This window comes from Manis javanica, chromosome 2 (genome assembly GCF_040802235.1).
Source record: "Manis javanica isolate MJ-LG chromosome 2, MJ_LKY, whole genome shotgun sequence".
Classification (NCBI taxonomy): domain Eukaryota; kingdom Metazoa; phylum Chordata; class Mammalia; order Pholidota; family Manidae; genus Manis; species Manis javanica.
In genome coordinates this window covers 104840535-104984713 of record NC_133157.1, presented here as the reverse complement: position 1 = coordinate 104984713, position 144179 = coordinate 104840535, and the positions used below count along the sequence as shown (strand labels likewise).

Genomic DNA, 144179 nt, shown 5'->3' with positions numbered 1-144179 from the left:
TACCTAGCCTACTTCTTACCTACATTCAGTCTGGATAAAATTAAGCAGGCAAAGCATTATTTTGTGCCCAGTCACCTACTTTTTCTTTATCTCCTATGACTAAGTAGATGCCATTTTCCTTCTCCCCCTCATCTTTCTCAAGCACTCCCTGCCCCGTGTTTTTCTCTTCCTCCTCTTTTCCCTTTCTAAGTCCCATTTTCTCAGGTTAGCTAAATGGAGTTTGGTATAAATAAAGTTAAATTGCCCAGTGTTATCTAAATGCTCCCTTGAAGTACAGGAGAGCTCCTCAATGTGATGAAGAAAATCTGAATAGACTTTCAAGTTGGGAACTTGGTCAATTAATTTAGGCAAGTATTAGGTAAATTTCAAGGTGGTGAAGTTACTTAGATAAAGATTCATGTATTTCCTGCATCTTTGGGGACCCTAAAGTTCTCAAGTTAAATCTCTTCAAAGGAGAAGCACAGGGAAGAGGAAAGACACTAAAAGAGGACCAAAGGGATGGACCTGAGCCTGGATGCATAAGGGCTGACTGGGAAAAGGTGTCTGGGGTCTGTATCCAAGTCAGGGAGGTGATTGTGGACAAGAGGTAGTTAAATAATGGATGGTTTGATAATTCCAACTTCATATTTCTGCCCATGGAGCCCTCTCAAAATAAAAATAGAGGACTGTTAGAAAAATGAATGTCTGAGTCCAAAACTGTTAGGCAGGAAAATAGATATGAGCAGGGTGGAAAGAGAACAGGGTCAGCAAAGCCCCCTAGAAAGTTTTCAGTTACCCAGTTAAAATTAGAAATCCAGAAAAGACTCAGAGTTAATGAGTTAATCAGTTAAAGCTCAAAAGGTCAACAGCAACTTGGCCTTGAATGTTTGAATATTCCCCAGGTAAGGAAAAGTGAGCCCAGCCCATGTCTTCACTGTGTCAACTAGGTGATTGTAAGATTTGCTCTAGCCTGCTGAAAGGTCCACCTATAAACAGCATAATAAAGACAGGGAAATCCCACCTAAAAGCCAAAATTGCATTTTGAAAAAAACCCAAGAAGTTTAAGAAGAAAGATTCTTAACATACTCTTTAGCAAACAAATAACTCTGCCCACCTTGGAGGAAGGGCAGACAGTCCTGATTAATATGCTCCCAAACCGGGAAGCTGCTATCCTGGGAGGGGACCAAAGCAGTAAATTTCTTGGGTTAAGCTAATTCTGCAGAATTACCTAGAGGACTGATAAGAAACTCAATGTCTCATCAAAGATACTTGAGACCACTTAACAAGTCCACACCCCTACCCCTTTATTACATCCCTGAAAAAATTCCTTAAAACGGGGAACCCCCAACCTTTCAGGGCGCTCCTCTCTCTACGGTTGCCTGCACTTTTTCTAAGTGCGTAGCTTTAACTTTTCCCAACCTTTCAGGGCACTCCTCTCTCTCTAAGGTCATCTGCACTTTCTCTCTAAGTAACTTTAAATAAAACTTACTTGCTTCACTACTGTGTCTCTGCCCTTCAATTCTTTGTTGTGGTGGGGACAAAAACCAAGGAAAATACGCAACACCTCTCCCCCACCAAATCCAGGGAAAGAAAGAAATGGAGAGCTCTTAGTCCCAGGAAACTGGACTGGCTAACAGGTTTTTCAGGAGGAAAGAGATCAAGTGAGGGTCAGGGTAAGATTTGCAAAACCAAGAAAACTTTTCAGAAAGAGTAGGCAGTCTTTGTCACGGATCTCTACCACTGAAAGCAGATTGACAAAGGAAGATCTTCTGTATTCCACTGGAGTAAGTTATTGAGGGGCTGGAACATCAAAAGGTCGGTTTCAGGGAAAGGAACATGGCAGAGGTATTGGTCCTCACCAGGCCTCAAAGGGTACAGGAGTCAGAAGTGTGGGTCATGATTCTATTCAGGAGTCTGCTGAGGGTGTTCTTACAGCTGAAATGGGTGTGGAGCCAGATGGGAAATGCCCTTAAGACACAATTCTAGAGTAAATTCTGTTGTAAAAGGGGGTTAGGGTATTGGGGAATTCAAGAATTACAAGTTCTATGTAAATTCTGCTCAAATAAGACTAGACAGAACCTACACTCAATCCAGGAATATGTGGTCTACCTGGGCAATGGAAGTTAAGTGCTTTGGGATACTTTTCAAGCCATTATGACATCTTAGTTTAAAGTATGACCTTTAAGGCTAATGTGCCTGGGTTTGAATCCCAGCTCTACTTCCCACCACCTGTGTGATTTTTTGGGCAAGTTACTTAAACTTCCTCTGCCACATTCTTACCATTTTTCAAATGCAGAAGGTAATACCTAGTTCAAGGGGTTCTTATGAAGATTAAATTATTTAATATATGTTAAATTACTTAAAACGTGAAATTCAATAAAGGATATTATTTTTTGAGATATTTTAACTCTTTAGTGGTAGGTTGGTTGGTAGCTTATTTGCTTTTTGGATTTTTTTTAGTTTTATATCTTCAGCAAAGTAAGGAAAGTTTGCTCCAAAGAGTTTTTTTTCTTCTTAAAAATGAGTTAAATTTTTACTAAATCATGTGTATTAATCCACTGGGAAAATCATATTGAATCTATATTTGTGGCAAATAGTGTTATTATTTTTTAAAATCCTGAAAAAAATGCTAGAAACCCTAAATGTCAGAATATAATGTGTATTTATTGATAGTTTATGTATTTATATTTATTAATAGTTTATATAGCATTTCTATATTCATGTGTATAGTTAGGACTGGCCTGTAATTTTCTCTTACTGTCCAATTTGGCTAATAATATCATACTAGCCTCATAAAGGTGGGTAGCTTTCTCCCTCTCTTTTTTTAAAAATTCATTTTATTATCATTAATCCACAATTACATGAAGAACATTATAGTTACTAGACTCCCCCTTCACCAGTCCCTCCCCACAAACCCCATTACAGTCACTGTCCATCAGTGTACTAAGATGCTGTAGACTCACTACTTGTCTTCTCTGTGTTGTACATCCCTCCCTATGCCCCCCACATTATACATGCTAATCATAAGGCCCCCTTTCTTTTTCCCTGCCCTTATCCCTCCCTTCCCACCCATCCTCCCCAGTCTCTTTCCCTTTGGTAACCTTTAGTCCATTCTTGGCTTCTGTGGTTTTCTGCTGCTGTTTTGTTCCTTCAGTTTTTCTTTGTTTTTATACTCCACATATGAGTGAAATCATTTGGTACTTGCCTTTCTCCACCTGGCTTATTTCACTGAGCATAACACCCTATAGCTCCATCCATGTTGTTGCAAATGGTAGGATTTGTTTTCTTCTTATGGCTGAATAATATTCCATTGTGTATATGTACCACATCTTCTTTATCCATTCATCTATTGATGGACACTTAGGTTGCTTCCATTTCTTGGCCATTGTAAATAATGCTGTGATAAACATAGGGGTGCATCTGTCTTTTTCAAACTGGACTGCTGCATTCTTAGGGTAAATTCCTAGAAGTGGAATTCCTGGGTCAAATGGTATTTCTATTTTGAGCTTTTTGAGGAACCTCCATACTGCTTTCCACAATGGTTGAACTAATTTGCATTCCCACCAGCAGTGAAGGAGGGTTCCCCTTTCTCTGCAACCTCGCCAAAATTTGTTGTTGTTTGTCTTTTGGATGGTGGCGATCCTTACTGGTGTGAGGTGGTATCTTATTGTGGTTTTAATTTGCATTTCTCTGATGACAAGAGATGTGTAACATCTTTTCATATATCTCTTGTCCGTCTAAATTTCTTCTTTGGAGAACTGTCTGTACAGCTCCTCTGCCCATTTTTTAATTGGATTGTTCAGGTTTCTCTCTTTTTTTCTCTTTTCTGCAAGAGTTTATATAAGATAGGAATAACCTGTTTCTTACAAGACTATTAAATCTCTTCTGTGATATTTCTGGTGCCTTTATGAGATGGAAATTTTTAACAACCAGTTCAGTTTAATTGATAGCATAGAGTTGTAACTCCAGAGGGAAAATATGTTCCCACCCCGAGGCAAATAACCTTTGAAGCTGAAATCAGTCAAAGGGAGAAATAAAGTGGGAGAAACCTGTTTATTGCCTACAAGCAGTCATGTACTTCTGCTCTCCCGTGTCTCTCCCTACCCAACTGCAAAAGGACCCCACCAATCCTCTTAGGCCCTGGTGTGCCCTCACTCCCCCATCCCCCTTGTAATCACCTATTGATATGGAGATTAGCTACTTCTCTTTACCCCTTGGAAACACCTATTGATATGGACATACACTAAGTCCAGGCGAGTGATTCTGGAAATACTGCAATTTTACCCATATGAGTGAATCAGGTTTTAAATCTCTTCTTTAGCCAACTTGGTAATTTGTATTTTTCTAAAAATGTGTTATGTCACTTGTTTTTAAATTAATTGTCAAGTTAATTTTCTTGCCTTTTTTAGATTAAAAAAATGTCTGGTTTTTATCTGTACTTATGAGCCTTTTTCCATTCCTAATACTAATTTGTGTCTACTCTCTTTTCCCCTTAAGCAGGCATTTAATGCTCTTTCTACTTACTACTCTTTTAAGACAACCAAGTTTTGAACTTGCAGTTTAACTCTATTTTAAAATTCTTTGATCATCTTGTTTCTTTAATTTTTATTTTTACCTTTGCTTTTTTTCCTTACTCCAACTTTGTTCTTTTTCTGACCTCTTAGGTTGACAGTTCTTGCTTTATCAAAAATGTATTTAGAACTATAAATTTTCACTTAAATACTGGATTAGCTATTCTACAGGTTTTGATGGATAGTGTTCTAAAGATAAGTTTTTAAAAATTTAATAATTCCCTTGGAAATTATCCTATTTTGTCTTCTGTTTAGCATGCTTTTATCCCCACTTTCTTTTTCTAGTATTTTTGGCTCCTTTTGTTGGATTTGTATGTTTTTCTGAATTCCCATGGTTTGCTTCAAGAGTTTCTCTTAAACTTTCAACATATATGTTAGCTTCACATTTCTCTTACAAGTTCTAATGTTAATTAACTCTAAATTGCCTTCTAGAAGCAACAAAAATATTTGTAATTTTTCTATTTCATGCTGAAACACCCTGCCATCAACTTCCATAGTATTGATATCTAGAAATTTAATTCCACTTTTTAAACACATCCATGAAAATTACTGTGGTTATTTTTTTCACACTCAACCCTTGAAATTGTTTAGCAGCATGTTTTCTGAACGCATTTTGCTTACCATTGCATTTCCCTTCTTCCTCCTAGAATCAGTTTTAGAGCTGATGTATATTTTCCTGTAGTTTCTGCAAAAAGGTCAGTGTTGTTCTTTCATGTTTGAATACATATTGAATCATTTTCCCCCTTTCACGATAATTTATTCTGTATAGAATTCTAGATTCAGAGTTCTTTACTTAAGGTGCATAAGAGATATTTTCCCATTATCTTTTGGCATTTATTTTTGCTGATAAGAGCTGTGCCACAAACTTGATAGTTTGTAGGTAGCCTGTCATTAAAAAAACAACAACACTTTTTTTCAGACTACTTTTAGGTTCAGTTTAGAAAAATTGAACTGAATGTATAGTGGTTTCCCACATAATCCTTGCCCTCAGATACATGATCTTCCTCACTATCAACATTCCCACCACAACTATTAAGAGTAGAAAGTTAATCTTTTTGTCCTACACCACTCCCATTTTCAACTTGCGAATTTTCACTCTATCCCATTTTTATCAGTAGGGTGTGCATCCTTCCTGAACTCTGTCTACACACACATGCAGTGTGACAATGCATCTGGATCATAATACAGATGCATCGTACATTCATATACATGTAATTGCGATGGTCGGTTCTATTTATGTGTCAGCTTATTTAGGTTATGGTCTCCAGTTATTCAATCAAACACTTCTGTAGGTGTTGCTGTGAAGGTGTTTTGCAGATGTGACTAAGTCTAACCGTTGATGGTAAGGAAGGGAGATTATCCTAGATAATCTGGGTGGACCTGACTCAATTATTTGAAAGGTCCTGAGAGAAGAGATGAGTTTTCCTTGACTGTGATTTTCACACTTGCCCAGACAGCCCCAAGTTTTGGCAATAAAATTCTTAATACATATTTCCTACTGATTATGTTTCTCTGGTTGAGCCATGACTGAAATACATACATATATATATATCTGTGACTTGCTTTTTCACTAACAATATGTCTTAGAGATGGCATCATGTTTACTGAATAATGTCACATAATATGGATATACTATATTTCACTTGTTCATCATATTATTGGTGGATACTTAATTTGTTAAGATTCAAATATAAATTAGAGTCAAGTGTATTTTCATTTGCTACTTTGAAAATTTGCTCTATTGATTTCTTGCATCCAGCATTGCTATAATAAAATGTACTACCAGATTCTTGCTCCTTTTGTTGCAGATAATTATTTTTCTTCTCCAAAGGCTTTTAAAACATTGTTCTCTCCTTTGATATTTCATGAGAACATATCTATGGTTGCTTTTCATCCTACTCAATTTTCATAATCCATTTAAATCTGAAGATTCATGTCTTTTTCTATTTCTTGAAATGTTTTCTTATTACTTTTATTATTATTTTTTAATCCTCCTTTCTCTTCTCTCCTTGGAACTCCATTTGACAGATGCAACACTTTCTGGGACTTTCTCTTGGGCCTTAACTTTGATTTCATACTTACCACCCGCTCATCCTATTGTACTCCATTTAGTGTAAGGTAATCAGTTTGACCTTCCACTTAGAGCTTATCAACATGCTCTTCAATTGTGTCTATTCTATCATTCAGCCAATGTGTTGACTTTTGTAGTAATGGTAATATTTTTTAACTGAAAAAAATTGCGTTTTTACAATACCTAGTTTTTCCCCATAGTTGTGATGTCCTTCTAAAGGTTTTAATTTCACTTTTAAAGTTTCATTTTGTTTGCCTATTGAGCATTTCTTTTCCTTGGGCATTATTAGTTCTATTAGTGAAGTTCGGCATATCTCTTTTATGATACTGGTTTTCCTCACATGTTGGCAGTTCTTGGCTTGGGGCTTGTGTTTGTCTGAGGTCTGTCTCCAGTAATGGGAAGGAGGAATGAGAGGTGTTGCTGGATGAGAAAATGCTGAGTGTTCATACTCATAGAGGGGAGCTCTTGGTTCTGTGCAAGCAACACCATTCACGGAAGCACTGCTCTGCCTTTACAGGTTAACTGCCCACCCTCACTTCTCCAACCTGGAGCAAATGCCTCAGCTGCTTGCTACTTGACCAAAATAGGGGAGAAGGTCTTTGGAGCAGGAGGAAGGGAATCAGTCCATCTAGTGTCCACCCTGAATTCATCTCCTCTGAGCTCAGAAGCCTACAGAGTGTCCAGTTTCAGAGCAGTCCTTTCCTATGAGCTCTTGCTGTGGCTTTTTCCTCAGCCAATTCTATCGGCTTTCTGTCTCATAAGGTTCCTCTAAAAGGTTTTATTCACCAATAGTAACCTCTCTGACTTTCCAGCACTGTTGAAAGGTTTAGTTTTTGTTTTCTCTGTAATTTCCAGGGATTTGGGGTAAGAGGGAAGGTGGACAAGTGTTTGTAACCTTGATTATAACTCCGTGTCTTGCCAATGGGTTTCAGCCCCCAGCACGGTCGCTATGGATTCAGTGTGACCAAAGAAATGACAGTAGAACGTTTCTTTGGGGTGAAAGGGTTTATTACTTGGCTTGTTCTCCCAGTGGTAGGTTGAACACTAGCATCCCTGCCTCCACCCAGAGTACTGGGCCAGCTCTCTATATAGTGCAATAATAGCTTATTGCCTAAAGGTGTGGAAGCAGTAGCCTAGCAGCAGGCCAGTTACATTATCAAGTGTTTCTTTTTTGTTGTTAAGGTACTATTGATATACATTCTTATAAAGGTTTCACATGAAAAAACAATCTGGTTACTACATTCACCCATATTATCAAGTACCCTCCTGTACCCCATTGCAGTCACTGTCCATCAGTGTAATAAGATGCTACAGAGTCACTTTTTGCCTTCTCTGTTCTACACTGTCTTCCCCCTGACCCCCCACACCATGTGTACTAAACATAACACCCCTCAATCCCCCTTCTCCCTCTCTTCCCTCCCACCTTTTCACACCCCTCTACTTTGGTAACCACTAGTCTCTTCTTGGAGTCTGTAAGTCTACTTCAGTTTTGCTTCGTTGTTATTCTCCACAAATGAGGGAAATTATTTGGCCCTTGTCTTTCTCCACCTGGCTTATTTCACTGAGCATAATGTCCTCCAGCTCCATCCATGTTGTTGCAAATGGTAGGATTTGTTTCTTCATTATGGCTGAGTAGTATTCCATGGGTATACGTACCACCTCTTCTTTACCTATTAATGGACACCTAGGTTGCTTCCACATCTTGACTATTGTAAACAGTGCTGCAAATAAACATAGGGGTGCATATGTCATTTTTAATCTGAGAATTTGTATTCTTTGGGTAAATTCCTAGGAGTGGAAATCCTGGGTCAAAGGGTATTTCTATTTTTAGTTTTTTGAGGAACCTCCACATTGCTTTCCACAATAATTGAACTAGTTTACATTCCCACCAGCAGTGTAGGAGGGTTCCCCTTTCTCTGCATCCTTGGCAGCATTTGTTGTTCTTAGTCTTTTTTGATGTTGGCCATCCTAACTAGTGTGAGGTGATATCTCATTGTGGTTTATATTTGCATTTCCCTGATAATTAGTGATGTCAAGCATCTTTTCATATGCCTGTAGGCCATTTGAATTTCTTCTTTGGAGAATTGTCTGTTCATATCCTCCACCCATTTCTTAATTGGGTTGTTTTCTTTTTGGGTGTTGAGGTGTGTGAGATCTTTATATATTTTTTATGTTAACACCTTGTCAGATGTCGTTTACAAATATTTCTCCCATACTGTAGGGTGGCTTTTTGTTCTGTTGATTCCCAGGTCAAATGATATTTCTATTTTTAGTTTTTTGTACATTGTATGTCCATAGCTCCTTTATTGTATATTAATTGACCATATAGGGTTGGGTTCATATCTGGGCTTTCTAGTTTGTTCCTTGGTCTATGGGTCTGTTCCTGTGCCAGTACCAAATTGTCTTGATTACTGTGGCTTTGTAGTAAAGCTTGAAGTTGGGGAGCATAATCCCCCCAGCTTTATTCTTCCTCCTCACAATTGCTTTGGCTAATTGGGGTCTTTAGTGGTTCCATGTCAATTTTAGAATGATTTGCTGTAGTTCATTGAAGAATGCTGTTGATATTTTGATAGGAATTGCATTGAATCTGTAGATTGTGTTAGGCAGGATGGCCATTTTGACAATATTAATTCTTTCTATCCATGAGCATGAGATGTTTCCATTTATTGGTATCTTCCTTAATTTCTCTCATGAATGTCTTGTAGTTTTCAGAGTATAGGTCTTTCACTTACTTGGTTAAGTTTTTTCCTAGGTATTTTATTCTATTTGATGCAATTGTGAATAGAATTGTTTTTCTGATTTCTATTTCTGCTACTTCATCTTTAGTGTGTAGGAATGCAACAGATTTCTGTATATTAATTTTGTAACCTGTAACTTTGCTGAATTCAGATATTAGATCTAATAGTTTTGGAGTGCATTCTTTAGGGCTTTGTATGTACAATATGATGTCATCTGCAAACAGTGACAGTTTAGCTGCTTCCTTACCTATCTGGATGCCTTTTATTTCTTTGTGTTGTCTGATTGCCATGGTGAGAACCTCCAGAACTATGTTGAATTAAAGCGGAGAGAGTGGGCATCCATGTCTTGTTCCCAATCTTAAAGGAAAGGCTTTCAGCTTCTTGCTGTTAAGTATAATGTTGGCTGTGGGTTTGTCATATATGGCTTTTATTATATTGAAGTACTTGCCCTCTATACACATTTTGTTGACTGTTTTTATCATGAATGGATGTTGAATTTATCGAATGCTTTTTCAGCATCTATGGAGATGATCATGTGGTTTTTGTCCTTTTTGTTGATGTGGTGGATGACATTGATGGATTTTCTAATATTGTACCATCCTTGCATCCCTGGAATAAATCCTACTTGATCATGGTGGATGATCATTATGATATATATTTGAATTTGGTTTGCTAATATTTTGTTGAGTATTTTTACGTTTATGTTCATCAGGGATATTGGTCTGTAGTTTTCTTTTTTTGTGGTGTCTTTGCCTGGTTTTGATATTAGAGTGATTCTGGCCTCATAGAATGAGTTTGGAAGTGTTCCCTCTTCTTCTACTCTTTGGAAAACTTTAAGGAGGATGGGTATTATGTATAAATGTTTAGATAAAATTCAGCAGTGAAGCCATCTGGTTCAGTTTTTTTATTACCAATGCAATTCTGTTGCTGGTGATTGATTGGTCTGTTTAGATTTTCTGTTTCTTTCTGGGTCAGTCTTGGAAGGTTGGATTTTTCTAGAAAGTTGTCCATTTCTTCTACATTATCCAGTTTGTGAGCATATAATTTTTCATAGTATTCTCTAATAATTCTTCATATTTCTGTGGTGTCTGTAGTGATTTTTCCTTTCTCATTTCTGATTCTGTTTATGTGTGTAGACTTTCTTTTTTCTTTATGAGTCTGGCTAGGGGTTTATCTATTTTGTTTATTTTCTCAAAGAAACAGCTCTTGCTTTCATTGATTCTTTCTACTGTTTTATTCTTCTCAATTTTATGTATTTCTGCTGTAATCTTTATTATGTCACTCCTTCTATGGACTTTGGGACTCATTTGTTCTTCTGTTTCTAGTTTTGTTAATTGTGAGTTTAGAGTGTTCAATGCAATTGTTCTTCTTTCCTGTGGTAGGCCTGTATTGCAGTATACTTCCCTCTTAGCACAGTCTTCACTGCATCCCACAGATTTTGTGGTGTTGATTATTGCTGTCATTTGTCTCCATATATTGCTTGATCTCTGTTTTTATTTGGTCATTGATCCATTGGTTATTTAGGAGCATGTTGTGAAGCCTCCATGTGTTCATAGGCTTTTCCATTTTCTTTGCGTAATTTCTAGTTTCATACCTGTATGGTCTGGTAAACTAGTTGGTACAATTTCAATCTTTTTGAACTTACTGAGGCTCTTTTTGTGAACTAGTATATGATCTATTCTTGAAAATGTTCCATATGCACTTGAGAAGAATGTGTATCCTGCTTCTTTTGGGTGTAGAGTTCTGTAGATGTCTGTTAGGTCTATCTTCTTTAATGTGTTGTTCAGTGCCTCTGTCTTCTTATTTTCTGACTTGTTGATGTGTCTTTTGGAGTGAGTGGAGTGTTGAAGTCTCCTAGAATGAATGCATTGCATTCTATTTCCCCTTTTAATTCTGTTAGTATTTGTTTCACATCTGTAGGTGCTCCTGCGTTGGGTGCATAGATTTTATAATGGTTATATCCTCTAGTTTGATTGTCCCCTTTATCATTATATAATGTCCTTTTTGTCTCTTGTCAATTTCTTTGTTTTGAAGTCGATTTTGTCTGATGCAAGTACTGCAACACCTGCTTTTTCTCCCTATTAATTCCATTGAATATCTTTTCCATCCCTTCACTTTTAGTCTGTGTATGTCTTCAAGTTTGAAATGAGTCTCTTGTTGGCAGCATATAGATGTGTATTGTTTTTTCATCCATTCAGTGACTCTATGTCTTTTGATTGGTGCATTCAGCCTGTTTACATTTAGGGTGATTATCAATAGGTGTGTACTTATTGCCATTGCAGGCTTTAGATTTGTAGTTGCCAAGGTTCAAGGTTAACTTCCTTACTATGTAAGAGTCTAACTTAACTCACTTAATGTGCTATTACAAACACAATCTAAAGGTTATTTTCCTTTTTATCTTCTCCTCTTCCATTCTTTATATATTTGGTATCAGATTCTGTACTCTTTGTCTATCCCTTGGCTGACTTTGGGGGTAGTTGACTTAATTTACATTTGCTTAGTAATTAATTGTTTTACTTTCTTCACTGTGGCTTTATTACCCCTGGTGACAGCTATTTAGCCTTAGGAACACTCCCTTCTATAGCAGTACCTCCAACATACACTGTAGGGATGGTTTGTTGGAGGTAAATGCTCTCAGCTTTTGCTTATCTGGAAGTTATTTAATTCTTCCTTCAAATTTAAATGATAATTTTGCCAGATAAAGTGTTCTTGGTTCATGCCCTTCTGCTTCATTGCATTAAATACATCATGTCACTCCCTTCTGGCCTGTAAGGTTTCTGCTGAGAAGTCTGATGATAGCCTGATGGGTTTTCCTTCTTATGTGATCTTATTTCTCTCTTTGGCTGCTTTTAAGAGTCTGTCCTTATCCTTGATCTTTGCCACTTTAATTACTATATGTCTTGGTGTTGTCTTTCTTGGGTCCCTTGTGTTGGGAGATGTGTTTACCTCCATGGCCTGAGAGACTGCCTCCTTCTCCAAATTGGGGAAGTTTTCAGCACTTACTTCCTCATGGACACTTTATATTCCTTTTTCTCTCTCTTCTTCTTCTTGTACCCCTATAATGCAAATATCATTCCATTTGGATTGTTCACACAGTTTTCTCAATATTCTTTCATTCCTAGAGATTCTTTTTTTCTCTCTATGCTTCAGCTTCTTTGTATTTCTGTTCTCTAATTTCTATTTCATTTATCATCTTCTCCACTGTATCTAATCTGCTTTTAAAACCCTCCATTGTATTCCTTAATGATTGGATCTCTGACTGGAATTCATTCATGAGTTCTTAAATAATTTTCTATTCCTCCAGGAGCATGTTTATGATTTTTATTTTGAAATCTCTTTCAGGAAGATTGATGATATTGGTTTCATCTGACTCTTTTTCTAGTGTATGTAGGATTTTGTTTTGAACCAGGTTCCTTTGACATTTCTTATGTGTATGAAGCGCCCTCTCATGTCTAGAAGCTCTACTTTCTGGTGCTGCTCAGCCCCTGGAGCAATGCTGGGGGTCGCAGGGGAGCAGTGTTTGTGCCTCGGGGGAGGAAAGAGCTGTTTCCTGTTTCCCAGCTGCTATGTCTGTCTCCACTGCCAGAATCAGTGGGCTGGACACACAGGTGTAAGCATCTATGCTTTGCTTTTGTAGCTGTTGTAGGTGGCACTTCCCTCTGGCTGGCCTGACATGAGGGCAGGGTTTGCCAGTTTGAGCACCAGGTGTGGGATGGCCTGGAGGAATGTGCAGCAGACTGTGTATTGTGGTGGGGGGTCCTGGAGCTGCATTTCCAGACAGAGGGATGGAGTGCCGGAAGGTCAAGAACGCTCCCAACCTTCTGGACAGTGTGCCTGGACAATTTTGTCTACCTGTCCTTTCTCCTGAGCAGCAAGCTCTGTGCAATCCTTGCCACTTTATCAGCCTTCTCACTTTTAGGAAGTCTTTCAGACTGCCTGCCTTTCTTTTGTCCCAAAGAAGCTGGATATGTATCCCTGTTTTCCACAAGTAGTTGGAATCTTAGTCTCTCCAGGTATTCTGCCTGTCTTAGCTTTCCAACCCCACTATTCACCAGAGCACCATGCAATGCAGGTTTGTGCTCCCAGAGCAGATCTCCAAGGGCTAGGTATTCAGCAGTCCCAGGCCTCCACACCCTCCCCACTCCATTTATCCTCCTCCTGCCAGTGAGCTGGGGTGGCTAAAGGGCCTGGGCCCCACTGGGTCATTGCTTTGTAACTTTAACCCTGTTCCATGAGGTCTGTTCTTTTCTCCAAGTGTATGCACTCTGGTGAAGTCTTCTTTCTGGTTGCTTTTTCAGGATTAGTTGTATTAATTATATTTTCATATTATTTTAAGTTTTAGGAGGAGGCCTTTGTCTCACCTCTCATGCTGCCATCTTTGAAGTCTGTTGTTCTAGCAAGTGGTTTAAGTTCAGTGAGGATCCTGACCAAAGGAACCCCAAATTCCCCACACTCTGCACTGTAGTACCATTAAATATTTGGGAGGGTTTAAGTTAATTTGCCAATAACTTTGGAAAAAGCATACCTTTGGTTCAAATAGCAATAATAGTATAATAATAATAATTTGAGAATTAAAATAAATGCCTTGATTAATAATCTAGAAATTTTATAGTACCCTATTCCTTTTTTGTCAACCATGTTCACACATATTACTATTACATTTGGTGGATGTTATAAAGGAAAGAATATTTGATGTCTTTTTATTATAATCAATGTAATAAAAGGAATCTTTAAATAACTGATTTAAAATTTGGAGGATCACAGGCTGACAGAAAAGCTAAGGAAGAATGAAGTGTGTATTTATACATGTGTGTGTTTACATACTTTTATTAGGATACCTAATTAGAAGAAATGCAGTTTCTGGAGAGGTAATTAATAATGCAAAATCACCATCTGAGAAAATGGAGTGTAAAATTCTAAAGTATTTATCAATAATGAAATTTAGTTTGGGGATTATGAGGATGTTGAGTATATTTCTGCTGTGATTACCCTTGATAATAGAACCCTGATTTCAAAGACTGTGTACATCTACTGGGCTTAAAAGGAGGTGAGCGATTGTGTTTCCTTATTTGAGGAGAGCCCTAATTCAAATGTCTGTTTCTACAATAAGGGTAAAAGTAATGCTCTGACTGCTTTACAATGCTTTTCCTTAGTCAATTCTTGGCCCAAGACTCAATCGGCTCTGGATTCCTGTTGATGGTTTGGATGCTTTTCCCATTAATCACTTTAGTTTATGGATTCCACTTCTCTCTCTCTCCGCCCCCACCCCCTCTCTCTTTCTCTCTCTCATTGTCTTTGCTTTTGGTTTTGGGTTAAGATTGATAGTGCTACTGTACATAATCACTATGATAGTGACTTACTTGATTTGCTAGGAACTTGGTTTTGCTCTATGTGACACATAAAATCTGTGAGCTTAGCATTGTATGGATAACGGTGTAGTAAAGAGAATTAAAAGTCTTAGATTGTTCATCAGTGTCATTTTAGTCTCCTAAGAGTGTTTGTGAATGTCTGGAATAAGTATCCAAAACAATGTCATCAATGATGCCTTAAGGGATACAGCCGAAGTGATGTAATTTGTTGTGTTTCTATGCTGATGCTCTACAAACATCAAATGTGTATTTGAGACCAAATATTATAGTCCCGTTTGGAAAGAACTTTCCTTGTATAGACTGCATAGAGTTATTTTCTTTTTGTTTTCCATCCACTATTAAGATTAAAGCACACTTGAAAAAGTAGCAATTATGGATACCACATAAATGTTCTTCAATTTATTGGAGTGTATAGATTCAAACACTTCAATTGTACATTGATAATATAACAAGAATATAAATTCTCAGTTTGGTCTCCTGCATCCTGAAAGGTGAAATCCTTACATATGTTAACTTTTAATGTCCCAACTTTCTATAACACAAAAATCAATAAAAGGACAACTTGCGTGGTTCAAAAGTAATTTCCTTACACTAATGGTGATATGTTCTCATTTGCTACATAAAAGAGAAGAGAACCTAAACTGGGTAAAATTTTTGTATTTCTTTGTTGTAATGTGTTTTTATACTATGGGGAAAGGTAGTTATGTGGATAACCTTCAGTTTTCGTGAACTGATCACATTCTACATCAACTTACCCTTCTTACACTCCCTGCTCCATTCAGCAGCCGCATAGTATTGAGAAATCAATTCATTTGTAGCTGAAGTCTCTAAAATTTGCAACTTTTCAGCAATAATACACACATTAAGTGCTTTCAAAGATTTCCAGAGACTGCATATTATCAATATACAATCAAAGTTTCAAAATCCTCTGGCAGCAGTGCATTCAAACTCAAATATGGACTCTATAGAAGGGTAATCTCCAAGATGTTAACTGAGTGCTGTGACTTGTAAGGAGGGATTTCAAACAGAAAGCAGCCATTTATTTGTCTTTTCCCTTCATGGATGACTTTCTCTTGGTGGATGAGGAAAAATTTTTCAGAGACTCTAGCAGGTATTTTATTGATAGAACAATTAACTTTGTATTAATTTAATGCTGCTGCGTTTTTCTTATGTAGTTGTTTTATATGTGCATTGTAAATCTTAGTGCAAACCTTTTCAATTTTTTGCTAACTTAGCTTTTGAATAAAAGACAATACCTATGTACTACTTAACCATGAGAAATACAACAAGCAGGCCAAGTTTTCTCTTATGGATTAACATTCTTCCTATACAATAAAGTTAGGTGGGAAGTCACAACTTTTACATTTTAAAAGATTTTAATTCAGTAGTTCTTCATGTTTTAGGATGCAAATGTCTGATAAAAGCCATGTGAGCTCTTTTCAGGAAAAATGTCTATATGTGCCTATGGTCCAGGCTTTTCCTGTTTTCAGGAGTTCATGGGCCTCCTGGAGTTCATCCTTGACTTACTGGTTTGGTGGTGGGAGAGCAGAGGAGATTCTTTCATTCCAATTTGGTCAGTATTACAAATGGGACAGCTATGCAACTTAAATCCTGTTTTTTCTTTAAATTTTCACTGTGTGGAATCTGCACACACAGTACTAATTGTGATAAGTCAGGGTCTGTAAACATTAACATAATCCCAGGGCAGAAAGGCTGCTTAGTTACATCCCTGATAATGTAGCCTAGGACAAGATAGGAAGTTATGTTTGTGTCATTTGTGCTGATCAGTCTAGCCCTTTACAATCAGGTATTTGGAGGTAGCATGTGCACCAGGTAGGTGCATGGGCTCTGTAGTCTGGTGCCTGTCACAGCCTAGCTGTGAGGTGTCATCTTGGGCAAGTTAAATGGGGGTAATTAGAGGACCTGCCTTTAAGGATTTTAGGATAGTTCTGGCACTTTTTAAGAACTCAATACATGCTCCATACACAATGAAATAACTCTGCCAATATTTGTAATATTTAGAAAATGATGGTATTTATGGTAAGCCTTCTGATCTCTGTTTTTGTGCCAGGTCAGTGAAATAGATTCACCTAGAAAGAGTTTCTTAGACTTTTTTGTATCATTCTAAGTTCTCTTCTTCCAGCACAATCCCCAAGGAAGATGGCATGGAGTGGGCACAGAGGGGTCCCCATATAGAGCCATGCCATGGCAAGTTCCTAGAACATGGACAGCTGGCAATGTTTTCCAAGCCTGCAGATGGAAACTGCAGAATCATACACTCCCTTTCTGCAATTTGTGGTCTGAATTTGAGGTCATTAGCTGTAGTTCTTGGTTTTGACTCTGCAGAACTTAGTTGCCATGCAAAACAAACAAAAGACTTTTCAACAGCACCACTTAAGTTGTTGGAAAGACTAAAGTCTCTAAGCAAGAGACCTCAGAACCTTAGTTTTAGAAATTAGATATTTAGAAATAAATGATACAATGTTTTACCCAAACAAAATAATTACAAACTAAAAAAAAAAACCTTTCCTGTGTGAAGCTCTGCAAGTGACAACATTCAGGCACTAATTTTGATAATGGATAATTTAAAAAACATATGGTAGCATTTACAAAAATGTATAAATAAATGGTCAAAATGAATTCATTAGACATTTATATTTCTGTCATGTTCTTACATAGGTGTTTCCTTGTTCTACAGGATTAGTGGCTCTTTGGGTGGCATTCTATGCAGCAGATGGAAAATATTAACTGCTATTTTCCATACCTGTCAAAAATGTTTTATAATCATTACTCTAATTATGTGCATGTATGGCGCTAAGTCTCACTAAAGAAAATATGCACAATAAAGTGAACCACTGGTGTGAAATGAAAAATAAGCTAGACTTTAGAATGAAAATAAGTCTGAATTGGATCTTGAACTCAGCAGCAATTTTAAATTAAAAGCCATACAGGAGTACAATGATAAGGATTTTGGATTTGCTTTCTTGGATAGGGTGAAAGGTGGGATCTGGTTTTCTGAGCTCTTCTTGGTATCCTGGAGGATTGTCTCAAGTTTAGTAAAATAACAGTTAGTGTTGCTTCCATTTTTGGTACAGCAGTAAAAATGAAGTAACTAAAGCTGGAACCTGAAATGGGTTACATTTATCTTGCAATGTTAGATATAGACTCCAAAGTTAGAATCATATATAAGGGAAAATAATCCATGACACACAATGTAATATCATACTATATGTATATATATATATATATATAGCATTCAAAGTTTAAAAATAAATCAGTATAAGGTGGTCAAGACCATGGACTTTTTTTTTTGAAATTTTCTTCTTCCTCTTTTGATGAAAGGGAATACCTTTCTCTTAGGCAATTAATTAAGAATCCCTATAATTTGGAGGAACTATTCTAGGCCCTCTGGAGTTAGCGGTGAACAAAATACAGGAAGTCTCAAACACATATAGGAAACAAACAAATATATAATGTTGTATCCATAGTAGTAAGTGTAAGATAAATGCTAACTGAAATAAGCAGGCGAAGAGAGGCAACAAAGGGCCAGGCAGTTTATTTAAGCACAATCCTGGGTGAGGTTCCCTGGTCTGGCTAGTCACAGGCCAGGGAACTCATGCTCAGCAGGGCAGGCAGCAAGTTTTTAAAGAAGGTAGGGGGAGGCAGAGCTTAGATTTACAGCGGTGTGAGGATCGGCTAGCCTAAGGCACATTTTTCAGGTTGGGAGGGGGCAGCAGCCGGGGACTTTGGCACATCATCAGTGTCCGATGTGCTCACCCCTCCCTCCAGTGCCTCCAACCTTACATTTCAGCCTTTTGGTTATAATGGGTGCTGACTCAATGTGGCTACTTCCAGCTGAGGAGGGGTGGTGTGGATAGGGTTGAGGCTGGTGGGAGGCCAGAGGAGGCTTGGAGGGAAGGGGTAAGTACTGATGTACACACATGGTCTTGTGCACTTCTACTGTCTGACCTCTCTATCGTTGGCCGGAAGTTCTAGCACATATGTTGTCTTCATCTCTCAGGACAGATATATCTAGCATGATCACTCAGGCTTTGCCCCATCTAGTACTGTTGTCTGGACAATGAGAGACAGGCTGAGGCTCGTTCGTAGTAGGCATCCTGGAAGAAAGAATGGAAAGATGAGCATTGGGCAGGACAAGGGGGTATCTTTCTTAGGAGTGAGAAGTAAGGTAGGTAGGAGAGGTGTCTGGGGGAACTTGAGATGAGAGAGTATAAGGGTTAGGGATGACTGTGTGAACAGGGACTACAGCCTTGTTGATTATCTGCAGGTCTTGAACCAGCTGGCAGGTCCCTGATGGCTTCTTGACTGGAAGGATTGGAGTGTTACAGGGAGAATTAGTTGGTACCAGAAGCCTTTGGGAAAGAAGATGGTTAATGATAGGTTAGATGCCCTTGTGATGGGCTTGGAAAATAGGAAATTGGGGTCTAGAAGGAGAGGAGGATGGGTCTTTGAGGTTTATGAGGACTGGAGTATCATGGCTCAACACTACAGGAGTAGAGGTGTCTCAGACTATCGGGTTAATGCCGGTCGACGGTACAGGAGGGTCTGTGGAGGGCTCAGGGCTACAACTTATATTGGCTAAGATGATGAGTGAGCTCAGTTTGGGATGACTAAGAGGCAGGGAGATAGAGGCACTAAGCTTAGAGAGGAGATCTCTCCCTAACAAAGGGATGGGACAGGATGAGATGACTAGAAATGAGTGGGAAGAAGATGGCTCTCAAACGTGTAGGCTACTGGACCTGTCTCTAGAGGCTTAGAGGGGGTTCTCATGACACTCACGACCGAGACTTGGGAAGGATGTAAATGCCCATGAAAGGAAGGTAAAATAGAGTAGGCAGCTTCCTTGTCTACCAAAAAGGAGATGGACTTACCCACTACCCAAAGTATGGCCCTGGGCTAGGCAAGGGTGATAGGGGTGTTCGAGTGTAAGCATCTTCAGTCTTCGAGTAGGCCCAGCAGGTGTGGAGGGGAGTCCCTCAGGGGGGCCTGCCTCTCACGAGACTCTGTCATTGGGGAGTGACCTTCCCCAACTGGCCACTCTACTTTCTAATGACATCTCTTAGCGCAAACTGGGCAGGGTTTAGTCAGCTTGTTGGTTGGGTTGGGGCATCTCTTTGCCCAGTGGCCTTCTTGGCCACACTGGAAGCAGGGTCCCTGAGGCTCACGAGCTCTGGACCAGTCTTTGGTGTGATGACACCCCTGTCCTGCCTGCCGCAGGGCCGCCATGAAAGCTCAGGTTTGGGACACTGTCCTCCTCTCATGTTCTTCATCATTTGTATTAAAGACTTTAAAGGCCATGGTTACCAGGTCATAGAGTGGAGTTTGGGGTCCCTCTTCTGCCCTTTTAACTTACTTCTTATGTAACTAATACTTGTTCTGGTGAAATCTAGTTCTTTACTAGTTTAGGAGTAATAAAACAGTGACTATAAATGACAAAAGACTTACAAATGACAATGGTTAAAGATCTGATGAGAGCTTACTGTAAGACAGTTGACATAAGGAAATTCAGATATTTCTCTAACACAAAACATTCAGTAACAAAGTTTAGCATTATTCTCTTTGACAGTGCTTTCTAGGTAATTTAGCAGGTAATTTTATATCAGATAAATAAGGTAAATTGGCCAAATACTTTCTCCAATGAAAAAAAAAGCCAAATTGCCCAAATATTTTCTTTAATGAGAAAAAATTCCTCTGACATGTTCCAGGGGCCCTCCGGAAAATATCAGAGTTAACTAGAGATAAAAGCATCTTTTTGAATTTGATTTTGGGAAGCTGTTAAAGTTTTTTTAAGGCATTTATCTAAATAGAATCACAAGTTGCTATGAAACAATACTTATCTATTCAACTAGAATGACAATAAAATATTTTAAAGGCAAATACAGGAGGTTACACAGTTATTAGCAAAGCTTAGCTTTTAGTTTTTTCATATTAATATCTTATTATCTTATTCAGACAACTCATTGAGACTTTAAACATGAGAAACTGTTTTGATAAAACAATTAGAGAACTCTGCAATCTTTCAACATTGAGAGCATACTAACAGTTAAGAAAACTTTGTCTTTTTAACTGAAAACAAAATTTTAATTTTGCTGTGTACTTGATACTGAGACTCATTTGCTTTAATTTTATGTAGCATGACCATATTAAATTCTTCTACAAGCTTTCTACAACTTTCTTTTTACATTTAGTGTTCTCCCTCTTTAAGTAAATAGCTGTACTTTAGAACAATTACCTTCTTTTACCCTCAACAAAACGAATTTCTATTCTTTATACTTTCTCTTATTAAAACACACATCTTTTTAGTAAGTAGAGATGTTTTCTTCTTTAAATAGCTTTATTAGGCCTCAAAACCATTAGGAACTTTAATTTTCAGTGAACACTGGGAAGTGGGCTATTGTAAACCATTGCACTAGCATTCTTTAGATTAACAAATTCATGAACACACTTTATAATTCCTGACGCCATGTGCTTTACAGCATAATCTCTAAGCACAAAATATGTCTACTTAACTTAGCAAAACTTTAAGATTCTAGGTCACCACAAAAAACTTTCAAGCTGCAGGCAGGTACACACACTGCAATACACAATCACTAAGATGTTCACTTGCTATGCCCAGCTCACCCACTCCCAACAACCACGCCAGACCACTTACAAAACGGCGGGTGTGATGAGGGGTGTAAGGTCAGGAGAGAAAGGAGGCAGGTCTGTGCTGGGAGGAGTCTTGTCCATGGCTTCTGGAACCGGAGGGCAGGAGGAGCATGTTCCGGTGGGGGAAGAGGGTGGTGAAGGTGGAAGGAGAGGGGGAGGGGGTAGTGCAGCCACCGGAAGAGAGGAGGAGCAGGACAATGGCATGGTTGAGAATGTAGGACTTTAAGATGGCAGCAACATGGGGGAGGAGAAAGAACTTAAAGATGGTGGTGGAGAGGGGTGGGGGTAGTGAGCTGAGAGAGGTGGGAGACCAAAGTCCTCCAGCGGATCTGAAAAGGAAGAAGGACTGGGCAGAGTACGAGGCTGACAATCCTTAACTGGAGATCGGGCCAGGAGAACCTGGGTCTTTGAACACTTAACATAAAGGTCTGGGCGGGAATGCAAAGTCCAAAAAGCCTGCACATATGGGATTTCACCCCACTCTCCACTCCAGTGGCAATAATTAGTCAAGTTGGTGAGGAGGCTAAAATTGAAAGTTTCCCCAGGGGGCCAGCGAGATTGGTTGTCTAAGGGATACTGAGGCCCGGCCTCAGAGCAAAGGAAGGCCAGCTTCCATTTGTGAACTTCCTGGGACAAATATAGAGTAGCCAAATTAGAAATGAGACACCACTGTGGGGTCTGAGCCTCTGCTTTTGAGTGCTGGTTCCCCATATCTGTGCCACTCCCCAGCTAATCCCACTGAGAGGAGCATCCAGCATCCCAAGCACACCAAGTCAGGGGAGACAGCCTGGGAGCCTGGGTGAGGGATGTCTCCCACACCACAGGGCCAGGGGCAGGTATCCCAGATGCCCGCAGTGGATGGGCTGGATGCCCAGGGGCTAGATGCCCAAACCTGGACATAGTTACAATTCCTAACAGACCAGGTGAAATGGAGTTAGGAAGGGAAACAGACCAGGGGAAACTGAGGTACTTACTGGAAAATAGTCCACACAGCGGAGAGCAGGATGAGGTCCCGGGTCAGGGAAGGAGGGGGCAGGGCTGCCGATGGCTGGTCGGGGCCCCCATGCTCATGCTCCTTCCCAGATTTTTTGGCACCAAATGTAAGATAAATTCTAACCAAAACAAGCAGGCGACAAGAGGCAACAAAGGGCCAGGCAGTTTATTTGAGCGCAGTCCTGGGTGAGGTTCCCTGGTCTGGCTAGCCACAGGCTGGGGAAGTTGCGCCCAGTAGGGCAGGCAGCAAGTTTTTAAAGAAGGTAGGGGGAGGCAGAGCTTAGATTTACAGCGGTGCAAGGATTGGCTAGCCTAAGGCACATTTTTCAGGTTGGGAGAGGGCAGCAGCCGGGGACTTTGGTACATCATCAGTGTCCGTGCTCACCCCTCTCTCTGGTGCCTCCAACCTTGCAGTAAGGGCTATGGAGAAACAGGGAGCAGGATCAGTTTAAGCAGTGGGGAAACACTGGAAATACCCGGAAACCTTAAAAAAAATGCTGAAGGCTTGTTCCAACCCGAAGAGACTATTTTAGTTTCTCTAAAGTGCAGCTTGGGCTCCTACATCTTTTAGCTCCTTATTGAGGCGTAATGAACAGCCTGAGCTGGGAACCACTGTTAGAGTGACATGAGATTCTGTAATATGTGGGTGGACAGAAAATGGTCTCTTGCCTAGGCTGCCTGAGGAGAGACCTGACTGAAGAGAGACAGTGAGCCAGCAGCTTCTGTGAGATGTGATCCGGGCAGAGGGACCCTGCAGGCCAAGGCCGGGAGGAGTGGGTGTGTGCGCTCTAAGGCAAGGAAGGAGGTTAAGTGTGGGTGGAGCAGAGTGAGTCAGGGGAAGAGTGAAAGACCATTAAGAGGGAGAGGTAGGCAAGAGCCAGATCCTTTAAAGCCCTGCAAGCCACGGAAGGAACGCGTGTTCATTCTAATGTGATAGGAAGCCATAGCAGGGGAGTGAACTAGTCTAGTCTCTACTTCAAAAGGAGTACCTTGGCAGCTGTGTGGAGAATAGGTTAAATACCAGGTGCAAGAATAGAGGTAGGGAGCCAGTTATAAACCTGCTGCTGTAGATCAGGTTAGAAATAATAGTGGTTTAGACCAGGATGTTAGCAGATAAGGAGGTAAGAAGTGGTTGGATTTGGGATAATTAGCGAAGGTAGAACCACATGAGTTGGCTGCTCAATTGGATGTTGGATGTGAGAGAAATAAAAGAGGAATAAGCCCCAAGACTTTGGCTTGAGCAAACATTTTTGGGTGAATGGTGGTGCCATTTACTAAGCTGGATGACACCAGAGAAACAGATTTGTGTTGGCAGGAAGGGATCAAGAGTTTTGTTTTTGGACATGTGACATTTGAGATGAAATGATATCCTGATAATAAATGGTGGGGTGTTGCTGTTGATGTTAATATCCTCAATTGACAAATGGTAATGTTGGGAAGGAAAGGACTTGGTTCAGTGTTGCAGGGAAGTCAGATACAGTGAGATGGGAGACCAAAGTCAAGAAAGCAAAGTCAGATTTAATACACTCTGCATAGAGCAGCAGAGAGGGCCTGCCTAAGATAAGACAGGCAGGCGTGGATGCTTATTCTGAGGCTTCTTTTATGTGGTTTGGCAGGGCAGAGAGAGAGGTCCTTGATTGACAGCACTCAGCTCTCTAGGCTTGTTCTGATTGGTGAAATGGGGACAGGGGCTGTGCTGTGCCTGTGCCTCTCATGTTTCTTATACCGGGGGACCCTGGACATTTCCTGAGTCACTTTTGGACCCTGTGGCTTCGTCTGATTAACTCTCTGAGTCATTTCTGGCTTTCTGGTTCTATTTGATCAACTCCCTGAGTCATCTTTGGGGGCCCTTTCTCCTTTCCATCCCGCTCATTTCTGTCTTTCTGCCTAACAGTAACACCAGTCCTTTAAAAAGTTTTACTCTTCCATAAATATTTTAAGACAGTGATTTCCTGTTGCAGAGAATGAGGAGGAAATATGTTAGTGCTTGTATCTCCTGGTAAAATATGTCTGAAAGAAATGTGAGAAGTTCCAGTTTTAAAAAATGATTTTCACCAGTTAGGTTGTTGAAGTAATATGTTCTTGGTTTTATCATTTCCCTGAAGTATCTACATTATGGAAGAATTAAAATATTAGTCTAATATTTGGTTTGGGGAGTATATAGAAATAAATTCACAACAGTGGCTAGACTAAATCCTTCAATTTCATGGTACTGTGTCTGTGTAAAATTAAGATATCTGTGGTATTATGAGACATCTGTATCCATTGTAACTTCTCAAATGAAAATCAAGAATTGATTAAAAATATTTTAATTAATTTTTATTGAAGTATCATTGATTACAATCACATTAGTTTCAAGTATACAATGCAGTGACTCAGCAGTTACCCATATTATTAAATCCTTACTGTCACTAGTGTGGTTACTATCTGTCAACATAGAAAAATGTTACAGAATCATTGACTATATTCTCCATGCTGTGCTACAATCCCAGTGACCAACATATCTTATGACTGAGAATTTTTGTCCCTTTATCCCCTTCGCCCCTCAGCCCCTCCCCCATGATAACCATCAGTCTTTCTCAGTGTCTGTGAATCTAGTGCTAATTTGTTCATTTTGTTTTGCTTTGATTTTATATCCCACAAGTAAGTGAAACCATATATAATTTGTCTTTCTCCACCTGGCTTATTTAACTGAGCATAATACCCTCTAGGTCTATCCATGTTGTTGCAAATGGCAAGATTTCTTTCTTTTTTATGGATGAATAATATTCCATTGTGTATATGTACCACATATTTATCCATTCATCTACTATGGACACTTAAGTTACTTCCATATCTTCACCATTGTAAATAATGCAGTGATAAACATAGGGGAGCATATATATTTTTGAATCAGATATTTTGTTTTCTTTGGGTGAATTCCTAGAAGTGGGATTCCTGGGTTGTATGGTATTTCTAGAACCTCCATACTGCTTTCAATAGTGGCTGCACCAATTTACATTCCCATTGACAACAGTGTAGGAGTATTCCCTTAAAATTTTTTCTTTTAGCAACATGGTTGATACCAGAATATAAGGTGTCATGAATTTGGAGAGATGTCATTAATATTTAGTGGAGTCATATCGGATGTCTCACTTCTCCCCTTAATATTTGGCTAAAGAAGTAATTAAATAATTCTCTGTGATGTCAGCAGCTTCCTTTTACATTTGTGTGTTAATGAGCAGAATTCCCCTTTTGCTCCGAGTATCTGAACAAGAGTCAGAATCCAGAGTGTAATATTACAGCATCTTTCAAATGAGAAGGAAATGAAGAATCCTTCCATGTTTCTTTGGCAATAGAAGAAAAAAACTAATTACATTTTCTTCTAGGAAAAAGAAAATATGAAGAAAAAAACTGAAATTCCAGTTACCTGAAATCTTTCAATGAAGCTCATTTCCTAATATCTGAAGATTTAAAAAAATTTTTGTTATTAAGGTATTATTGATATTCACTCTTATGAAGATTTCATATGAAAAAAACAATGTGGTTACTACATTTACCCATATTAACAAGTCCCCACCCATACCCCAATGCAGTCACTGTCCATCAGTGAGGTAAGATGCCACAAATTCACTGTTTGCCTTCTCTGTGCTACACTGTTTTCCCTGTGTCCCCCTACACCATGTGTACTAAACATAATACCCCTCAATTCCCATCTCCCTCCTGCCAGACCCACCCTCCCACACCCCTCCCCTTTGGTAACCACTAGTTCCTTCTTGGAGTCTGCGAGTCTGCTGCTACTTTGCTCCTTCAGTTTTGCTTCATTGTTATACTCCACAAATGAGGGAAATCGTTTGGCATTTGTCTTTCTCTGCCTGGCTTATTTCACTGGGCATAATATCCTCCAGCTCTATCCATGTTGTTGCAATTGGTAGGACTTGTTTCTTTCTTATGGCTGAATAGTATTCCATTGTGTATATGTACCACCTCTTCTTTATCCATTCATCTACTATGGACATTTAGGTTACTTCCATGTCTTTGCTATTGTAAACAGTGCTGTGATAAACAGGGGTGCATGTGACTTTTTGAAATTGAGAAGTTGTATTCTTTGGGTAAGTTCCAAGGAGTGGGATTCCCGGGTCAAATGGTATTTCTATTTTTAGTTTTTTGAAGAACCTCCATATTGCTTTCCAGAATGGTTGAACTAGCGTACATACACAGCAGTGTAGGAGGGTTCTCCTTTCTCCACATCCTTGCCAGCATTTGTTGTCCTTAGTCTTCGATGTTGGCCATCCTTACTGGTGTGAGGTGATATCTCATTGTGGTTTTAATTTGCATTTTCTTGATGATTAAGTAAAGGTTGCCCACTCTCCCCATCTTTTCATATGTCTGTTGGCCTTCTGAATTTCTTCTTTGGAGAATTGTCTCTTCATATCCTCTGCCCATTTTTTAATTGGGTTATTTGCTTTTTGGGTATTGAGGCATGTGAGTTCTTTATATATTTTGGATGTTAACCTCTTGTCGGATATGTCACTTGCAAATACATTCTCCCATATTGTAGGATACCTTTTTGTTCTGTTGATGGTGTCCTTTGCCATATAGAAGTTTTTAGTTTGATGTAGTCCCATGTGTTTTGTTTCCCTTGTTCAAGGAGATGCATTCAGGAAGAAGTTGCTTATGTTTATATTCAGGAGATTTTTGCCTATGTTTTCTTCAGTTTTATGATTTCATGACTTACATTAAGGTCTTTGACTCATTTTGAGTTTATTTTTGTGTATGGGGTTAAACAATAATCCAGTTTCATTCTCTTGCATGTAGCTGTCCAGTTTTGCCAAGACCAGCTGTTGAAGAGGCAGTCATTTCCCCATTGTAAGTCCATGGCACCTTTATCGTATATTAATTGACCATATATGGCTGGGTTTATTTCACAGCTCTCTAGTCTGTTCCATTGGTCTATGGTTCTGTTCTTGTGCCAGTACCAAATTGTCTTGATTACTGTGGTTTTGTAGGAGAGGTTGAAGTTGGGAAGCATAATTTCCCCTGCTTTATTCTTCTTTCTCAGGAATTCTTTAGGTATTTGGGGTCTTTTGTGGTTCCATATGAATTTTGGAATGATTTGCTCTAGTTCATTGAATAATGCTGTTGGTATTTTGATAGGAATTGCATTAAATCTGTAGATTGCTTTAGGCAGGATGGCCATTTTGACAATATTAATTCTTCCTATCCATGAGCATGGGATGTGTTTCCATTTATTGGTATCTTCTTTAATTTCTTTCATGAATGTCTTGTAGTTTTCAGAGTACAGGTCTTTCACTTACTTGGTTAGGTTTATTCCTAGGTATTTTATTCTTTTTGATGCAATTGTGAATGGAATTGTTTTCCTGATTTCTCTTTCTGCTAGTTCATCACTAGTGTATAGGAAAGCAACTTATTTCTGTGTATTAATTTTGCATCCCACAACTTTGCTGAATTCAGGTATTAGATCTAGTAGTTCTGGAGTGGATTCTTTAGGGCTTTTCATTTATAATATGTGTTCTGCAAACAGGGACAGTTTAACTTCTTCCTTGCCAATCTGAATGCCTTTTATTTCTTTGTGTTGCCTGATTACTAGGACCTCCAGTACTATGTTGAATAGAAGTGGGGAGAGTGGGCAACCTTGTCATGTTCCCAATCTAAAAGGAAAAGCTTTCAGCTTCTTGCTGTTAAGTATGATGTTGGCTGTGGGTTCATTATATATAGGCTTTATTATGTTGAGGTACTTGCCCTCTATACCCATTTTGTTGAGAGCTTTTACCATGAATGGATGTGGAATTTTGTCAAATGCTTTTTCAGCATCTATGGATATGATCTTGTCATTTTTGTCCTTCTTTTTGTTGATGTGGTGGATGATGTTGATGGATTTTTGAATGTTCTACCATCCTTGCATTCCTGAAATAAATCCTACTTGATCATGATGGATACTCTTTTTGATGTATTTTTTAATTCGTTTTGCTAATATTTGTTGAGTATTTTTGTGTTTATGTTCATCTGGGATATTGGTCTGTAATTTTCTTTTTTTGTGGTGTCTTTGCCTGGTTTTGGTATTATAGTGATGCTGGCCTCATAGAATGAGCTTGGAAGTATTCCCTCTTCTTCTACTCTTTGGAAAACTTTAAGGAGGATGGGTATTAGTTATAAATATTCAGATAAAATTCAGCTGTGAAGCCTTCTGGTTCAGGGGTTTTGTTCTTATATAGTTTTTTGATTACCAATTCAATTTTGTTGCTGGTGATTGGTCTGCTCAGATTTTCTGTTTCTTTCTGGGTTAGCCATGGTAGGTTGTATTTTTCTAGAAAGTTGTCCATTTCTTCTATGTTATCCAGTCTGTTAGCATATAGTTTTTCATAATACTCTCTAATAATTCTCTGTATTTCTGTGGTGTCCGTAGTGATTTTTCCTTTCTCGTTTCTGATTCTGTTTATGTATGTAGACTCTCTTTTTCTATCTATTTTGTATATTTTCTCAAAGAACCAGCTCTTGCTTTCATTGATTCTTTCTATTGTTTTATTCTTCTAGATTTTATTTATTTCTGCTCTAATCTTTTTTATGTCCCTTGTTCTACTTTGGGCCTCATTTGTTCTTCTTTCTCTAGTTTCATTAATTGTGAGTTTAGAGTGTTTATATGTGATTGTTCTTCTTTCTTGAGGTAGGCCTGTATTGCAATATACTTTCCTCTCAGCATGGCCTTTGCTGTGTCCCACAGATTTTGCAGTGTTGAATTATTGTTGTCATTTGTCTCCATATATTGCATAATCTCTGTTTTCATTTGGTCATTGATCCATTGGTTATTTAAGAGCATGTTGTGGAGCCTCCATGTGTTTGTGGGATTTTTCATTTTCTGTGTGTTATTTATTTCTAGTTTCATACATTTGTGGTCTGAGAAACTGGTTGGTACAATTTCAATCTTTTTGAATTTACAGAGGCTTTTTTCGTAGCCTAGTATATGATCTATTCTTGAAAATGTTCCATGTACACTTGCGAAGAATGTGTATCCTGCTTCTTTTGGGTGTAGAGTTCTGTAGATGTCTGTTAGGTCAATCTGTTATAGTGTGTTGCTCCATGCTTCTGTCTCCTTGCTTATTTTCTGCCTGGTTGATCTGTCCTTTGGAGTGAGTAAAGTGTTGAAGTCTCCTAGAATGAATGCATTGCATTTTATTTCCCCTTTTAATTCAGTTAGTATTTGTTTCACATATGTGGGTGCTCCTGTGTTGGGTGAATAGATATTTATAATGGTTATATCTTCTTTTTTGGATTGACCCTTTGTCATCATGTAATGTCCTTCTTTGTCTCTTGTGACTTTCCTTGTTTTGAAGTCTATTTTGTCTGACACAAGTACTGCAACTCCTGCTTTTGTCTATTGCATGAAATATTTTTTTCCATCCCTTCACTTTTAGTCTGTGTAGGTCTTTGGGTTTGAAGTGAGTCTCTTGTAGGCAGCATATAGATGGGCCTTTCTGGTGGGGGAGCTTGTTGTTTTATCCATTCAGTGACTCTGTGTCTTTTGATTGGTGCATTCAGTCCATTTACATTTAGGGTGATTATCGATAGGTATGTACTTATTGCTATTGCAGGCTTTAGATTCATGGTTACCGAAGGTTCAGGATAACTTCCTTACTATGTATGAGTCTAACTTAACTCACTTAATATGCTATTACAAGCACAATCTAAAGGTCTTTTTTTCTCCTCCTTTTTCTTTCTCTTCCATTCTTTATATATTAGGTATCATATTCTATACTCTGTGTCTATCCCTTGATTGACTTTGAGGATAGTTGATTTAATTTTGCATTTGCTTAGTAATTAACTATTCTACTTTCTTTACTGTGGTTTTATTACCCCTGGTGACAGCTATTTAGCTTTAGGAACACTTCCATCTGTAGGAGTCCTTCCAAAATACACTGTAAAGATGGTTTTCGGGAGGTGAATTCTCTCAGCTTTTGCTTATCTAGAAATTGTTTAATCTCTCCTTCAAATTTAAATGATAATCTTGCCAGATAAAGTATTCTTTCTTCAGGCCCTTCTGCTTCGTTGCATTAAATACATCATGCACTCCCTTCTGGCCTGTAAGTTTTCTGGTGAGAAGTCTGATGATAGCTTGATGGGCTTTCCGTTGTATGTGATCTTATTTCTCTCTCTAGCTGCTTTTAATAGTCTGTCCTCATCCTTGATCTTTGCCATTTTAATTACTATATGTCTTGGTGTTGTCTTCCTTGGGTCCCTTGTGTTGGGAGATCTGTGCACCTCCATGGCCTGAGAGCTATGTCCTTCCCCAGATTGGGGAAGTTTTCAGCAATTACCTCTTCAAAACACTTTCTATCCCTTTTTCTATCTTCATCTTCTTTTGGTACCCCTATAATGTGAATATTGTTCTGTTTGGATTGGTCACACAGATCTCTCAATATTCCTCCATTAATAGAGATCCTTTTTTCTCTCTGTTCCTCAGCTTCTTTGTATTCATCTTCTCTAATTTCTATTTCATTTGTTGTCTCCTCCACCATATGTAATCTACTTCTAAAACTTTCCAATTTGTGTTTCATTTCTGATACTGTGTTCTGTAATGATTGGGTCTCCAACCAGAATTCATTTCTGAGTTCTTGAATATTTTTCTGTACCTCCGTGAGCATGTTAATGATTTTAATTTTGAAATCCCTTTCAGAAGATTTATGAGGTCAGTATCATTTGAATGTTTCTCTGGTATTGTATTCACATTTTACTCTGAACCAGGTTCCTTTGGCATTTCATATTTGTGTATGGTGCCCACTAGTGCCCAGAAGCTCTACTCTCTTGAGCTGCTCAGCCTGTGAAGCAATTCTGGGAGTCACAGGGGAGTGGTATTGGTGCCTGTGGGGAGGACAGAGCTGTTTCCTGCTTCCCAGCTACTATGCCTGTCTCCACTGCCTGAACTAGTGGGCCGAGCACACAGGTATAAGCCTCTATGCTTTGCGTTTGTAGCTGCTGTAGATGGGGCTTCCATCTGGCTGGCCTAAAGCCAGGGTATGGTTTGCCAGTTTGCAAACTAGGTGCGGCTGGCGGGGAGAAAGTTGCAGCATGCTGTGTATCATGGAGGTGGTTCTTGGAGCTGTGTATCCAGCCAGGGAGCTGGAGCACCTGAAGATCATGAAAGTTCCCAACCTGATTGGCAGAGTGGACCCAGACAATTTTTTCTACCTGTCCTTTCTCCTGAGCAATAAGCTCTGTGCAATCCTTGCCACTTTAGCAGCCCTCTCACTATTTGGAAGTGTCTCAGACTGCCCACCTTTCTTTTGTTCCAGAGAGCCTGGATATGGATCCCTGCATCTACAAGCAGCTGTATCTCTCCAGGTATTCTACCTATCTTAGCTTTCCAACACCCTAATCATAAGAGTATCATGAAAGCACCATGAAATGTAGGTTTGTGCTCCCAGAGAACATCTCCAGAGTTAGGTATTCAGCAGTCCCAGGCCTCCACTCTCTTCTTGCTCCATTTCTCTTCCTCTCGCTAGTGAGCTGGGGTGGGGGAAGGGCTTGGGTCCCACCAGGCCATGGTATGTTACCCTGTTCTGTGAGGTTTATTCTTTTCTCCGGGTGTATGCACTTTGGCACAGTCCTCTTTCTTGTTACTCTTTCAGAATTAGTTGTATTAATTATATTTTCACATTATATGTGGTTTTAGGAGGAAGCCTCTGTGTCACCTCTCATGCTGCCATCTTTAATACTCTTCAGCTCTGTATGTTCTGTCTGATGATTTTATCACTAGATATCCAAGCCTCTGTTTGGGAAATGTACTTAGCAAAATTAGTGCAAAAGCAATCCCTTGGGGGACAGAAACTGCATTTTGTGTTTTCATTTATTCCCAATTTATTTGAAATGAAACTGCAGCCATATGGACACTAGTGAAATTAAAAGCATGTTCACATCACACCTGTTTGGGTCACCTCTTGTGGTAATTTTGAGGGTTGCTTCATAAATGTAAGCAGCATGAATAGCCTATTAGTGGAGTCCCTATCATGTTTTTTAGGTCCATAATGTTCTTTCCTACTGATTTCTCTTTTGATGACAAGCAGAGCTTGAGCAATTTTAAAACACGCACACACACAGCCTGTTACATAGAGGCTCCCAAGAGTGCTTTCTCTTGGTTCCAAAATATAGCTTTCAATGATAATGAGAAATGGAAAGGCCACTGGGAGCAACCATTCCAGGGGATTCTTGTTCTCCCTCTGCCACATCTATCAGTTCACTGCTGCTTTCTTATTGTCTTTTCACCATCATGGAAAAATGTTTAAAAACATGATATATCTAACAAAAGCTGACAACAAAGTCCTCCTGCCACAAATAAATATTGGCATGAGTGGAGTTACTTGAGTCACACACAGGTATCTGATAATAATAGCTAACTTGTGTTCAACATTTGCACTGGGGTCTCTATCATTTAATCCTAAAAACACTATGAAGCAGACACCACTATTAGCCCCATTTTACAGATGAGGAAATCCACTTTAGAGATTAAGTAACTTGTCCCAATCTATCCAGTGATGAAATAGAATGGCTGGAAGCACTGTCACGGTTCTCCAGTCACATCGATAAAATCTCCACAAGCAGCCAACATGGTCTACCAGCCTTCTGGGCTCTTGACTTAGCCCAGATAAGGCATATGACATCTGATCTTCACCAACTTTTCAGGAGACCCACCACACTGCTAGGATCTTGGGCAGAGAGTAATTAATGCCTGTCTTTCATAAGTAGTATCCTGGTGACATAAGAGAGCTAAAGAAATTTAAAGCTAGAAAGACTCGGCCAACTGACACTGTTTACTCACCTGGCAAAATATGCTCAATGAGAAAAAGGAAAGAACAATGATTATCTAATAAAATTATCCTTCCCTTTCCTGAAAGTTAATTTCTAAAAGGATTCTACTTTTTGTAGATAAAAACCTAGACTTGTAAGGGATCCAAAAACAAAGACCAGATTAATTCTGGTTTCTTTTTAAGTGAATACTCGAACAGAAGTCTTTGTTTAAAAATTTTTCATACTGTGAAGTTTCATAATAACAAAACATGATTGGTTTTCAGTTCGTAGGCTTCTCCAGAAGTCTTATCTTCAAAGCATTTCTAGCTAAAAGCTTCAGCAAGCTCTGGCAACAGTTTGGAATCATGAACAACTCTGTTTCTTTCTCAAACTGTCCCAGTGGAAATCATTTCTACTTACTCTGTGCCACATGGCTGGGATACCCTAAACCCTGCTGTTCCCCAGAATTCACCTTCAGTCAGATCTTCTTTGTTACCTCTCTTGATGAATCCAGTTCTGCACACCTAAGCAGGGGATCCTGAGGTTGCAGTGCACTTGGGAAGTATTTCCCCTTTGGAATGCCAGCTTGAGTCAGGCCCAGGTGGGTGGTGATTCAAGTTGAAAGGAACACTGGCTTAGTCCAAGCTTTTGGTTTTGATCTGTAGGAAGTTGTCTCTGCAATGTGTGCCAGGGAAATGCAATCTAAAAATGAATAATAATAATAATGTGCAAGAAACTGTATTTAAGAGAAAGGTTGCTTTATGGTCTTTGGCTGGAATATTAAAAATGGTGTATTACATGAGGAAAGGCATACAAAGTGGAGGAATATTATGGTCAAGGTTTGGTATAAGACATAAGTCTTGCCAATGGGTTTCAGCCCCAGGCAAGTTCGCTATGGATTCAGCAAAATGTTCTTTGGGGTGAAAGGGTTTATTACCTGGCTTGTTCTCCCGGTGGTAGGTCAAGCACTAGAGTCTCTGCCTCCACCCAGAGCACTGGGCCAAGCTTTCTATATAGTGCAATAATAGCTTATTGCCTACAGGTGTGGAAGCAGCAGCCCAGCAACAGGCCAGTTACATCATAAGGTGGTTTAAGTTCAGTGAGGATCCTGGCCATAGGAACTCCAACTTCCCCACACCCCACCCCTCCAGGATTCTCGCCTTACAATCTACACCCTTTCATCTCCCACAATGGTCCCTATGCGAGAAAGCTGGAGCACTGTAACCAGATTCCACAATAGTAACAGAGGATAACAACTTAGAGATAATAAAAAGTAAGATACAGCAAGATTTGATACAAAAATTATTCTAATCCTCAAGCCAGAGGAGGTTCCTAATAACAAAGGTTATAATAATTCTCAAGCCAGAGGAAGTTTACAATCCACAAAGATTTTAGGGGCAATAAAACACATGTTTTAATGCGACCAACATAGGCAAATCTTGTCCATCAGGTAGGATGTATGCAAGAGAGTGGTCCTGTGATAGGACTGTAGCAGGAAGGGGGTCCCTTCCAGGTCTAGTATACCATACTTTTACTCCTTTCCCCGTGGGGGTTACTGAAGGGTCTATATATAGTGCTACTGGAGGTGCATGCACTGGCCATAATGATAAAACAAAACTCCCCAGTAAGATGCTCTTACCTTCTGGCCATTCAGGATATACTACTGTGACCTTTGGGCTACTCTGCTGTTATTCCAGGAATACACAGGAGGCCAGCTTCCAGGCTTTGTCCCCAAGGTGCCAGGAGAGCCAGCCATCGTTGGTCCATGTGCTGAAAGGTCCAAGGCCATGTCCACTCAATGGAGTCTCCGGGTTCAATGTAGTTGGTGCTGGCAGCAAGATGTTATTCTGGTGGCCAAACCTCAGCTTCAGTGATTCTTCCTTGGTTTGTACTTGCAGTTGAATGGGGGAGGCAGCCATATGTGTTAACATGTCTATGGGGCTCAAAGCTCCCTTTCGGGGTCTTTCATTCAAACACCATAGTACGGTCCATAAGCAGACTGACCATCCCTGCAGACGATTGGTATCTGACTTTAGTCCAGATTTTAATAAGCCATTGTGCCTGTCTATCATGCCTGCTATGGTAGGAGTGTATGGCACATGAAACTTCCACTTGATTCCCAGCTGTCATACCCATTCTTGCAGTGTATGTCCAGTAAAATGGGTGCCCTGATCACTCTCAATCACCTGTGGTTGTACATAGGCAGCAAAGAGATGCTCCAGGCCTCTTTTGGTCACCTGCTGGCCTGCACAACGGGGAGGAAAAGCAACCAGAAGTCCAGGAGCTGTGTCCACACAAGTCATCACATACTGATATCCTTCTGACACAGGTAGAGGCCCAATATAGTCTACCTGCCACCTGACAAGGTATATAGGCCCCTTAGCTATTGTTTCATGTTGCTGTGGAACTCGCTGTAAGTCTCTTTTGGAGCACACAACACACTCCTGTTGGGCTCTACTAACTTCTTCAAAAGTCAAAGGCAAGCCCCACTGACGGGCTATGGCCCATATTGTCTTTTGCCCTGCATGCAACAAATGCTGATGTAGCCATTGGGCTACATCAGAGTCAGGCTTTCCTTCTAACCAATGTGTCTGGGTCAATTTATCTGCCTCATCATTTCCTGGGGATGCCAGTGGCAAATGACCTGTCACATGGTATACTGTAATTATTTTGGTCTGACCACAGGCACAGAAGTCTTGCCATAATTCTTGCCCCCAAAGAGGTCAGTGACCAACCAGCCAGTTGGCATGGTACCAGGTTGGTAGCCACAGGGTCAAGCCCCGATAGACAGCCCAGCTGTCAGTGCAGACAATTATAGGGGAGGGCTCCTGGCTGATCACAAGCCACAGAACCCACAACTCTGCCCACTGGCTGCTCTTCCCCTCAGTATCTTCCATCCATATTGTCTCAGTCTTAGGATGGAAAGCTATGGCCCTCCATTTTGGGGGCTTCCCATGGCTGGAACCATCTGTATACCATGCATCTTCAGGTATAGGGACTCTTCCCTCCTGATAGGGACTCTCTGCTACTAATGGTTCAAAAGCAAGTTCTTCCTGCTTTTCACTAGTATATGTCACCAGCCCCAATAAGCATTGGAGTTCTTCACTCAAGGGGCTACTAGAGAGGGCACTAAGCTGCTGTAGGTTAGCACACCACTTTGCTAGTGTGGGTGTTTGTGCCACACCATTCCTTGGCTTTGGGTGCAGTCTCGTACCCACCCCAAGATGGGATAGGTAGTTCTTACCTTTATTGGGGCCATTCCAGTAATGGGTTCTGTAGCCAGCAAGGCATGATACATGGCAGCCAGTTGTTTTTCTATCAAAGTGTGTCATACCTCTGCCCCCTTCCAGAGTTGTGACCAGAATCCAATGGGTTGGCGAGTTCATTCAAGCCACTGCCAGAGACCCCAGCCATAACCATCTTCAGTGACATGAACATCCAGCTCACAGGGCCTTGATGGGTCTATCACACACAAGGCCTGCATGGCCTTGACTGCCCATTTTGCTGTAGTAAAGGCAGATGCACATGTCTCATCCCAGTCCCACCTGAGGCCCTTTCATACCAACCAGTATAAGGGCTTCAGAATTTGCTCCAAGTGCAGTATAAACACTCCCCAGTAGCCTAGAAGACCCAGAAATTCCTGTAGCAATGTTACAGTTGTGGGGGTAGGAAAGGCCTGAACTTTGTCTATAACTGCTTCTGGTGTAACTTTGGTCTTACCAGACCAGACGATCCCCAAGAGTTTAACAGACAAACCAGGTTCCTGAACCTTGGTGCTGTTCACAGCCCATCCTTTCTCCTGTAAATGTTGCAGCAGTCTAGGTGCTGCACCTTTTAGATCTGAAAGAGAATCAGATGTGAGCATGACATCATCAATACAATGGTACAGCCGCACTGTTGGCGGTTTCTCCCATGTAGCCAATTCCTGGGCTACAAGTCCATGACAGATGGTGGGGCTGTGGAGGTATCCCTGTGGAAGGATGGTGACAGTCCATTGCCATCCTTCCTACATGAAGGCAAACTGTTCCTGACTTTCCTGCTCAATATCAATGGAAAAGAAGGCATTAGCAAGATCTACCACATAATGGTATGTTCCTAGTTCATGGTTGAGGGTATCCATCAAGCCTGCAATAAAGGGGCCAGCAACATGCATAGGGGGTATGACTTTATTCAGTTCTTTATAATCTGCAGTCATAGGCCAGGAGCCATCTGGCTTTTTTATAGGCCACACTGGGGAATTGAAAGGACTATGGGTGGGCTTTATAATACCCACCTTTTCCAGCTCCTGGAGAGTTTCTCCAATCTCTTTATGCCCTCTGGGCAGTTGTATTGTTTGGTATTAGTCACCCACCGAGGCACAGGCAAAGCTATGGGCAGGTGCCTAGCATGTCCCCTCAGAACTGCCTTCACCACATGTACTCTCAGTCTGAACTCACCTGCAGTGGTCTGCAACAATAGACCCTGCAAGATATCAATCCCCAAAATATACTCAGGTATAGGAGATATATATACACAGTATACTCCTTTGGGGGTAGATGCCCTATTCCCAAAGGGATTTGGGCTTTTTTCACCCTGATAGCCTTCCCCCCATATCCATCTATGATAGTGGGGGTCCCGGGGAACCACTCAGGGTTACCATGAATCAGTGAACATTCAGCCCCTGTGTCCACCAGAGCCAGGACACATTGTATGTTCACTGGGGACCAATGAATAGCTATTTCAACATGTGGCCTCTGGTCCCACCCTGGTCCCTCAGGGCAGATACCTTGACCTTCCCCTCAGTCAAACCGTGTTCCCCAATCACCTTCCTGTGTGGGCTCAAGTGAAGTTGGCTTGTTCTCCAGCAGGAAGTCTTGCAAACACACAGGCCGGACTCATGGCTGTGTCTCTGACCTGTGCCTCTTTGGTCTTAATGGCTGGAACTGCTGCTCTGGTTTCAGCTGTTGTCATAACTCTAGTAAGATCCTATTTGACTCCCCATCTATTTTCCTTCCATCTGCTCCTGCCCATATTAAATCAACCCACATCTGGGTCCTTATAACCTTCATAGGGCCCTGTAAGTTCTTCTTGTGAGTAACAGGTCTTATCTCTTTCCAGATTCTCGTTGCTTCAGCCTCTCCTAAGTCTGCTACTGTATGTGTCACCTCGCTTATGGGATTCCCTAAGTGAGGGGAAAGAATGGCCACTAGAGACCCAAAGGGGGAATTAGGAGCTGTTTGAAGTACAGTATTTCTCATCCCAGTAGTGAAAATCTCTTCATCTGGGCCATAATTCTCTGGACTATAGATGGCATTTCTTATGCTTAGCTCTTGTAGCACCTGTTGGCAGTTAGATACATCTGCCATCTAACAGGAGATGATGGCTGATCACCCAGATTGGGTCACACAGCACAAAGTGCAGCCATAAGCCAATCGATGCTGGAGTCCAGCTCCAGTCGGGGTGAGGGGGTGTGAAGCCCAAATGGATGAGACGGAGTTGGTGCATGGAAACAGGACACAGAGTCAGATGGAGGTGGTCTCTCGACAAAGAGCTGATGACAGCTTTATTTATACCATTTTCCACAAGGATATGATTATTTTTTATTTGTTCTTTTGATTAACAAGCATAGGCAAGCTTTTTTCTTTGTTTCCTTCTAATCTATACATGGTTAGCCAAGTGTTAGACAGGTGATCATTTTCTGTTCTTTGACCAAAACTTTTCCTAGCAACATGTACTCTATTGTGTTTCTTGTTTCTATGCAAAGTGGTTTCTAAGTAATGCATGTGACCACAGAAACGTGCAGCATGTAATAGTGACTATGGAGTCTATCAGCTCAGGGTCACTCACTGCTATAGTTACCTAGGCAGGTATCATCATCTACATTTCTAATGCAATGGGTACATTTTATCCCCTTATAATATTTATTCTATCGTAGGTAGATGCAAGATAAAGATAGAAAGCACGATTTAGAACTGTAAGAAGGCAAGTGTAGATGATCAGGTTTGTGCCTATAGACTAGGTACTAATCCAAGCCAGACAAGGGCAACAAAACATCCACGGGTGTAAAGAATTTCTCTCAAAACTGGGGCGGGGGGGGCGTGAGGTTCTAAGCCTCACCTCTGTTGGACCCCATTATCTCACATGATGGCTCCCCTGCGACTGTGCCTGTCTTAGGTTGTTCCTCCCTTGAGGAATCTTACCCATTTCTGGATAACCAGCCATCTTCTGGGACCATACAGGGAAATGTAAAGCTGGTGAGAGAGAAGTAATGTTCTTTGAAAATGTTAGCTTTTCACTTCTTTGCAGATGTATGCCCCATGGCTTCCATGCCCAACACTTGTCTTGAGGTATCTTTACCACTCAGAAGAATTATGGTACTTGGTAATTCCGAATATGAGGCACAAATTCTAGTAAAGGGCTGTAATTAGGAAGGAAGAAGAAAAGTTGTAGAAGTAGCAAATAGAAGATAACATGAGAAGATTGATTAAGTGTCAGACAGGGTTATTCTATTTAGTAATCTCTCATAATTCTATTTCTCTAATTTTCCTATAAAACTCTTCATCACTAATTTCACTAGCATTATAAGGAAAAGGGGGGCATTCCCACTTAGGCGGAGATGGGGGTAGTCAATGTTTGACTAACTGCCTGCAGGTTTTGGTATTCTATGCCAAGATCACCATCTGGCCCCTGTGTGTTCTATTCTTCAGGAGCACTGTCCTGAAAAGCTTCTGGGAAGTTTATGTTCTCCTCCTTTCAGTGCTGCTTATCAAAGTATAGCTTAGCCCTTGGCAACAATGCAAGCAAGAACAAAGCCAATAGTATAATGGAGAGTAACAAAATTAAGGTGGGTAATAGGGGAAGCCAGCTGCAAAGGCCCTTGATTTGTGGGGGTCTTCCTCCAGCCTGAGCTTTGCTACACAGCTTGAATAGCATGGCTCCTGGCAAATCGAGGAGGGAGTGACTCCCTGGGGCCTGATGTGCATTTTGTAATCTCTGCCTCAAGGCAGGCTGCACTGTCAGGGAAGACAGCTTTCCCATCTCTGACCTCGACAGGACAATTCCATCCACCCCTAAGTCCCACAGATGCAGGAGCCAAGCTGATATTGACATGGAGGGCTTCTGCCTAAACCAGGAGCCCAAATCCACCAGCTCAGCCTGAGTATAGGGGTGGACCATCGAGTGCTCCACGACCTGGGGAGGGGGCTGCTCCTCTCCTTGGGGAACTTTCAGCTGCTGGGTTTTTATTTCCTTTATAACTGCTCGGTATGCTTTCAGTACAGGAGGTGCCAGTGCCTCCGGCACCACCCCTTCATCCTTCCCCAGCTCCTCCATTTCTGGGGCTGATGGCACCTTTCTCTCCCCTCCCCCGAGTGCCTCCTCTGCTACAATCTTTACCTTTTCTACTGTGCCTCGCAGTAATGCTACTTCTGTCTTCAGAAGGTCTCTTACCTTCACCTCAATGCTTTATAGCTGATGTTCTCGTGCCACCTTCACCTGTGCTTCCCTCAGGAGTTTGTCCTTTTCCCTGATGGCCTCTTCCTCCTTTAGAACACCTGGCAGCGCTGCCATCTCATCTTCAATGGCACCTTGCTGCCAGCACTCTCCTGCTTCCTCCTCCCGCATCAAGGCCATCTCCTTCCTCAGGGAATCCACAGAGGTTTGCAGCTCATGTTCTTGTGCCACCTCCTCCTGCATCAATACCGTTTTTCTCCTCAGGGCATCCACAATAGTAGATATATGAGCATTCCCTATAGAATTCTTTCAGCTTTCCTGTATATATGAAAATTTAAATAATAAAAAGTTGTAAAAAAGAAAACCAACTTGCGTTCTCGTACCACCTCTTGCAACAGTGCCACTTCCCTCTTCAGAGAATCTACTGAAGTTTGCAGCTCGCGTTCTTATGCTGCCATTTCTTGGGTCTCCTCTGTAAACCTTTTTAAGACTGTGAGAAGAAGCCAACCCCAGTCCCCGCTGCCTCATGGGCACTCTGTTTCTCAAAGGATCTGCTTACTATATCGAGAGCCACCCCTACTGCCTCAGGTGTCACCTCCACTTGCCTCCAGTCCTAGGGTGGGGCCCAGTCCTCTAGGAGGCAAGCCATCTCAGACCACACACTCATTGGGGGATGATCCACTGTCTCCCCATTCACAGGGGCAGCCCACTGAAGTACCCCTCTCATAAGGGCAGCCTGTCTTTTCCCTTAGTCAACAATGAACCCTGCCGACTTTTGCCAATTGTCTTGCCAATGGGTTTCAGCCCCGGGCAAATTCTCTATGGATTCAGTGTGACCAAAGAAACTGACAACAAAACATTCTTTGGGGTAAAAGGGTTTATTACCCATCTTTTTCTCCTGTGGTAGGTCGAGCACTAACGTCTCTGCCTCCACCCAGAGCACTGGGCTGAGATCTCTATATAGTGCAATAATAGCTTATTGCCTACAGGTATAGAAGCAGCAGCCCAGCAACAGGCCAGTTACATCATCAGGTGGTTTAAGTTCAGTGAGGATCCTGGCCATAGGATCCCCAACTTCCCCACAAGACATACCATTTTAAAGGAGATGAAGTACTCCTCTTAAGGGACATTGAGGCCATCCTTTGGCTTCTTAAGACATCAGCCCACTTGTCGCTGCTGGTGTCTACCAAATCATGAAAGTATTGGAAGGTAATGAGTCTCAAAGCCAAGAAGAGCCTTCCTATTCTTGTTCTTGTTGTCTGGCATGAGACTATATGGCTTATATTATACCCTCTAAAAATCATCTACACTAAGGAAATCTCTTGAATTCTACAATCAATTTATATTTTAGGTAAACTTCAACTTGGGACAGCATAGGCACAAATTGGCATCCAGATCATTTATTTCTCCTTTCCTCTCATTCGACCAATCTTTATCTACATAAAAAATTATCAGGTAACTCTCACAAAAATATTTTAAAACACGAGTTATTAAAATGATTGCTTTAATTCTCCATTAATTAATGTAATACAGTCATATCATTAATAGCTCAATTAAATACTCCAGTTTCATTTCTCTGATTATTTTTATTAATATTTTAAAGCATATCTAATCTGCTTGAATTAAGCTAAAAATCTGCTGTAATGTATGTCTAAAAATTAAAATTTATCATTAATAAGCAAAAGCAATACTCTAGGTATATGTAAAGGAGTGCAGAGAGCATCAAGAGTCAGGAAAAAGAACTAATAAAACTTAGCTAAACCTTAACAGCAGACCATTCCGGAATAGTAAGAGATTCAATGTCTAAACTTAGAGAGAGGCTACATCAAAGGAAGAGAGAGCGAGAGGCCAGTCAAGGGCTATTTGAATCCTGGTTTACTAAATCCCCATGGTTTACAACCCTGATATCCACCCTGGCAGGGCCCTTGCTTATTTTTATACTGCTTCTCACTTTAGGTCCCTGTATCTTAAACCGGCTAGTAGCCTTTGTTAGGGAAAGAGTGAGTGCTGTTCAGGTGCTAATGCTGAGACCCAGTATCATTCACTCACACAGCAGGAAGAAACAAACATTCCATGATTGGAATGGTCAAAAGAAAGTGGGGAAATGTAGAATCTAAGCATTAGTAAGATTAGTAAATTAGCATAAGCATAGCCATCTTAGAAACCTAGAAACCATTTTCTGAGGGTGTGACTCAGGAAGAAGAAAAAAACAAAAAAACAAAAAAAACCTGGGCCTGGGTAAGGCCTTGAAAAACAAGTTAATCATGAGCACCAGGTGGTGGGCAGCTGTGACCCTTGGTCAGCTAACCTTGGTCAGTTAATCTTACATACCAAGCTTATCGTGCAGAACCTCCCTAACCATTGAGGAGTAGTCTTATCCTGCCCTTGCTTAACCCCAGGATGTATGTCTTGCAAGAATAATGTATAGTTGTGGAAAATTACTATGAGTTAAGTGCTTTGAAAATGCTATATAAACCCTTGGCTCTGAGTGCTCAGGGTCCTTGTTGAGACCCGCTGCGTCGGGCTGACACTTGGACCCCAGCTAGCTGGCTGAATAAAGACTTTGCTTGAATTTACATCTCTATGCCTGTGTAGTTTGTTCTCTGGAGAAGCCTCGGAAGCCCGGACCCTAACAGTATAGTCTAGGTGGTAGATATATGAGCATTCCCTATAGAATTCTTTCAGCTTTCCTGTATATATGAAAATTTAAATAATAAAAAGTTGTAAAAAAGAAAACCAGACTACACTTACCTGCTGTGAACTAACTTTCCCATTTAAATAACCAAGAAGACACACAAAAGGACAAAAACCAGAAGCGACACTGGAAAGTTAGGGGCAAGAAAGACCGCAAAACTGAAAGGCAATTCCACTGTTATATCATCACTGGGGGTGGGCTGAGGGACACATTCTGGGTCCATATGTGCTGTGAATTCTAAACTACAGCAGCAGGGATTACAGCAATAAAGCAAGAAAAAGGCTTTGATTAATCTCAGCTGCCGCCCAGAACTGGCAGCAATCCTGGGCTAACATAACAGAGAGGCTTCTATGAGCTGCTATGAACAGCTCAGCTCTCCAGCCCCTCTCCACTTACCCACCTCTCCATTCTTTTCTTTCTGCATATATCCAGACTCTAACACTCCTGCCACACTGCTGGCAGGTAGTAATATGTCTCAATATAAAATTATTTCTACAAAAGAACTATAGTCAAAAGGAAAGAAAGAAACTGTAGCCGAGACCCAAGAACAGTGTCTGTAAGGGTCAGGCTTTCCCAAACATCCCAGGAGAGCCAGAGATGGAGGCCAACTCCTCATCGCAACTGGGAGAAAAGTTCTGGCTACCCACACCACTTCCCTTAGGGCAAAGTATTACTGACTGTGACTTGGTTATCAAAGCCAGGCTTTTATCTGGGTTGTAATATGTAAAAAGGATAATCCAAGTAGGGTTTATATGAAAGATGCAAATTTAAGATTAGAAAATCTGTAGTTTTGTACTATGGTTGGTGATGGATGTTAGGTAGTGTTATTGTGAACAGTTTGCAATGTATACAAATATCGAGTCATGTTGTACACCTGACACTAATATAGCATGTCAGTTTAACCTCAATTTTTTTAAAAGGAATGTCAAATGTAATTAATTGAGGAAATAAATCCTGTAATAATCCCCACAGATTCAGAAAAACTACTTGATAAAATTCATTAGCATGTGTGACTAAAAACTCTCAGCAGTAGTGGAATAGAAGGAAAATGATTTGTAGACAACCAAAACCTTCCATAAACTTCGTATGTAGTGGTGAGTCATTGAAAGTTTCCCTTGAAGTTCAAGAAAAGACAGTGACTCATTATCACATTTTCAATTCATCATTTTAGTAAAGCTCCTAGGCAGAGCAATATAGCAAGTGAAAGACAGGATTTTGAGGACTGGAATGGAAGCAGTAAACTGGCATAATTCACATATGACATGGTTGTGTTGGTAGATCAAACAAAATACAGATAAAATATTAGAGTTCATATGAGGGTTTAATAAGGTAGCTCTGTTTAAAACCTGTGCACAAACTTCAATTGTATTTCCATAAACCAGCAAATTCTTAAAAACATACAAGTAACAGGAGCATCAAACAGTCAATTATCTAGGAATAAATCTAACTAAGGATATACAAATTGCAAAACTTAATTAAGAGACATTTATTGATTTAAAGCAATGAAGAGAAATAGCACATTCATAGATTAAAAGACTGCAAAAATTACATTTTTCACTAATTGATTTATAGGTTTAAAAAACTCAGTAATTTGTTTTTTCAGTGAAATCTCAAAAGAAGTTCCAACAGGCCTGTGTGTGTGTGTGTGTGTGTGTGTGTGTGTGTGTGTGTGTGTGTAACTTAACAAACGGATTCCAAAATTTTACAAAAAATTTTAAGATCCTAAATTTAAAGTTTATATGAAACTTTAAAAGACCAAAAGTAGCCAAGGTATTCTTGAAGACATACCAGATGGCAGGATTTCCTCTACTGGATATCAAGATGATTTCTAGAGCTCTAGGAGTTAAGATAGGTTGATGTTAGCACAGCAATAAGACAAGCAATAGAGAGTTCATAAATGGACATAGAGAAATATGTGAAAGAAGCGGTATGCAGAGTAGCAGGAAAGGAAAGTTCTTTTAGTAAAAGTACTGAAGTAATTGGATGTCCATATGGAATGAAATGATAATGAATCTCTAACCTCAAATCATATATGGAAACTGAACCCAATTGGATTAAGGCCAAAATGGGAATAGCAAAAGGATGATGTTTTAGAAGACAGTAAAGGAGACTATCTTCACTGTCTTGGGTGAAGGAAGGATTTCTTAAACGTGACCGAAAAAAGGACATAAAGGAAAATATTTGTAAGTTCAATTACACTGAAATTAAGAATTTCATTTAGGAGCACAGTAAAAGGAGTGAAAACACAAGCCACAGTGTGGGAGAAAACCTATTCCAACTCTGTCAGTAACAGAGGACTAGTATTCAGAGCATTTAGAGAGCTTCTATAATGAGAAAAAAGATAGAGAAGCCTAAAAATGGATCAAAGACACCAATAGGCACTTCACAAGAGGAGAAATCCACGTGGCCAATAGACATGAAAAGTTACTCTCATCAGTGACTAGGAAATGTGAATTAAAATCACAAAGTGCGCCTACAGTGTCAGGTGGGTGGCTTTCAGGTCTTACTGTTTATTAGCTTGACATAGCTTTTAAATACCTAGGCATGTGGTATGTGGAACTCTTCTTGTTAAAATATTAGCTGGTATTCAGCAAAAGGATTTTTTGATAAATAATTTTGAATTTATAGAAAAGATGCAAGAATGGCACACAAAAAAACTGTCTTCCTTGAACCATTTGGTCATAGCATGTAAGCTGCTACATGACTGAAAAACATTTTATGGTCTCACAATAGCAAGAGTTGGCAAGGATGTGGAGCCACAAGAATGCACATGTGGAATGAGTGTTTAAATTAGTACAACCACATTGGGAGATGGTTTAACGCTATAAGGGAATGTTCAAGATATTCCTATTCTATGACTCAGAAATTTCACTCCTAGCTATATCCTCGATACCTATACAAAAATGTTCACAGCAGCGTCGTTGATAAATTTCAAAAACTGGAAACAACCCAAATGGTTGTCATCAGCAGAAAGGATAAATAGATTGTGGTATTTTTACAATGTACTGTCTTACACAGCAATGAAATTGAATGAATTACAGCTACATACAATATATATGTGTGTTATAGACACATTAAGAAAATAAGCAGGACAAAACATATACCACTTAAGAAATTTAAAAACAGCAAAACTTAATGTATTATTTATGGATGTATGCATACATAGCAATAATATAACGGAAAGCAGGAAGTGATTAGCATAAAAGTTGGGATAAGTGATGATCTCTAAATGGGGAAGCAGAGTCTTAGGAGTAGGAACAACTTCACAGACAGACTACTGCTGGGCTAGAAAATTTCTGTTTTGTGGCCTACATGATGGTTGCAATAGCATATGGTTTTTAAACTATTTTTAATCTATACATGTACATGTTATATGTGGGTAACATTTCACAGTAAAAATAGTGGCAGTGGGGAGCAGAGAGAGAGAGAGAGTTAGAAATTCTTGGTTTGATTTATGTGTTCCCAATAAACTTATTGTTCACTGCAGTAGACATTTGCCAGCAACAATAAAATGTTTGCTGTCTTAAAAGAATGGATTGAAGATGAGAAAATAAGTATTCAGTTACAAGAAGAGAAGTCACTGAATGGTTCAACGATAGATACAGATTGAAATGCTAAAGGGCTGGTGAGCTAAAGCCGATGGGTTTCATCCAGTGACATTCTTGCTCTCCTTGCTCTGTGCTGAATTTGTGTAAGTTCACAGTGATTTCGAAAATAACTGTCTCTCTGTTTTCTCCTAGATGTAAATGATGCCAGAAAGAATAGTTTTTTTATTGAAGTGTCATTGATATACAGTCTTATATTTGTTTCAAATATACAACACAGTGGTTTAACAATTACCCATATTATTAAATCCTCACCTCCACTAGTGCAGTTACTATCTGTCAACATAGAAAAACACTACAGAATCATTGACTATATTCTCCATGTTGTACTACCATCCCTGTGACCAACTTATGATTGAGAATTTTTGTGCTTCTTTATCCCCCTTGCCCTCCCCATCTACCACCCCAACCCCTCCCTCTTGGTAACCACCAGTCACTTCTCAGTGTCTATGAGTCTACTGCTATTTTGTTCATTCTGTTTTGCTTTGTGTTCATATTCCAAAAATAAGTGAAATCATATAGTATTTGTCTTTCTCTGCCTATCTTATTTCACCGAGCATAATACCCTCTAGGTCCATCCATGTTGTCACAAATGGCAGGATTTTTTTCATGGCTGAATAATAATCCATTGTGTATCTGTACCACATATTCTTTATCCATTTCATCTATTGATGGACACTTAGGTTGCTTCCATATCTTGGCTGTTGTAAATAATACGGCGATAAACATAGAGGTGCATATATCTTTTTGAATCAGGGATTTTGTTTTCTTTGGGCAAATTCCTAAAAGTGGGATTACTGGGTCAAATGGTGTTTCTATTTTTAGTTTTTTGAGGAAACTCCATACTGCTTCCCACAGTGGTTGCACCAATTTGCAGTCCCATAAAAAGTGTAGAAGGGTTCATATTTCTCCACATCCTCGCCAACACTTGTTATTTCTTGTCTTTTGGGTAGTGGCCATTCTAACTGGTGTGAGGTGATATCTCATTGTGGTTTTGATTTGCATTTCTCCAATATCAGCGATATGGAGCATCTTTTCATGTGCCTGTTGGCCATCTATATTTCTTCTTTGGAAAAATATTCAGGTCCTCTGACCATTTTTTAGTCAGGTTATTTATTTTTGGAGGGTTGAAGCATATGAGCAGAATAGAATAGTTGTGGTTTTTTCCAGCTGTTTTTTCTTGTAATGAAGGAAGTGAATCAATCACATCTGCTCACTCCCAGTTTTGTCATATCTTTGAAGTTGTGAGTTTTCAGAGTACACTAGCAAAAAAGGAACAACTGTAGATGTAACTTTGAGTTCTGTTTATAGTGGTTAGAAGGTATGTGTTCTTAATTCAGGACCTAGAAACTGCTGCAGGAATAATACATTCTTGATTTTGTCCTTCAGAGTTAAAAAGACAAGCTATAATCATGTAGCTATATAAAAAAAATTCCTAACTTTAAATAGTACTAAGAGTTAGTTTTGAAACTTGTAGCTCCTCTGAAAACAAACAAAAATAAGACTAAAGTCACCTCCACACACACACACACACACACAAAACTCTTCTCAAAATGATTTCCTATAACTGGAAGAAGTGTGGCCCCACATTCTCAGAAAGAAAAAAAGATCTGTATGTTCTGTATGAAAACAATTACATTGAGTATTCAAGGAACAGGAAGTTCAGGGAGCTGAAAGATCATTTCAAGAGAGAATGAATAGCTCAGTTTAATGAAGGGAATAAGTATATGTATTCAGGTCATGACATTATTAATTTGGGACAAGGTGTCTTCAAGTATTTAAAATAGTCATCCTGAAGAAAAGCACATTAAATCCCAGAAATATGGTTGAAATTCGAGTACTGGAATAAAATTCAGCAACACCAAAATTATTTATTATTTTATTTAGAAGCTAGTTTGGAAAAATCCTTCCAGGATGATTGATTATTGTATGAAAATGACTTTTATGAAACAAATAATTTTCCCAAACATTTTTTTCTAGGGCTAGTCCTTTTTGGTTTGGAGAATACCAGTGAGTTAAGATCCCTTTGTTCTGCTGAAGGATTTCTGCCCCTTTTTTTTTACAGTCGGCAGGCTACACCAGCATGGGATCTCTAGTGCTCCTGTGTATTCCTGCAACTGAGACAAGTGAATCAAGTCAAGAGAACTGGAAGGAAAAGGCCGTAAGTTAAGCTTTATGTTTTTTGTGTACTGTAGTGTGCAGAGCTCTAGATTAAGAGCTGGACAATCTGGATCCTAGACACTTAATAGCTGCATGATTTGGAGCAAGACACTCAAACTTCATAGGTCTGGGCTTTTTTCTTAATCTGTAAGCTAGGGAGAAAATTACTCATCTTGCTTACATCACTGGGTGTTAAAAGGATCAAAGAAGTAACTTGTTGTGAACATGCAAAGCAAACTATAGAATCATTACTGTACTCTAGAACAACTCTGTGCTGCTTGTTCCACCCCACTTTCCCAGCATCCTTTGCCCTTGTGACAGCAGCAGGAGCATGGACAGTGGGAGAACTGTCCACAGCAGGACCAGCAGCTCCATTACTCCAGGATACCAGTTGCACCCTTCGTTAGACTCACAGTCAGGAAGAACAGTTCTGAGAATTATTATGCAGTAACAGAAAGGTGCTAAACATTTTTTCTTCTAGCTCTGAGTTCTCTCATTCTGATCTCTAAAATTAAGATTTAGGTTTGGTATGGAGGAGGGATCTTTCTGAGGGAATCACTGTACCAGAAAACACTCCATCCATATTGTGGAATCATGAAATGAGTTGAGTATGGTGGAATTTGGTTTACTAGGTATTGCTGGAGACAGGCAGGACTCTATAGGTTTCAAAATAGTAACATGGTAACACTTTACAACTGTAATACGTCCTTTAATGAGGTGTGGAGAAGAATGTGTAGTGACAATGTTTTCTAGACTTTTCTTGGCCAGAACACAAGCTTTGCATTGATATCATAGGTGTGTGATGTATGTGCCTGAACATATAGTCACAGGGGTTACTTTGGAAGGGAATTTTCTCATGATTTATGAAGGTTCACAGGCTAAGAAATACTTCCAGGTTAAGCAATGTTAATAGGTGCACAGGCACCAACAAAGTTGAAAACCAGACCAACCAGATTCACTTGCCTTACCACCAAAACAGGGTTTCTCAACAATAGTGCTACTGACTGAGCTTGATGAGTCTTTGCTGTGGGAGGTCGTCCTGTGCATTGGAGGGCATCTTGCAGCATCCCTGGCGTTCCTCACTAGGTGTCAATAGCACTTCCCCACTTGTGACAACCAAAAATATCCCCAGACATTGCCAAATGACCCCCAGGGGCAAAGTTTCTCTGACCAAAAATCACTGCCCTAAACCCCTAATTTAATATACTGCACAAAGATACTGTTTCTGATTCTGGAAATTTGCTTTTATGAGATAATATGCTTTTCAACTAATCAACAAATTTTACTTCTCACTAATTTTACCAACAATTTCTATGGCTTTACAATTTACAAAAGAATTCTATATATAGAATAATTCTATATACTGTGGAAGTGAAAGAAGAAAAGGATTTAGTATTTACTTTATGCCATCTGCTAAAGGACTTCAAATACATTTCTTTATTAGATCTTGGAGTATCTCTACATGAGAGTTAATTTCCTGCATTTTATAAATCAGGAAACAAGCGTGAGTATGTTAAGTAGCTTTCCCAAGAGTGTAGCTGATCTTTGCCCCATATCCAAGTGCCAATGAGACGCTGATCTCTTGAACATGAAGGAGAAAATAGCAATAATAATCTATGTGTCAGAAATAGCTATCTCATAAGGCGCCAGAGATCATTCTTTATGGGAGTGTCACCCTTTTCAATTTTACAGGATAAAAGACTGGCTCCAGATCTTCCAGTTGCAGATATGTATCATCATTTAAAGAAAATTCAGTTGAAAATTCTACAGGAGGCCAGTTAAAATAACCACATCAACCTACACACTGGGTCAGGAGGCCACATTACCTTTCCACCTGGCTGGTTTGTAATCTTAGAGGACAGGTGGGTAGCTAGGCTAGCAGATGTTACTGGGGACTTGGAGCAATGGAGGGGGTTTCATTGCAGCCATTAAACAATTTGAAATTATATATTAGATACCCCATTTCTTAAAGGCCCTCTGGTCACTGCATCTCCAGAGTGCATCCCATTCATTGTGGCTTTCTTTATTGCAGGCTGCCATCCATCATTGCACAACTTCATTAGTTTTTGGCCCAAGAAATGCTCTCTCTTTTTTTTTTTTCAGAACAACAAGCATTTATTATTATTTTTTTTTACTTTCTTTTTTTATTATTTTTACTTTGGTATCATTAATCTACAATTACATGAAGGATATTATGTTTACTAGGCTCCCTCCTTCACTAGTCCCCCCAACATCCCCGTTCACAGTCATTGTCCATCAGCATAGTAAGATGCTGTAAAATCACTACTTGTCTTCTCTGTGTTGCACAGCCCTCCTCATGCCCCCCCCACACTATACATGCTAATCGTACTGCCCCCTTCCTTTTTCCCCGCCCTTGTCCCTCCCTTCCCACTCATCCTTCCCAGTCCCTTTCCCTTTGGTAATGTTAGTCCATTCTTGGGTTCTGTGATTCTGCTGGGTTTTGTTCCTTCAGTTTTCCTTTGTTCTTATATTCCACATATGAGTGAAATCATTTGGTACTTGTCTTTCTCCGCCTGGCTTATTTCACTGAGCATAATACCCTCTAGCTCCATCCATGTTGTTGTAAATGGTAGGATCTGTTTTTTTTCTAATAGCTGACTAATATTCCATTGTGTATATGTACCACATCTTCTTTATCCATTCATCTACTGATGGTCATTTAGGTTGCTTCCAAATCTTGGCTATTGTAAATAGTGCAACGATAAACATAGGGGTACATCAGTCTTTTTCAAAGTGGAGACTGGAGTGCTGCATTCTTAGGGTAAATTCCTAGAAGTGGAATTCCTGGGTCAAATGGTATTTCTATTTTGAGCTTTTTGAGGAACCTCCATACTGCTTTCCACAATGGTTGAACTAATTTGCATTCCCACCAGCAGTGACGGAGGGTTCCCCTTTCTCCGCAACCTCACCAAAATTTGTTGTTGTTTGTCGTTTGGATGGTGGCGATCCTTACTGGTATGAGGTGATATCTCATTGTGGTTTTAATTTGCATTTTTCTGATGACAAGTGATGTAGAGCATCTTTTCACGTATCTGTTGACCATCTGAATTTCTCCTTTAGAGAACTGTCTATTCAGCTCCTCTGCCCATTTTTTAATAGGATTATTTGCTTTTTGTTTGTTGAGGTGTGTGAGCTCTTTATATATTTTGGATGTCAACCCTTTATCGGATCTGTCATTTATGAATATATTCTCCCATACTGTAGGATACCTTTTTGTTCTATTGATGGTGTCCTTTGCTGTATGGTAGCTTTTCAGCTTGATATAATCCCACTTGTTCATTTTTGCTTTTGTTTCCCTTGTCCGGGGAGATATGTTCAAGAAGACGTCACTCATGTTTATGTCTAAGAGATTTTTGCCTGTGTTTTTTTCTAAGAGTTTTATGGTTTCATGACTTAGGTTCAAGTCTTTGATCCATTTCGAATTTACTTTTGTGTATGGGGTTAGACAGTGATCCAGTTTCATTCTCTTACATGTAGCTGTCAAGTTTTGCCAGCACCATCTGTTGAAGAGGCTGTCATTTCCCCATTGTATGTCTATGGTTCCTTTATCAAATATTAATTAACCATATATGTTTGGGTTAATGTTTGGAGTCTCTATTCTGTTCCACTGGTCTGTGGCTCTGTTCTTGGGCCAGTACCAAATTGTCTTGATTATTGTGGCTTTGTAGTAGAGCTTGAAGTTGGGGAGTGAGATCCCCCCCACTTTATTCTTCCTTCTCAGGATTGCTTTAGCTATTTGGGGTCTTTGGTGTTTCCATATGAATTTTGAACTATTTGTTCCAGTTCATTGAAGAATGCTGTTGGTAATTTGATAGGGATTGCATCCAATCTGTATATTGTTTTGAGCAGGATGGCCATTTTGACAATATGAATTCTTCCTAGCCAGGAGCATGGGATAAGTTTCCATTTGTTAGTGTCCTCTTTAATTTCTCTTAAGAGTGTGTTATAGTTTTCAGGGTATAGGTTTTTCACTCATTTGGTTAGGTTTATTCCTAGGTATTTTATTCTTTTTGATGCTATTGTGAATGGAATTGTCTTCCTGATTTCTCTTTCTATTAGTTTATTGTTAGTGTATAGGAAAGCCACAGATTTCTGTGTGCTAATTTTGTATCCTGCAACTTTGCTGAATTCCGATATTAGCTCTAGTAGTTTCGGAGTGGAGTCTTTAGGGTTTTTTATGTACAATATCATGTCATCTGCAAATAGTGACAGTTTAACTTCTTCTTTACCAATCTGGATTCCTTGTATTTCTTTGTTTTGTCTAATTGCCATGGCTAGGACCTCCAGTACTATGTTGAATAACAGTGGGGAGAGTGGGCATCCCTGTCTTGTTCCTGATCTCAGAGGAAAAGCTTTCAGCTTTTCACTGTTCAGTATGATGTTGGCTGTGGGTTTAGCATATATGGCCTTTATTATGCTGAGGTACTTGCCCTCTATACCCATTTTGTTGATAGATTTTTATCATGAATGGATGTTAAATTTTGTTGAATGCTTTTTCAGCACCTATGGAGATGATCATATGGTTTTTGTCTTTCTTTTTGTTGATGTGGTGGATGATGTTGATGGATTTTCGAATGTTGTACCATCCTTGCATCCCTGGGATGAATCCTACTTGGTCATGGTGCATGATCCTTTTGATGTATTTTTGAATTCGGTTTGCTAATATTTTGTTGAGTATTTTTGCATCTGTGTTCACCAGGGATATTGGTCTGTAGTTTTCTTTTTTGGTGGGGTCTTTGCCTGGTTTTGGTATTAGGGTGATATTGGCTTCATAGAATGAGTTTGGGAGTATTCTCTCCTCTTCTAATTTTGGGAAAACTTTAAGGAGAATGGGTATTATGTCTTCTCTGTATGTCTGATAAAATTCTGAGGTAAATCCGTCTGGCCTGGGGGTTTTGTTCTTGGGTAGTTTTTTGATTACCACTTCAATTTCATTGCTAGTAATTGGTCTGTTTAGATTTTCTGTTTCTTTCTGGGTCAGTCTTGGAAGGTTGTATTTTTCTAGGAAGTTGTTCATTTCTCCTAGGTTTTCCAGCTTGTTAGCATATAGGTTTTCATAGTACTCTCTCATAATTCTTTGTATTTCTGTGCGGTCAGTCATGATTTTTCCTTTCTCGTTTCTGATTCTGTTGATGTGTGTTGATTCTCTTTTTTGTTTAGTAAGTCTGGCTAGAGGCTTATCTATTTTGTTTATTCTCTCAAAGAACCAGTTCTTGGTTTCATTGATTTCTTCTATTGTTTTATTCTTCTCAATTTTATTTATTTCCTCTCTGATCTTTATTATGTCCGTCCTTCTGCTGACCTTAGGCCTCATTTGTTCTTCTTTATCCAATTTAGATAATTGTGACATTAGACTATTCATTTGGGATTGTTCTTCCTTCTTTAAATATGCCTGGATTGCTATGTACTTTCCTCTTAAGACTGCTTTCACTGCGTCCCACAATAGTTGGGACTTTGTGTTGTTGTTATTTGTTTCCATATATTGCTGGACCTCCATTTCAATTTGGTCATTGATCCATTGATTATTTAGGAGCATGTTGTTAAGCTTCTATGTGTTTGTGAGCCTTTTTGCTTTCTTTGTACAATTTATTTCTAGTTTTATACTTCTGTGGTCTGAAAGGTTGGTTGGTAGGATTTCAATCTTTTTGAGTTTACTGAGGCTCTTTTTGTGGCTTAACATTATAGAGAATGTTCTATGTGCACCTGAGAAGAATGTGTATCCTGTTGCTTTTGGATGTAGAGTTCTATAGATGTCTATTAGGTCCATCTGTTCTAGTGTTTTGTTCAGTGCCTCTGTGTCCTTACTTATTTTCTGTCTGGTGGATCTGTCCTTTGGAGTGAGTGGTGTGTTGAAGTCTCCCAAAATGAATGCATTGTATTCTATTTCCTCCTTTAATTCTGTTAGTATTTGTTTTGCATATGTTGGTGCTCCTGTATTGGGTGCATGTATGTTTATAATGGTTATATCCTCTTGTTGGACTGAGCCCTTTATCATTATGTAATGTCCTTCTTTATCTCTTGTTACTTTCTTTGTTTTGAAGTCTATTTTGTCTGATACAAGTACTGAAACACCTGCTTTTTTCTCTGTGTTGTTTCCATGAAATATCTTTTTCCATCCCTTGACTTTTAATCTGTGCATGTCTTTGGGTTTGAGGTGAGTCTCTTGTAAGGAGCATATAGATGGGTCTTGCTTTTTTTATCCATTTCTATTACTCTGTGTCTTTTGATTGGTGAATTCAGTCCATTTACATTTAGGGTGATTATTGAAAGATATGTAGTTATTGCTGTTGCAGGCTTTAAGTTTGTGGTTACCAAAGGTTCAAGGTTAGATTTTTTACTATCTTACTGTCTAACTTAACTCGCTTATTGAGCTATTATAAACACTGTCTGATGATTCTTTATTTCTCTCCCTTCTTATTCCTCCTCCTCCATTCTTCATATGTTGGGTATTTTGTTCTGTGCTCTTTTTAGGAGTGCTCCCATCTAGAGCAGTCCCTCTAATATACCCTGTAGAGGTGGTTTGTGAGAGGCAAATTCCCTCAACTTTTGCTTGTCTGGGAATTGTTTAATCCCTCCTTCATATTTAAATGATAATCGTGCTGGATACAGTATTCTTGGTTCAAGGTCCTTCTGTTTCATTGCATTAAGTATATCATGCCATTCTCTTCTGGCCTGTAGGGTTTCTGTTGAGAAGTCTGATGATATCCTGATGGGTTTCCTTTGTAAGTGACCTTTTTTTTTCTCTCTGGCTGCCTTTATTACTCTGTCCTTGTCTTTGATCTTTGCCATTTTAATTATTATATGTCTTGGTGTTGCCCACCTTGGGTCCCTTGTCATGGGAGTTCTGTGTGCTTCTGTGGTCTGAGAGGCCATATCCTCCCCTAGTTTGGGAAAGTTTTCAGAAATTATTTCTTCAGAGACACTTTCTATCCCTTTTTCTCTCTCTTCTTCTTCTGGTACTCCTATGATGCAAATATTGTTCTTTTTCGATTGGTCACACAGTTCTCTTAATATTCTTTCATTCCTGGAGATCCTTTTATCTCTCTCTGTATCAGCTTTTCTGCATTCCTGTTCTCTAATTTCTAGTCCATTAATGGTCTCTTGCATCTCGTCCATTCTGCTTTGAAGTCCTTCCAGAGCTTGTTTTATTTCTGTATTCTCCCTCCTTAGTTCTTGCATATTTCTCTGCAAGTCCATCAGCATGGTTATGAATTTTGTTTTGAATTCTTTTTCAGGAAGATTGGTTAAATCTATCTCCCCAGATTCCTTCTCAGGTGAGGATGTGGAAGATGTCTGAGTTAGTCTGGTCTGGATCAAATGTTTTTGCCTTTTCATGTTGATAGATGCAGTGGTATGCTATTGACTCGTCTGTCATCTGGGAGAGCCAAGACCCTTTCCACTTGCTCCTGGCCTTTCTTTACTGGGACAACGGTGACCCCTAGCAGCTTGTGTTGGGCAGTTGCACATAGACTGGGTCTCTGTTTCTTGCCTGTCCACTATGGAGTAAGCTTCCTTGCTGTGGGCATGGCCAGCCTCAGGCTGCTGCTCTGCTATGGCGGGGTGCTGGAGGGGGAATGGACGGGGGGCTGTTTATCACCGTGAGGGATCTCAGAGCTGCTGCCCAGGGGGTTAGAGTGCCCAGAGTTCCCCGGGATTCCCAGATGCTAGGCTAAGTGTCCCAGGATGCTTCCATCCAGCTGTGGGGTCCCTGTCCCTTTAAGACTTTCAAAAAGCACTCACTTTCCTTTGTCCCAGGGGCGCCAGCTGCAGGGACCTGCTCACCGGTCTTACTGTCCTGTTTCCCTAGTTTCCAGCACCCCATGCATGCACTGTGTCTGTACTCTGGTGCAGATGGCTAGGGCTGGCTATTTAGCAGTCCTGGGCTCCCTTTCCCTCCCTGCTCCAACTCCTCTCCTCCCGCCGGGAGCTGGGGTGAGGGGCTCTCGGGTCCTGCCGGGCCACGGCTTGTATATTACCTCCTTCGCCAGGTGCTGGTTTCTCGTGGGTGTGGATGTAGTCTGGCTGTTGTCCTGTATCATCTGGTCTCTCTTTTAGGGATAGTTGTATTTGTTGTATTTTAAAAAATATAAATGTTTTTGGGAGGAGATTCCCACTGTCCTACTCACGCTGCCATCTTGGCTCCACCCCGTCAGGAATGCTCTCTTACTCACTGATTCTCTAGATCCCTTTTACTTGCTCCAAAATTAGATTCCCTCCATTTACAGGGCACAGCAATTAACCTTGTGGTCCATCTCTACATGTTTGAAGATGCATTCTTCACTTTGCTAAACAAAAAGCCCTCTCCTCAGGAGCTCCCCACTGAAGAACTGGCCAATAAAATTTCTGGTTTTCCTTACTCCCCACCTACCCACAATATCCTGCTCCAAGCTGTGTAAGTAGAAGAGATCAATATAGATGTTTATTTTCCCACTCCCATAAGAATTATCTAGTCACCTCTGTACACATCTTGAGAGGAAGTAGTAGTTAATCAGTTTCTGATTTTTTTAAATACTTTGTATTGAAGTATAAAATACATACTGAAAAGTGCATAATTCATAAGTGTACAGCTCTATTAACTTTTATAAACTGAACACACCTGTATAACTAGCATTCAGAACAAGATACAAAACATTACAAGCATGCCAGAAGCCTCTTTGTTCCCTCTACCAATCAGAAGTATTTTCTAATGACAGAGTGCCTGTATGTGTCAGCGTGTGCTCTCTAACCAAGAGCACTGCCATGAGAAACTTGGCTTTATTACTCTGTTACATTTGGTCAGGTTCACTGCATAAAGCACAATTGCTTATATTGTTTGTATACAAGTCATTGAACATGTAGTGATGGTGTTAATATTGCAGGAGAGAAACCTCCCAGGTCCTGTCCTTGGGATTGACCAGAGCCATCAGTCTTTACTAGGTGGTCACCCATGAAGCCCCAATTTTCTTTGAGTTCTATGAGTATTATCTATTCTGATGGGTGATTATAGTTCTCCAACGGGCCTCACACAAGCTGTATGTGAAACTGTGGTTCCCAGAATCACCAGCATCACCATTCCACAGTATAACTATCTCAACACATGAGAGCCTTAAAGTCACAGGATTCTCTTCCCCAACAGATCTCATCCCTGGCAGAACATTAGGATAATTTGAAGAATTACAAAAACAAAACAAAACAAAAACCCCAAAACCTCAAGCCCGCTCTAAACCATTACAGCAGAATCTCAAGGGGTAGGGCCCAGCATGGGTAATTTTAAAGTCCCAGGTATTTCCGAAGGGCTAAAGAGCACTGCAACTCTTCAATCCTCTGTGGAGCCTCCCTTCCATTTCAGTTTTAGGCGTATCAGTAACTCTGATCACATTCTCAAGGAGACTGAAAATTTAGCCCAAACTTGATTCCCTAACTACTTTTCAAACATAGGGTAGAGTAGCTTTTTGTTTTTTTCTTTCCAAGGAAGGGATAATCCTTAAGTTGTGAGAAACAGGAAAAATGCCTCCATTATCTGCATTGTCTCCACATTTGTTTCCATTGAGCTCTGGACAGGAACTGTCAGACCACCTAGGATCCCTGCCAGATCAGATCACTAGGACCAACGGCCAAGGGGAAACTAAAGCGTACCTGGTTCAGTCGCAGTCAGTCCAGGACCTGAGTTCAACCTAAACAGAGCCACCTGAGCAAGCAACTCTCTCGTCTCTGAAGGCAGTTTTCCTGTCAACAGTCATCGGTCACTCAACGGCTCCATCGGGCAGCTTGTCAGCTGTGGCGGTGCTGTCGGGGGCAGAGGGAGTTGAGAAGGCTGCTCGTGGCAGCTGGGGGTGCAGGGAGCAGCCCAGAAGTGCCATTCAGCAAGGGGCCAGAGAAACGCATAGAAAAAGTCATGACACCATGTGCCTGCTTTTTCTGGCTCTTTCTCTATCATGAGGAAGTGTATATCCAGATCTCTCTGGAAACTGCATCTAGCCGCCTTCCCCTGAGTGGTGCAGGAATTCAAAGTTGGGCAGTGACTTGAGGTGTCCCCCAAGTGACATGTCACCTGGCCAGGGGGGTCACACACAGATATCCAATTAGCCCCAAATATCTATGACCCCTATTCCACCCTTCACAAGTTTTAAAGAAAGTAATTGGGAAATCTACCTTTTCTTTCTGCCCCCTTCTCTATGTACTGCTTCCCACCCACTACCTCCTTTTAGTTGCTCTCCATGTTCCTTCTAACCTAGTACTTTCCCATGTTGAAGGCTAAGAAAATGGATGGTGCACTGGACAATTTGTTCCCAATGCCAGACTTCCAAGGGATGTCTGTGCTGGGAGAAAAAGAGTATCAACTGATAAACTTTGAGCCCCAGCTTTGAAACTGGGTCCAAGGCAAACAGTTCTCAGGTCATCATTCTGCAGTGAAATCCCTGGGGTGCCACAAACATTGATGGCAGTCCTGACCCCATCAGGGACTGACTGAATTAATAATGCTAATAATATCCATCATTATTGAGGATCTACTCTTCAGCATACACTGCACATTCATCATATCATATAATCAACCCATAAAGGTAGGCATAACTCATCTTCTTTTGCAGATGAAGAAATCAGGCTACAGAAACCTGAACGGCTTGCCTCTGGTCAATGGACTGAGTGAGGGATTGAAACTAAGTCTGTCTAATCAGACCCTGCTGCCTTTCATAAATAATATTGATCTTCAATGCCTCCCCCTGCAAGGCAAAGCTGCTAACCCTTCTCAGGTGCTTGGCTCACTTACTTCAACCCTGAATTCCCAGCATCTCCCTCAGTTACACCCCAGCTCAGGCCTGTTCTCTTTCAAAGTCTCACACGAAGGGAGTTGCTTATTTTTCTCCACCTGAGTAAGGCCCTGTCTTCTTTTAGGTGATGGCTGCCAAAGCAGTAACAGTCTCATGCTCTGTTCATAATGTGATGAGTTCATCTTTGGTTATTCCTGGATAATAACCTTTATGATGATGATGATGAGAACCTCCCAAAGGCCTTAACCAAAGTTGACACTGATGGAAGGGATTCTAGGCACCTTGAAGAGAGAGCTGTCTGGGGCACTTTGAGAGGTTTCCTGAATGGGTCAACTAGGAACCAGGACTCTTTGGTGGGCAAGTAAAGAAAACCAAAATCTAGCCTGGCTTAAGGGAAAAGAAGGCATGTTAGCAAAACATTGGAAACATTAGAGGGGGAATTATGAGTAATCTCCAAAACAACATAGAATGAAAATGTCAAGTGGCAGAACTATTTGTGTGACCTCATAGAGTTATAAAGTTTAAAATTCTGTAAAACAGGTTTCACAATACATAACTAGGTAATAAATATAAAGTGTCATGTATGGACATGGTAAACACTGAATTTATGACAGTAGTTACCTCTGAGGTGAGAGCAGGCATCAGGCAGGAGCACACAGGTTGTCTCAAATTTGTCTTTAATGTTCAATGATTTATATTAAGAACATCTAAATCATGATGCTTAACATATTAGATATTACCAGGTGTTCATATTATTCTCTAATCTGCATGTTTAAAGTATTTAATAATTGTCTTTAAAAAGGGAATCTACTGGCTCATGTAAAAGAAGATCTGTATCTGACTTTGAATCTGGTTCAATCCCAAGGATCAAGTGGTGCTGTGAGGAGCTCTGTCTCCATATCTTGGCTCTACTTTCTCCTCCCTGGATTCTACTCTGGTTTAGGTTCCTTATGCATGATGGCTAGAGGACTCTCAATAGCTTCAGGTCTATGTCCTAACTTTTCAGCATCTCTTATAAAATAGACTTCTCTCTCCTGACCATTTCTAAGACTTAGAATTTCATCCCAAGGAATCATGAGCCCATCCATCAGTTCACAAGGAGAGTGAACTAATTAGGTAGGCCTTGGCATGCGCCTCTTCTAGCACTGGTGAGACAGAAGATCAACTTTTCCAAAATGCCATTAAGGGAGGAATTTCCCAGAGAAATTAGGAGAGTGCTAACAAGAAGAAAAGGAAAGGGATTTGTGGTAATAAGAAACAATAGATATACCACAATGAGCCCCTCTACAAAGAACTGCATGTGTGTTGTATCTATCTTAGACCAATTTCTGCTGTACTGCCCCATCTCTAAGTGAACGTGACTCATAGGAAAATAGATCTCAGTCTCACTTAGGACTATTTTTATATATGCAAGCTCATAAATAAAATTCCAGAAAATATAATTGATCAGTATAAAATGAATAATTTACTAGTCAATCATAAATATAATAAGGAATAAAGAAGATATAAAAAGTATCATAGATAGGAGGTGGGAGAATTGCTGTACCAAAGGCCAAGCTAACAAAATTGGAGAGATACAGTCCTGTTTATCAGCAAGGAGACTGTGATCTGAAAGATGGGACACAAGCTTGCTTAGGAACAGGAACAGTAGCAGTGTTAGATACAGAGCCAGGTTGTTCTAAGAATTATCTCAGAACTAGAGAAAAAAGAACAAGACCCAGCCCCCAGGAAATGGGGCTGGCAGGAATGAGACTAGAAGCAGGTTCTGGCCAGCTGGCTTGATACCCATAGAGTACTGACACCCCAGCACCCAGAATAGGGAAGCTCTGAGTCTTCAAGTCCTTTAGGTAGCAGGGAGTCAGGTAGTGGCCCAGACTTGCCATGTTGTGTATTTGTGTATACTGGAACTATAGACATATTTAATAAAAGCACAGTTAGATGAGGGCAACAGGCAAGAGATTTTGATGTGGTGCTGGGCTGGCTCATCATTGAGTTACCACTGCTGCAAGAGGACAGGCAGCCTATTCCTAAATGGATATTCCTTTGACAGTATAATTAGACTGAGAATAATATGGGACAAGCCCTGACAGTACCCTCCATGTGTATCAAGGATTGTAAATGGCATATCATAAAATAAATTACTTTTTAAAAATAAAGTAATGGAAAACATTCTGTTGAATTTGGAGCATTGGACATGGTAGATTATCCTTTGTTACTCAGTAGACTGAGTCCTATGCATAGACTAGAGGGCCTAGAAATTCCAAAAGGCAAAGCCACTGGTCAAAGGGTCCATATTCAGGTAAGAGGAAATAAGTATACTCCACCCTTTCTCTCCCACTGAATGAGGCTATTAAACCTGGAAAGGATGTGTTGGGCAGTTATATATTTATTGAATAGTTAGTAGCAGCATATGGCTTCAGAAAGAAGACCCATATTGGATATACCGGTGTTTACCACTGTTGCCCCCTCTGATATCTCCTGGCCTTAACTCAATGCCCTGGACGTGAGCAATGGAGCACAGAAAGAGAGAGTTCCAGAGGCCCTCTGATGGTGACTTATAGTAGAAAGGAGTAGAAAATGTAACTTCTGTGCTCAGAGAGAGTGTGGAATCTAGCCAACCCCTTTTATCCCCTTTTTGACCTTTTGGACCCTAGCCTCTGAGCACTTCTGTGGCAGCAAAAGCAGCAAGCAAAACTCTTAGGGAGAAAACCTTCCCTTGCTTATTGGAGCTGTGGTCTCAAGATATCAGGGCCAACCCCCACTGCTTTTTTTTCTCTCTCTGTCCTTCCATCCTTTGACCATGGCATGGGCTTTCTGGGGTAACTAAAGCCCTAACTTTCTGGCTGGAGGAATAAGAGGATCTACAGGGAATCAGAAAGCTTCAGGCAGATTACTAAGAGGGAGGGGCTTGTAAAGATGACCAGAAACAGTTGTTTATGAACTCATGGGGTAACTAACTCCCAAGCTCATGTGATTGGGTTTGATCCTATTAGGTGTGCCAAAGACTGAGAAATGAACAGATATATCACGGGGCATATACCAGATTAGCTACTGGCTGGTGCACATGCTGGATAAGCCTCAGTGGCCCTGCAAAGGTTCTGATAACAACTGATACTGGAACCACAGTCAACAGAAGGTGAGTTAGGAATTTTTTCCTGAGTCTAACCAGGTAGGCACCTTGATAAAACAAAATGTCAACATGCTTTGTAGATTTTAAACAAGACTGAAAATTTCATAACATAATATTAAAGATGTCCTGAATATAATCCCCAGATTTGCAATCCACAATTGCTCAGTTTACAAAGAATCAGAAGAATTGCAACTCAGAAAATGAGCAGATTCCAATGCTGAAAGGACACAGATTTTGAAATGATTTGACAAAGACTTTAAAGTAGCTATTTCAAAATGCTTCAGCAAGCAATCACAAATACTATTGAAACAAGTGGAGAAATAGACCATCACAGGAAAAAATACATAAAAAGAAGCAAATATAAATTTTAGAACTGAAAAACCACAATAACTGAAATAAAAAAAACTCATTGGATGGGCTTAATAGCAGAATCGAGATGTCAGAGGAATGACACAGTATTTGTGAAGATCAACAGAAATTATCTAATCTGAACTATAGAGAGAAAAAAGAGAAAAAAAGAGCACAGACTCAGGAACCTATTGAATAGCAAAAGGGCTAACATTAACTAAAGTCCCAAGAGAAGAGGGGAGAAGAGGTACTGAAAAACTATTTAAGGAAAAATTGGCTAAAAATTCTGAAACTCAGCAAAAGACATAAACCCACAGATTTAAGAAAGTCAGTAAGCCCCGAAAAGGAAACAAAGGAAATCCATTTCCAGACACATTATGACTAATACGTATTTAAAACATATAAGCTAAAGATAAAAAAATCTCGAAAGCAGCCAGAGAAAAATGACTCATTGCATACAAAGGAACAATGAATGATTCAAATGACTTCAGATTTCTCATCAGAAACCATGGAGGCCAGATAGAAACAAGACAAATTTTAAGTGCTGAAAGAAAAGAACTGTCTCCAAAACTGTATATGTGGTAAAAGTATCCTTCAGCAAGGAATGTAAAAGGCTTCTTTCTACGCCTCTTAGATGGAAAACAAATAGTATTTATTGCTAGAAGACTTCATATTCAGGAATTGTTAAAGCAGCTTTTTAGACAGAAGGGAAATAATGCCATAAGGATTTTGGAATACCATGAGTTAAGGAAAAGCAACAGAAATGATAAGTAGATAAACACCATAGATTATTATTTAACTCTTTAGTTCCTTAAAATGTGTTTGATATTTGAAAGCATAAATTTTAATAATGTCTGATGGGTATTTCAATGTATGCAGATATAATATATAAAGCTATAACCTAAGAGGGGGAGGTGACAGGGATCTACATATTTGTAAGATTTCTACATTCTCACTGAAGAGGTACTGATTTTAAGTAGGCTGTGAAAAGTTAAGTGTGTATATTATAATCCCTAGAATATTCAAAAAACTGCAAAAGATTTTACTTAAAAAAATAGGTGAATTAAAATGGAATACTAAAAAATGTTCAGTAAGCCAAAACAAGTGAGGAGAGAGGGAATGGAGGAATGACAAACAGGGAATCAGAAGGAACCAAATAATAAAACTGTAGACCTAAATTCAAATATATCAGTAATTATGTCAAATTTAATGGAACTAACTAAGTGGAAAAGAGATAGATTTCTTTAGTTATACCACAGTATTTTGAGCTCTGTTTATTACAAAAGCTTAGCTCCTACTCTTAATACATTCCTAACATGATCAGTGAATTCTTCCAGGGGTAGGTGCTTGTTATGTTTTGCTCTGCAACTCAATTACCGAGATTAAGAAAATGCTGAGGTGGAAAGGACCATGAGACAATTTGCTGTAAGCTACTTGTTCTTTTAAGGCCAGGCTTTAGGACTGAAAAACATGAACATGTGGTAATATACCATTTTAAGACTCTGGAAATAAAGAATTGTAACAACCATCCCTTAGTGTTGGTGAGACTCATCCTGAATTGGTTCCTTTTCAGTACTTGTCCTTTTCTCATCTCTGCCAGCTCTCTGACCTGCGCATTACTTCATCATTTCAGCGTCCTGCTCCCTTCGTCGCATGTGTTATTTGTGTACACCTTTGGTCCTTCACCTTCTTTCTCTCTTTTTTGGCTTTGCTTTGATTCTTCCCTTCTGGTATGGCATTTATGTGGACTGTCCTTACATTGATTAACTCCTTGGCTTGATCTTGAGATTCTCTTAATCAGAAACTATGAATACTAATTCTGTTGAGCAGTCCCACCCTGAATCTATCTAGTAGCCCAGCAAGAGTTGCCTCCCTGGAACAAGATAAGGTAACATCTGCCAGGGAATTCCAGAGGATTTAGGAGCTCTGTGTGAGATGTTCCTATCACTCTTATTATTCAGGAAATTAAAAAGGTTTTAGTTCTGTGTTGTGAACTGGACACAGAGACCAAACATATATTTCTTTTGTTACATTCCCAAATCTTTTATTGTACATGAGGAATCATATCAGAAAGACTAAGATTTATTAACGGTTACATAGTCAATATGTAATAAAGTCAGGATTAGACCTCAAGTATCTTTATAGGACAATAGCTTCACCACTCTATGCTTTTGAATTCCAGGTATATCCATACCAAGTTTACCTATTTTAGATTCTCATACCACATTGATTAATAATTGACAACTAACTTTATAATATGAAAAAACATACTTAACGTCTAACACTGTATTTCCTATTTAGGTCCTTTGTTAGTTTATCTCTTGCTGGCTTTGGTAATCCAAGTTGGCTATTGACACCGTGGGCTTCTTATCACTTAAAATTACAGCTATTCACTCTTTGAAAAAGCATAAAACCTACGTGTAATTTATTCCCACCAGGAGGTTTAAACATTTTAACAGTAAGGTATTAACAAAGGGCCATGTGGTAGAAAATATGCCAGGAAGCTGCTCAGGCTGAGAGTAGGGGTGGTGGTGGGGGATTGATAAAGACCTGGCTATACCTGTTTAAGAAGAGAAAGAAGTTTTAAGCCAAACAATAAAATTAAGACAAATGTAAGGGAAGGCCCAATGTGGATAGAACTGGCTTAGGCAACGTGCGGGAAAGAATGTGAACCCTGTAGTACTCAGCCAATGAGGAACCAGGGGAGGGACACGTGCACTAGGGAATAAATTACTTGTGCCAACTGCCCCAGGTGTGCCTGCTTACCAGACACCTGACCTTGCAAGACCATCATTAAAGGCTTGCTCTGCAGTTCTCTTTGTCTCAGTGTTCACTTACTGAGTTTGGACCAGTGAGTGTGTTTCTCACATTCACTTAACACATCTTCAAGAAACTACTGTTTACCTTGAGTTGTGGTCCATCCATTCCACCCTATGTTCAAATATCAGATGGCACATGGTATTTTGAACTGGAAGTATCATCATCAACATGAAATATCTAAGAAGTTCCAGTTAGTAGTGAAAATGAGCATAATGCAAATATTTGAATATCACTGTATTCATATCCATTTAATCAGCTTCGCCAAAGGAAATTGTCCTCCTTCGTGGTGTCTTAGAGACAAAACTAGAAAATAACCAGATGAGTTAGGACTTCTCTTCCCTCCACTGGGTACTAGTGGCTGAGGAAATAAGCTTTTTCAGGTCTAGCTGTTGCCAGGGAACACTGAGACAGGGAAGATGGGTGTAGTCAGAGTAGGGTGAGAGCCTCCGGGAAAAGCAGGGTGGAATATTTACAGTGAGAGCAATGCACAATGGGCAAAGAAGTCCCCATTGAAACTCTGTTAAGCATTATGCAAAGTCAAGGTCACACTAATTCTCTAGGGTAAAGATACAGACATCTTCAGTTAAAGGTCAAAAGGCCAGGAGCAACTTGGCCTGGAATGTTTGAGTGTTCTGCAAGGGTATCAGCATAACCCATGACTCTGCCGTCAGCCCTAGAAATCAGACTATGACCCAGACCACCTTGAGGACAGGGCAGGTGATGCAAGTCCACGCCCCTAAGTTTTTTCATGCGCTCAAAAAATCCTCAACTGTCTATAAAACCCCCTAGACAATGCACCACTACGGGCTCCCTTGTCTCCTCCTGGCATGAGCCAGGAGCTCTATTCTCTCACTTTATTTCTAAATAAAAGCCTGTACTTTGCTCTCCTACCTTGGGTGTTTGTGAAGCTCATTCTTCGGCTTCGTGAACAAGAACCCTGGCATCAACACAACCTGGGGAGTCCCCCTGAGCACCTGGTGAAACCTCAGCCCAGGAGGGACTCTTGACTCTGATCCAGAAAGAATTCATGAACAGGTTGGATGAGTATAGGTAAGGAAGGAATTCATTAGAGCAAAAGTAGAGATGAATGGCAGCTGCCCTGCAGGTGGCTGAGAACAGGTGAGTACAGATGGAAAGTTCACTGAACTCCTTCTTGGCCTAGAGCAGATTCCCTTGCCAACTCCTAAAACCAGGGTCACCTAGCATCCCACATTCGCTTGGATCTGCACAGAGGGGGGACTATACCCTACCACCCCAGGATATGTGGGAGCTGCAGAGCACAGGATAGAGAGAGATTATATTCTGAGAATTTTCCAAAGAAAGAAGATTTTTGGGCAGGCTAGCTACTAAAAAGCAGATAATGCAGCTGTAGTTCTGTCAGGTCACCCATGCAACAGGAAATTGGAGGCCCAAATCTGAGGTATCAGCAGCCACTCCCTACTTATCAGGAGTAAAGCAGCGACTAAGTGAAGACTTGGAAATAGAATGAAATAGCAAAGAAACAAAGACACTCCTGGAAAAGTGCAGAGACAAAACCCAATTCAGATGAGCAGTGAGAAAGCTTTATTTAAAGATGCGCACTTAAAGAAAGAAAAGGTGCGGAGTCCTCAGAGAAGAGGCACACCCAAAGGCTGGGGTTTCTATCTTTAAAGGATTTTTCAGGAATGTGACAAAGGGCCAGCGGGTATAGACTTGTAAAGCGGTCATTATACCTCTTCCCCTCTATTATCCGACCTCCATGTAATTCTGCAAATTTAGCTTAGCATAAGAAATTGGTCTGTTCCTTTTTAGGATAGCAGCTTCCTTTTGGCAACATGTAAAGACTGCCTGCCCTGCCCCCAAGGTGGGTTGAGTTATTGCCTGTTTGCCAAAGAATGTATTAGGAATCTTACTGATGCAGGGTTTCTTGTTTGCAGAGTGGAAGAATCAACTTAGTAAACACCCAAGGTAGGAGAGTCAGGAAGAGGCTTTTATTGAAAGATATAGTGAGAGGACAGAGCTCCTGACTTGTGCCAGGAGGGGACAAGAGAGTCTGTGGTGGTGCGTTGTCTAGGGGGTTTATAGACAGTTGAGGATTTTTGGGAACTGGATAAAGGCTTAGGGGTGTGGACTTGTTAAGTGTTCCCTGAATATTTAGAATTAACTTAACACAAGAAATTTACTGCTCAAATTTCTCCCTGGGATACCAGCGTCTTGATCTGGGAGCATATGAAACAAGGCCGCCTGCCTAGCCCCCAAGATGGGCTGAGTTATTGTCTGTTTGCTAAAAAGTAAGTAAAGAATCTTACTTCTTAACTTCCTGGGTGTTGAAATGAAATCTTATCTTTAAGATGCAATCCTTCCTGCCTTTTACTATGTTGTTTGTGACTGGGCTTACTTGCCATATTAATTGCCCAAAGTTATATATTACTTGATTAGGGACTAGAGGAGGAAAAGCAGCATCTGGGCAAAGTTAAAGAAGATAAGCTGGGCCTTTTAGCAGGCTAAAGTAAATTTTACAATAGCCTCATTTAATTGACACAATGAAGACATGGGCAATGCTGACCTCATTTTCTTGACCTGGATATTCAAATATTCCAGGCCAAGTTACTCTGGCTTTTTAGTTTTAACTAATCTCACTGAAGAATGCTTATATTCCTAGTTTGTTATTTTACTTTAGAGAATTAACATGACTCTGATTTTGCTTAATTGTTTAATATGGAGTTTTGGTAGGGGTCTTTTTCCGAAGGCCTTCACCCTACTCTGACTACATCCACGGTCCCTGTCTCATTACCTTCCAACTTCCTGGCTTTTATAATGGAATCTTAGCCTTAAGATGAAATCTTTCCTGTTATTACTATACTGTTTATATCTCAGTATTTTTCAACATAGGCAGGAAAAGTTGACCACAATGCTTGTCCCATGTCCTTGCCCTACATGATAGCTACAGTGTGCATGTTTATGGTGATGACATAAAATAATTCAATTACTGGATTCAATTCCCATCCTCTGGCTTTATGACCAAGGGCAATTCACTTCAACTCTGTGTGACTGCATTTCTTTAACTGTGAAGTGGAAATAATATCAGTTCAATGAAGAGGTGAGAAGAATGGTTGTATCAGTCCAGGTCCCAGCAAGGAACAGAATCTAACTCAGGTATTTCAAGACACTGTAATCAAGGGACTATTTCCAGTAGCATGGTCAGGTTGGGACAACCAACAAGAAAGATTTAACATTGGGGGAGAAATCTGGGGCAGAATACCTTTGAAACAGAAATCAGTCAAAGCGAGAAATGAAGTGGGAGAAACCCATTTGTAAGATAAATTCTAACTGAAATGAGCAGGTGACAAGAGGCAACTAAAGGCCAGGCAGTTTATTTGAGAATAATCCCAGGCAAGTTCACCAGTCTGCACAGACACAGACCAGAGAAGTCGTGCCCAACCAGACAGGCGGGGAGTTTTTATAAGCACAGGGAAGGGAGGGGGAAGAGGGCCGCGCCAGGGTTATGTGGGGAATTTTTATCGGCTCAGGTTCGGGTGATGGACAGCCAGAGGTCTCCTCCTTCCAGATGGAGGGGGTCTGAATCCGGGGTTTTAGCTCATCACGGGACTGGAATCCAGGAAGAGCTGTCCATTCCTTCCTTATATGGCACAGAGCTATTGGGTGCTGTCTTTGTTCCACTTGCACTGTCCTTGCTTTCCTCCCTTTGGTACCTCCAACCGTACACTGTTTATTTCTTAAAAGCAGTCCTCCACATCTCTCTGGATCTGGCTGCAGAAGAAGAGACCCCTACCCAACCTCTCTGGTTCAGATATGCCCTTGCTCACCCTTGTAATAATTTATTTGTTAGGCAGGAAAATAGATATGAGCAGAGTGGAGAGAGAAAAAGGCCAGGGAAGTCCACTAAAAAGACCCAGAGTTAATCAATTAAAACTTAAAACCCAAGAGTAACTTAGTCTGGAGTTTGAATATTCTCCAGATAAAGGGGGGTACCTCAGCATAGCCCATGTCTTTATTGTGTTAATCATGCAGGTCCAGCTTATTTTTTACCTTTACCTATATGCTGTTGTTTTTTTTCTCCTTCCTGCCCTAATCAAGTAGTTTGTAACCTAGGCAACTAATTTAGCAAGCAGGCCCAGCTGTAAACAACATAGTAAAAGGCAGGAAGGATTCCATCTTAAAGATTGTATTTTAATAACCAGAAAGTTAAGAAATAAGATTCTTAACTTACTCTTTAGCAAACAGACAATAACTCAGCCCACCTTGGGGGCTGGGCAGGCAGCCTTGTTTGATATGCTCCCAAACCAAGAACGCAGGGTATCCCAGGGAGAAATCTGAGCAGGAAGTCCCTTGTGTTAAGTTAATTCTAAGTATTCAAAGACCACTTAACAAGTCTGTACCCGCAGGCCTTAGTCACATTCCTAAAGAATCCTTAAAAGGGGAAACCACCAACCTTTCAGAGCACTCCTCTCTCCGAGGTTGTCCACACTTTCTAAGTGTATAAACTTTTAATCTTAAACTCTCTCTCTCCAACCTTTCAGGGCACCTTTCCTTGCTGAGGTTGCCTGCTGTACTTTTTCCTCTCTTTAAGTAACTTTAAATAAAACTTTACTCTGCTTCACAACTGTGTTTCTGCCCTTCAATTTTTTGTCCTGGCAATGACAAGGACTGAGGAAAACACACAATGCTCCCCCAACATATTGATATGGAGATGGACTAAAGCCAGGTGAGAGATTCTGGAAATACTGTAATTTACCCACAGAAGAACTCAGAGATTAATTTAGTGGGAAGCCTTTTCTACTCTAGACCTGAAGAGGAAGAGGCAGGAAACATTGGGGCTCTTGTAGGAATCACATAGGAGGAACATATAATATAGACCTGGGAGGTCAGATGCTCCCTCTTAACTATGAATTCTATTAGGAAAGCAGCATCATTGCAGGTTTGAAGTTTTTATTGTATCCTGTAGGACAGCTCCCCAACTTCCCAGGATGTTGTCATCCTGCTGGCACCTTCACCAAGCCTGGGGTAGTCTGTTCCCCAGTCTTTCAGAGCAGTTGCTCTGGGTGGTGGGTATGCTGACAACATCAGTGAAGTCCACGGGTATGCATGAGCCCACTGCCAGACTTCTTGTGCTATACAATGAATGACGTTGAAGGAGGTGGTATCATGTGGGTTATAATGGGACTGGGGTCAGATGGAGAATAACAGCCCAGTGGCCCTCTTCCCAGTCTGGGCTACACTGTCCCCCTGGCCCTGGGACAGCACTGCTTCAAGAAACTGCAAAGCTTATCTGGCTACTCCAGCTTTTGACCTTGAACCCTCTCATTCTTAGCCTGAAATCCCACCCTAGTGCCAAAGGGCATACTAGCTACTTTATCTCTCATTCATCTCTCCCAAGTCTTCAGGGATTGGTCAAAACAACTAAACAATGAGAAGAAGAACTCAACTGCTAACAGAAGCTCCTGCGCATATCAATGAAGGCAAGGAGATACCATATCTGGACCTCTACTCAGCCAGGGGCAAATGGAGCTTGCTGGAGGTGGAGAGGAGTGCTGTGTGACTCTTCTGAACAACAGCACCTGAATCCAGCCTCAAATGCCTGTTATGTTTGGACATAGCAGCCCTATACAGGTCATGAGTCACAGTGCTCATGTTGGTACCTGTTTGAGCATTTGAGGTTTGCAAGCAGCATTTCGCTATTCTTCACCACTGGATGCTGACAGAAATAGCAAAAAGATGCAGAAACATGTGGAACAGCCCACCCAGGTAAATTATTGGTTATGACTGTCACCTTCCTGATTCTTCTGTTTTGGTTTCTTGTTATCTGCCCTGAATTTCAGAACAGCTCTAAAGGAGTATTGGAAAATGTTGTCTCCAAGGCCAACCTTTGTTACTATTAGGGTGGAGGAAGGAAAAACAAGGGCATGCAAACAGAACAGAGAGATACCATAAAAGGAGAACAGATCAGACCCCAAGGTCCATGCCTTATATGGAAAGGGGACAGCTCTTCCTGAATTCCATCCTTCTGATGCGCCAACTAAGACCCGGATGTCAGCCTCCTCTCTCTTGGAAGGAAAGAAGTTTCTAGTTGTCTGTTATATCAATTTTAGCCAATCATACCTCTCCATGCCCACTAGGATAGCTTGTCCACTCCTCCCCCTCCTAACCCCTTATAAGCCCCCACCTCCCTGACCGGGTGTGACTTCCCCAGCCTGTGATAGCCAGACCACGGAACATCACCCAGGAGTTGCACTCAAATAAACTACCTGGCCCTTTGTCGCCTCTCTTCACCTGCTTATTTTGGTTGGAATTTATTGGAATTTATCTTACTATGGGTAGGAGTGTGAGCGTGGGGCCCCGACTGGCCACCGGTGGCCCCGCCCCCTCCTTCCCTGACCCGGGACCTCAGCCTTCTCTCCACTGCATGGACTATTTTCTGGTGAGTCCTTCAGTTTCCCCCAGTCTGTTTCCCTTCCTAACTCTATTTCAACTGGTCCGTTAGAAATCATAACTACGTCCAGGTGGGGCATCCAGCCCCTGGGCATTCGGCCCACCCTCTGCGGGCATCCGGCCCACCCCTGTCCCTGCTGTGGGGGAGATGTCCTTCACCCAGGCTCCCAGGATGTCTCCCCTGACTTCGTGCGCTTTGGACGCTGGGCGCTCCTCTCAGCGGGATAAGTTGGGGAGTGGCGCAGACATGGGGAACCAGCCCTCAAAAGCAGAGGCCCAGACCCCACTGTGGTGTCTCATTTCTAATTTGGCTACTCTATATTTTTCCCAGGAAGTTCGCAAACAGAAGCTGGTCTACCTTTGCTCTCAGGCCAGGCCTCAGTATCCCTAGGACAATCAACCTTGCTGGCCCCCTGAGGGAACTTTCAATTTTGGCCTCCTCACCAACTTGATTAATTATTGCCACTGGAGAGGAGAGGAGAGTGAAATCCCATATGTGCAGGCTTTTTGGACTTTGCACTCTCGCCCAGACCTTTACGTTAAGTGTTCAATGACTCAGGTTCTCCTGGCCCTATCTCCAGTTAAAGATTGTCAACCTCTTACTCTGCCCAGTCCTTCCTCGTTTTCAGATCTGCCAGAAGACCTCAGTCGCCCGCTCCCTCAGCTCGCAATCCCCTCCCCATCTCTCCACCACCATCTTTAAGTCCTTTGTCTTCACACGTGTCATCACCATCTTAAAGTCCTACATTCTCAGCCATGCAGTCGTCCTGCTCTGCTCTTCCGGTGGCTGCACCACCCCTCCCCCTCTCCGTCTGCCTTCACCGCCCTCTTCCCCCACCAGAACATGCTCCTCCCGCCCTCTGGTTCCAGAAGCCATGGACAGGAAGCTGAGGAGAGGGAAGGCAATTGGATATCAGTGACTCAAGTCTTTATATCGGTTTGTCTGTCTGCGTATATGTTTTTGTGTGGGGAGTGTTGCTGACTGTAGTTGTTGTGTCTCAGTTTTCATGTTTGTGTGTCTCGGTGTATGGATGAAAAATATTTTCCTACCTCTGGATAGTTGATTTATAAACAAGTGCTTGTGAAAACTGGGCATTCTAAAACTTCCAGAAAATCTGATAAAAAATGTTTAGCATTAATGCTAATTTGGGTTTGGCTGAGGTGGGCATGTCCTTGTGGTTATCAGCTGCCTAAGTTTACCTAAGGTCATTTAAGTCGATGTTATCTGCCAAATCTTTTAAGAATAAAATGCTTAAAGGCTTGGCTTTGTCTAATATTCAGTAAAGGTCTTGTAAGTAATCTAGCATAGTTGTTACAAATGAGTGAACTAAATAAGTGTGGCAAGTGAACACCTCTTTAATTGTGTGTTACAGTGTGTATACCTATCTACAGCCTAGAAATCTTTGTGGTAACCTAAAACCTTAAAGTTTTTCTAAGTTGAAAAGATATACTTTGTGTTTAGTGAGAGATTGTGTTGTAAAGCTCATGGTTAACAGAAATTATAAAATGTTCATAAATTTGTCAATCCAAAGAATGCTAGTGTAGCAGTTTATAATAGCCTACTTCTCAGTGTTTACTAAAAATTAAGGTGCCTAATGGTTTTGAGTTCTAATTAAAACTACTTAGAGTAATAAGGAAAGAATTTCTGCATGCTAAAGAATGTGTCTTTTGATAAAAGAAAGTAATTGTTCTAAAGTACAGCTGTTTATTTAGAGAGAGAAATCTAAATGAAAAAGGTTGTAGAAAGTTTGTAGAAGAATTTAATATAGTCATGCTATATAAAATTAAAGCAAATAAGTATCAATATCAAGTACACAGCAAAATTAAAATTTTGTTTTCAGTTAAAGACAACGTTTTCTTAACTGTTAGTCTGCTCTTAATGTTGAAATATTGCAAAAAGTTCTCTAATTGTTTAATCAAAGCAGTTTCTCATGTTTAAAGTCTCAGTAAGGTGTCAGAGTATTTAAGAAAATGAGATCTTAATATTAAAAAGACTAAAAGCTAAACTTTGCTAACAACTGTGTAACCTTCTTTATTTGCCTTTGAAGTACTTTGTTGTCATTCTAGTTAAATAGATAAGTATTGCTTCATAGCAACCTATAATCCTACTTAAGCAAGTGCCAAAGAAACTTTCTTCTGACAACTTCCCAAAATCAAATTCAAAGAGGTGCTCTTACCTCTAGTTAACTCTGATATTTTCCAGAGGGCCCCTGGAACATGTCAGAGGAACATTTTCTCATTGATGAAAATATTTAGCTAATTTGGCTTATTAATCTGATATATATTTATCTAAAAAGCACTGTAAAAAAGAATGATGCTAAATTTTGTTACTGAATGTTTTACAAATTTCCTTATGACAACTGTCTTACAGTAAACTCTCATCAGATCTTTAACCATTGTCATTTGTAAATCTTTTGTCATCTATACTCACTGTTTATTACTCCTAAACTAGTAAGAAACTAGATTTCAGCAGAACAGAAATTAGTTACATAAGATTAAGTAAACTAAAGAAGATGATTTTGTAACTTTTTGTTTCAAATGTTGATAAAGTGTTTTAAGCTTTTTCTCTTAAGCTGACAACAGTTTAGTAAATGACTGCCTTTATAAGCAGAATTGAAACTTTATCTTTCTCTCTACCTGATCCCTCCAGAATTTAAAAACTCCCAGTGACTATTTTTATATTTCATGGCAATATGTTTATTTGTACAAGTTCAATAAGAATCTGCTTTCCTTGTAAGAAGACTATTTAAAAGCATTGGTTATATTATCAAAGCTTTGACTAGAATGTCATACCTGAGAGACACGTGTGTAAACTCAGATATGAACAGACAGCTTTAAGGAAATAAGATTGACTTTATAAAGCCAACAAAGCCCCTTAGAAGAACTGGCCTAGTACCTTGCTTACAGAGTTCCCAGAAGCCTTACCCGGTGAGTAAGGAAGGTCACTTCCTCACAAGTGCAAGAAACTCAGGAATGTCTTGGGAACCTCAAGAAGAGAGGAATTCACCCAAATGTACAGGTACTGCAGGTACAACCTGATGGCAAGTCTGGCTTGGCTTTCTGGCCTCAAGAAGCCTTTAAAAGTCCAATCTGAAATTCATTATAAAAAGTTCCAGCAAAGCATATTTAAAAGAGCCTATGTAATCAATTGCTCTTCTTGCTGCACTTATGCAAATAATCAAGCAAACTGTTAATTATTTTCTTAATCTGGCTACTTCTAATAAAAATAAGGGTGATTTTAGAGAAAAGTATTGTTTCAATAATGTAGTCTTATATATTCTAAATCCTAATACTAGTCATTGAGATGTAAACTCGATCCAGAATTTCAGTACCCCATAATGGCCCGGTTAATGCCCCTACTGGGCCCCTTAATAACAGTTTGTGGTTTACTCTTAGCTGCCCCTTGTGTCCTCAGGTTCCTCCAACAGCGGATCACCCAGATGACCCGAGTCGCCACCAACCAGATGTTACTTCACCGTTACACACCTCTTCCCACTGAATCCCCTCCTTCAGCTTAATACCAGCCTCAAACCCCCATGATGCCCCTTGTCAAACTGGAAGTAGCCAGATCGAGTCGTTGCCCATTATGAACAAAAGGCTGGAATGTTAGGCTGGAGGAAGGAAAAACAAGGACATACAAACAGAACAGAGAGATACCATAAAAGGAGAACAGACCAGACCCCAAGGTCCATGCCTTATATGGAAAGGGGACAGCTCTTCCTGAATTCCATCCTTCTGATGTGCCATCTAAGACCCGGATGTCAGCCTCCTCTCTCTTGGAAGGAAAAAAGTTTCTAGTTGTCTGTTATGTCAATTTTAGCCAATCATACCTCTCCACGCCCACTAGGATAGCTTGTCCACTCCTCCCCCTCCTAACCCCTTATAAGCCCCCACCTCCCTGACCGGGTGTGAATTCCCCAGCCTGTGATAGCCAGACCACGGAACATCACCCAGGAGTTGCACTCAAATAAACTACCTGGCCCTTTGTTGCCTCTCTTCACCTGCTTATTTTGGTTGGAATTTATCTTACAGTTACCAGTTTTTCTAGATGTCAGTTCAAAGGAAATAATTCAATCAAGAGACTTAGATCAATTTTCAGGAGCAGCAGTTTATTAAGCAGAGCAAAAATATGCTACTGAGAAGAGAGCAGACTCTTCGGAAACCAGAAGTAGCCCCACTATGAGGGTTAGGGCTGGTTTTTATTTCTTTTAAAATGGTGGAAAGTCCCTCCCTGAGCCTTATTTCATTTGATTGACAGTTTCAGATTATATAACCTTTTCTTAGTGTATAGGCACTTACCTATAGTACCCAAGCTAAGCAGGGGAAGTTGTCAAAATTGCAATGCAAATTTATTACAATTATGGTATAATAAACCCTGAGGTAACCTCCAGTCACTTCCGGAGTTTGGGTGCACCTGTGCCAACCTGTGTTGGTGTTCTGCAAGCCCTGATTGGCTTTTTAGGTCAGATTTGGCCCTGATAAGGAGGAAGAATGAACCATAAACAGGAGGGGTCTGGGGTGTGTTCCACCATCTGATGTCCAGGGAGTATGTGGAGAGCAGGACAGACCTGCTCATGTTTGCCTGGCTATCTGATACCTTCACCTAAAATTCAGAATGGCTTAAACTTGACTAACTTTCCTCTCCCTTTCTGTCATGAGCTTGCTTGTTGTTGGTACCATTGAGACTTAAAACGTTAAGATAAATGCTTGACATTATTCTCTTCTTTTTCTTCTTCTTGCCCTTCACCAGGCATGGGCATTATTCCATGTATCTGTTGTGTACATCTCTTCATTCCCAGCCCCCCTGCCACCACCACATTCAGATCTTCCCATAATTTCCTATGAGGTCTCCAGGACTTTATTCCTGACCTTTCCCTTATACTTCCTATACACAGCCAGACTTTTCCATCTAAAAGATAGCATTTTAACCATCATCCTAATGCCTTCGTTTATACTGAATTCACTCTGCCTGAAGAGTTGTCCCCCTTTGTTATAATTGCCTAAACTGTACCTTTCAAGTCCTGCTTCCTTCATGAAGCCATTTCTGGTTGTCCTAAGCTTCAGTGACCATGTCAGACTCTTGTCTGCATTTCTGGAGCATTTGCCTGTATCACTCATTTTGTACAAAAAGTCCTACCTTGACTTATCTGTGTATGAATGCTTGTTTATTTTCTAGAAGTACCTGGTAATGGTTGTGCACTGAGTTACTGAGGTTTTTTTCCCCCTGAATATTCAAGACAGAGATGCAAGACACATCCCAACCTACATAAAAAACAGACTATATTGTTCCAAATTCCTGAGATTTACTGAGTTTTTATATTAACATTTTTTTTTCTTTTTGAGCAGCTCCTTCATGCTAGGCATTGTACTGGTGCTGGAAACAGAAGAATGAACAGGACATTGATCACTTCTGCATTCAAGAAGCACACATCCTGGTAGGGAGGTAAACAATTTAAATCACAATTTTACTACTGTAAAGTGTATAACACAATAGATACATAGGACACTATCAGAACACAAAATAGGAGATACACACACAAATATGTAATGCTGACCTGGGAGTCCAGGGAAGTCATCCCATAAAAGAGGATACAAAAGGTGGACCATGGAAGCTGAGTAGGAGTTCTCTGAGCAAACGTGGGTGAATATGTGCAGGTTTGGGGTGTGGAGGGGGCAGAAGAGTAGTCCAGGCAGAAATAACAACATGTGTGAGGTCCTGGATACAAGCATAACATGCTTCTTTGGAAATAAGAACCTAGTGCAGTTTGGCTGGAACACAGTGGGCAAGGCATGGGGCAACAAGAGATAAGGTTGAGAGGATAACCAGAGCTTATTGTAAGATACTAACCACTTGTGAGGGTGGGGAGAAGCTATGGAAGGCAGGAGGACTTAGATTTGCATATCGGGAATACCACTTTGGCTGTGGTGTAAAGAATAGTCTGAGGGGAGGAGAATGGAGGGAGGAAGGCCAATTAGGCAGCTGATAGGGTAGCGAATCCAGCAAAGATAATGATGATGGCCTAATCACAGCAGTGTTGTCAGAGATGAAACAAGTGGATAAATTTCAGAGCTGTTTAATGGGTAGAACGGTGAGGACTAAATGTTTGGGTCTGCAGAGTAAGGGAGAGAAAGTTATATGGGTGTTAATGCCATTCTCTAAGAAGGAAATCAAGAGAAAACGCTATTGCAGATGAGCAGATAATGAGTCCACTGTCAGTCGTGTTTAGATTGGCAGTCTCCACCTGGGCATACCCATGTGGGGATGTCTTGGCAGTTTTGTATGTTTGCCTGAACCTCAGAAGAGAAATCTCAGCCAGATGCAAGTGGGATGAAGAAGCCATGTAAGTCTAAGAAGACAATGTGTGTGTGCAGAGTAAGAGGGTAAAACCAGGTAAAACCAAAAAACCAAACATGTTTAAAAGATGCAAGAACAAATATGAGGATCTCACAAAGAACTGAGAAGTAGCCAAGAGGTAAAGGAAAACTGAGAAAATATTATGTTGCTGAAGTAGGTCAACAATGTTACATACAACATCAGTGAATCCAGGCCTATTATTAACAAAAAAGTTTTCTATTTTTGTTCTGTTTTGTTTAAATCTTGGTGTGAATATCATAGTGCAACAGTTCTCAGACTTTCTGGTTGTACAAAATTATTGTATCCTCTTAAAAATGATTTAGGACTCAAAGGAGCTTATTATGTGGCTATATCTATTAATATTTACTCTATTAGAAATTTAAAAAGTAAACATACATATTAATTCATTACCAAATAAACGTAGTTAATATGTTATGAAGCTACTAGGTAATATATTTATGAAAATAACTTTTAAAACAAAATATTAGTGATAAGAGTGGCATTATTTTACATGTTTGCAAATCTCTTTAATGTTTGGCTTAATAGAAAACAGCTCAGTTCTCTTATCTGGCTCTGCCTTCAATCTATTTTGCTATCACACTTTATGAAGCTTCTGGAAAACTCAACTGTACTATCTTGAAAGGACAAGAGTGGAAAAGATAAATAACATCTTAAATAATTTATGAAAATAGTCTGATCTTGCAGAACCCCTGAAAGGGAATTCTAGGCATCTGGGGATTACAATTTGAGGATCACTGCGTCATAGCAGGAGAGCTTCATACTATGAGCCTCACAAATAAGCTCTTGATGTCAGCCCAAACTAGGCTGGATAGACTCAATTGTTGTTTCTGTTGGGTCTGTGCAATCGACCTCCAAAAAACCGGGATACGCATGGATGCAAAAGCAAGAGCATTTATTGGGTAGCCAGCATGCTGGGGTCTCACACTGGCAGGTGAAGACCCCAAAGTACAAGTTCATTCTCCTTTCATACACAGGAATGGGGTTGTGTGCAGAGCAGGCCGTGTGCAGAAAGGGCCGTGCGCGGAACAGGCTGTGCGCAGACCGGGCTGTGCGCAGAACGGACCATGTGCAGAGCAGCAGGGTCATGCGCAGAGCGGGCCCAGATATGACCTGACCTTCACTACAACCAACTTGTTCACCAACTATTTGGACCAGTTCCTTCTTGGTGGAGCTATACTCCTGACCACCGGGTGGGCGAGCCATCCACTCTCCACCAGCTGGGAGCATCCCGCCAGCCCCGGCAACTGTGTTGGCCAAACTTTTGCAACTCTTGCAACCTCCTCCTGATGAGACAGGGACCGTGGGTGTAGTCAGAGTAGGGTGAAGGCCTTCGGAAAAAGACCCCTACCAAAACTCCATATTAAACAATTAAACAAAGACAGAGTCACATTAATTCTCTAAAGTAAAATATCAAACTAGGAATATAAGCATTCTTCAGTAAAGATTAGTTAAAACTAAAAAGCCAGGAATAAGCTGGCCTGGAACATCCCCCAGATAAGAAAATACCTCAGCATAGCCCATGTCTTGTTTGTGTCAATTAAATGAGACTATTGTAAAATTTACTTTAGCCTGCTAAAAGGCCAAATTTATCTTTAACTTTACCCAGATGCTGCTCTTCCTCCTCCAGCCCTAATCAAGTCAGTAACTCAGCTCACCTTGAAAGCAAAACAAGCAGCCTTGACTGATATGCTCCCAAACCAAGAAACTGCTATTCTGAGAAAGGATCAAAGCAGTAAATTTCTTATGTTAACTCCGCAAAATAGTCTGAAAAACCGGTAAGAAACTTAGTGTCTCTTTGAAAATAAACACTTAGAGACCATCTGGTGGATCCACATCCCTAGCTCTTAGTCTCTCAACTGCCTATAAATCCCCTAGACTACGCACCACCAGGACTCTCTTGTCCCCTCCTGGCATAAGCTGGGATCTCTGTTCTTTCACTTTATCTCTAAATAAAAGCCTGTACCTTGCTCTCCTACCTCGACTGTTTGTGAAGCTCATTCGTCAGCTTCGTGAACAAGAACCCCGGCATCACTGATGAGACCCGTCCCCCACAAAACGAAGTCACCCACAAAGTGGAGTAGCTTGTCAAGCAAGACTCTTTAGTCAGGACTCTTCAGTTTCGAGGGTTATTTTATGGGAAATTGAGGTTGTCTGGTTGACATCACTTTTAAAATTCAGGAATGGAATTCATTCAACAAATATTTATTTGACACTACTCTAGACACAGGATATAAACAATATGCCAGAAACTACTCTAGACACAAGGTATAACAGTAAATAAAACAGACAAAAATCTTTGCCTTCATGAAGCTTCCCTTCTCTTTGGGGAGATTAGACAGTGAACAAATTAGTAAAATACATAGTATTATCAGAGGGTGGTAAGTGCTATGCAGAAAAATAATGCAAAGAGATACAGGGAATGTTGGAAGGATTTGCAAATTTCAGTAGTAGGGATAAGAAGGCCACATTTAAACAAAGACCTGAAGGAGGGGAAGGGGCCATTTGGATATCTGTAGAGTTTTTCTAGATATTTAAAAAATCATTTATTTTAATTATTTTAATATAATTATTAAATTTTATTTGTATGTGTTTAATCAAATATCTATTGTATCTAACATTGGCTGCAGGTGTAAGAAAATAAAACGCAAGAACTAACATTTGTTTAGTATCTGCCACGTACCAGGTATTTTGCTAAGTATTATATATATATATCAGGGTTGGTACTGTGGGTAAAATTGTAACATTTCCAGAGTATCTCGCCTGGCGTTAGTGTATTTGCATGTCTTCAGGGGTGGAGAGAAGTTCATCTCCATGTCAATGGGTAATTACCTGGGCAACCGAGGGTGTGTCTGAATCTGAGAGTTTAAGGGGAGGGGCTTGCTTGCTTGCTTGCATGCTTCTTCTGGAGCAGAGGGAGAGTGACCCGGCTGGACTGCAGTTTGTAAGCAATAAACAGGTTTTAAACTTTATTACTTCCTTTGACTGATGTAGGTTTTTAGAGATATTTTGCCCCAGGATTTCCTCTCCCCGGATTTACAGTACCTTCACCAAGATTTACAACTTAGTGAATTGAAGAAGGCAAAGCATATGCACACAGTTCCTGCAGCTGTGGTGTAGCACTTAAAAGGATTAATATCGGTGTGAAGTTGGAACACTATTTTGTATGCCCCTGATTTACGCTAAATTTTTCTCTACCTTCCAAAGTGAACTGACTGGTGAAGGGTACTCTTCGATCTAAAAGAGTAAGCCTGATCACGCCTTTCATAGAGCACTTGAGTTCACAAAGTGACTTCACAAATAAAGTCATTTAATTTCATAACAATTCTACCAAGGTAGTATTCTAAGAAATATTGCCTCCCACTCTGAAAAAGGGAAACAGGCTCAGAAGGCGAGGAAATATGTAAAGCGTTACACGGTAGAGTTGGGACCTCAATTTAAAATAATTTGTATACAAGCACAAAGCGTTTCCCACTGCAATGCAGCTGCTATGAGCAGCTGCTGGAATAAAAGAGCGTTATATTTCCCCGACTCAGTCCTTTCCCAGGTACACCACGGAGGGACAGTTCGATTTGACCAGAGTAGGAGGGAGGGCCTGGCAAGTGGGTGAAGTCGCACGCGGCGCTCCCCTTCTGCGCATGCGCAGGGGAGTACCAGCTTCCGGAAAGACGTCTGGGACTCTGGGTTTGCGCAGTCGCAGAGCTTCCTCAAGGCGGAACTGGGGCGTTAGGACCTTCAGCAACTTAAACACCCGGTGTAAAAGGAGGGCGGCAGCCGCGGAGCGGGGCGCATGCGCGGGCAGATTGCTCTCGTGAAGGGTTGAGAGCCGAACCGGGGCTGCCAGCTGGGCTCGGAGCGGCGCGGGGTCAGGATGGAGGAGGACGTGCTGACCACCCTGAAGATCCTCATTATTGGCGAGAGCGGCGTGGGCAAGTCCAGGTAAGGCGGGTCTGCGGGCCGGGACGAGGGCGGCGGGACTCTCTCTGCCCCCAGGGCCGCGACGGGAACGGTAAAAGGCGGCGGCCAGGCTCCGCTTGCGCCCTCACGGCCTCCCCGTCGCGCGCTCCCGCGGCCCCCCGCCCCTCCTCCGCTCCTGCTGGGTTTCCGGCCCCGCCAGGCCCCAGTTCCCGGGATCGCTTTCCCTCTTGGCGCACCAAGGGGAAAAACAGTTTCGAGGTCCGCCTTTTGGCCGGCCGGTTTGCTGCCGAGGAGCACAGGGCGCGGCGGCCGGACCTGGGCGGGAGTCCGGCGAGGGCGAGCCCTTCTCTGCCTGTCGGGTTCAGGCTGCCTGGCACCCCGCGCTTTGAGAGTTGTAACTGTCACTTTGGGATTTCTGTCGCGCTTTCCCCCAAATACGTAATGTTCTATACAGGAGGTTTTGTGACGCCTTCGGTCACATTCCTGGCCTATTTTGGTGCACTCCACTGCCACTTCTTTTATGTTTTTTTAATGAGTCATCTGTGAGAGAACTCATTGATCTTCTGACTACTTGAATAATTCGCCTTAGAATGTTAGAGCTTAAGCTGTGAGCCACCATTGCAAATAAAGTGTAATTGTTACTTCTTACTCTGCCACATCGTATAGAGGTAAAAGAAAAATTGGTGTTGCGTCTTTTCTGCCTTGACTTTTTCTTGGGCGAAAATAATATTGACAATCGGTAGAGTTGAGTGTAAGGTAAGGGTGGGTGGGTGTCGCAAGAGGGTTGTGATGTCATCCAGGTCTTTGAACAGGTGAAGTCATTTTAGTCATCTGATTATGAGTAGGTTATATTCTGGGCTGCCTTGATCTTTAAACAATATTCAAATTCCAGAGCCGTAAACAATTTTATATCTTAGCTATACCTCCTGATAAGCCTATCTTTCAAGTCACTTTCTAATGAAGTCTTTTTTTAGATACTTAAGGACTTGAAATCTAATTCTGTAATAAGTTCTCAAATGTTATATATTTTTAAAGTATGGTGGTATATTTTCAGTTTTCCTTGTTGAATGTTCTCTGTGTGTATTGGAATGAGGGATTTTGTACATTACAAGGAATTAATGAGACACTATGGGTAGCAATATTGTTTGATTTGTGTGTGTGTGTGATTTAAAGGGCTGAATAAAATTCATTTTCATGATCACCATATATTTGAGGGTTAAAAAGTTAGTTAATATATTGAATATTGTCTTATTAGGAACTCCATATACGTGTGACCTTTTATTCTTGAGATGGAACCCTCATTTAGGTTAAGGCATATGAAACTGCTGCTTTTGAAGCCAAGAATAGTTGAATGTCATTTCATGTGGCTCATGGTTGGTTGGCACTTTTTCCAAATATATTAGATGGGTGACTAGTTGAGGCATGTTAACATTTTCTGGAAGGTTAACTGGAGATACAGTGTTTAACGTGATAGAATTTCTTCCTCTAGAGTAAAATCTGTTAAGTGGATTTATTTATCCTTAGTTCCCTCCCCTCAGACAAACTTGTTTCGATCTAAACTGTGTCACGCTTTTTCTCAGTACTTGGTTGTAAATTATCAACTGCTCACTGCACAATTTTAACACCTTTAACCACCTCTCTCAAGAAAGAATTGCATCTAGGGAGGAAGTTGGCTTATTTTTCTAGCTACATGTACATTATTGGTATATGTGAGTGCTATGGAAAACAATCTTGAACACATCTTTCTGGATAGGATGAGAGTAAATGACTTTTGAAATAGAAGCATATGCTTTTTAAGGTGAGTTAGTACTAAAACTTTTGTCATGGGTCTAATCTTAAAGGGGTATTCTAACCAATGGTTGTTTCTGCTGCTTTACAGATCTCTGAATTAGTGGAAGGGAGCTATTAACTTGTGTTGTTGAGAAGTCATTGCACAGTAAATGATAACTTAACTCATTCCCATTAGTAGATTATTTTTCCAGTCTGTTTCAGACTGTTGAAGTGTAATGAGCATGTGCAATAGCGGCCAGGAAACCAGAATTATGAGACTGGTGCTGCCACTTGTGTGACTCTTGTGTGGTACTTGAACACTCTAGGTTTCATTTCTTTATTTGAAAAATGAGTTTGGAATATAAACTCAAACACTAACGTTAAACACGTGAGATTGTTTTGGCTGGCGGTGAAGTAAGGAAGTAGCAACATGTTTCAGAAACTGGAAGGTATTTTATAGAGACCTTTTATTACCTAAACTGCCATCTCTCCAGTGCTCCTTGTATTCTCTGTCCTTTTGGCAAATTTTATATGTAAATTAAGAAAGGCAGATTATTTATAATCATGCTGTTTATTATAAATTTGGTCTCCTGTAAATGGAAAGATGGTAGTTACTCCTTCTGCCTATAGCTATGGATGGAGAATATTTTGCTCCTTAATCTTTGAAAATACGAAGGCTTAAATTTATACATCTTTAGGAGAGTAAATCATTTCCTGGTTGTGGGTTCTTTTCAAAATCTAATAGAGAAATTGATTCTCTGCCAGAAACAATTGCATACATTTAGAATACATTTCAAGCTAACAATGTACCCATGGCTAAAATCTGCTGACTTGTACTTAGAGCCTGTATTAACATTTGTTGTTTTGTACCTTACCAATTCCCTGTCTTTCCTGATAAATTACCATTAATGACAAAGGTTGCTGTGAATATTAGCAACTATGTAATAAAAACCTCTGACTCAGGGTCTGGTACGTTATCAGTGTTCAATAAATATAGCCAATACCATTGTTACTATTACTACTACTCTACCAGGATCTGTGTTTTTATAATAATATTTTCTGTGGTGTTCAAGAATAAACACGTATCTTTTCTCTTCTTAAGTCATGGGTAACTGAAATCTTTAGTGAAATCTTCATTTTAAAGTTTAACATTGGGAAGAGAAGAACATTTTTAAAAGTAGTCTTTTAAGATTCTTCTAAGCGCCATCACCTAAGTGGTACTGGAAGTAAGTAAAAATAGGTACAGTCAGGAGAGTTTAATATTAAGCAGAAAGATGTACAGTTTGACTCTTCTGTTTTACCTTGCTTTTGTAGAGCTGGTTATATAGGAAATACCAGAAGGCAAAAGCAAGATAGGGAGAGTTAATCCCTCAAATACAATTACTGACCCTGGGTTTGGAAACTACCAACAGGCCATTATGTTCTGCAGTACACTCTAGCAGAAGTAATCACAGGCTATAGAAATATTCTCACATTTTTGTCTCTAATTCAGACATCTGATAGCTAGTTATTGTCTTAATTTTATAATACAAACAGGTCAATATAACAGTCTATCCTGCTTTAGGAGATAAAGTTAGGAAAGATTGATTACATTTATAAACCTAGGGCTTTAACAAAACTTAGATTTTCTTTTTGAAAAGCTTCTATTAACTGATACTTCTGCCTTTATTAAATAAAATAATTCTGGAAGATGTAAAATGTTAGAGTGCTCTCATGGTGTCTTCTGCTTTCATTTTATCCCTTCCATTCTAGTTTTGTTACCATTTCTTAGGTTTAGCCCTTTGTTACCTCTCCCCATAACCATGGCAATTGTCTTCAGTTGAGTTTCTTGTATTTTTGCTGGCACTAACTTTTGAAAATGTAGAGCAGTTCTTGCCACTCCTTTAAGAGCTTTAAATAGTCTACTTCATTTCATACATCCTGCCCAGCATTTGCCAGGATACCCCTACTCTGGCCATCAAGTGACCTTTCTACCCTCATTTTTTACTGTCTTTTATTCCCATTTAGGTAGTGGTCATTCTTCTTGTTAGAAAATGTTAAACTTTATCACACCTTTCTGTCTTTACTTGAATTCAGGGTGGATTACACATCAGCTTTTAAAAAATAATTTGCTGCATTCCAAGAGTCTTTATTTTTTCCCCTTTTGTCCATGTTAGTTAAAGCATAATGTGTTGTAGTAATCATTTTCTCAAAAGGACATTGCCAGTACAGTTAACAAAAACCCCACAAACATTTTCACATTTGGGAAATTGTGCAGGGGAACATGGGTAATATGTTTTTAGTAAACTAATTTGCTCTTGGGCTTCTTTAATTGCCTTTCCAATAATTTTTAATTCCTCTGTATATATACTTGCATTGAGGCAATATTTCTGGGAGCAGACCTACACAGGGCTCTTCATATCTGCATCTAATTTGTAGCAAAATGTAACAAGCATGAACATTTACTAAACAATTAAGACAGTCAAATTCCTAATCTTTTTCTTATCTCTTTCAGCCTGCTCTTGAGGTTCACAGATGATACTTTTGATCCAGAACTTGCAGCAACAATAGGTAAACTTGTGTTTATTCAGTAGAAATGCTCAGTATTTTCTTGCCTTAAGGCTGTTTTATTGAACTCCCCCACCCCTCCTTTTACCACCCCACTGCCTCCATGTCTGTTGAAATCTTATTTGTCTTCAGGGCCTAACTATAGTGTCATTTAATTTCTGAAGCTTTTGTAGATCACACAGAGCAAAAATAGCTTCCATATGTGTTATCTCATGGCCCTTTGTGAACACTGCAGACTATCTGTACACATACTTCTTTCCTGTACTATGGATTATCTTTTTATTTAGCAGCACACAATTTTTTGAGTATTTATTGTATGCTGAGCACTGTCCTAAGAGGTGGGGCTATCATGATGAATAGTACAGACTTGGTCTCTGTCATAATGGACCTAATGGTACTGTGTTAATTTTGTATTTTTAGCATTTGTTGCAGTGCTAAGGTAACAAATGTATCTCAGTATCTGGCATGTATTATGAACTCAACATATTTATTAATATTAGTTCTTAAAGATTGTTAGAAGCAGAAATACCTAAATGCCTTTTAAAAATGAAATTTAGATTGCCTTGATTGAAAGTGGTTTGTTCCACTAGTTTATTTAGGATATATAAGAAGATAGAGCTAAACATTTTGACATCACATGTTTAGGGAATAGATGACAATACAAAGCTATCAAGAGATAGCTTGCAGTAGTTAAAAAGAGCTGAGTCAGCCGAATAATAAGTCTTGGCTCTGCCTTGGACTAGCTATCATCGTGAGCAGGCCATTTAACTTCTTTGTCTTCATCTGTAAATTGAGAAGTTTTGGTGAGAGGTAAATACATTTTGGTGTGAGATAATACAGCTCCAAAATTTAATGGTCTGTTGAGTAGATTGTGGTAGAGGTGATCCTAGCATTATTGTAGGGAAAATAAAAACTTTCTCTTAACTGGCTTTGTTTTCATTTATTGTGTGTCTGAGTTTGTTTTTCTTTTTATTGTTAAGTAGTTTCATACTTAGAGAAAAGTTGTAAAATAGTACAAAGAATTCCTGTATATCATACTTACAAGTCCCCAAATGTTAATATCTGTTATGCTTGCTTTATCATTCTCTCTGCAGACACAGAGTTTGTCTTCTTTTTTTTTAAATTGTTTCAGAGTAAATTGAAGACTTGATGTTTGTCACCTCTAAATACTGTGTATATCCTAAATGAATGTATATATAGTCCTTCTGTATCCAAACAGATTTCCTCAACTGTCCCAACAGTATCTTATTTAGTACAAGAAGAATTGTTTCTGGCCCTGGATCCAGTTGAGGATCACTCGTTGAATTTGGTTGTCACTTTTTAAAAAATATTTATTTATTTTTATTAAGGTTTTATTGATACACACTCTTATGAAGGTTTCACATGAAAAAACAATGTGGTTACTACATTCACCCCTGTTAGCGTGTCTGCCCCGTACTCCATTGCAAGTTACTGCCTATCAGTGTAGTAAGATGCCACAGAGTCACTATTTGCCTTCTCTGTGCTACACTGTCTTCCCCCTAAACCCTCCCCACACCATGTGTGCCAATCATAATACCCCTGAATCCCTTTCTCCCTCCCCCACTCCCCTTTGGTAATCACTAGTCCCTTCTTGGAGTCTGTGAGCCTACTGCTGTTTTGTTCCTACAGTTTTGCTTTGTTGTTATGTTTCACAAATGAGGGAAATCATTTGGTACTTGTCTTTCTCCGCCTGACTTATTTCACGGAGCATAATATCCTCTAGCATGCATGCATGTTGTTGCAAACTGTAGAATTTGTTTCTTTCTTATGGATGAGTATTCCACTGTGTATATGTACCACATCTTGTTTATCCATTCATTTACTGATGGACCCTTAGGTTACTTCCACATCTTAGCTTTGTAAATAGCGCTGCAATAAACATAGGGGTGCATATGTCTTTTTGAATATGAGAAATTATATTCTTTGGGTAAATTCTTAGGAGTGGAATTCCGGGGTCAAATGCTATTACTATTCTTAGTTTTTTGAGGAACCTCCATATTGCTTTCCACAATGGTTGAATTAGCTTACATTCCCACCAGCAGTGTAGGAGGGTTCCCCTTTCTCCACATCCTCTCCAGTATTTGTTGTTCTTAGTCTTTTCCATGCTGGCCATCCTAACTGGTATGGGTGATATCTCATTGTGGTTTTTATTTGTTTTTCCCTGATAATTAGCAATGTGGAGCATCTTTTCATGTGCCTGCTGGCTATCTGAATTTCTTCTTTGGAGAATTCTCTGTTCATATACTCTGCCTATTTTTTAATCCGGTTATTTGCTTTTTGGGTGTTGAGTTGTGTGAGTACTTTATATATTTTGGATGTTAACCCCTTGTCGGATATGTCGTTTACAAATATATTCTCCCATACTGTAGGATGCCTTTTTGTTCTGTTGATGGTGTCCTTTGCTGTACAAAAGCTTTTCAGTTTGAGGTAGTCCCATGTGATCATTTTTGCTTTTGTTTCCCTTGCTCGAGGAGATGCATTCAGAAAAAAGTTGCTTGTGTTTATATTCAAGAGATTTTTGCCTATGTTATCTTCTAAGAGTTGTATGGTTTCATGACTATTCAGGTCTTTGATCCATTTCAAGTCTACTTTTGTGTATGGGGATAGACAATAATCCAGTTTCATTCACTTGCATGTAGCTGTCCTGTTTTGCCAACACCAGTTGTTGATGAGGCTGTCATTTCCCCATTGTACATCCAAGGCTCCTTTATTGTATATTAATTGACCATATGTGCTTGGGTTTATATCTGGGCTCTCTAGTCTGTTCCATTGGTCTATGGGTCGGTTCTTGTGTCGGTACCAAATTGTCTTGATTACTGTGACTTTGTAGTAGAGCTTGAAGTTGGGAAGTGTAATCCAGCCAGCTTTATTCTTCCTTCTCAGGATTGCTTTGGCTGTTTGGGGTCTTTTGTGGTTCCATATGCATTTTATAATTATTTTCTCTCGTTCGTTGAAGAATACTATTGGTATTTTGATAGGAATTGCACTGAATCTGTAGATTGCTTTAGGCAGGATGGCCGTTTTGACAATAGTAATTCTTCCTATCCATGATCACAGGATGTGTTTCATTTTATTGGTATCTTCTTTAATTTCTCCCATGAGTGTCTTGTACTTTCCAGTGTATAGGTCTTTCATTTCCTTGGTTAGGGTTATTCCTAGGTATTTTATTCTTTTTGATGCAATTGTGAGTGGAATTGTTTTCCTAATTTCTCTTTCTGTTAGGGCATCATTAGTGAATAGGAGTGCAACAGATTTCTGTATATTAATTTTGTATTTTGCAACATTGCTGAATTCAGATATTAGATCTAGTACTTTGGGGGAGTAGATTGTTTAGGGTTTTTTATGTACAACATCAAGTCATCTGCAAACACTGACAGTTTAACTTCTTTACCAATCTGGATGCATTTTATTTGTTTGTGTTGTCTGATTGCCATGTCTGATTACCAGGACCTCCAGTACTATGTTGAATAAAAGTGGAGAGAGTGGGCATCCTTGTCCTGTTCCCGATCTTAAAGGAAAGGCTTTCAGCTTCTTGCCTTTAAGTATGATGTTGGCTGTGGGTTTGTCATGTATGCCCTCTATTATGTTGAGGTAATTTCCTGGTATACCCATTTTGTTGAGAGTTTTTATCATGAATGGATATTGAATTTTGTTGAATGCTTTTTTGGCATCTATGGAGATGATCATGTGACTTGTCGTTTTTGTTGATACGGTGTATGACATTGATGGATTTTCAAATATTGTACCATCCTTGCATCCCTGGAATAAATCCTACTTGTTCATGATGGATGATCTTTTTGATGTGTTTTTGAATTTGGTTTCAATATTTTGTTGAGTATTTTTGCATGTCTGTTCATCAGGGATATTGGTCTGTAATTTTCTCTTTTTGTGTTGTCTTTGCCTGGTTTTGGTGTTAGAATGATGCTGGCCTCACAGAATGAGTTTGGAAGTATTCCCTCTTCTACTTTTTGGAAAACTTTAAGGATGATGGGTATTAGGTTTTCTCTAAATTTTTAATTTAGATGGCCGTGAAGCCATCTGGTCTGGCCGTTTTGTTCTTAGGTAGTTTTTTGATTACTAATTTAACTTCATTGCTGGTAATTGGTCTGTTCAGATTTTCTGTTTCTTCCTTGGTCAGCCTTGAAATATTGTCTTTTTCTAGAAACTTGTCCATTTCTTCTAGGTTATCCAGTTTTTTTAGCATATAATTTTTCATAGTATTCTCTAATAATTCTTTGTATTTCTGTGGTGTCCATAGTGATTTTTTCCTTTCTTATTTCTGAGTCTGTTTATGTGTGTAGACTCTTTTTTTCTTGATAAGTCTGGCTAGGGGTTTATCTATTTTGTTTATTTTCTCGAAGAATCAGCTCCGGCTTTCATTGATTCTTTCTATTGTTTGATTCTCAAGTTTATTTATTTCTGTTCTAATCTTTATTATGTCCCTCCTTCTACTGACTTTGGGCCTCATTTGTTCTTCTTCTGTTTCTAGTTTTGTTAACTGTGAGTTTAGACTGTTCATATGGGATTGTTCTTCTTTCCTGAGGTAGGCCTGTATTGCAATATACTTCCCTCTTAGCACTGCCTTCGCTGCATCCCACAGATTTTGCTGTGTTGAATTATTGTTGTTATTTGTCTACATATATTGCTTGATCTCTGTTTTTATTTGGTCATTGATCCATTGGTTATTTAAGAGCATGTTGTTAAGTCTCCATGTGTTTGTGAGCTTTTCTGTTTTCTTTATGTAATTTATTTCTAGTTTCATACCCTTGTGGTCTGAGGAGCTGGATGATACTATTTCAATCATTTAGAATTTACTGAGGCTCTTTTTGTGGCCTAGTATATGATCTATTCTTGAAATGTCCATGTGTACCTGAGAAGAATGCGTATCCTGTTGCTTTTGGGTGAAGAGTTCTGTAGATGTCTGTTAGGTTCATCTGTTCTAATTTGTTTTTCTGTGCCTCTTGTCAGTGTCTCCTTACTTATCTTCTGTCTGGTTGATCTGCTCTGTGGAGTGAGTGGAGTGTTGAAGTCTCCTAGAATGAATGCATTGTATTCTATTCCCCCTTTTAATTCTGTTAGTATTTGTTTCACACATGTAGGTGCTCCTGTGTTGGGTATATAGATATTTATAATTGTTATATCCTCTTGTTGGATTGACCCCTTTATTGTTATGTAATGTCCTTCTTTATCTCTTGTGACTTTCTTTGTTTTAATGTCTATTTTGTCTGAATCAAGTACTGCAACTCCTCCTTTTTTCTCCCTATTAGTTGCATGAAATATCTTTTATATCCCCTCACTTTTAATCTGTGTATGTCTTTGGGTTTGAGGTGAGTCGCTTGTAGGCAGCATATAGTTGGGTCTTGTTTTTTTATCCATTCTGTTACTCTGTATCTTTTGATTTGTGCATTCAGACCATTTCCATTTAGGGTGATTATCGATAGGTATGTACTTATTGCTATTGCAGGCTTTAGATTTGTGGTTACCAAAGTTTCAAGGATAACTTCCTTACTATGTAAGAGTCTAACTTAACTCACTTAGTATGCTATTACAATCTAAAGGTTCTTTTTTTCCCCTTCTTTTTTTCTTCCTCCATTCTTTATATATTAGGTATCATACTCTGTACTCTTTGTCTATCCCATTTTATTATCTCTGATGACAGCTGTTTAACCTTAGGAACACTTCCATCTATAGCAGTCCCTCCAAAATACACTGTAGAGATGGTTTGTGGAAGGTAAATTCTGTCAGCTTTTGTTTATTTGGAAATTGTTTAATCCCTCCAAATTTAAATGATAATCTTGCCAGATGAAGTATTCTTGGTTCAAGGCCCTTCTGCTTCATTGCATTAAATACATCATGCCACTCCCTCCTGGCCTGTAAGGTTTCTGCTGAGAAGTCTGATGATAGCCTGATGGGCTTTCCTTTGTATGTGATATTATTTCTCTCTCTGGCTGCTTTTAATAGTCTCTCCTTATCCTTGATCTTTGCCATTTTAATTATTATATATCTTGGTGTTGTCCTTCTTGGTTCTCTTGTGTTGGGAGATCTCTGGATCTCCATGGCCTGAGAGACCTTCTCCTTCCCCAGATTGGGGAAGTTTTCAGCAATTACTTCCTTAAAGACACTTTCTATCCCTTTTTCTCTCTCTTCTTCTTCTGGTACCCCTATAATATGAATATTGTTCCATTTGGATTGGTCACATAATTCTCTTAATATTCTTTCATTCCTAAAGATCTTTTTTTCTCTCTGTGCCTCAGCTTCTTTGTATTCCTCTTCCCTAGTTTCTATTTCATTTATCGTCTCCTCCACCATATCTTATCTACTTTTAATAACCTCAGTTGTGTTCTTCAGTTATTGGATCTCCATCCTAAATTCATTCCTGAGTTCTTGAATATTTTTCTGTACCTCCAGGAAAATGTTTATGATTTTTATTTTGAAATCTCTTTCAGGAGTATTATTAATTCAGTCTCACTCAGTCCTTTCTCTGGTGTTTAGATTCTGCTTTGAACCAGGTTCCTTTGACATTTCATATTTGTATGTGGCCCCCTCTAGTGCCCAGAAACTCTACTCTCTGGAGCTGCCCAGCCTCTAGATCGATGTCAGGGCTCACAGGGGAGTGGTCCTGGTGCCTGGGAGGAGGAAAGAGCTGTTTCCTGTTTCCCCACTGTTATGCCTGTCTTCTATGCCAGAACCAGTGGGCCAAACACACAGGTGTAAGTCTCTATTCTTGTGTTTATATCTGCTGTGGGTGGGACTTCCCTCTGGCTGGCCTAATGCCAGGGCAGGGACTGCCAGTTTGTGAGCCAGCTGCAGGCTAACCAGGAGGAAGACACAGCAGGCTGCGTATCATGGTGGGCGGCCTTGCAGTTGCATAGCCAGCCAGGGGGATGGCGTTCCTAAAGATTGTTTAAGTTCATAAGCTGCTGTGCAGAGTGGACCCAGACAATTTTGTCTACCTGTCCTTTCTCCTGAGCAGTAAGCTCTGTACAATCATTTCCCCTTTAGCAGCCCTCTCGCTGTTAGGAAGTCTCTCAGACTGCCCGCCCAGCTCAGCCGGATATGAATTCCTGTTTTCCACAAGCAGTTGGAATCTCCGTCTCTCCAGGTATTCCACCTGTGTTAGCTTCCCAACCCCACCAATCACCAGAGCACCATGCAATGTAGGTTTGTGCTCCCAGAGCAGATCTCCAGGGCTAGGTGTTCAGCAGTCCTAGGCCTCCACTCCCTCCCTACTCTGTTTCTCTTCCTCCTGCCAGTGAGCTGGGGTTGGGGGAGGGCTTGGGTCCTGCTGTGCCATGGCTTTGGTACATTACGCTGTTCTATGAGGTCTGCTCTTTTCTCCATATGTATGCGGTCTGGTGCAGCCTTCTTTCCTGTTGCTCTTTCAGGATTAGTTGTATTAATTATATTTTCATATTATATATGGTTTTAGGAGGAGGTCTCTGTCTCATCTCTCACACTGCCATTTTTAATCCAATCCCCTGGTTGTCACTTCTTTTCAGTGTCTTAATCTGGAGTTCTGCAGTCTTTATCTTTCAGAGTGTTGACATTTTTGAGGAATACACAGAAGTCACTTATTTTGTAGACTACCCTGCAGTTGCATTTGTCCATTGTGTCCACGTGGTTAGATTCAGGTTATGTGTTTTTCACAGAAATTTCAAAAAAGTACTTCTCAGTACATGGCACATTTTTGTATCATTACTGGTAATGGGACCTTGTCTACTTAAGGTTATGTATACCAAGTTTCTCCATTGTGAAGTGTCATCTTGTCATTCTAACTATGGTGGTTATCAAGTGGGGATTTTTCAAATCCATCCTCCCATGTACATTTCTTGTTTAGAATTCTGTAAGGTAGAGCTCTTCTTTGTTCTTTCTATCAGTGTGAATTCATAGTGTGTCTAAATGTTTAATAAATTATATTGGACATTACTTAGCTTTTGTATGACATTAACATTTATAGGTTTATGTGTGTCACAGAAAGTTGTTTAAAACACTAGTAATTAAAAATCCCTTTTAATTTGCTTTGGTATATTATTTGCTCCTTTAAAAAATTAGTTGGTAGTAAAACTTTGTTTTGCTCAGAACATTCCTATAACAGATAGCGAGGAGTAGAAGACTAGTAACTGGCAGGAAATAAAGTTGGATAGAGTTAAAATTTAACTAAAGGAATGATCTTACATGTAATATAATAAAGCTGTCTATGTTCATTTTAAACCCAAATAGAATCTGGGGACTTGCAGAATGACAGATCATGTATTGTCCTTATGCTAAAAAGGCTTTGTCTGCTTTAAAAACAAATACCAAAATTGTGGCATAGTGTTGATAATATACATAACTTTCCCCAACATATGGGCACTGAGTCTTGAAAAGCATCTTACACTTAGGCTTCAGATTATTTTCTGCCTAAGGCTATAACCAATATACAAATACGTTTTTAAAAGAAAAACACTTAGGGCAAATGTTATGGCCTTGTGAAAACTTTTTGTGGAAAATTAATATTTTACCTCACAGTAAAATAGGAAAGCACACCTTTATTTTTCAGTAATATTGTGACACACTCAAGTTGCTGTTGTGTATTAAGTATTTTTTAAAGATAACTATGAGATTTTGGTTTGAAGATGCTACTATAGAGTTGGCTTTTCTTTTGTTTTCTGGCAGTTAGCTTATAACAACAAAGAGGGGAGGAAACTAAAACATAAACCCCATATTCCACAAAACCAGAAAACAGCTCAAATCCAAAGCCACAAAATAGGTGGAAAGGCTGCCAGTAGCAGTGGAGGTGAAACAGGGTCTTGTGCGAGGACACAGAGTGAGAATGGCACAGTGCAGAGCTCAAAGCCAAACAAGAGGTGCTTCTGAAGTTGAGAGGCCCACTCTGAGGGGCAAAACCTAAATCCTTTGTTTGCAAAAGCAAAACGGATTTCTTAAGCTAATGATGGGAATTTTCTTGTACTTTATTCTAAGAAATTGGGAAGGTGAAATGAAAACAAGGAGTCACACAAACAAGTCATCTCTGTATTTGTCTGTCTTTGTTGCAGGAGGGGAAGAGATGCCTTTGTGCTGTAAAAAATCTCTGGGCTGCCTATCTCCATTGGCTATTTAGAAATAAAAGACTAATTTTTTGTTGTTTTATTTTTTAATTATTGGCTGATGATTCCCATTTGGAACGAGACCATCCACCCCTTCCAGCCTCAGGTCCATCAGAAGGAGTCAAGTTGGAACCTTGGAATTCAGCCTGCTTCTGACAAGACCTTCCTTCACACCCATCTTTCCTCTCCACACATTTTTCATCTTGTCATTAAGGACCATCAAGCACCATACTGGTTTCCCCCTTTAACTAGTCGCCACAGAAAGCCCTGGCTTCCCTGACTTTGTCTTCATCCCCAGATTCTAGTCTTATAAGGCTTTGTACATCATCTTTTCTCATCCCCAGCATCCACAGCTTCTGAGCTCTTGAAATATATCTACTCTGTCCTGTGGAGTAGCAGAGCACTCATCACATTTCATTGCTTGTGACGTTGTAAACTCAGAGTTGGTAATCTAGGTCCTCTTAATTTTGTTCTCCGCTGGATCCTTAAAACTTGAATTTCTCTTGATGCCCCCCTCTGCTGATATCTTCCTTTCCAATTCCCCTCAACCCCCTGAGAAATAAAAAGGAGATAAAGCAGGAATTTTTATATTCCTTGATGAGAAGGGGAAAATTGATTTAAAGAGGTTAAGCTCTTGCCTATCTAGACTTTAATAAGAGAGCTGAGACTAATTCCAGGATCCCAACACCTAACCTGATATTTTTTAAATCACATCACAGTAATCTAACTTAGTAATACAGAGAATCAAACAGAGTTGAGCAGAATGTCAAAAATGCTAAACTTAAGAGGGAAGCAGAAAAATTAAGTATATCAGTTAATTTGACATGAATTGATCCAGTTCTAACCATTCAGATTGTCAAATGGAATTGAAAAGTACTTAAAACAAATAAGGAAAGGTTGAAGATAAATGAACAAGCCAAATGCAAACAGTACAAAAGCAGAGGTGGTAATTTAATTTAAGGTGGATTTAAGAGTAATGCAATGGACATTACAATAAAGGGCTCAAATTATTAACAGACCAGCTATAATAGTTGTAAACAGGTAGGCATGAAACATAAAAGTTATATCTAAAAGGCAAATCTGTTCAGAACACAAGAGAAGAATTTGATGAAAATACAGTTCGATTAGATTTGTTACATTGCTTTCCTAATTAGATCCAAAAGACACAAATAGGAAATAACAGAATCAACAAATCTTTTCAATGAAGAACTCTCAATAAGAGCCCTTGGAGAGGGCAAGTACCTCAACATAATAAAGGCCACATATGACAAACTCCCAGCCAACATAATACTCAACAGTGAAAAGCTTTTAGCTTTTCCCCTAAGATTGGGAACAAGACAAGGATGCCCACTCTCCCCGCTTTTATTCAACATAGTACTGGAGGTCCTAGCCACGGCAATCAGACAACGCAAAGAAATAAAAGGCATTCACATTGGTAAGGAAGAAGTCAAACTGTCACTGTTTGCAGATGACATGATGTTGTACATAAAAAACCCTAAAGAATCTATTCCAAAACTACTAGGACTAATATCTGAATTCAGCAAAGTTGCAGGGTACAAAATTAATACACAGAAATCTGTTGCATTCCTATACACTAATGATGAACTAGCAGAAAGAGAAATCAGAAAAACAATTCCATTCACAGTTGCATCAGAAAGATTAAAATACCTAGGAATAAACCTAACCAAGTAAGTGAAAGACCTGAAAATTACAAGACACTCTTGAGAGAAATTCAGGCACTAATAAATGGAAACTTATCCCATGCTTTTGGGTAGGAAGAATTACTATTGTCAAAATGGCCATCCTGCCTAAAGCAATCTACAGATTCAATGCAATCCTTATCAAAATACTGACAGCATTTTTCAATGAACTGGAACAAATAGTTCTAAAATTCATATGGAACCACAAAAGCCCTGACTAGCCAAAGCAATCCTGAGAAGGCAGAATAAAGCAGGGGGGATCTCGTTTCCCAACTTCAAGCTCTACTATACAAAGCCACAGTAATCAAGACAATTTGGTACTGGCACAAGAACAGACCCATAGACCAATAGAACAAACTAGAGAGCCCAGATATAAATGCAAGCACATATGGTCAATTAATATACAGTGAAGGAGCCATGGATATACAATGGGGAAATGACAGCCTCTTCAACAACTGGTGTTGGCAAATCTGGACAGCTACATGTAAGGGAATGAAACTGGATTACTATCTAACTCCATATACAAAAGTAAACTCGAAATAGATCAAAGACCTGAATTGAATGTAAGTCATGAAACCTCTAAACTCTTAGAAGAAAACATAGGCAAAACTCTCTTGAATATAAACATGAGCAACTTCTTCATTAACGTATTTCCCCATGAAAAGGAAACAAAAGCAGAAATGAACAAGCAGGACAATATCAAACTAAAAGGCTTTTGTACAGCAAAGAACACCATCAGTACAACAAAAAGGCATCCTACAGTATGGGAGAGCATATTCATAAATGACATATCCGATAGGGGGTTGACATCCAAAATACACAAAGAGCTCATGTACCTCAACAACCAAAAAGCAAATAATGTGATTAAAAAATGGGCAGAGGATCTGAACAGACACTTCTCCAAAGAAATTCAGACGGCCAACAGGCACATGAGAAGATGCTCCACGTGGCTAATCAGAAAAATGCAACTTAAAACCACAATGAGATATCATCTCACACAAGTTAGGATGGCCAATGTCCAAAAGACAGACAGTAACAAACGCGGGCAAGGATGTGGATAAAGGGGAACCCTCCTACACTGCTGGTGGGAATGTAAATTAGTTCAACCATTGTAGAAAAAGCAGTATGGAGGTTCCTTAAAAAACTCAAAATAGAAATACCATTTGACCCAGGAATTCCACTTCTAGGAATTTACCTTAAGAATACAGCAGCCCAGTTTGAAAAAGACAGATGCACCCCTATATTTATCGCAGCACCATTTATAATAGCCAAGAAATGGAAGCAACCTAAGTGTCCATCGGTAGATGAATGGATAAAGAAGATGTGGTACATATACACAACGGAGTATTATTCAGCCATAAGAAGAAAACAAATCCTACCATTTGCAACAACATGGATGGAGCTAGAGGATATTATGCTCAGTGAAATAAGCCAAGCGGAGAAAGACAAATACCAAATGATTTCACCCATCTGTGAGTATAAGAACAAAGCAAAAACTGAAGGAATAAAACAGCAGCAGAATCACAGAACCTAAGAATGGAGTAACAAGTTACAAAGGGAAAGGGACCTGGGAGGATGGGTGGGAAGGGAGAGATAAGGGGAGTTGAAAACAAAGGGGGCATTATGATTAGCATGTATAATGTGGCGGGGGGGAGGCACGGGGAGGGCTGTGCATCACAGAGAAGTAGTGGCTCTATAGCATCTTACTACGCTGATGGACAGTGACTGTAATGGGGTTTTGGGGGGGGAACTTGGTGAAGGGGGGAACATAGTAAACATACTGTTCCTCATGTAATTGTAGATTAATAACAGCAAAAAAAATAAAATAAAATAAGCCAGGCCGAGAAAGAGAAGTACCAAATGATTTCACTCATCTGTGGAGTATAACAGAAAGCAAAATCTGAAGGAACAAAACAGTCGCAGTCTCACAGAACCCGAACCCAAGAATGGACTAACAGTTACCAAAGGGAAAGGGACTGGAGAGGATGGGTGGCCAGGGAGGGATAAGGGGAAAAGGGGCATTATGATTAGCACATATAATGTGTGGGGGGCATGGGGAAGGCAGTTTAGCACAGAAAAGACAAGTAGTGGCTCTATAGCATCTTATTGTTTCGATGGACAGTGACTGTAATGGGGTATGTGTTGGGCCTTGATAATGGGGGGAAGCTAGTAATGACAGTGTTGCTCATGTGATTGTATATGAATGATACCATAGTATAAAAAAAATCTTAAAAATAAATGACATAAAAAAAAAAAGCCCATGGAGCAGTTTTACATAATCAGTCTTGGACTTGGCAGCTAAGTAAATCTTAAATTGGAAAAAAGCAGACATCTTACAATACATGCGTCCTGATAATTCTTCCAGAAAATATTTTTGATCTATTCCTAGCATAGGAGTTGAAAGCAATATATATTTTAAAATTATCATATAGTAAAATTGACTTTTTTGGTATACAGTTCTTTGAATTTTAACTTACTTATTATAACAAATGTCTATGGTCATATAATCACTAATACAGTTGGGATACCAGATGGTTCCATTATCTCTAAAAGCTGCCTAGTACCATCCCTTTTCAGTCACCCTTTTTCCCTTCCTCAGGCCTCTGGCAACCACTGGTCAGTCTTTATCACTATAGTTTTTCTTTTGAGACTGTTATGTAAATGGAATATAGTATGTAACCTTGAGTTGCTCTCCCTTTTAAATATTATGAGTAATACTGCTATGAACATTGTTGTATGAGTACCTGCTATCCTGTTGTCAGTTCTTTTGAGTATATGACTAAGAGCAGAATTGCTACATTATATGTAAATTCTATTTTTAGCTCTTGAAGGAAATGCCAAACTTTTTCACAGTAGATGTATCATTTTACATTTCTACCAGCAATGCAAAACGGTTCATATTTCTCCATATACTTGTCAACACTTGTTATTTTCCATTTTTTAATTTTTAATCATAGCTTAATGGCTGTGAAACACTATCTCATGGTTTGGATTTGCATTTCCGTAATTGCTAATGATGTTGAAGATCTTTTCGTGTGCTTGTTGGTCATTTGTATATATTCTTTGGAGCAATATCTATACAAGTCTTTGCCCATTTTTAAATTAGGTTGTTTTTGGTTGTTGAGTAGTTCTAATATTCTGGATATTAATCCCTTACCAAATACATGATTTGCAAATGTTTTCTCCCATTCTGCGGGTTGTCTTTTTTTTCTCTTGATATAATGTACTTTGATGCATGTACGTTTTTTTAATTTGATGAAGTCTGTTATATCTATTTTTTTTGATGGGTCAAAATGTCTTTTTTTTGTATTAATAATACACAATTATACGAGCAACATTGTGGTTAGTAGATTCCCCTCATTATCAAGTCCCCAACACATATCCCATTACAGTCATTGTCCATCAGCATAGTAAGATGCTATAGAGTCACTACTTGTCTTCTCTGTGCAATACTTCCTTTCCCTTGACCCCCTACATTATGTGTGCTAATAGTAAAGTCTCTTTTCCCCTCATCCCTCCCTTCCCACCCACACACTTCCCCCCAGTCCCTTTCCCTTTGGTAACTGTTACTCCATTCTTGGGTTCTGTGATTCTGCTGCTGTTTTGTTCCTTCAGTTTTTCTTTGTTCTTATACTCCACATATGAGTGAAATCATTTGGTACTTGTCTTTCTCTGCCTGGCTAATTTCACTGAGCGTAATACCCTCTAGCTCCATCCATGTTGTTGCAAATGGTAGGATTTGTTTTCTTCTTATGGCTGAATAATACTCCGTTGTGTATATGTACCACATCTTCTTTATCCATTCATCTACCGATGGACACTTAGGTTGCTTCCATTTCTTGGCTATTATAAATAGTGCTGCAATAAATATAGGGGTGCATCTGTCTTTTTCAAACTGGGCTGCTGTATTCTCAAGGTAAATTCCTAGAAGTGGAATTCCTGGGTCAAATGGTATTTCTATTTTGAGTTTTTTAAGGAACCTCCATACTGCTTTTTCTACAATGGTTGAACTAGTTTACATTCCCACCAGCAGTGTAGGAGGGTTCCCCTTTATCCACATCCTTGCCTGCATTTGTTACTGTCTGTCTTTTGGACATTGGCCATCCTAACTTGTGTGAGATGATATCTCATTGTGGTTTTAATTTGAATTTCTCTGATGACTAGTGATGTGAAGCATCTTTTCAAGTTCCTATTGGCCATCTGAATTTCTTCTTTGGAGAAGTGTCTGTTCATATCCTCTGCCCATTTTTTTGCTTTTTGTTTGTTGATGTGTGTGAGCTCTTTGTGTATTTTGGATGTCAACCCCTATCAGATATAGATATATCATTTATGAATATGCTCTCCCATATTGTAGGATGCCTTTTTGTTCTACTGATGGTGTCTTTTGCTGTACAGAAGCTTTTTAGTTTGATAAAGTCCCACTTGTTCATTCTTGTTTTTGTTTCCCTTGCCCTTGGAGATTTGTTTATGAAGAAGTTGCTCATGTTTATATTCAAGAGAGTTTTTCCTATGTTTTCTTCTAAGAGTTTTATGGTTTCATGACTTATATTCAGGTGTTTGATCCATTTTGAGTTTACTTTTGAGTATGGGGTTAGTAATCCAGTTTCATTCTCTTTCATGTAGCTGTCCAGTTTTGCCAACACCAGCTGTTGAAGAGACTGTCATTTTCCCAGTGTATATCCATGGTCCCTTTATTGTATATTAATAGATCATACATACTTGGGTTAATACTTGGACTCTGTTCTGTTCCACTGGTCTGTGGGTCTGTTCTTGTGCCAGTACCAAATTGTCTTAATTGCTGTGGCTTTGTAGCAGAGCTTGAAGTTCGGAAGCAAGATCCCCCCTGCTTTCTTCTACCTTCTCAGGATTGCTTTAGCTATTCAGGGTCTTTTGTGGTTCCATATGCATTTTATAACGGTGTTCCAGTTCGTTGAAGAATGCTGTTGGTATTTTGATAGGAATTGCATTGAATCTGTAGATTGCTTAACACAGGATGGCCATTTTGAGAATATTAATTCTTCCTACCCAAGAGCATAGGATGAATTTCTACTTACTACTGTCCCTTTTACTTTTTCTTAAGAGTGTCATATAGTTTTCAGGGTATAGGTCTTTCACTTCCTTGATTAGGTTTATTCCTAGGTATTTTTTTCTTTTTGATGCAATTGTGAATGGAATTGTTCCTCATTTCTCTTTGTGCTAGTTCATTGTTAGTATATAGGAATGAACAGATTTCTGTGTATTAATTTTGTATTCTGCAACTTTGGTGAATTCAGATACTAGTTCTAGTAGTTTTGGAGTGGTTTCTTTAGGGTTTTTTAGGTACAATATCATGTCATCTGCAAACAGTGACAGTTCGACTTCTTTCTTACCAATTTGGTTGCCCTTTATTTCTTTGTGTTGTCTGATTGCTGTCGCTAGGACCTCCAATACTATGTTAAATAGAAGTGGGGAGATTGGGCATCCTTGTTTTGTTCCTGATCTTAGAGGTAAAGCTTTCAGCTTCTCACTCTTAAGTATGATATTGACTGTGGGTTTGTCATATATAGCCTTTATTATGTTGAGGTAATTGCCCTCTATACCCATTCTTTTTTCTTTTTTTTTTTTTTTTGGGAGGGCATCTCTCATATTTATTGATCAAATGGTTGTTAACAACAATAAAATTCTGTATAGGGGATTAAGTGCTCAATGCACCATCATTGATCCATCTCAAGCCTAATTCTTGTCAGTCTCTAATCTTCTGAAGCATAACGAACAAGTTCTTACATGGTGAACAAATTCTTACATAGTGAATAAGTTCTTACATGGTGAACAGTACAAGTCATCACAGAAACTTTCAGTTTTGATCATGCATTATGAACTATAAACAATCAGGTCAAATATGAATATTTGTTTGATTTTTATACTTGATTTATATGTGGATCCCACATTTCTCCCTTTATTATTATTATTTTTATTTTTAATAAAATGCTGAGGTGGTAGGTAGATGCAAGATAAAGGTAGAAAATAGTTTAGTGTTGTAAGGGAGCAATTGTAGATGATCAGGTGTGTGCCTGTAGACTATGTGTTAATCGAAGCTAGACAAGGGCATTAAAACATCCACGGATGCAGAAGATTTCTCTCAAAACGGGGGGGTGAGGTTCTAAGCCTCACCACTGTTGATCCCCAATTTCTCACCTGATGGCCCCCCCTGCGACTGTGCCTGTCTTAGGTTGTTCCTCCCTTAAGGAATCTTACCCATCTCTGGCTAACCAGTCATCTTCCGGGGCCATACAGGGAGATGTAAAGTTGGTAAGTGAGAGAGAAACCATATTGTTTGAAAAGGTTAGCTTTTTACTTCTTTGCAGATTTATGCCCTGTGGCTTCTATGCCCAGCATTTGTCTTGAGGTATCTTTACCACTTGGAGGAATTACGATACTCGGTAAATTCGATATGAGGCACGAAATCTATTTAAGGGTTGTAATTAGGAAGGAAGAAGAAAAGCTATAGAGGTAGCAGATGGAAGAAAACACGGGAAGATTGATTATTTCTTTGACATATCTTCTTGTAGATTAACTTAAGCATGTATAGGTTTAAAACTACTAACTAAATTGCGCACATACATTAACGTAATAGGAATACAGTTACATAACCAAAGCAGATCTATAATTACCAGCCATCTCCAGTGAAGCCAAGAAAACCAGTTAGGCACCCTAGGCATTTGTGAAAATTTGTCTGTGATATGATGGATATTGTCCAACTGTACTTGAACAGTCTGAGAGAAATCAGACAAATTAAAACAACCCATTCCTGGGAACGGTTCACATCCCATATATTCTTTTAACCGTAGATAGTCTGTAGTTGTAAGATTTTGGAGCGCTACAACTTGCACTTCTCCTAATTCTTGGTTGAGTTCCAACAGTATAGATCCAGTCAAATTTGTTGTTTTACTGTATGCACAGGCCAGCTTAGATATCTCCTTCTTCATTCCAATGGCAAGTCTAGGAACCGGTGGGATGGATGCAGCTACAACTGCAGCATCGCCTGGATCTTTGTTGAGGTTTTTTGATGATCATCTTCTGGTATGAGTCTTCCAGAGAGTGCTGATGTTGGAAGTTGTTCTTCATATCGTATCTTAGTTCATTTTCTGGGTAGCCGAATTAGGCTTTGATCCTCTGTATAAACACAAACAGACCCTTTGCGCACACATTGATATGCCCTTTATACCATTGTGTAGAACTCATTGGAGGTCACCACACAGAAACTGCTTTTTTTTTTTAAGGGAAAGGAATATTATCAGAAAAGTGTACCTCCATAGCCAATCATCTGACACCCTTTAAGTGATCAAAATTAAGGATATTTAAAGCATGCGTTAATTGTTGATTTACCATTAGTTTTATCCTATCAAGGAGTAATCCCCCTTTTCTTTCTTTTTTTTTTTTTATCTTTAATCTACACTTACATGAAGAATATTATGTTTACTTGGCTCTCCCCTATACCAGGTCCCCCCTATAAACCACTTTACAGTCACTGTCCATCAGCATAGCAAAATGTTGTAGAATCACTACTTGTCTTCTCTGTGTTGTACAGCCATCTCCTTTCTCCCTTCCCCCCCATGCATGCTAATCTTAATACCCCCTTTCTTCTTCCCCCCCCTTATCCCTCCCTACCCACCCATCCTCACCAGTCCCTTTCCCTTTGGTACCTGTTAGTCCATTTTTGGGTTCTGTAATTCCGCTGCTGTTTTGTTCCTTCAGTTTTTCCTTTGTTCTTATATTCCACAGATGAGTGAAATCATTTGGTATTTCTCTTTCTCCGCTTGGCTTATTTCACTGAGCATAATACACTCCAGGTCTATCCATGTTGCTGCAAATAGTAGGATTTGCCCTCTTCTTATGGCTGAGTAGTATTCCATTGTGTATATGTACCACATCTTCTTTATCCATTCATCTACTGATGGACATTTAGGTTGCTTCCAATTCTTGGCTATTGTAAATAGTGCTGCGATAAACATAGGGGTGCATCTGTCTTTCTCAAACTTGATTGTTGCGTTCTTAGGGTAAATTCCTAGGAGTGAAATTCCTGGATCAAAAGGTAGGTCTGTTTTGAGCATTTTGATGAACCTCCATACTGCTTTCGACAATGTCGAACTAATTTACATTCCCACCAGCAGTGTAGGAGAGTTCCCCTTTCTCCACATCCTCAACAGCATTTGTTGCTGTTTGTCTTTTGGATGTTGGCCATCCTTACTGGTGTGAGGTGATATCTCATTGTGGTTTTAATTTGCATTTCTCTGATAATTAGCGATGTGGAGCATCTTTTCATGTATCTGTTGGCCATCTGTATTTCGTTTTTGGAGAACTGTCCAGTTCCTCTGCCCATTTTTTAATTGGATTATTTGGTTTTTGTTTGTTGAGGCGTGTGAGCTCTTCATATATTTTGGACATCAAGCCTTTATCGGATCTTGTCATTTACAAATATATTCTCCCATATTGTAGGGTTCCTTTTTGTTCTATTGATGGTGTCTTTTGCTGTACAGAGGGTTTTCAGCTTAATATAGTCCCACTTGTTCATTTTTGCTGTTGTTTTCCTTGCCTGGGGAGATATGTTCAAGAAGAAGTCACTCATGTTTATGTCTAAGATGTTTTTGCCTATGTTTTTTACCATGAGTTTAATGGTTTCATGACATACATTCAGGTCTTTGATCCATTTTGAATTTACTTTTGTGTATGGGGTTAGACAATGGTCCAGTTTCATTCTCCTACATGTAGCTGTCCAGTTTTGCCAGCACCATCTGTTGAAGAGACTGTCATTTTGCCATTGCATGTCCATGGCTCCTTTATCAAATATTAATTGACCATATTTGTTTGGATTAATTTCTGGAGTCTCTAATCTGTTCCACTGGTCTGTGGCTCTGTTCTTGTGCCAGTACCAAATTGTCTTGATTACTATGGCTTTGTAGTAGAGCTTGAAGTTGGGGAGTGAGATCCCCACTACTTGATTCTTCTTTTTCAGGATTGCTTTGGCTATTCGGGGTCTTTGGTGTTTCCATATGAATTTTTGAATTATTTGTTCCAATTCACTGAAGAATGTTGCTGGTAATTTGAGAGGGATTGCATCAAATCTGTAAAATCCTTTGGGTAGGATGGCCATTTTGACGATATTAATTCTTCCCAGCCATGAGCATGGGATGAGTTTCCATTTATTAGTGTCTCCTTTAATTTCTCTTAAGAGTGACTTGAAGTTTTCAAAGTATAAGTCTTTCACTTCCTTGGTTAGGTTTATTCCTAGGTATTTTATTCTTTTTGATGCAATGGTGAATGGAATTGTTTTCCAGATTTCTCTTTCTATTGATTCATTGTTAGTGTATAGGAAAGCTACAGATTTCTGTGTGTTAATTTTGTATCCTGCAACTTTGCTGTATTCTGATATCAGTTCTAGTAGTTTTGGAGTGGAGTCTTTAGGGTTTTTTATGTACAATATCATGTCATCTGCAAATAGTGACAGTTTAACTTCTTCTTTACCAGTCTGGATTCCTTGTATTTCTTTGTTTTGTCTGATTGCCGTGGCTAGGACCTCCAGTACTGTGTTAAATAGCAGTGAGGAGAGTGGGCATCCCTGTCTAGTTTCCGATCTCAGAGGATAAGCTTTCAGCTTCTCGCTGTTCAGTATAATGTTGACTGTGGTTTTATGATATATGGCCTTTATTATGTTGAGGTACTTGCCCTCTATTCCCATTTTGCTGAGAGTTTTTATCATGAATGGATGTTGAATTTTGTCAAATGCTTTTTCAGCATCTATGGAGAAGATCATGTGGTTTTTGTCTTTCTTTTTGTTGATGTGGTGGATGATGATGGATTTTCAAATGTTGTACCATCCTTGCATCCCTGGGATGAACCCCACTTGGTCATGGTGTATGATCCTTTTGATATACTGTTGAATTCTGTTTGCTAATACTTTATTGAGTATTTTTGCATCTACATTCATCAGGGATATTGGTCTGTAATTTTCTTTTTTGGTGGGGTCTTTGCCTGGTTTTGGTATTAGGGTGATGTTGGCTTCATAGAATGAGTTTGGGAGTATTCCCTCTTCTTCTATTTTGTGGAACACTTTAAGGAGAATGGGTATTATGTCTTCTCTGTGTGTCTGATAAAATTCCGAGGTAAATCTGTCCCGCCCGGGTGCTTTGTTCTTCGGTAGTTTTTTGATTACCGTTTCAATTTCTTTGCTCATAATTGGTTTGTTTAACTTTTGCGTTTCTTCCTTGGTCAGTCTTGGAAGGTTGTATTTTTCTAGGAAGTTGTCCATTTCTTCTATGTTTTCCAGCTGGTTGGCATATAGGTTTTCATAGTAGTCTTTAATAATTCTTTGTATTTTTATGGGGTCTGTTGTGATTTTTCCATTCTCATTTCTGATTCTGTTGATGTGTGTTGATTCTCTTTTTCTCTTAATAAGTTTTGCTAGAGGCTTATCTATTTTGTTTATTTTCTCAAAGAACCAGCTCTTGGTTTCATTGATTTTTGCTATCGTTTTATTCTTCTCAATTTTGTTTATTTCTTCTCTGATCATTATTATGTCTCTCCTTCTGCTGACTATAGGCCTCATTTGTTCTCCTTTTTCCAATTTCGATAATTGTGATTTTAGACTATTCATTTGGGATTGTTCTTCTTCAAGTGTGCCTGGATCGCTATATACTTTCCTCTTAGGACTGCTTTCGCTACGTCCCACAGAAGTTGGGGCTTTGTGTTGTTGTTGTCATTTGTTTCTATATATTCCTTGATCTCTATTTTGATTTGTTCATTGATCCATTGATTATGTAGGCGCATGTTGTTAAGCCTCCATGTGTTTGTGAGCCTTTTTTTTTTTTTGTAGAATTTCTTTGTAGTTTTTTACCTTTGTGGTCTGAAAATTGGTTGGTAGAATTTCAATATTTTGGAATTTACTGAGGCTCTTTTTGTGAGCTAGTATGTGGTCTATTCTGGAGAATGTTCCATGTGCACTTGAGAAGAATATATATCCTGTTGCTTTTGAATGTAGAGTTCTATAGATGTCTATTAGGTCCATCTGTTCTAGTGTGTTGTTCAGTGCCTGTGTGTCCTTACTTATTTTCTGCCCGGTGGATCTATCCTTAGGGGTGAGTGGTGTGTTGAAGTCTCCTAAAATGAATGCATTGCAGTCTATTTCCCTCTTTAGTTCTGTTAGTATTTGTTTCACATATGCTGGTGCTCCTGTGTTGGGTGCATATATATTTAGAATGGTTATATCCTCTTGTTGGACTGAGCCCTTTACCATTATGTAGTGTCCTTTATCTCTTGTTACTTTCTTAGTTTTGAAGTCTATTTTGTCTGATATTAGCACTGCTACCCCTGCTTTCTTCTTGCTGTTGTTTGCCTGAAATATGTTTTTCCATCCCTTGACTTTTAGTCTGTGCATGTCTTTGGGTTTGAGGTGAGTTTCTTGTAAGCAGCATATAGATGGGTCTTGCTTTTTTATCCATTCTATTACTCTGTGTCTTTTGCTTGGTGCATTAAGTCCATTTACATTTAGGGTGACTATTGAGAGATATGTACTTATTGCCATTGCAGGCTTTAAATTCATGGTTACCAGAGGTTCAAGGTTAGCCTCTTTAGTATCTTACTGCCTAACTTAGCTCACTTATTGAGCTGTTATATACACTGTCTGGAGATTCTTTTCTTTTTTCCTTTCTTATTCCTCCTCCTCCATTCTTCATATGTTGTGTGTTTTTTTCTGTGTTCTTTTTAGGAGTGCTCCCATCTAGAGCAGTCCCTGTAAGATGCCTTGTAGAGGTGGTTTGTGGGAAGGAAATTCCGTCAGCTTTTGCTTGTCTGGGAATTGTTTAATCCCACTGTCATATTTAAATGATAGTCTTGCTGAATACAGTATCCTTGATTCAAGGCCCTTCTGTTTCATTGCATTAAATAAATCATGCCATTCTCTTCTGGCCTGTAGGGTTTCTGTCGAGAAGTCTGTTGTTAGCCTGATGGGTTTTCCTTTATAGGTGACCTTTTTCTCTCTAGCTGCCTTTAAAACTCTTTCCTTGTCCTTGATCCTTGCCATTTTAATTATTATGTGTCTTGGTGTTGTCCTCCTTGGATCCTTTCTGTTTGGGGTTCTGTGTATTTCCGTGGTGTGTTCTATTATTTCCTCCCCCAGTTTGGGGAAGTTTTCAGCAATTATTTCTTCAAAGAGACTTTCTATCCCTTTTCCTCTCTTTTCTTCTTCTGGTACCCCTATAATACGGATATTGTTCCTTTTGGATTGTTCACATAGTTCTCTTAGTATTGTTTTGTTCCTGGAGATCCTTTTATCTCTCTCTGTGTCAGCTTCTATACGTTCCTGTTCTCTGGTTTCTATTCCTTCAATGGCCTCTTGCATCTTGTCCGTTCTGCTTATACATCCTTCTTGGGTTTGTTTCACTTCTGTGATCTCCTTCCTGACATCTGTGATCTCCCTCCGGACTTCATCCCTTAGGTCTTGTCTATTTCTCTGCATCTCTGTTAGCATGTTCATGATTTTTATTTTGAATTTTTTTTCAGGAAGACTGGTTAGGTCTGTCTACTTCTCAGATGTTATCTCTGTGATATTTGTCTGCCTGTAGTTTTGCCTTTTCATGGTGATAGAGATAGTTTGCAGAGCTGGTATGAGTGACAGCTGGAAGAGCTTTCCTTCTTGTTGGTTTGTGGCCTTCCTGTCCCCCTTCGCGAGGCGCTGGGTTCTCGCAGGTGTGGATGTGGTCTGGATGTTGTCCTGTGTCCTCTGGTCTCTATTTTAGGAAGAGTTGTTTTTGTTATATTTTCATAGATATATGTGGTTTTGGGAGCAGATTTCTGCTGCTCTACTCACCCTGCCATCTTGGCTCTGTCCCTCTATACCCATTTTTTTGAGTCTTTTTATTATGAATCGATGTTGAGTTATGTCTAATGCTTTTTCAGCATCTATGGAGATGATCATGTGGTTTTTGTCCTTTTTGTTGATGTGGTGGGTGATGTTGATGGATTTTTGAATGTTCTACCATCCTTGCATCCCTGGGTTGAATCCCACTTGGTCATGGTGTATGATCCTTGATGTATTTTTTAATTCAGTTTGCTAATATTTTGTTGAGTATTTTTGCCTCTATGTTCATCAGGGATATTGGTCTGTAGGTTTCTTTTTTTGTGGTGTCTTTGCCTTGTTTTGGTAATAGAGTGATGCTGGATTCATAGAATGAATTTGGAAGTATTCCCTCCTCTTCTATTTTTTGAAAATGTTAAGGAGCATGGGTATTATGCCGTCTCCAAATGTCTGATAAAATTCAGCAGTGAATCCATCTGGTCCCAGAGTTTAGTTCTTTGGTAGTTTTTTGATTACTGATTCAATTTCATTGTTGGTAAGCAGTTTGTTTAGATTTCCTGTTTCTTCCAGGCTCAGTCTTGGAAGGTTGTATTTTCCTAGGAAGTTGCCCATTCTAGTTTATCCAGTTTATTAGCATATAGTTTTTCATAGTATTCTCTAGTAATTCTTTATTTTTCTGTGGTGTCCGTAGTGATTTTTCCTTTCTCAGTTCTGATTCAGTTTATGTGTGTAGACTCTTTTTCTCTTTTTAAATCTTGCTAGGGGTTTATCTTTGTTTTCTCAAAGAACCAGCTGTTGGTTTCATTTATTGTTTTCTATTGTTTTTATTCTTCTTAATTTTATTTATTTCTTCTCTCATTTTTATTATGTCCCTCCTTCTGCTGTCTTTGGGCCTCATTTGTTCTTCTTTTTCCATTTTCTATAATTGTGAATTTAGACTATTCATTTGGGATTGTTCTTCCTTGTTTAAATGGGCCTGGATTGCTCTATACTTTCCCCTGCATTTGCTGCTTCCCACAGAAGTTGGGGCATTGTGCTGTTGTTTTCATTTGTCTCCATATACTGCTTGATCTTTGTTTTATTTTGGTCATTGACCCATTGATTATTTAGGAGCATATTGTTAAGCCTCCATCTGTTTGTGAGCCTTTTTGTTTACTTTGTACAGTTTATCTCTAGTTTTATACCTTTGTAATCTGAGAAGTTGGTTGGTGCAATTTTAATCTTTTTGAATTTACTGAGGCTCTTTTTGTGGCCTAATATGTGATCTGTTCTGGAAAATGTTCCATGTGCACTTGAGAAGAATGTGTATCCTGGTGCTTTTGGGTGGAATGTTCTATATTTTTCTTTTGTTGCTGTCCTTTTGATGTTATATCCAAAAAATCATTGCAATATCCCATGCCTTGGAACATTTTAACCCTCTGTTTTCCTCTAATAGTTTTAAAGATCTAGTTCCTATGTTTACTTCTTTCATCCATCTGGTGTTAACTTTTGTTTATTGTTTAAGGTAAGAGTCCTACTTTTTTTTTTTTAGGAGAGCAAGGCAGATGCTTTTACTTAGAGATAAAGCGAGAGGACAGATCTCCTGGCTCAGGGCAGGAGGGGACAAGAGAGTCATGGGTTGGTGGTGCATTGTCCAGGGATTTTACAGGAAGTTTAGAGACAAAAGGCTAAGGATGCACACCTGCTAAGTAGTTCTAAAATGTTTAGAAGAGACATTAAGTTTCTTATTAGTCTTCTGGGTTATTTACAAGAAATTTACTACTCTGATTTCCTCTCTGCATGGCAGCTCCCAGTCTGGGAGCATATCAGGACTGTCTGCTTTGTTCCCAAGGTGGGCTGAGTTACTGTCTCTTTGGTAAAGAGTATGTTAAGAAACTTACTTTTTAACTAATTGGGTTTTAAAAAAACAGCAATCTTATCTTTAAGTTGGAATCCTGTTTTTACTACATTGTTTTGGGCCTCCTTGTTAAATTGCCCAGTTTTGCAGATCACTTGATTAGGGCTGGAGGAAGAAAAGCAGCGGCCTGGGTAAAGTCAGAAAAGTCAGCTGGGCCCCCAGCAGGCCAAAGCAAATCTCACAATGGATTATCTTGCTTTGTTTTTTTCCCTGAGGCCCTCACCCCTCTCTAAGCCCTTGGTCCCCGTCTCATTGCCCCCTGTACAGATTGAGACCCTAGCTACTGCTAGGGAAAGGGGGCAATGACTGCTCTGGCTGCTTCATGCTGAGAGGGGGTGCAGTAAAGGGGGCAGGTACGTCTCCATCACTGGTCAGCGGAGAGGGCCTTGGAAGATGGGCACTTCTTTCTTGGTTTCCATTTTTATCACGATTTTCAGTTTTATGGCTTCAAAAGGATTTAGAAAACCAACTCCATATCATGGTAGTCCATGGGACTTTTCGGCCTGACATAGCTTGGACTTGATTTTGGAGGCTGTGGAGTGAATTAGAGACATTTTGTGAATAATTTGGAATATACACACAACACTCAACTTTAATTACAGCATGGATCCCACCCTGTGCTACCAAGATGTCCAGTGCCATTCTATTTTGTAATGATTGAGTCATTGGTTTAACTTTAGTATTAAAGCCTTTTGAGTAAAATTGGTTAAGGATCTGATGTGCCAGATTACACATTCTGAATCAAGTGATGGTACAGAAATGGAGGCTAGGTGATTGTAAGATAAATTCTAACCGAAATAAGCAGGTGATGAGAGGCAACAAAGGGCCTGGCAGTTTCTTTGAGCGCAATCCCAGGTGAGGTTCACTAGTCTGCACCTGGACAGGCTGGAGAAGTCACGCCCAGCAGGGCAGGCAGTGAGTTTTTAAAGAAGGTAGGGTGAGGTAGAGCATAGATTTACAGTGGCATGAGGATTGGCTACACCAAGGCACATTTTTCAGGTTGGGAGGGGGCAGCAGCTGGGGACTTTGGGACGTCATTAGTGTCCAGTGTGCTCACCCCTCCCTCTCGTGCCTCCAACCTTACATTCCAGCCTTTTGGTTATAATGGGTGCCAATTCGATCTGGCTACTTCTGGCTGAGGAGGGGCGGCATGGGTAGGGTTGAGGCTGGTGGGAGGCCAGAGGAGGCTTGGAGGGAAGGGGAGAGTACTGATGTACCCACATGGTCTTGTGCACTTCTACTGTCCAACTTCTCTATCAGTGGCCAGAGGTTTTAGCAGGTATGTTGTCTTCATCTCTCAGGAAAGATATGTCTAGCATGATCACTCAGGCTTTGCCCTGTCTAGTACTGTAGTCCGGACGATGAGAGACAGACTGAGGCTTGTTCGTAGCAGGCAGCCTGGACGAAAGAATGGAAAGATGAGCATTGTTCAGGACAAGGGGGTATCTTTCTTAGGAGTGAGAAGTAAGGTAGGTAGGAGAGGTGTTTGGGGGAACTTGAGATGAGAGAGTATAAGGGTTAGGGACAACTGGGTGAAGAGGGACTACAGCTTTGTTGATTATCTGCAGGTCTTGAACAAGCTGGTAGGCTCTTGATGGCTTCTTGACTGGAAGAATTGGAGTGTTACAAGGAGAATTAGTTGGTACCAGAAGCCTTTGGGAAAAAAGATGGTTAATGATAGGTTAGATGCCTTTGCGATGGGCTTGGGAAATAGCAAATTGGGGTCTAGAAGAAGAGGAGGATGGGTCTTTGAGGTGGATGAGGACTGGAGCATGATGGCTCGACACCACAGGAGTAGAGGTGTTTCATACTATTGGGTTAATGCCGGTCGATGGTACAGGAGGGTCTGTGGAGGGCTCAGGGCTACAACTTATATTGGCTAAGATGATGAGTGAGCTCAGTTGGGGATGACTAAGAGGCAGGGAGATAGAGGCACCAAGCTTGGAGAGGAGATCTCTCCCTAACAAAGGGAAGGGACAGTACGGGATGACTAGAAATGAGTGGGTAAGAAGATGGCTCTCAAATGTGCAGGCTACTGGACCTGTCTCTAGAGGCTTAGATGGGGCTCTCATGACACTCAAGACCAAGACTTGGGAAGGATGTTAATGCCCATGAAAAGAAAGTAAAACAGAGTAGGCAGCTTCCATGTCTACCAAAAAGGAGATGGACTTACCCACTACTCACAGTGTGGCCCTGGGCTCGGCAAGGGTGATAAGGGTGTTTGAGTGTAGGCATCTTCAGTCTTCGAGCAGGTCCGGAGGGGAGTCCCTCAGGGGGGCCTGCCTCTCACAAGACTCTGTCGTGGGAGGATGACATTCCCCAAATGGGCAGTCTACTTTCCAATGACTTCTCTTACCACAAACTGGGTAGGGTTTAGTCAGCTTGTTGGTTGCGTTGAGGCATCTCTTTGCCCAGGGGCCTCCTTGGCCACACCAGAAGCAGGGTCCCAGAGGCTCACAAGCTCTGGACTGGTCTTTGGTGTGATAAGACCCCTGTCCTGCTGGTCACAGGGCCTCTTCAAAGGCTTGGGTTTGGGACACTGTCCTCCTCTCATGTTCTTCATCACAGGTATTAAAGACTTTAAAGGCCATGGTTACCAGGTCACCGAGTGGAGTGTGGGGTTCCTCTTCTGCCTTTTTAACTTGCGTCTTATGTAACTAATATTTGTTCTGGTGAAATCTAGTTCTTTACTAGTTTAGGAGTAAAAGAACAGTGACTATAAATGACAAAAGACTTACAAATGACAATGATTAAAGATCTGATGAGAGCTTCCTGTAAGACAGTTGACATAAGGAAATTTGGATATTTTTCTAGCACAAAACATTAAGTAATAAAATTTAGCATCATTCCCTTTGCCAGTGCCTTCCAGGCAATTTAGCAGGTAAGTTTATATCAGATAAATAAGCCAAATTGGCCAAATACTTTCTCTAATGAGAAAAAATTCTTCTGACATGTTCCAGGTGCCCTCTGGAAAATATCATAGAGTTAACTAGAGGTAAAAGCATCTTTTTGAATTTGATTTTGGGAAGCCGTTATAAAGTTTTTTTTTAAGGCATTTGTCTAAATGGAATCATAAGTTACTATGAAACGATACTTATCTATTTAACTAGAATGACAATAAAATATTTTAAAGGCAAATACAGAAGGTCACACAGTTATTAGCAAAGCTTAGCTTTTAGTTTTTTCATATTTAGATCTCATTATCTTAAATATTCAGACTAGTCATTGAGACTTTAAGCATGAGAAACTTTTGATAAAACAATTAGAGACCTCTTTGCAGTCTTTTAACATTAATAGCAGACTTAACAGTTAAGAAAACTTTTTTAACTGAAAACAAAATTCTAATTTTGCTGTGTACTTGATACTGAGACTCATTTGCTTTAATTTTTTGTAGCATGACTATATTAAATTCTTCCAGAAGCTTTCTACAGCTTTCCTTTTACATTCAGTGTTCTCCCTCTTAAATAAATAGCTGTACTTTAGAACAATTACCTTCTTTTACCCTCAACAAAATGAATTTCCATTTTTTATACTTTCTCTTATTAAAACACACATCTTTTTAGCAAGTAGAGATGTTTTCTTCTCTAATTAGCGTTAATTAGACCTCAAAACTATTAGGAACTTTAATTTTCAGTGAACACTGGGAAGTGGGCTATTGTAAACCATTGCACTAGCATTTTTTAGATTAACGAATTCATGAACACACTTTATAATTCCTGACACCATGTGCTTTACAGCATAATCTCTAAGCACAAAATATGTCTATTAACTTAGCAGAACTTTAAGATTCTAGGTCACTACAAAAATTTTCAGGCTGCAGGCAGGCACACACACTGCAATACACAATCACTAAGATGTTCACTTGCTGCACCCAGCTCACCCACTCCCAACAACCACGCCAGACCACTTACAAAATGGCGGGTGTGCGGTAGGGTGAAGGGTCAGGAGAGAAAGGAGGCAGGTCTGTCCTGGGAGGAGTCTTGTCCGTGGTTTCCGGAACCAGAGGGCAGGAGGAGCGTGTTCCGGTGGAGGAAGAGGGTGGTGAAGGTGGAAGGAGAGGGGGATGGGGTGGTGCAGCCACCAGAAGAGAGGAGGAGCAGGAAGGCGGTGTGGTTGAGAATGTAGGACTTTAAGATGGCAGCAACATGGGGGAGGAGAAAGAACTTAAAGATGGTGGTGGAGAGGGGTGGGGGTAGCGAGCTGAGAGAGGTGGGAGACCAAGGTTCTCTGGCGGATCTGAAAAGGAAGAAGGACTGGGCAGAGTACGAGACTGACAATCTTTAACTGGAGATCGGGCCAGGAGAACCTTGGTCTTTGAACACTAAACATAAAGGTCTGGGTGGGAGCGCTAAGTCCAAAAAGCCTGCACATATGGGATTTCACCCCACTCTCCTCTCTGGTGGCAATAATTAGTCAAGTTGGTGAGGAGGCTAAAATTGAAAGTTCCCCCAGGGGGCCAGCGAGATTGGTTGTCCAAGGGACTGAGGCCTGGCCTGAGAGCAAAGGAAGGCCAGCTTCCGTTTGCAAACTTCCTGGGACAAATATAGAGTAGCCAGATTAGAAATGAGACACCACAGTGGGGTCTGAGTGTCCGCTTTCGAGGGCTGGTTCCCCATGTCTTCGTCACCTCCCCAACTAATCCCGCTGAGTGGTGCGCCCAGCATCCCAAGCGCACCACGTCAGGGGAGATGTCCTGGGAGCCTGGGTGAGGGATGTCTCCCACACCACAGCCCCAGGGGTGGGTATCCCAGATGCCCACAATGGATAGGCCGTATGCCCAGGGGTCAGATGCCCCAACCTGGACGTAGCTATGATTTCGAATGGACCGAGTGAAACGGAGTTAGGAAGGGAAACAGACCAGGGGAAACTGAGGGACTCACTGGAAAATAGTCTATGCAGCAGAGAGCAGGCTGAAGTCTCGGGTCAGGGAAGGAGGGGGCAGGGCCACCGGTGGCTGGTTGGGGCTGGAAGGCTCACACTCCTTCCCAGGTTTTTCAGCCCCAAATGTAAGATAAATTCTAACCAAAATAAGCAGGCGACGAGAGGCAGCAAAGGACCAGGCAGTTTATTTGAGCGCAGTCCCAGTCAAGGTTCACTAGTCTGCACCTGGACAGGCTGGAGAAGTCACACCCAGCAGGGCAGGCAGCCAGTTTTTAAAGAAGGTAGGGGGAGGCAGATCTTAGATTTACAGCGGTGTAAGGATTGGCTAGCCTAAAGCATATTTTTCAGGTTGGGAGGGGGCAGCACCGGTTACTTTGGCACGTCATCAGTGTCCGACATGCTCACCCCTCCCTCTGGTGCCTCCAACCTTACAGTGATTATATATCAATGAAAAACACTCCTAGTCCATTGATGTTGGAGGCTTGGAAATTTTGCAGGGTGTGGGGTGTTCTTAGCCCAACATCCTTGCAAGCAAGAAAATCCCAGAGTGCACCTCCCTATCCACCCTGGAGGGAGCCATGACCAGGGATTAATTCCACACAGCCAGTGAGTGCCATTTGGGGCTGGCCAATGGATACCAAGGCAGGTTGTCCTATCTGGTGCAAGCCAATCTGTAGCCTGTAAAGTTTTTATATATGAACAGTGGTCTTTGGGAAGCCAGTCTAAATATCGGGTGAAGCTTGGGCGATTGTTATTAGAATGGTTTTTTTGCTCTCAGCAGAGGGGAGCCTTTTGATTTAAGCATCCTGCCGTTGGAGTAACCCTAAGGTACTCGCCCCAGATTTGAAAAAAACTGCTTTCATATCTGTTGTTAATTTCATGGAGAACTAGCACATTGGAGGCATTTTGCAGTTGAGGTAGAGCTATAATGGTAGTTAAATTCTTTGTAGCATCATAGGAGAAGGAGAATTTATGCCTGTTAACTTATTGAGACTTTAGGCATGAGAAATTGCCTTGATAAAATAATTAGAAAACCCTTTACTATCTTTCAACATTAACAGCAGACTAGTAGCTTAAGAAAACTTTGTCCTTTTAACAAACAGAAAACAAAATTCTGATACTGCTGTGTACTTGATAACAAGACTCATTTATTTTAATTTCCCAAAACATGACCATATCAATTCTTCTACAAACTTTCTACAACTTCCTTTTTTTACATTCACAGTTCTCCCTCTTTAAATAACCAGCTGTACTTTAGAACAAAGATACCTTCTTTTTACCCTTAATAAAATGAATTTCCATTCTTACACCTTCTTTTATCAAAACACACATCTTTTCTAGCATGCAGAGATGTTTTCCTTATTGTTTTAAGTAGTTTTAATTAGAACATAATACCATTGGAAACTTTAGTTTTCAATGAACACTGAGAAGTAAGCTATTGTAAACTGTAATAACTAGCATTGTTTAGATTGACAAATTTATGAACACATAATTTCTGGAAATGTACTTTACAGCACAATTTCTCAGTAAGCACAAAATATGTCTACTTAGCAAAACTTTAAGGTTTTAGGTTACTATAAAGATTTTGAATCCATATGTAGGTATACACTCTCTATCACACTGTAACACTCAGTTACTAAGAAGTTCAGTTACTACAGTTATTTAGTTCACTCATTCTTAACAAGCATGCTAGATTACTTACAAAAGCTTCACTAAACATGACCAAGTCAAGTCTCTTTTTAAGAATTCTTTTCTTTTGAAAGCTTTAAGCCAGGCTGTATTGCAGAAGATAAATTTCTTTTGTATCAGGGAGTCTAGTTTAAAACGTCCCAATTTTTAGGATATTGAACCCAATAAATAGAAAAAATTTCTAATAAAAGGATTTAGAAAATCAGTTCTATATTGTACTAGTCCACAGGACTTTTGACTATTTTCCTTCTTTTTTTTTTTTTTGAGAGGGAATCTCTCCTATTTATTGATCAAATGGTTGTTAACAACAATAAAATTCAGTATAGGGGGGTCAATGTTCAATGTACAATCATTAATCCATCTCAAGCCTAACTCTCGTCAGTCTCCAAGCATAACAAACAGGTTCTTACATGGTGAACGAATTCTTACATAGTGAATAAATCCTTACATGGTGAACAGTACAAGGGCATTCATCACAGAAACTTTCGGTTTTGATCACGCATTATGAACTGTAAACAATCAGGTCAAATATGAATATTCGTTTGATTTTTATACTTGATTTATATGTTGATCCCACATTTCTCCCTTTATTATTATTATTATTTTTATTTTTAATAAAATGCTGAAGTGGTAGGTAGATGCAAGATAAAGGTAGAAAACAACTATTTTCCTTCTTTATGGCAAAATAAATTTAGCCTCATAACTATTGTATACTTCTCTCAGGGGTTGAGCCTCTCTAATCAGAGCGTTTGTATTGAGGCCAGGCTTGTGTACAGAAAATAAGGCCCTTCTTCTTCAGGGTTTGGGGATCAAATTGCTTCCAACCCTTCAGAATGCATGCCAGAGGTATGTCTGGCTTAAAACTTGAAGAGGATGCTCCCATCTCCAAATTTATCCTGGATGAGCCTCCAAAAATGATGCCGGGGTTCTTGTTTGCAGAGTCGAAGAATGAACTTTGCAAACACGCAAGGTAGGAGAACAAGGCAGAGGCTTTTATTTAGAAATAAAGCGAGAGGACAGAGCTCCTGGCTAAGGCCAGGAGGGGGGAAGAGCGTCCCAAGAGTTCTATTTTATTCTTTAGTATGTGGATATCCAGTTTCCCCTATATCATTTGTTGAAAAGACTGCCTTTTCTCCACTGAATTGTCTTAGCTCTCTTGTTGAAAAGTAATTGGCTATATATGTGAAGGTTTATTTCTGGACTCTTTATTCCATTGGTTTAAGTGTCCTTATGCAAATACCGTTTGTTTTAATTATTGTAGCTTTGTAGTAAGTTTTGAAGTTAGGAAGTGTGTCTTTTAAGTTTCTTCTCTTTTTTTCAATACTGTTTTGCTGTTTAGAGCCTTTTGCAACTCTATGAATTTGAGTGTCAGCTTTTTCATTTCTGCAAAAGAGCTGTTGGAATTTTTATAGCAATTGTGTCAGATCTGTAGATCTCTTTGGGTAGTGTTGTCATCTTAGCAATGTTAAGTCTTAGAATTTATGAACACATGTCTTTCCACTATTTATGTCTTAATTTCTCTCATAAAGTATAAGATTTAATTTCCTTGGTTTAATTTGTTCCTAAATATTTTATTCATTTTGATGTTATTGTAAATGGAGTGGTTAAAAAAACCATTTCTTTTTTGATTGTTCATTGCTAGTGTATAGAAATGCAACTGATTTTTGCATGTTGATTTTGTATCCTGCAACTTTGCTGAATCCATTAGTCCCAATAGGTGTGTGTGTGTGTGTGTGTGTATGGAATCACTAGGATTTTCCACATAAAAGATCATGTCGTCTATGAACAGAGACAATTTTATGTCTTTTTAATGTGGACCTTTTATTTTCCTTTTCATGCCTAATTGCTTTGCCTAGAACTTCCGTACTATATAGAATAGAATATATTGTTAGAGTAGGCATCTTTGACTTGTTCTGATCTGAGAGGAAACCTTTCATTCTTTCCCTAGTGATACAATGTTAGCAATGGGTTTTTGTCTTATGTAGCCTCTATCACAGTGAGAAGTGTCCTATTCCTAGTTTGTTGAGTCTTTTTATCATAGAAGGATGTTGAGTCAAATGTTTTTTCTGCATCACTTGAGATGATCATATGGTATTTTTCCCCTTCATTCTATTAATAGTATATATTATTTGATTGATTTGGTTATATTCAACCATCCTCATATTAATGGAAATAAAACTCACTTTATCATGATACATAATCCTCTTAATAAGCTGCTGAATTCAGTGTGTCATCATTTGAGGATTTTTGCATCAATATTCTCTAGGGACATTGGTCTGTAGTTTTTTTAAACTTGTACTATCTGCCTTTGGTATCAGAATAATGTGGCCTCATAGAATAAACTTAGATGTGTTCCTTTCTCTTCATTTTTTAGAAAAGTGAAGAAGATTGTTCTTTAAATGTTTGACAGAATTTACCAGTGAAGCCATGTGGTCCTAGAATTTTCTTTGTTGGGAGGTTTTGCTTACTGATTCAGTCTCTGTACTAGTTATGGGTCTCTTGAGATTTTCCTATTCTTCACAAGTCAGTTTTGTCAGAAGTTGTGTTTCCAGGAATTTGTCCATTTCATCTAGGTTATCCAGTTCTTTGATGTATAACTGTTCATAGTGTTCTCTTCTGATTATTTTTCTGTAAAATTGGTAGTAATATCTCCATTGTGGTCAGAAAAATAATTCATATAAATATATAAATATATTTAATATAAATATATTATTAAAATATATTAATACTTGTTTTGTAGATGACATATGGTCTATATTGGAGAATGTTTCATGTGCACTTGAAAACTTAATCTCAATTGTTCCAGTGGGTCTAATTGGTTTTAAATGCTATTCAAGTCCTCCATTTCTAATTTATACATGTTTTTCAGATATATTTTTTATCCCTCTTTCTTCTCTCGCCTCTCTTTTTTGTCAGCTGTAGTTACTTGCCTACCAGACTAAAGTCCCACTGATCCCTGAAGCCTTCTCATTTTCTTTGAATATCTTCTGTTTCCTGTTGGATAATTTCTGTTGCTGTGTCTTCATATTTACTTGTTTTGCTCCTGCAGTGTTTAATCTTCTGTTAATCTTGTCCTGTGTACTTTTTATCTCAGACATTGAAGTTTTCATTTCTAGATGTTTGATACAGGTATTTTTAACTCTCCTGTCTACTTAACTTTTTGAACAGGTGGTATACAGTTATAATTGTTTTTATATCTTTGTTTTTAGTTCTGAGTCAGTTTCTTTTGGTTGCTTTTTCTCCTTTTAACATGCAGATGATTCTGTGATATGTTCTGGTTTCCCATTCAGAAGTATCTCTTTATGGTACAGTTGATAATATCTTTGGTAAATTTTCATGTTCCACTTAACTTCTTGTTTCAAAGGCCTTATTGGTCATATTATCTAATTTTAACTAAAGTAACCATCAGATAATAGGCAAGTGTGCTTAAAAAAGATTCCTGCCAATAAACTGAATTAAATATCATACTAAATACATAGATTAAAAAATGTAAGCTCAAATGACAAGAAAAAAAGAAGAAAATGACCGTTTTCCTGTATGATACTATGATTTATAGTGAGAAATATGTATTTGGCTCCTGGCACAGAGATTCAGAAACACTTAGATTTTCCTAAGTGATACAAGCAATAAAGAGGTCTTTTATTTTTTATAACAAACCCCTTTGAACTATACCTGAGTTTATGACATGACATCTGGAAAGTCTCTAGGGATAGAGGTTGGTTGCCTGGACAACCAGCCATGTGACTGATTAAAGGGTTGGAATTTTTAGCCAACCCTACTTCTCCCACCCCCAGATTGGGGAGAGGGATGGAGATTTTGTTGGTCTTCAAAGGCCAATGGCTTAACCAAACATGCCTGTATAAAAATACTAAATCTTGAATTTGCAGAGTTCCGTGTGGGTGAACACATGGATGTGTTGGGAGAATGGCATGCTTGGAGAGAGCATGAAAACTCCCCACCTCTTCCCCATACCTTGCCCTATGTATTTCTTCTCTGTGGCTGTTCCTGGGTTGTGTCCTTTTATAATAAAACAATAATAAGTATCACACATTAGTTGAATCAGGCAAGGGTCGATTGGAGCCTCTGATTTATAGCCTGTTGCTCATAAGCACAGGTAATAACCTGATCTGGTGATTGGCATGTGTAATGGGGATTTGGTAGTCTTGTGGGACTGAGCCCTTACCCTGTGGAATCTGACTCTAACTCCAGGTAGATAGTCTCAGAACTGATTTGAATTATATGATACTTAGCTAGTGTCCCTGGACAATCAGAATTGCTTGTTGTAGGAAACCCTACCTCCCCAATGTATCTGGTCACAGGAGTACTGAGTGTTATGTAGGCTAGAGAGAAACACAGGAGTGAATGTTCTTTTCTAGACATCTTGCTTCTATCACAAGCATCCACATGCGGAGGTTGAAAAGCTAGTTTAATCAAATGTAGTAAGAAGTTGGCAAGATCAAACTTACCAAAAAGATTCCCACTATTGTCACCAATAAAGGCAAGTTAACAGCTACTTGCCGAACAGAACACCCAAGCTTGGTGAAGAAGCAGTTTAAGCATGTGAAGTCTGAAGAGCTCCATGTCTGCACATGAGATTCACCAGAGGAACCAAGGAAAGATAAGGGGACCTGAGGGGTTTGAATACAGATGAGGTGCCATTTCAGGCTGCCTGTGTCTGCTGACTCTTAGGACTCCAATGGGCAGTGTTTGCTGAGGAATTATCTGTAACTTTCAGATCTGATGTGTCAGAAGAGTAGCTTAGAGGTGGTTATTGATGTGTTCATTGTGAATATGACAGAGGCAGTAATTAGACTGTCAACAAATATATGCAAAAATAAGAAATTATTAAAAAGAAAGGGAATTAGGAAAGGGGAGGAAAACAAATATTCTGGGAGCAGTGAGTTTCTTCTCTTGGGTGGACAAATTAGAGGTAGCTAGCAAAAAGGCCATTCTGCCTGTGAACATTCTGTCTGGTGCTATTGAGAAAAGTTCTTTATATATTGTGTGAAAAATCTTTGACTATGTGACTGTGGAGTATGTATGGCAGACTATCTCTGTAATATCTGCCAGTGGCCTTTAGTACTGAATGTTTTCCATCATCCTGAATTTTCTCAGGTTTTGTTTTGTTGCTTAAAGCAGTATGGATAAAATACAAATAATGTAATATTTCTTATATAGCTGTGGCATAATATTCCTTTATTTAGACCTGGTGAAAAAAGGTAATGTATAGGAATTTTTGTTTGGCTGTAGAGGAACTTTATACTTAGGTTTCCTTGGACTATGTGGTTGGTACTGTCCTTTAAGCCTGTCATTGTAGGTGCGGCTTTATCAGCACAACGTTATTCACCCTAGCCCAGAGCACCAAATTTTTTTTTTAATCTTTGGTATACTGAAAGACCTTGCATAGTACACATTTTGAAATGTACTTTTATTACCTAGTTTTGTATATAATGGATCACCAGAAATATCCAAGAATTACTAATATATTTCCATATTGGTGACAGGTGTTCTAGTAAGCATTTAGTGTAGCAATTCTGAATTGATTCTGACAAGCTAATAGGACCTTTTGAAAGTTTCTTTCCAAGCTTCTTGAGCTCATGTTTTCCCTCTGGCCAGTGGGGTAGACTGTGAATTATTTTTCTATGCTCTTTAAAGACATATAGGTAGTTACTGTTCATTTAAGCCAGATAGCATGTGTCAGCTCCTTTTCCTGGAAAGGGAGAGGTTTTTTGGGCTGCTGTAGTAAAACCTTATGTGACTTCTTATGAAGCTCTTTACATAAATTAGTACTTTAAGATTTTCACAGCACTTGGAGCCCTCCTGTTTTTCACTTATAAAGATTCTTAGAGGGTTGGACACAGATGTTTCTGTGTGAAATTCTCTTTGCAGTTGTGCAGTAGCAAGTGATCATTGATAAGGTTATATAAAATTAATACTTTTTTAGTATAAAAACACAGCAAAGAATTCTTAAGACAAGGAATAAGTGGCCCTTTTATATTTTTACCAGTCCTCCAAGCTGCCTATAGTCAGAATCTGAGTTAGCCAGCTGTGGACAACACTTTTAATAATAGTTTGTAGATGCTCAGGAACCCCTAGAAATGCCCCAGTTCACATCAGCCTTATGTAGTTTTCTCTGCATTAGCACTGTGAATTCTAGCTCTTAGAGGCTTTTAATATGCATTGTCAATCATCCCCTTACACTGGATTTTATTTTTTCAATACAATATTTATATTTTCAAGAAGTACAGGTAGGTGAGTGTTTAAATTCTACGAGCATTTGTTTTTCATTTATCCTGATTAAAAAGTCCTAAGCAACAGGACTTTAGTGACACTTTTTCTTCTATCTTCACATCCATAATTCTAAAAATTTAGGTTATGAATTTGTACACTTGATAAAGTGGCTTTTCTATTTTCTGTTTTTCTTGGTGATTGACTTTACAAGTATATTTTATGGGATTCTTATCAAAACTTTCATTTTTTCAAGGTGTTGACTTTAAAGTGAAAACAATTTCAGTGGATGGAAATAAGGCTAAACTTGCAATATGGGTAAGAGGTTTTAAAATGTATTTTGTATAAATATTAAACTTGTACTTTTTAAAGAAGCAGAAATTGGTGTGTGTGTAGTGTTCTAGAGGTGAATGAACAATTTGTCTTAAATTTTGGGGGGATTTGATGTTGATTAAAGGATAAATAGTTCTTTTAATTGGGTAAGTAGGCAGACTTGTTTTACTTTTTCACATTTTGAAAATATATAATCCTTTCAGAATATCAAAAACAAAGTCTAAAAATCATTTTGACTGAGAGAATTACTGTTACTGAATGTGTTTTTTTAAAGTTTGAAAAAAACCTAGACTTTGGGGAATGGAGTGATACTTAGAAAAACATTTATTTTTCATGTTTGTTAGTATAAATATTTATAAAATTTGAGTTTGAGAACCTTGAATTTATTTTTTAATACTGATGCCCTGTTTTTACTTACTGGCTAAATTGCCTGTGAACCCAACCATTCTGACCCACATGGCTCTGCTAACTAGACTTGTTCATGTAATGCTGAATAAGAGAATAACTACCAGAAATGTCCCAATGCTCAGTGGCTGTGTCTGTCTGCCTGTCTCCCCACCTTCTGTCTTTCTGTCTGTCTGTCTGTGTCACCTATCTGTTATCTGTCTGTCTATATGTGTCTCTCTGTCCAGTTACTTTAGGATGTATGCCTGGAAGTAGAATTGTTGGCTCAAAGATGTACATCTTTACTTCCCTTCAAGTTATTTTACATGAGCAGACTACACACTTTTCCTTAAAGGGCTGGATAATAAATATTTAGTCCAACCCTAAAGTGGGCCATATGACAGTACATAAGCAAATGGGCTTGCCTATATTCCAATAAAACTTTACTTAGTAAACCTTACGTCATAAAACAGGTAGTGCACTGAAACAGCAGTTGACAAACTGCAGCTTTGCATAATACTAGTTATCTTGAGGCTACAGTCCAAGGATAGTAGACAGAAGACAGAAGGAGCCAGGCCCCAAAGTAGAGACTAATTAGTTTATTCATCTCCCTCCCCCTCCCCACCCAACAAAAGTTGAGCAGCTGGGCAAGAATTGCTCTAGGCACTAGTGTTAAACTGGTGATTAAGCAGATGAGGTTCCCTTTCTCATGAAATTTATTTCCTAGCTAGTGTACATCTTATGTTCATCACCCTGGTAGGCGTCAGAAACATGAAATAAGAAGTGGGTTGGTTTTATGCATTTTCCTAAAAGAAGATACAGAGAAAACACTCAGAGTCCAGCCTCATAATTGCTTGTCTAAAATAAGGCACCCCTGTAATTCTCTGTAAATAAGTGGTTCTCAAACTTGATTCTACATTAGAATCACTTCGGAATATTTTTTAAAACTTCTGTCATACCCTAGACCAATTAAATCAGAATCTTTTGGGGTTTGACCCAGGCATCAGTATTTTTCAGTTTCCAAGAAGTTTAATCATGTAGCCAGAGTTGAGAACCACGGCTTTTAGTGAAATGGCCTTAACCTGTGATAAAAATGTAGAAAATCTTTACATAGTTGTATTTTTCTAGAGATGAGTCAATATCTTTTAATTTTATGTAACACATAAAGAGAACACTTCTTATTTAAATTTCAAGTTTTAAATGCACTTGTGTATTATGTTATTTTTAATAATGCATTTGACTTTCTACTCTTAAATTAGTAATGTTGAGTTTATTATTTATACTTTGTTTTATTTAATAATAATTGATTGTCACTTTTAGGATACTGCTGGTCAAGAGAGGTTCAGAACATTAACTCCCAGCTATTATAGAGGTGCACAGGGCGTTATATTAGGTAAGGTTGTTATTGTTTTATTAGTGGTATTTCTGATTTTCCTTGTCTGTGAAGGTCAATAAGTTTTTGTTTTATTTATCCTTGGGGCTACTTTTATGTAACTTAAAGTTTATTAACTTCATTTAATACTGATGAATACTTAAACTTTAAAAATTTCAGCCCTTTGTCAAACAGTTAAAAAATAAAGATCTGACTAATTAATTTGTTTTAAAAAGCACATGTTGATGAGGACATAACAGAATTAATCCATACATAGTTGGTCTGTCTTAGGGCATCACCAGACTTACCTTCAGTCAGCAGCATATTAACATTTGCCACAGTTTATAAAAGGAAGAAAAGTGTTGGTTGCATAGTAGAATATATTTTATTAGTCCTAAAAATCAGCACAACCCACTTAACACTGCTGATTCATAACCACACAAAATTTAAAAACCAAGTGTGGATTCAATTTCAGTTTTTTAAATGTGCTTATTCTTAATATTCCTGGGAAGCTCTTTAACATGAGCATTGGTGAGTTGCAGGGAGAATTCTCTCTCTTTATATCATGGCTTGTGAGGCTTTGGTGTCATTGCTGTTCATTTGACAGTGACTCTTACAGTTGTGGTTCAGCATCTCCCAAGTTTAGAAAAAACTTTCAATTAATAAGTGCTTTATTTATTATAATGCAGGATGATATGAGGTGAAAGTGACAACAGAGGAAGGTAATTAGGATCCCATACACTAATGTCACAAATTTTTTCCAAGTTGCAAATTGTCCTTTAAAGAAGCAAATTAACATGGTCATAGATGTTTAAATTCATATAAAGTTTTTTGGTATTTTGCCACAGACTTGATGTATAAACACTTTTTGGTTTTTTGAACATTCCTCTTAACTGTTCTGAATGGGAATAGCTGTTTTGTTTAAGTTAATTTTTGGTTATCACACAGGATATAGTTTCATTTTTCTCACTGTGTATTAATAAAATTGAAGTGTGTGTGTGCCTTTTTTCTTAACACACTTGTTTCTTCCATCTGTCAGGAGTCACTGATTATTAAGCATTGAAGGTAACATTAACTCCTGGTTGCATATCAGAAATATAATATCATTGCTTCTTATTTCTAATACTGATATAATAAATGACTCTTCATTTCAGTTTATGATGTCACAAGAAGAGACACCTTTGTTAAACTGGATAATTGGTTAAATGAATTGGAAACTTACTGCACAAGAAATGACATAGTAAACATGCTAGTTGGAAATAAAATTGATAAGGTAAGATGTCAGACACTTGGCATTTTGGCTGTCTATTTTGGTAGCTTTTCTTAAACTTTGCATTTATGTTTCAGGAAAATCGTGAAGTTGATAGAAATGAAGGCCTCAAATTTGCACGAAAGCATTCCATGTTATTTATAGGTAGGTGTGTGAATATCCGAGTTTCTGCTACACTTTTCTCTTTACGAACCGTAAAATGTATGTATTTAGTTCGTAGTGTCTAATGGCATTCAGGAAAGCCAGGCACCCAGTACTAAAGGATTACCTGTTGGTCCATGTGCCAGCAGGGGTGGCGCCACTGGGGTGCTGGTTAGAAATGCTTCATTTCAGGCCCTAACCCAGATTTTCTTCATTAAAATCTGCATTTTTAACAAGCTCATCATGTGATTTGTATGCATTTGATTTATATATGTGAGAAGCATGGTAGGTAGAGCAAGAATTGGCAAACTGCAGTGCTCTGTTCTGAAATTTTTTGAAAAGACCCATCTGTGTAGAAAATGGACCATAAGAAGCACATGCAGGAGGCTAGTCACTCTCTTAGAGAGAACCAGGTGATTTGATGCTGGTTGCTTTGGCTGTTGTAGCAGTAGTGTGTGGTAGAAAGGTAGCGGAGCTGGAGATACTTTGATAGTTAAGCTGACAGGCTAGGATGATAGATTGGGTGTGGAGAATAATGAAAGAGAGCAGTCAAGGGTAACTCCGAGGCTTTGACATTGAACAACTAGGTGAATTGTGCTGCCATTAATGGGCTCATGGAAAATGGAGATAACAGATTTGGGAAGGGGAATAGGGAGTAAAGAATTCTGTGTGGACATAGAATGAACCATCTTTCAGATAACCAGTGGATATGCCAATTATTGGTATTTATGTGGTATTTAAAGTTGTGGGATTGGAGTGATCACTGAAAGAAAAGCTAGATAGAGAAGGGCTGAAGATTGAACCTTGGGGTCCTCCAACAATTAGAGGTCAGCAGAAGATGAGGTGCCAGCGAATAAAGCTAAGAATGACATGCCTGTGGGAGGAGGAATACCAGGAGTGGTCAGTGTCCTGGAAGTCAAGAAACAAAGTATTTAAAGGAAGAAAGTGATCAGCTCTATCAATTACTGCAAGTTATCAAATGAGATGAGGACATTAAATTTGACAAGATGAAAGATATTGGTGGTCTTCAGTAGAAGAGTTTCAATGAAGTGATAGGAAGAAAAGCCTAATTAGAAGAAAAAATGTAGAGCCAAATTAGAAGAAAAAATGTGAGAAAAAGTGGAAACAGCTTATGTGGGTAACTCTTTAAGAGAGTTTTGCTTTGAAAGCAAGTAGAGAAACTGGGTGGCTTCTAGAAGGATGTATGGGCTTGAGGGCAAGCTGACTGGTGGGTGGGTGGTTAGTTGGTTAATATGATGGACAGTAATTTGGGCAGGATTTTGATCTGACTGGTATGACCCAGTAGTGAAGGCATATGATTTTTCAGTGAATAAGTAGGGATAGGAGCTCAGAAACTAGAAAAGGGGAGGGCCCTACATAGCATGGATAGTTCATCCTTTTTAATAGCACAGGAGGCAGAGCCTTAGGATATTATGTTCAGGGAGGCTGGTAAACCTATTAGTGGCATGATCAGTGGTGCTTATCAGCTTGTTTCTGTTTTTCTCAACATAAAGCTAGATCATGAGCTGAGATGGAGGAGTTTTAAGAGGAAGAAATAAAATAGTTATCTCAGACAGTAAAAATGGTAGACACTAGGGAAATGTTGATCAGGGGGCAGGGTTAAATGTCCACATCAGTTTCCTGAGCATAAATTTTAAATGGGACCAGTGACCATGGTTGCATATCATTTACCCAACCTACCCAGCTAGTATATGCTGATATAAGGTCTATTTTTGGTCTCCGTTTGACTTAAATACTCCTCTATCAATTACTGAATTAATTGGTACATAGAACTCCTAGACCTGCTAGGAGATATATAGGTATCCTCCAACCTGGCAAATGTCCTTAGAGGAATAAACAAGAGCATGATTCCACAGCTTTTCCAGGATATTTGCTGACAGATGATCTTTTAGTATTAAGCATTTACCCGTAGCTGCTTGATTGCAGGTGTACAGAACAATCAGATTAATTGTTTTAACTTAGAGCTTAAATTGCCTTATTCTAAAATAGGAATAATATCTGCTTTGAGGGCTAATTTAAAGAACTAGCTGAAAAATTAAGGAGAGAACTTGGAGTAGAGCTTGAACACATATACAGTTCTATCACAAAACCTTGGGCTTACATACCACTGTTCATATGGGTAGAATTTAAACAGCTCAGCTTTGAGAGTTGGGGAAAATTGCTGATTGGGCTCTTTGTATGTTGTTGGAAGATATTTGTGCCATAATAGTTACCCCGAAAAACATGAATTTGACCAGAAAAGAATATACTATGACATTTTTCCTTGAATTTCAGAGGCAAGTGCAAAAACCTGTGATGGTGTACAGTGTGCCTTTGAGGAACTTGTTGAGAAGATCATTCAGACACCTGGACTGTGGGAAAGTGAAAACCAAAATAAAGGGGTCAAACTGTCACACAGGGAAGAAGGCCATGGGGGTGGAGCCTGTAGTGGTTACTGTTCTGTGTTCTAAACTCTGGGAAACTCTATCTCTTGCATATTTGATTAGATAGTGACATCTTTCTGTATATAAACTCTTTAACTGCTATTTTAGGGAGCTTGCAGTTTGCACATATTTGTTTTCTATCATGGCAGTAAATATTTGCAAGAAACCCCACTCATCGGCTTTCCCAGGTGAAATGTTAATGATAAGCATGCACAGTTTGCAGTCTGCAGTTTTTTATGTAACATAAAAGAGGTGTACCTTTGTAAGTACATTTGGTTTTATGATTTATGTTTATCATGTGACTTAAAAACCCCACCCATCTAGTATATGTTGATATAAGGTCTACTTTTGGTCTCCATTTGGCTTAAATACTCCTATTGATTACTGAATTAACTGGTATGTAGAACCCCTAGATCTGCTAGGAGATATACACAGGTATCCTCCAACCTGGCAAATGTCCTTTGAGAAATAAACAAGAGCATGATTCCACAGCTTTTCCAGGATATTTGCTGATAGATGTTCTTTTAGTACTAAGCAAAATTCTTTTTACAGGATGTAGTCCAGGCCAATTTATAAGTGAATGTGTTTATTCTGATGATGCTTCTAAAATAGCATTAACATGTTAAAGAAGTTTGGTCTTACTTTCTAATTTACTTCAATGAGTAGCTCAGTTGCTTAACTAGAGTTTTAATTCTGTGACATGTACATTGGAGTCATGATCCTTTGTTTAGTGTTTTTAGTTATGTAGTGTTTGGCAGAATGGCGATAAGGTTTTCCCCCATTTTGGTTTCTGAAGGACATGAAAGTGTTTATATAACTCATGTAGTACTTACCACTTTTAAAACCAACACCTTTTTCCATAAATGTTGGTGGTGTTTGTCCAGGTCCTTAATTGTAGCTTGTGTAATGTTTATGAATATCTGTATCTTACACTTCCATAAATGGCTAGTTGATATTCAAAAACTTATTTCTGTGTTTTGAGTGTTGGGTTAAAAAGAACACTAAGTAAACACTAAATGACAGTTTGAGAAAGGTATATTGCTTCCAGATTTTAATGTGTGTGGGAAAAGATGTTGCAATGAAAATCTTGGTAATTTACTGTAACAAGTAGGCAATAATTATCACAACCAACTTGTACAGACTAATGAATCTTTTCCACAGTAGTCAGTTTTCTAACCTCTTGCTATTGTACATTATATGTCTTTTTTCACTCATGTTATTTAATTTACCTTGATCACTGCTAATTTAAAACACCAAATAAGTAATTTGTCCTTTTAGACAAGCCACTATAATACCTCTTAGTAAGATTCTGAAACTGATTTATGAGCAATTTGTTCTCTGTATACAGTTGCAAATGATAAACATCTTTGTCTGTCACCTTTACAGTATGTGTGATAATCAATTTATTTCAAGTTGGGGTCTCTGTGAAATGTACCTCTTCCCATAAGAAAACTTTACATTCTTACTTGGTTCACACTTGTTAGAATACATTACATGTAGTTAAAGGTTTTATACATTATATATGTTTTAACTAAATATAAAACACTTAAACTACTTTAATGTTGGAGAAAGGTAGCTAACACATGTATTTACGAAATCATGTTTGTGTTACATTCAAACGTAGGTTTGTATTACTTAGTGTCTGTTGACAAGATATTTCTGTTTATTGCTCTTTGCTCCTTGGTTTACATAATAATCTTTCTGTGCATTGGATTGTTGTCTTGATTTGGTCAGAATTTGCATACATATGAGTCACCTAACTTTTAAAACTTAATTTTGTTTGGTACATATATATTGTAACCTTTTATAGTTTTTTAATAAACATAGCCTGCTTTCCCTAAATGCATTTGTACAGGAAGTATTATACATTTCTCTATTCCTTTAATCAGCTGAGGAGCAGCTGAAGGTAGTGTTTTTCAAATCTGATTATATTACATGGCTTTCACTTAGTATTTTGTTGCAAGCTTATTGTTTCATAGTGGAGGTTTTCTAAGTGAAGTAGCTGTAATTTCTAAAATTAGTGAGTTCAGTAACTGAGGGTTTTGATAATTCTTCATTTCCAAATAATTTGAAGTAGTTTTTGTTTTGTTTTTTTGGTTTCACTTTAGTCTGGTTGGTTTTTTTTTTTTTTTTTTTTTTTTTTTGGTATCATTAATCTACAATTACATGAGCGACATTATGGTTACTAGACTCCCCCATCATCAAATCCCCACCACATACCCCATTACAGTCACTGTCCATCAGCATAGTAAGATGCTGTAGAATCACTACTTGTCTTCTCTCTGTTGTACAGCCCTTCCCATGCCCCCCACCCCCTACATTATGTCTGCTAATCGTATTGCCCTTTTTCCCCCTTGTCCCTCCCTTCCTAACCATCCTCCCCCATCCCTTTCCTTTCGCCAACTGTTAGTCCATTCTTGGGTTCTGTGAGTCTGCTGCTGTTCTGTTCCTTCAGTTTTTGCTTTGTTCTTATACTCCACAGATGAGTGAAATCATTTGGTACTTGTCTTTCTCTGCCTGGCTTATTTCACTGAGCATAATATCCTCTAGCTCCATCCATGTTGTTGCAAATGGTAGGATTTGTTTTCTTTTTATGGCTGAATAATATTCCATTGTGTATATGTACCACATCTTCTTTATCCATTCATCTACTGATGGACACTTAGGTTGCTTCCATTTCTTGGCTATTGTAAATAGTGCTGCGATAAACATATGGGTGCATATGTCTTTTTCAAACTGGGCTACTGCATTCTTAGGGTAAATTCCTAGAAGTGGAATTCCTGGGTCAAATGGTATTTCAATTTTGAGCTTTTTGAGGAACCTCCATACTGCTTTCCCACAATGGTTGAACTAATTTACATTCCCACCAGCAGTGTAGGAGGGTTCCCCTTTCTCCACATCCTCATCAACATTTGTTGTTGTCTGTCTTTTGGATGTTGGCCATCCTAACTGGTGTGAGCTGATATCCCATTGTGGTTTTAATTGGCATTTCTCTGATGATTAGCAATGTGGAGCATCTTTTCATGTGCCTGTTGGCCATCTGAATTTCTTCTTTGGAGAACTGTCTGTTCAGCTCCTCTGCCCATTTTTTTATTGGCTTATTTGCTTTTTGTTTGTTGAGGTGCGTGAGCTCTTTATATATTTTGGATGTCAATCTTTTATCGGATATGTCATTTATGAATGTATTCTCCCATACTGTAGGATGTCTTTTTGTTCTATTGATGATGTCCTTTGCTGTACAGAAGCTTTTCAGCTTGGTATAGTCCCACTTGTTTATCTTTGCTTTTGTTTCCCTTGCCTGGGGAGATATGTTCATGAAGAAGTTGCTCATGTTTATGTCCAAGAGATTTTTGCATATGTTTTTTTCTAAGAGTTTTATGGTTTCATGACATACATTCAGGTCTTTGATCCATTTTGAATTTACTTTTGTGTATGAGGTTAGACAATAATCCAGTTTCATTCTCTTGCATGTAGCTGTCCAGTTTTGTCAACACCAGCTGTTGAAGAGGCTGTCATTTCCCCATTGTATATCCATGGCTCCTTTATCGTATATTAATTGACTGTATCTGTTTGGGTTAAAATCTGGACTCTCTCTTCTATTCCACTGGTCTATGTGTCTGTTCTTGTGCCAGTACCAAATTGTCTTGATTACTGTGGCTTTGTAGTAGAGCTTGAAGTTGGGAAGCGAGATCCCCCTGCTTTATTCTGCCTTGTCAGGATTGCTTTGGCTATTCGGGGTCTTTTATGGTTCCATATGAATTTTAGAATTATTTGTTCCAGTTCATTGAAGAATGCTGTCAGTATTTTGATAGGGATTGCATTGAATCTGTAGATTGCTTTAGGCAGGATGGCTATTTTGACAATAGTAATTCTTGCTAGCCAAGAGCATGGGATGAATTTCCATTTGTTAGTGTCCTCTTTAATTTCTCTTAGGAGTGTCTTATAGTTTTCAGGGTATAGGTCTTTCACTTCCTTGGTTAGGTTTATTCCTAGGTATTTTATTTTTTTTTGATGCAATTGTGACTGGAGTTGTTTTCCTAATTTCTCTTTCTGCTAGCTTATCAGTGCAGCAGATTTCTGTGTATTAATTTTTTATCCTGCAACTTTGCTGAATTCACATATTAGATCTAGTAGTTTTGGAGTGGAGTCTTTAGGGCTTTTTATGTACAATGTCATGTCATCTGCCAATAGTGACAGTTTGGCTTCTTCTTTACCAATATGGATGCATTTTATTTGTTTGTTTTGTCTAATTGCCATGGCTAGGACCTCCAGTACTATGTTGAATAACAGTGGGGAGTGTGGGCATCCCTGTCTTGTTTCCAATCTTAGGTGAAAAGCTTTCAATTTATAGTAGTTTTAAAGTGCCAGATGGTACAAATAAGAACAATTAGAACATAGTATTTTGACTTCTAGGAGTACTGATATAGACCTAAACAGACAGATAAATAACTTCTGTTTATATTAATAGTAATAGTAACATTTATTGAAAGCTTCCTTGGTGCCACATGCTCTTCTAAGTGCTGGAATATCTCAGTAAACCTCACAGCAGCCTTAAGAGGTTGTAATGAAACCTAAATCAGTTAGGTCACATCCCAGATGATTGCATAGCTAAGTTAGCTAAGGGGCTGGATTCTAGTCTCGGCATTCTCATAAGTCCATGCTCTTAACCACTGCTCCTTTGGGTATGGCTAGGTTTTAGCTTTTTGTTTTAAGACAGTAGGGATAAGGCAGTTGTTCCCCTGTCTCTGTATTGTTCTTTTGTTATGTGTAATAGAAGTATTTCAGAGTTTTTGGTTATAGAGTAAGCCCTGTTGCTGGAAATGAATTGTGTAAGTCATTTGACCTAAAAGTTCAGGTGGTGGAATAGGTGGTCTCAGGGTTGCATGAAAATCCCTGACTTAGAAAAGGTACAAAGTCAGGGGTGGTATGGCACCTCAACTTCCTAGTTGTAATTGGACATAAGAAAAGAAGTTAAATCTAGGAATGTTATTTGCTCAAAATTGAAATCTGGGGGATGTTTTAAGTACTTAATTTAATCACCATCTACAATTTCACATGCGGTGTTGACTTTCTAATTGAATGCAGTGGAATTCAACTTGATTTTGATTCACTGTAGTTTGCATACTTGAGAAATACACGATTTTGTTCTGTTTATGGGACTGGCTCCGTAGCTCATAAGAGAATCCTTCTTCTACCACTACTTGCTCTACCTGCAGGATGGCACAGACCTACCTTATACCCATTAGAGTTTAGTATGTAATTTCTCACTGACTTTCCAGTGAGCTGGGATACTCCCCTTGGGACTCTAATTGTAGGTCTTCTCAGTGTTCATGCATTATGCTTCTGTATCCTGGGGTTCTTTTCAGCTGTCATACTCAGGAAGTTTTTTGTCCTTCATGGATTTTCCCTTCATGGATTTCCTTAGTTAGATATAGGGGTAAAGTGTTTCATCAGTTTTGAGAAGACATTATACTAGTTCGAACTCCAGCTATACTGAGGGCAATCACCGATAGACTTCAGGTATTGTCTAGGACTGTTGAAAGAAGAGCATAGAAAGAAACAGGCTGAATCAAGTCAAGACTTGGAGCTGAGGAATATAGATGTACCCCAGATTTTCTGAATTTCTTTTCATGGGAACATGTATCAGGTTGGAGAGAAAACAAGATAGTCAGCTTCTGCTACATTATGGGGCTTTACATTTTAGTCTTTGTTGCTAGCTTTTGTTTTATATTTAAGAATCAGGACTGTGGTATATGATTTGCCCACATGCCTCCTAGTTAAAGCTATTGGTCACATACATATTTCTGATCATAGTGTGATCTCCTCTCCCAGCCCTGCCCCCTCACCATCTCTCACACACACAAACCAGAGTTCTTTTTCTTTTATTAACCTAATAAGTAGCAAATTATGTACTTTTATTTGTAGTCTTTAATTACTAGTAAGATTGAACAATTTTAATTTTTCATTTTTTAACTCTTTATTCATGTATGTTGTTATTGTCCATCCAGCATTCACTTCCTTCTTTCACGACACCATTCACTTTTTCTTTGGATATCTACCCCTCATCGTCATGAATATGGTATAGATGGGGTTGTCACACCCCCAGCTCTAGAGTTGGCTCAGTTATCTTTTACCTCTATCACCCCCGCCCCTCCACAGAATAAATGGTTCAGGGATAGGCATCTAAACCTAGGTCAGGCCAGTTCAATGTAAGATGTTTGCTGAGGCTTGCTTAGCATCTGCTGAAGAAGACACCTTGGAGATAGTGTGGTGTGAGGACTCACATTCTGAACTTGCTGCAAGCTAATTTTTCTAATATAGAGCTAGAGCCAGCCCAAAGGCTATACCAAGACAATGGGAGGGAGTCTTAAGTTGGAGCCCTGGTGCAGTCTGGAACCTCTGGATGAAATTGAAGCTGAAGTGAGCTCTACTTCTGCACTCTTCACTTGTGTGGGCCAATAAGTTCTTTTTTTGTTTAAGCCAGTTTGAATTGGATGTTCTTTTTTCTTCGAACCAAATGTATTGTGTGTGAATGTGTATTATTTATAAGTAGGGGCTCTTGGTACATCTAGTTCAATATACTAATGTTCATTTGCTTAAGGAAGAAAAGTAAAACTCAAAGCTATCACTCTTAAATAACAATATTTTGGTAAGTTTACTTTCATATATTTCTTTATGGATATATACATATAGGTGAATTAATTTCATTCATGTAATTTTAAGGACCTGTTTAGAGGGTCTCATATGTTTTTGGCTTAATTTTCTCTGTCACCTAAACACTTTTAGCCTTCTCCCTCAGATAATCGGGGTTACAGCCTGACATATGCACCCTTTCTGCATTTCTCCATACCTTTATAATCATATGCAAATATGTATATATACATGATTTTACAGAAATGGGCTCATCTGCATATGGCCTTAACAATAGATTGTGTAAAGTCCTCAAAAGTCACTTATATATATCTAATATCTATTTCATTGATTGTACAATATTAATATTCCATGGTGTAGATTACCACAGTTTATGTAACCATTTCTCTAGTAATGGGCATTTATATTGTTTCCACTTTTTGTGTTTGCAGATGGTGCTGAAATAACTTTGTACACATACCTTTTTGTTCCTATGTGGTAGACAACTAAGAATTAGGTCCACAGGCCTAACAAAATGTATTTTTTAGTTTTAATTTATTTTGTGGCTTGCTTTCCAAAAAACTGTAATAGTTTCTATTTGCACTAGCAATATGTGCATGTATCACTTTCTCCCTGCACTCTCTCTCAGCAGCAGGAGGTAGTCTGAAATTTTTATTTTTGCCATGTTGACATTTGTAAGGTGTAACTGAATTATTTTAGTTTGCATTTTCTGTGAAGCATTTTCTTAATGTTTGTAGGCCATTTAGAGTTGCTCTTTGAAATGATTACTCATGTTCTTTGCCAGTATTTCTGTTCAGTTTTTTGTGGTTTTATGTTTTATGAGGTCTTTGTATAGTATAGACCCTAACTCTATTTTTTTTTTGTTATCTTCCCCTCATCATCATGAATATGGTATAGATGGGGTTGTCACACCCCCAACTCTAGAGTTGACTCAGATATCTTTTACCTCTATCATCCCCACCCCTCCACAAAATAAATGGTTCAGGGATAGGCATCTGAACCTAGTTCAGGCCAGTTCTGTCTCAGCACAGCCGTTGGGCTGGCACTAGCTCTATATAGGTTTAAAGCATTTTTTTCCTAACCTGTGTTTGTTTTTTCACTTTGTTTATGCTATGCTTTTCCTTACAAGGTATGTTTTGTGTTTTATACCTTCTGGGTTCCCCAGTTCTTAGATGGCACTTAATGGTCTCCTTAACTTGTTCTGAAATTTTCTTTTTTCTTTTAAAATCTTTAATTTGGAATTATTTTTGCTTATGACACAAGAAAGAGAGCCTTTCCATATGGATAGCCAGTGTGCCTGTGCACACATTAAATGCATTTTCTTTTTCACACTGAACTGAAATACCACTTTTGTCCTAGATTAAATTCCCATAAGCACCAGAATCTACTTTGGCCTTCTATTTTAGGGTCTCTTAACCTTGGTAGGTAAAGTACTTTAGTGTGACTGGTTTTTTTTAATCCTGTATATTTTATTTTATGCCTTAAAAGCCATTCTTTTAATGCAACAGAAAGGAACTCTGCAGTTTTCATCAGACTGCACAGGAAATTGCAGGCGTCTGTTTTGTTTTGATATCATCTTGAATTTGTGCCCTGACAAAGTGTTTGAAGGAAACCTCCCATTTCACAGCTGTTCTTAAGGCCCACACACCAGCCTTTCCTTAGAGGCCACTCACTTGCAGCTCTTTGGCCAGCAGGGGTGCAGATCCTGCCAGCTCTCTCTAAGGCCAGGGCACTCCTTGGATTTCCATAGGCCATGCTCTCCCTAAAATCTACCAGTTTTGGTCTTTTTTTCTAATGTAGTCATAGTGAGACTAGGCTATGGTTCCCATTGTTGCTAACTTCATGTTCTGTTGCAAGTCATAAAGTTAGGAAGATGTTTTTTCTACACTCAGGAATAGTTAATATTAAAAAATAGGTATTGCCTGTTCATTGCAAGTTTTCTAGAAATGAGCATGGCATAATGGTTAAGAGCATGGTCCTTTGTAATTAGAGTAAGCTTACATACCTATTCAGGGATTTTACTACTGTTTGACCTTTGGCCAATTCCTTAACCTTTTTGGGTCTCAGTTTCTTCATATTGAAAATGGGATAATAACAGTTTCAACTTCATAGGGCTTTTGTGAAATTTAAATGAGTTACAGTAAAGCTTGACCCAGTGTGGTTCAATAAGTATTAGCTGATTTTAGCATATCCTGGTTATTGGCCTTCTGAGTTACTATATTGTTCCATAAGTCAGTTTTATAATGCACATGGAGAAAACAATGCATTTTTTTCTTTCTAGGCTTAAGATATTTCTAGAATAAAATGGGACATACTCATTTAAAAATGATTTTTCTAAGGTTACAGTGTCACAGTACATGTGTATATATGTGTGTGTTCCTTTTTTCTTTTGCAAGCTGTTTTCCTCTGTGGTCTTTTTGACAGGCAAAAAGGTAGTCCACAACAGTGAACTGGAAATAAACAGTATAGTAATTTCTAAGTAGAGTAGATAAATGCAGATGTGGAACCTACTGAGAAAACTGCTGGCTTCCTAAACTGCAAAGACCTGGGTATTGACAGCAGGCCTCACCTCAAACCACACAGTGTCCCATGTGTCTCAGCTTGTGGAATTCTGCACGGGCCACAGGAGCTCTAAGCCTTGAGCTTGCTGTGTCAGGAAATAATGTAGGGGCCTGGCCACAAGACATTTGTTCTTCTTAGATTTATGTTCCTTTGTCTAGGAATTTTAAGCCAGTTAAATATTCCCATGTGTTACACTCACACCACTGTTTCTAGGTTAAACACAAAACCAACATCTAAGTGTTCTTTAAAACAACACTAATAAATATAAAAGTACTAGATAGAGTAGCCGTGTGCATTTATAAACTCGTCTGTTTGTACTTACCTTTTGCACAGTTCACTTATCATTAATAGAAATACAGAAGTCACTCTTACAAAATGATTTCAGAGTTACAATACCAATAGACTTACCAACCATGAAACTACTAAAAAATGTAAAGCTCTGCTTGTACTCCTTTTGTCCTCAGAATGGGTGCACATTCACATGTTCAAATTACTCAAGTCAGTTCTTTTCCTCTATGTGGTTTTATTACCCATTTGATATAAGTTCCTTTGTTCCTGCTTGGATTTAATTTTGGGGTTTATTTGTTTCATCCCTTTTATTTAGTAAATTTAATATTTATATATTAACATATAAAGTACTGTTAAGCTAAATCAGAGAATGTTCCCATCCCTATTGATTCCATTCTGATATCATGCCCTCCCCATATGTAGTCATTATCACTAAGCTTGTGGTTTATTCCTCCTGCTTTTCTTTTTGTAAGAATTATGCAGTATTATTCTTTCCATTTCTTCACAAAAGGCAATACACTATATATACTCTTTTGAATCTTGCTTTCTTACTTAGCAGTATAACTTGAACACTGACACCATAAATTGATCGGTTCGTGGAGCTCTTACTCACTTTTTTTTTTAATGGTTGCAAGTCCTTCATTGTGGATTGCAGTTTATTCAACCAGCTGCCTGTGAATGGACAGTGAATAATGTTACCTGTTGTTTCATTTCTGTGCAGGGTAAGTTCCTAAGCCAATTAAAGAATTTGTTATTGCAGTATATTTTACATTAAACTAAAGCCCCCCATTTTAGGACCACATTTTGATGAGTTTTAATAAGTATCTGCTCTTATGTAATCACTATCACAGTAAAGATATGGAGCATTCCTGTTACCAAAAAGTTGCTGTGTATGTTTGGTCCCCTTCCTCCTCCCACCTCTACTATACCAGACAGACAGGCTCTGACCTCTACTGCAGTCTCCGCTTACATATTCTAGACTTCCCTTTTCTCCTCTTTTATCCATTGTTCCAAGGATGTTATATAAACAGAATCATACAGCTGTTGACCTTTTAAGATTAGCTTTTTTCCACTCTGCGTAATGCCCTTCATCCAACCACGTTGTGGCTATCGTTCCTTCGTTTTCATTGCTGAGTAGTAAAGGTGTGGATGTGTACACATACTCATCTGTTGTAGGGCCTTTCAATTATTTCCAGTTTTGGGCTATTCCAAATTGAAACTGCTGTAAACAATTTGTACAAACTTTGTGTGGGCAAAAGTGCTGAGGAGTATGGGTGCTGTGTTATTGTCTGCAACTCTTAATTCTCTGTGACTTTCTTTTATAATTTTTAAAAATATTCTTTAGTTGCATATTTTACTGTCTGTCCTTCCTTTTTAGTAATAGAAACAAACTTTTCTACTATATATAGTTAATTTTGATATCAAGTATTCTTTTTATTTGTAATAATGGTTGTAATTAAACCTTTGGGTAGGCTTTGTATTTTTTATTCCTTTTGTATGCTTGTGCTATATATAATTCCCTGGACATAGAAAACTGAGTTTAATTTTTTTTGAGTTAATTATTTTTTAAAGGACATTTATGTATCAAGAAGAATGGGCATTTTCTATAAGAAATGTTTATGGTTGTTATTTTTGGGAGGGTATAAATGTGTGATTGCAGAATAGTTATTTCAACATGAGATCTTTCAATTCTCCATAAGATGGCAGCAGCTCTGCAGTTACGGGGGAAATCCTGCAGTGAATCCCCAGGGTCAAAGCTTTAGACACTGTCCAACTGAGAATTTTTTCAGGCTGTGCTTTTTTTTTTTATTGGCCCGGTTTCTCTCCTCCTTCCCTCCTTTCTCCTCTCTTCTTCTCTCTCTCTCTCTCTCTCTCTCTTGCTCTCGCTCTCTCTCTCTCTCTCTCTCTCTCTCTCTCTCTTGCTCTCTCTCTCTCTCTCTCTCTCTCTCTCTCTCTCTCTCTCTCTCTCTCTCTCTCTCTTTCCTCCCTCCCTCCTTCCCTCCCTTTCCCTTTCTCTTTCCCTTACTTTCTGGCAAAGTTCATCCACAAATCACCTTTTTATTGGATTTGAGCTTTTCTGTTCTGAAATGGCCCACATATTCTGAAGTCAACTTTCAAGGCTTCACAGGAGTCTGAAGAGCCAAATGAAACTCAGCATCCACAGAGGCTGACTTGACCGGAGGTGGAGGAAATGGAAGCACACTGATCTTAGTTTGAGAGGAGAGGGTGGCTCCCTTCTATGGTGTCCCTGTATTTTTTTTAAAGAGAAGTTTCAGGTCATCAAATAGAGACACTGCAGATAAAATGAGTGAATTTAAAGCCTTAAGATTACTTATCTACTTGTATGTTTTTGCTTTAAAATCATTTTAGAGCTTAAAAATGAGATTATATTAAAACTTACTTTGATGAGAAGAGAGGACTGTTTTCTGGAAACACTCAGTTAAAATAAAGGATTTAAAATTGCATTTCATTTTTCACCAGACTTTCAAAACTAAATTATTCAATGATTTTTATTCATTGATTCTAATAGGCTTCCCTCTCCAAATGTTTCAGATGGTAAGACAATTCTATCATTGTGTTCTTCACCAGGATCTGGCACTATTGCTCTCTCTGATTATTTTGCTTGTACAACAGTATTTCTGGGCTGAGTAATGACAGACATGTTGGATATAAATACTTGTTTGTAATGTCAGAGTTATTTTTAGAGAATTCAGAAGTCCTTTGTCAGCTAATGTTCTTAGTCACACTTGCCACTCTAAAAATGTTAGTTTTATTGATAATGTCTCCATTTTTATTGGTAATGTTTCTTTTTCTTTAGTTTTTGCTTCTATACTAATGAAATTCTTCCCTTTACTTTTAAAAAATAGACTTTATTTTTTATTGCAGTTTCAGGTTCGCAGCAAAATTGAACAAAAGGAGCAGAAAGTTCTCATATACTCCCTGTCCACTGTCAAAATCCCACACAGCTATTTCCCCATTATTGATTTCTAGTTTAATTACAATTGTTATCTGAGAGCATGTATGATTTTTATTCTTCTAATTTGTTATGGTGTGTTTTACGGCTCAGAATGTGGTCTGTCTTGGCAAATGTTCCAGGTAAGTTCGAGGAGAATGTATATTCTGCTGTGGTTAGATGAAGCAATCTTTAGATGTCAGTTAGGTCTGATTAATGGTGCTATTGAATCTGCCTGCTGAATCTGTCCGTTTCTGATACAAGGATATTGAAATCTCCAGCTGTA

General features: G+C 39.3%; 1 protein-coding gene and 1 long non-coding RNA gene across 3 annotated transcripts; both read left to right on the top strand.

The window, feature by feature from the left end:
• Positions 1 to 82403: 82403 nt before the first annotated feature.
• RAB18 (RAB18, member RAS oncogene family) lies at positions 82404 to 133281 on the top strand. Of its 2 annotated transcripts, XM_017664361.3 has the most exons (7): positions 82597 to 82868; positions 87112 to 87167; positions 125752 to 125813; positions 127533 to 127605; positions 128739 to 128857; positions 128932 to 128998; positions 131291 to 132822. In XM_017664361.3, exons 1-7 carry the CDS (start codon positions 82801 to 82803, stop codon positions 131464 to 131466), a joined length of 621 nt encoding a protein of 206 aa, XP_017519850.1. In that variant the 5' UTR covers positions 82597 to 82800; the 3' UTR covers positions 131467 to 132822. The 2 variants fall into 2 exon arrangements, with proteins under 2 accessions (XP_017519851.1, XP_017519850.1); XM_017664362.3 differs by lacking the exon at positions 128932 to 128998 and having other exon boundaries at positions 82404 to 82868; positions 131291 to 133281.
• On the top strand, positions 87174 to 96322 carry LOC140847777 (uncharacterized). Its single transcript, XR_012127940.1, has 2 exons — positions 87174 to 94287; positions 96221 to 96322. It is a non-coding gene; the product is annotated as an uncharacterized lncRNA (long non-coding RNA).
• Positions 133282 to 144179: the final 10898 nt, after the last annotated feature.

Bases quoted from the DNA above. Each gene is read 5' to 3' on its own strand.
- RAB18 (XM_017664361.3), top strand. From the start codon at position 82,801: ATGGAGGAGGACGTGCTGACCACCCTGAAGATCCTCATTATTGGCGAG. The intron at 82,869-87,111 runs GTAAGGCGGGTC...TATCTCTTTCAG, and splicing joins AGCGGCGTGGGCAAGTCCAG to CCTGCTCTTGAGGTTCACAG. The intron at 125,814-127,532 runs GTAAGAGGTTTT...TGTCACTTTTAG, and splicing joins AGGCTAAACTTGCAATATGG to GATACTGCTGGTCAAGAGAG.